Source organism: Halictus rubicundus, chromosome 15, assembly GCF_050948215.1.
Source record: "Halictus rubicundus isolate RS-2024b chromosome 15, iyHalRubi1_principal, whole genome shotgun sequence".
Lineage (NCBI taxonomy): Eukaryota > Metazoa > Arthropoda > Insecta > Hymenoptera > Halictidae > Halictus > Halictus rubicundus.
The window spans coordinates 9,797,490-9,920,397 of NC_135163.1; the positions used below are offsets into that span (position 1 = coordinate 9,797,490).

Genomic DNA, 122,908 nt, shown 5'->3' on the forward strand with positions numbered 1-122,908 from the left:
GAAAATATACAACGAGGACGAAGTTGAGGACGAAGAAGTGTTAATGATTATGGCAGGGAAGGAACTAAAATTGCAAGGGGTTAAATAATCGACTGTGAATCCGATTTGAAAATGTTCCCGGACATTTGGTCATGGTCAACAGGGGCCCCGAGGAAAGTGCTCGTCGCCGGAGCATGATTCGAAGCGAGCTTCGCCTCCTCGTCTCGCGTCATCGATCCGCGCGAGGACAGGTGACACGGAACGGAACGACGTCCCGTTCGAACTTCGTTTTCCCTGATTCGCGGAAAGCCCGGTGCGCGCGTGTGTTTGTTTTTCCTGCCGTTCGCGTGTGTTTTTTCGAGATCCGAGCGTAATTCCGTGACCCAGTTTTCCCGAGGACGTAACGCCATACATTACGCCGGGCCGGTGACACCCGCGTAATAACGTAGCGACGCGTCCCCGTGTTTGAAGTCTGATTTAAGCCGCGTCGTAAATTAATAACCAGGACACAGGAAGTCGGCGAACAATGCGTCGCCGTCGCACCGCTGCAACGGTACCCTTAAAGCACAAAGCTCGCCGTTTACGTCGCCGACGTGCCTCCCGTTACGTCACCGAACCCATGTCGCGGTTCGACGTCGACGTGTTTTCTACCGGTCGAACCTCCGACGACGACTCACCCTCTCGAGAACCTGCGCGAATCCGATTTTCGAAACCCCTCCCGTCCGAGTACTATAGTGTGCAGTAGATAGATAGTTTAGATAAGGCAATTAGGATTAAAGTTTCGCTGGAATCGGCCCTTTCACGTATAAGAAATTCTGCGAAACACTGAGACAAAGGAAAAAGAAGAGAAAAGTGAAATATGAGATAGCAAGTGTGCAATATAGAATGGCTGCTGAAATTGACATCTATGATAACGCAGGGCAAAATTATTGTTCAGTAGTTCCACGGCCGAGTAGGGAGAACGAGAGAAACGGATAAACAAAACATTCTCGTGCGAGCCAAAAAAGTAAATTCGACGCCTTCCTTCCACCCCACCGTTTCGAGCAGCATCCCACACAATTAGGTCACATTTTTACCTGCGTGGAGGTAATATCGGCATCGAAACCCACCGGCAGCCAGGTGTGCCGTCAGCAATGATCGACGATCCCAGCAGCGTCGCGACGCTCTCGTCCAGTGAAATGCGACCGATGCGCCGACCTCGCGCAATTACCTTGCGTTAAACCTACACGTATATATTAAATATACAATTATACCGTTATACTTAACGTGAGCAAATAAATTGATTATTACATCGTTTCGACGCCCACATCTCCCCTCCTTCGACACTGTTCTTGTCGTCGGTGCATGAACGGTGTCCTTTTATGTGTTTATGCGTTTATGTGTGTGTGTGTGTGTGTCTGTTCATTGAACGTGTGCGCGATCGGGCGCGCGCGTCCTCGGACAAATATGCGTGTGTGTGCGATGTGATGCGAAAAATTCGGCTGTTCCCTCGTCCTTCGGGGTCGAGATAATCGCGAAAGACGAGACACGATGGATCGAAGGAAATTCGTGGGGTGTGCGACGGAGCTGGATAATCATCGGGGGGGGGGGGGAACGTCTCTAAAAACCGGCGTTCTTTCATAGAAAATTAATTTTCGTTGAATGTTTCCCGACATCCTTCGACGACCTTCGCGGCCACCTCGTTCACGCGGGTAGCGATCTCGCGGCTAATTAGCCCCTGATGATCTTGGAAGACAGGACACACCGGGGATGATGTCAGGTGCGAGCCCGCGTGTCAGTCGGATCAACGTCCTCTGTCAAGCTGTCCAAGCGTCCCTCGTCACGCGTCTCGCCCCGGTTATCGATCCGTTCTCGCAGGATCGTTTGCTCCGATGTATCGCTTCCGGATCGAGCGGGGAACGTAGTATCGCATTGAATGGCAGTCGATGGTCCTCCGGTTGACTCTGGCGATTCGACCATCCCACCCTCGCAGCCCCTCCTCTCCCACCCCCATCCCCTTACCAACGCTGCCGGGAACAGCAGAGTCTCCTCCGATCTCCTCTGCCCGGCGATGGGAGAGGAGAGTTGCGGCTGCGGTTCTGGATCCCGGCGACGATCGAAGGATCCCGATGGCCCGACAAAGTTCGCCCGGAGAGATTGAACACAGTTAACGGGAATTACGAAGGGAACGGAGACGGACAGTCGTTGTCTTCGTTACGATAAAAATCCGAAATCGCCGGCCCCACCTCGAAGCGAACGGCGTCGTCGCCGACCGAGAGAATACGCTGGCCGGCTCTCCGGATTGGCGACTGTCAGCGGATCCGGAACGCCGGCCAAGCCTCGATCGCGATAACAGAAAGAAAAGCAGGAACGTCCCGTGTCCCGGGGTCTCTCGTTGGTCGTTTCGGGCGTACCGAAATCTCTCTCGGATTGCTCTTCAACCCTGCCAACCGATCCTGGATCCAACGACGACAATCTTCGCTGCCTCTTTCGAGAACCGAATGAATCGGTCGGGCAGAGTGTCCTTTCTAGTTGGCAGTTCTCGCGGATCCTGATGAGACGCGCTCGCTCTCTTGCCGGAGGGCTCGTTTGGTCGGGCGATCGATCGCCGGATTTCGATCGCAATTAAATGTTCTCCGTCGTGTGGATCGTCTAGCGCAGATTGCTCCACGTAATCAGCTTCGTGAACCAACGAGACACGCCCAGCGCGCCTCTGCGCGCAGAGGGCAGCGCGGATCAGGCTCTATTGCAATCCAGATCGCAGGTGGAACACGCGGAGATTGGGGGAAAAGATGAGAAAAGGAGAAACAAAGAGGGGATAGTTGTTGCAGAGAACCTTGGGCTTTCCCGGATCGATTTCCTTCGACACGCGACAACATTCCCGAATTTCCAGCGATGGTTCTCGCATGGTTGTTGTTGTTGTTGGTATTGTTGTTGTTGGGGCCGCGGACGCGAGCGCCACCCGCGCCAACGACAACGCGATGGTCGATCGAGAGAATGCGGATGAGATATTGCGTCGTGCGCGCTCGTTCGCGCTGAGATCGTTCCGGATATAATACTACTCGCGTTTAATAGATGCGTTTTAATCCCTATGTAATACCTATGTTATGTACACGCGCGGTACACACCGAACGGATGTTCACGCGCGCGCTGTCTCCCCCTTCTCGTCTTGCTAATCTTTCCCCCGGTTTTACGTATAAATATGTTTGTACGCGTTCCTCCATCGCGCGTTGTATGTTTTGTATGAATCGCGCGTGCGCGCCTGTGTCTATGTATGAACGTGTACGTGTATCGTGTATCGTGTATTGTGCGTGAATGCATCGTGTGTGTGTCTGAAAGTTGCTCTCGGTGTACGCGTACGTGAACGTCATTTTACTTGTTAATATAAAATCGGCAGTTCGGGCAGTTCGACGTCTCGCCGCACGACTCTAGCCTTACGTATGAAACCAGATTTACAAAAATACGTTGCGCGTGTGTTTCGCGTATTTGGCACTTTTTCTCCCCTCTCTGACCTTTCCTCGCCCCCTCCACCCCTCCCGTCCTTAGCCGGTACTCGTTTCTTTCAGGCTCGCTTCGTCCAAGCATCGTTTTTCCTTTTTCTCTCGCTGACACGCATCCACGTACGCTTCACCATGCACACGCTTAAACAATCATACACTCTTTCATTACTCATACTCTCTTTCTCTCTCTCTCTCTCTCTCTCCCTCTTTCGCTCTCTTATTCTCTTCACCCATGTCGTTCACAATCGGTTCCTCCTCCTTTCCCGTCTCCCTACTACTTTCTCGCTCGTTCATTCTCTCTTTCTCGCGCTCTCCCCTCTCCCTGTTCCTCTCGGTTTCGAAGAGTCCGGCACGGAGATACCTAGGTTAATCATGCTAGGTCCATAGTTCGGAGAGGGAAAGATCCCTTGCCACGGATACACCGGATCCGTCGAGATGAGAACGACGAACCAGTCAGCCGAACGAATCGTACACGAATCCTCTTCTACTTCTTCTTCTTCTTATTCGTTCTGCTCTTCTTCTTCTTCTTCTTCTTCTTGCTCGGTTTCGGTTGCCGAGCCGAATGGTGTCGTGGGAGACTGTCATGTTTGGCGGCAGCAGCTGCAGTGATCGAGAGAGGGCCCTTCTCCGCGTAGACGCAAAAATCGGCAGTTTCTATGGCGGGCGGCGTCTACTGGACGACGACGGCGACGACGGCGACGACGATCACGAATACGACGACGCCGACGACGCCGGCGACGACGACGATGACGACGACGACGACGACGACGGCGTCGATGACGAGTACGACGACGGCGACGACGACAACGAGGACGATGACCAGGACAAAGCCGATGATAACGACGACGACGCCGGCGACGACGCGGCAGCAACAGCAGCCGCCGACGCTGCGAACGCGGCGCGAGGCCGCGCGGGATCGTCGACTATTCCTCTTCGGGACCCATGTTCATCAGCATCATCTTCTTCTTCGCGATCTTGCTGTACTTGATGTCGATCGGCTTCGTCGTGTCGTAGAGACTCGGCGCCCGGAGGATAATCATCACCGTTCCCACCACGCACGCCACCGTGAATATCCAGAGGAAGATCCGATCGAGCACCATCGCGACGTACTTCCAGTCCTCCTCCACCTGCGGACAAAAAGCAGAAACGGGAACCTGGTTAATGCATTGATTGATGGTTGCATCGGTGGTAGAAACAGTTGTGTGTCCTTGGTGAAAAATTCTGCCGTCTTTTGTACAGGATTTTTGCAAAATTTTGTACTCCCCTGGAGGGGGTGATTCCTCAGGTCGGTTCAAGTAACTTTTGCGAAAATGTTCTTCGCGGCTCTGTTCAAAAATCCAGAGCGATTGCACCCGTATTGCTTTTATAAAATACTGTAAAATAGTTGCGTAGAGTGCTCTATAGATTTAGTATCGATAGAAAAAAATAGTCTACACTCGATTTGTTGCAACAATTATCGGTCAGCTCGATCAACCACGCGTTTCATTTTTCCCCATAAGACCCCCATTGTACAGCAGATCGGCCCATATCCGTGGATGCCCGCTCACCGACGGTGTAACGGAAAAATTGTGCGGAGTAAGGGGTGAGAATGAGTCCCGGCGACTGAACTCTATCATAAACAAGCCGACATTTCCGAGGACGACGCGAGCAACCGATCGTCAACCCCCGGCATCCCCCGAAACACATTTCCGCGGCTGTTCGATACCGTACCGGGGAACGAGATACATTTTTCCGTGGGGTTTCCCCGCCCCCGTCTCTCAACAGAGCGAGTATCGGTCGACGGTTCGGCCGGGGAGGGTTGAGAATCCATCATACGTATACGTGCCTCCCAGTCGGTTGGCTTTATGTACCTAGCTAAAAGGCGAGTCCTATCTCGGAAGTTTCAATTGAGCACCCTTACGACGTACACACAGGCGGCGCACCGTGTGTCTCCGCGCGCGGAAACAACCGACAGAGACAACTGATCCGTCATCTCGAGGGTGTATCGGCTCTTCCTTCGATTCCCTCCGCGACGCGGCCGGAAGTGGACGATAAAACAGACACCCGATACTTTTATGATATCCCTGGGAGAAGGATCGAGAGACGAGAGAGAGGAGACCGTTCCCTTTCAATTCTGCAGAACCTCTTCCGTTTACTGACTCACCGTGGGTCGAAACGAGAGCTGCCTAGCTAGATAAAACTAAAATTATCTTCTCAAGGGACTTTCACCGACTAATTTCTGGCATCATTTTTCATGCAATGCGCCGCGTTTACAAGAAAACAGTAGCCCTACACGATGCATGTCATAGCACGGTCCCGAGGCTTTACATTTAGCTAATCAATTCGAAATGACGTGGGACTACGTGAAGAGTAGACTTTCGTCATTTCCTGAGAATGTTTAGTGAATTTAGAAAGCCGAACGAACAAAGTGATGTTTCTTTTCCTAGCGGGGACAAGTCGCCGCGTTGTTTCAGCGAGTCCAGCGGATGCGCGAGAGGAGGTAAGCCGGCCGGGCGAGGCGAGGCGAAATTACGGCGATCGAAAAAGTTTGTTTAATCCGGGATCACGGCGGGCAAAATCCTTCTCGGCCGCACCTTCGCGACACCAGCCTCTGGCTGCGAGCCAATCCACAGTTACCAGGAGGAAGCCCGACGAGGTTTGTTGTAACGGCCAAGGAGTATAGTTCGATCGTAAAACACAGTTCGCTTCTCGGGCAACGGAGGAAGATCCCCGGCGACAATACACCCGGCCGCGGGGCGTCGGCCATTGCATCTATACCGCATTCGAGGGGTTGCAACTGTTTCAAAACTGGTCCGAACGACTTGAATTTTTTCAGATTTTTTCGTCCATACACTAACAATCCAAAATCCAGGCAAGACAAAAGATTGGTCAGGGCGAGACAATAGCAGCCGAGAGGTCGCTATCTCCGGATCGAATCCGCGTTCCCCGCAAAGCCAAGGCAAAGGGCAACGGGCAAATTGAATCTGACCGAAGCGGAGATCCCGAACCACGATCCCGGAGATGCTTCGATTTCCGCGTGCTGGTCGCGTCAACCGGAGGACTTCCGGTTGCCCGCGGAGGAGCCAAAACTCGGCTGGAGGCTGGCTCGATATGATCAGGGACACGGAAAGTCTGCCGGCGCGGCGCGTCGCGGCGGCCGCCCATGAATTATCGACGCGGACTATCCGCCCGAGAACGCATTGCGGCGGAGTTCCGTCCGCTGCCAAATCTGTCCCCGCATGCGTCCACGTTGCGGCAGCACGGCAGTTGTCGTGCGCGACTTGTTTCGCTGTTCGCGCGGAGCAGTTCGCGCGCCCGGCCACGCCGCGAACCCGAAAAATCCGCGTCGGCGACGCTTCCGGCCGTCGCCGGAAACAGATGCGACCCTCGCAAACGGAGCAACAGAGCCGGACAGCAAAGTAGTTGAACACTCCGGGACCGCAAACCGCCCCGGAATTAATTGTTTCGCGACCCATTCCGACGCCGCGAAACGAGTGTTCCGAGCGGATTTCATGGTCGGCCAGCCCCGGCGAACTCGCAGCTTGCACGCGATTTTTACGGGAAAGTTCGACTAATTTGAAATTCGCTTCTTTGTTAGTTGCACGTGGCTCGGTCGACAAGTTTTCCTTGTCTAGTCAAATTTAGAATATGTGTGTTAGATCTCATTAGATTCAGAGACACCGACACCATAAATTGTATCGCAGGAACGGCTCCAGCGCCGTTAAAAATCGCTAATGCGAGAGAAGTCTTAGACAGGATCGAGCGCTCAGCCTCGCTCCCGGAATCGATAGCCGGATAATCCGTGGATGAACGTTTCCCCCACGCGGTGTCGCCCATAAAGATCGGTGTCCGCGAAAAAAAAAAAAAAGAAAAGAGAAAACGTCGATCGATTAAATATCACCCGCAGGAAGTAACGAACGCGAGCGGAGAAGAACGAGCGGAGCGGGGAACGCTCGCCGATCGCGCTTTCACCGAGCCGGCCGGCCGGGCATTGATAGTACCCTTTTTACGCTCAAGTTTCATAAAACACGTCCGTAATATCGGAAAAGTGGAACGTGGAGCGTAATAATAGCGCCGTTACTCCAAGGGTCCCCCGTTAAAACAAAAACGATATCCAGCCGCCGACACTTTCTGAAGACAGCGCAGCGGCAAACTCCTGCGCGTCGCGCGGTGCATTGACGATGGACCAAAAAAAAAAAAAAAAAATATATCAACTTTATAACCTTCGCAGGAGCGATCCTTGACGTCTATTACGAAGATGGGTAACGATATTAAGAACCAGTAAACATGCGACCGGAACGTTTCCATTAAAATTCATTTACCGCCGCGCTGTGCGACGCGGAAGCTTCTTGCTCGTGAATTATCATACTTTCGGCCGTCGAAGTTCGCCGACGACGGCCGACCGAGCGTGTAATGTCTGCTAAAAACTGCGCCGGGAGTTCGGCAACTCGCGCGAGCAGCTTCCAGCTTCCAGCTCGGGACTTCCGTCAGGCGCGCGCGATCTCTGACAAAGTTGTTCGTCGAAATGGCAGGTGAGAACGACGAGCCAACTTTCCGTCTCTCGCCGAAAGAAACGGAGCCGATGTTTCGAACGGACACGGAATTCGGCGCGGAGATTTCCTAGGCGAGGCAGAGCGAGGCAGAGCGAGGCGAGACGAATAAACTCGATGCACGACGGGCCCGCGGAACTGTGTCACGCCGCTCGTTCCGCGCAAATATGAAATAGGAATCGTAAATTCGTTCAAATTTACGGCCATCCCGAACGTCTCAACTTTCGAAATTTCCCGGCGAAGGGAGGGGAAAACATCAATGTCGGAACCAATTTCCAGAGTTTTACACTCTCGAAACGCGACCGAACTTCGGCCCCGGAGTCAGCGTCGGCGTCGGCGTCGGCGTCGGCGGCGCTTGTCCCGGAAACTTGGCGCGCTCACCGGGCTCCTGTAATTTTTCCGAAATTCCCGGTGAAATGATTTCATCGTCGAAACTCGGAGTATCGCAGACCGGTGCAACGAACTTTCCCGCCGAGAAGATAATACCGTTTAATCTGCCCGACGGCTTCGCGGTGCTACTCTTTGCCGAGAAACGAGCACTTGAAATCGTGCTAATCCATTTAACGCTAGAACCACCGAACACGTCAAAACGACTGGTGGATGATTTCTTCTTTCACGATTACTGAAACTATGAAAACGTTTTCGCGAGAAATCTTTTGATGTATCTCTTCTTTGGAGTACCATAAAAATCGTAAACCTGAGCAAATTCAATCTTGCTGTTATCATAAAGGGATAAGTCCAAGTCACGTTTACGGCTCGGTAGTTCTAGTGTTAAGGATTTTACGCCAAGCCCTTGGTTGCTGCCGGGCGTTCGTGTAAACCGTGGGCAGATGAAAAATTGATTACTTCTCTCCTCGAGATGTCTCCGAACAATTTAACGTGCCGTTGCAGCGAATATTGCGCGAAAGCATGATTTAACGGCGGATTAGGAAAAGCTGATTGTTACGGTGGAGCACCGGTTAGATGGCAGGAACCGAGGAGAGCCGAGAGGCGGCGGGGGCGGCTCGGGACTACTAACGAGGCAAGAAGCGTGACCGCTAAGCGGGCGGCACTTTGCATGATGTATGACATCGAAGTGACTCCTACATTATCGAGGCTCCTCCCTCCTCTTTCGGTGGCGGTCCATCTCGACGCGACATGAGAGCGGTTCTTTGCGCCAAGTCAAAGCGAAGAGACTCCGAAGCCGGTTAACCACTCTCGCCTATTCACGACAGGACACGAGGCGGAAGCGTGACGGCGACGGTAAAGGTGTTTGCCCGACTAATAACACGCTAACTAACCCGGCCGCCATCCTTCTCAAAGAACTCGCCGTTCTTTTGTCTCCGTCGCTCGCCCCGCGTGTGGACATTCTTGCAGCGGAAGAACGCCGATCTTCCTTGGGGAATCCTGAAGGGCCAGAAGAGCTGATAACCAAGCGATGTTCTAATTATGGATATTGGAAACGTACGTTGGGGTACGGCGACGATTGCAAGAGTTGTAGGAACGAATTATACGAAATTTACTGTGCCAGCACATATATTATCTCGAACGTTTGTCACCGTTGACGGTTCCATTGTCCACGAATGACAGGCGGGACAGCCCGCTCCGCTTGACCCCACTTTTGATGGACAGCAGTTAGGGCTACAGGCATTATGCAGCGGTGGGACTATTGGCCACCAATAGGGCCCGCATTACTTTGCCTAGCCAACTTGTCATCTCCGCGCAGTACAAAGAATCCATTGTTCCATGCATCAACGGGCTACAACACGGTATTCTGGATCAAATGAGCTGGTCAGTTGTGATTAGGGATCTTTGGGGTTTCGATCACGAGTCGACAGCGAATTGTACTAAACTGTAAAATGTTTGCAGTAATTCGACGTTCTTCTCTGTTTAATAGAAATGGTTAGCGAGAAATAAATTCCTACTTGGTTCCTGCGATCGACACAATTTCTCTTTTGCATAAAAGCCTCGGCCATCGTTCTTTATGCGGATCATTAAAATCCTCGTGACGGTATGTTAGCGAGTGTAGGATTCGTGCGGTCGTTGGAATCCTACGCGCGCGGATCGTTTTCGACAGGAGTTGAAACGGAAAATGACTGTCCGATGGTAACGATCGGTTATGCGGCTCGATACGGCCTCTCCCCTGTGCGCGCGTACGCGCTTTAACGGGATTCTCATTCGCGAAACGAGAGAGGCGAGCGTAATTCCTTTCCAAATCCCGTTCGACCGTTCGCGACAAACCGTACGCGTGAATGTCGCGTCGCGTCGCGTTGCGTCGTGTCGGCGCGCGGAATCACCGATTTCCCTCGGTTTCGCACATTTCCCGTGGCCAGACGGGAACCGATCCGCTCCCCGTTTCCGGTTCTCTCTTTCGGTCTCAGAATTATCGAGGATTCTACGTGGAATTCGCGAGGGAGAAAGACTCGGTCGATCTAACCACTATGAAAGCTGTAAACTTGAAACTACCCTCTCGCCAACCCTTATTTTACGACGTGTTTTCGCTCCGATTCAAATCGCAGAGGACGCGGAATTTTCGGGAGTCTGTATTAATGTTACCCCGAACGCGAGAGGAGTAATTTTATAATGAAACGCGTATAGTCCACATCATTTCCGCGTTGCCTCGATAACGCTTCAGCAGGGGTCAGTGGACATTTCGATATGGCTCCGTACCAGCTCGCAAAGGGCAAACGATGCAAGATTGATGCAAACCACATTTTCCGGACTTCGCCATACCCACGCGGAATAGTCGTGCTACTCACCGAAATTCGACCGAATGATTACAGTGTATGATCCATTTTGGTCGTCAGAGCCAGCACCGAACCGCACAAAAATTTTCATTCGACGAATCGATCATCGGGGCGTTTACTCAATCCCGAGTGGGAACGTTTGAAAATGCGATTATCACTTTTGCTCGTTGTACCTCTTACGAACACGCCTAATACCATGACCAGCAGATGGGTTTTCCGATCGCGTCGGTACGCTCGAGTCAAGGTTCAAACGTTGTGCGTCGTTTCGGGGCAGATTCGATCTGGCTTCGACAAGGAATTGTCGAAATCGAACAGCGACGGCGTCGGCGGTGCCGGTGGACAATCGGAAACGAAGCTATTAACAGCAATCGGATTCCGAGGCGCTTACGGCTGATTAATACGATCCCCGATACTACGGCCGCCACCCTATCCGGCTTTTGAATCACGACTCCTATGGCTGATTCGGTATAATTTGCTTTCGCTGACCCGAGCCATATCCGGCACTCCTAATCACGAGAGAGAGAGAGAGAGAGAGAGAGAGAGGGAGAGAGAGCTCGATCTGCCGTGATTTGCACGGTCCATTTCCGATTCCATGACGTGGATTACTCGTAAAGATGAAAGAGCGTTCTTTCGATCGACGGTGCACAACCTGATCCATGACCCTCCGCGCGCCCTCTGCGTTCCTCTTCCGCTCGATATTCTTTCACCGGCACAAAACGAACACACTGCTTTTATTATTTCATCCGCATCGTTCTACTTTTCCAAATGGGGTATCGATTCCCGACGAGATCTCTCTCCCCCTCTCCCTCTCCCTCTCTCTCTCTCTCTCGGCTCGTTCGATTCCGCATCGCGTTCAATCCACCCCGACGAACTTCCGATTCGATCTTCGTGCGAGCCCGCTCTCTCCTTTCTATCTGGCAGCGTAAAAACGGAAAAACAAATAGCTTCGAGCGGCGCAGCGAAAAAAGGAAAAAAAAACGAACCGACGTTTTAAGCGCTTTCGCCGATCCGTCGTAACCGTTCGAGCAACATACGCGCGCGATATATCGGAACAGATCGAGCCGCTTCAGAGCGAATCTCGAGAGGACTACCTGCGTGTCGTCGACGCTGCCGCACTCGCTCGGAATATCGAAAAGCTAAACAAAATTTTCGACCTAGTTCGAATTCCCGCGCAATTTTGCGACATATTCTTAAAAGTTCCGACCGGGTTGCAACCAGCTCGCAAACCTTGTTGTAAATCGACTGAAATATATTTGAATATCGAGGCAAATACTTGTTCCGGAAAAATCGCTCTTCTTCCCAAGTTCCGGGACCTCTGCTGACCTAAATCTAACTGCGCCGCGTTCAAAAGTATATTTTTAGTCAACTCCGACATTCACCTCGGAATTTCTACCACGATTTAACACGGTACTGTAAGAAAGTAAAAATTATGTTGAATTACCGCACGCGCCGTTTTCGTCCATGTTTCATGTCCGGTCGACAAATGAATGTTGATCGATCACCGGCCGGTGTAACGGCCGTTTTCGTCGTTCTTCTTTTTATTATGCAATTTCGATGATAGGTGCTCGATTATACGCGTGATTAACACGGCCAAGCGGGAAACTGGTGTTATCGGCCGGTAATCGATCAACGATTTGTCAACCGGACACTGTGGAAACGCATAACTTTCGAATCGGTGATTTCCTCGCGTTAAAGCTTCGATTTTTGGCATTTCCTCGTCAAGTTCTACACGATCAAATATCAAAAAGTTAAAAATCTCTGGGTTGCCAAGTTGAAGTTCAGCCTCCAAACCGAATGAAAGACATCCTAGCACTTGTTGCAAGTTTCCCTACGGTCTAGTCATATTCGCATTCGACACATTGGGAACGCCTATGATGACGCATGTACCTGTGTGACAGGTGCCAAGAGCTTGGGAGAGACAATTGCAAAATTGAACCGGGTCGGGAAGAACTGTAGTAAAGTAGAATGTTAGGAGGGTACTCACGCTCTCGAACTTGTCCTTGTTCTTGGCGTGCTGAGCGATGAACCTGGCGTCGTCGATGGTCTTCTCGATCTCGCGGACCAGAGGCTTCTCGAAGGTGGGGCTGACGTCCTCGTGAACGTAAGCGGGGCTGGCTGGTCCGAAGAGGTCGTCGTCAGCCCCGGGCAGTGGTAGGACGGGCGGGGTATCAACGAAACATGGGGGGACGGTGCCGACGGGTGCCACGGCGCCCAGGTCGTACCTGGTCGCGGATGGTGGTAGCCCGCGGGCGGGTATCTCGTAATCGCCGCCGCTGAACCGTTTCCCGTAGTACGCGTCGTACTTGTCAGTCTCTTGTACATGGAACACATCGGTGAGCATGCCGTCGGTCGGTTTACCGTTGGCCGCTTCGACGTCGTCGTCCTCGTCGTCCTCGTCCTCGTCGTCGACCGGCTCGCCGTCGACGATACCGATTACGCCGATGCCGCCGTTCCTCTCGTCGTCCTCGTCCTCGTCGTCGTCCTCCTCCTTCTTCGGCCTCTCGATGAAGAGGAACCGCGGCAACCATTGTATGAACACCACCCGCACCCAGTTCGCCATACGGTGAGTGACCGGCGAACGAAAGTTCACGTTCAGCACCGCTATCGTCACCACCACCGACAGCGTGACCAGAACCATCGTGAACAACAGGTACTTGCCGAGCAACGGCACCGTCAACGACGTCGGCGGTATGATCTCCGCCAACAGCAGAAAGAACACCGTCAACGACAGCAAGATCGAGATCGAGAGCGAGACCTTCTCACCGCTGTCGCTCGGCAGATAGAACACCAGCACCGAGAGGAAAGATATGCCCACGCATGGTATGATCAGGTTCACCGTGTAGAAGAGGGTCTTACGGCGCAAGGTGATATTGAACACGATATCCGGGAACGGCTCCTCGCAGCATATGTAGAACGCCTCGTTCCTCACGGCAGGCACTTTTATGATGTCCCACTCGACGGAAATGTAGTAGTCGGTCAGGTCGATCCCGTAATCGATACGGTTCGACTCCTCGGTCTGGGCCAGGTGACGGAGGTCGACCTGTAAACAGTGTTCCAAAACGATTATTCTACCGCAATTCACGCCGTACAATCTAATACAGTATTACGAAGCAGAACGAAGCAGAAGCTAAATTGCTCGGAGAAAATAGTGTGCCTACATTAATTGGCTTCTAAGCCTTTCAATTACGATCGCCAATCGCGAGCCGACACCGAGTAAAACCAGCCAATGGGGTCACAGCGGTAATATCTTCCAGTGTTCTAGAGCGTCTCGCTCTATCGCCAGCCGCGCGACCTAACAAAATAGTGTATCCCCCGCTTAAATATCACGGCCACCAGACGTTCCGATACCTCGCCGGAGAGCCGTACCTCTTAAATCAGCCCTGGTCTCGAAGATTTCCGGATCTTGCTCTGCAGGTTTCCCCCGCCCACCGGATTCTCATTCTCTCTCTCGCGCTGCGTCGGATCCAATTGAACGTTGAAGTGAGAGAGAGAGAGAGAGAGAGAGAGAGAGAGAGAGAGAGAGAGAGAGAGCAGAGGTCGGCGAAGGAAGAAGCGCGCAGAAAGGGTCGGAGGAAAGTCGACGAAAAAGCCGAACCGGGCGAACCAACGAAATTGGATACCTCTAATGGGTGGCCGGGCGGTCGCCTAGGACTCTTTCCCGGAACCTGTCGTATCTGGGAACGGAAATAAACTTTGGGGAGCGAAGCCAAATATCTGTGTCCCTCTCTCCAACTTCTGCCACTCGCAGAATGCGCCTTGATTCTCGCCCCGGACCGCATCTTAAGATCTCTCGATAAGTTCCCGGATCTTCCTCGCGATTCGAAATACAATTTTTTTCGAAAATTCTCGTAGAAATCCAGCCGGTAAGCTAATTCTTCCGGCGTCTCGAAAAAGCTTGTTCCTTCAACGTTTGTGCCGGTCGACGCGGGAGAGGATGACTGTCAACCTCGGGGAAAAAACCGTGTCTCTGTAATTACCCTCGGTTTTACGGAGGACTTGTTGAACCGGGATCGACCGTCTCCGGGGAAATAAAGAAAACGATGCCATCGATATGTACAAGTAGGTCGAGCTCTCTTGGCCGACGTCTCGAGCGCCTCCTTTGTCGCGAGGAACCGCCGGACAAAGTGAGTAACGAGCTACGGACGAGCGCGTCAAAGACCACCGATTTAAACGGAAATATCGGCACAGAGGAGACACACCACTTGCAGACTGCGAGCCCCGGGGATCCTCCCAGGCGATCCGTCAAAGCTGCGAAATTTAAATCCGTCGAATCCGTGTCCCCTGATTCCAGGTTCCTTTCGACGCGAGAAGGTCGCGTTCGATTATCGAACGAACCGCGGGGACTTCGCGTTTCGAGGACGAGACGGAATCCTGCTTTTTCTCCGCGAGGAGACGAAACAGGCAAGGATCGATCCCTATGTTTTATTTATGCGTGGAAGGAGCATTAAATTCTAAGTGAAAAATCGTCCGGGGGATAATTTACTGTCGAGGTTAAACTTCCCCTCGGCAACCCCGAAATTTTTAACTTTTTACCATACAATCCTGTGAACGAGAAAATGCCCAAAAAATCGAAGTTTTAAGGCGAGCAATTCACCGGTAGAAAAGTTGTGTGCCAAGTTGAGCGATTTTCATCATTGCGGACCAGTGAATTATCACGTCGGCTTTATCGTGGATTCGCGACTGCGACGAAATCGAAAACGAAAGAGAGCCATGAAAGACCGACCGCGACGTCGGGCCCAAGAACGGTCTTGGTTTATTGTTCCAGACGCGGGATTTACTCCCGTAATGGTTGCTCGGCGGTGAAATCCTCGGACAGCTGGATTTCTTGGGAAAGGATAAATCTGCGCGTCCATGGAAAAGGTGTACGGTCATCGGGAATTCCGGGGGCGGGAGGGGGCAGCAGGGCGAGAAGGATTTCGACGAAACCAGACCGTTCCATCCTCCCCGAATTATTTTTCTTATCTCCTATTTTCCAAGCGGTGCGTTGATATTGGACGAAAATCTGCAGTCTAGTCTAGTTATCAGAAAGTAATTATTTTTCGAATCAGAAACAGTTCGTTTCTAACAAATTTTACCAAATATATTCAAAGATAAAAGACACGTCCATTCAAGCGAGAATGCTGTTGGCAAGCAGGGAAACACGCGCACGCATTCCCCGGCCGAAGGGAATAGTTTCGTCTGAAGGAAGGTTCAGGAGGGACGCTTGCTGAAGCGAGAAGACTTCTCAAACACGGCGCCGATGAATCGCGACGTTTTGTCGATGCCTGCCATCCTGTTCCAACGTGTACCGACAGATTATACGTCTATACGGGGCGAGCGAGGGCATGAAATATTTCTCGTGGAGAAAGCGTGACCGTCTCGAGGAAGACGTCGAACTGAAAGACGTCTAACATCCGCGAAAGATACAAACGGATGTCTTGATCGGGGCTCTGAAACGACTGATCGATAGAGCACCCGGTAACGTCCGTTTATTTTGACAGGCCCGTTCATCTCTCTATTAATTTTACAAATCAATCTCGACGGGCGAAGGTTTCTATCGGCCAATCTTTTTGCGCTGAACTTAAAGGCAATTTTACCCTTCCAAAAGGGTGAGGCCGAGCGACACCTTGACAGGGGATGATTCTACATACAAAAATAAGTCGACAAAAAGGAATAACGTTTATTCGTATCAGGCCTGGTTTTCGAGAAAATCGAGTCTAAAGGCGGGAAGTAGAATAGATTGGCTATGGTCAGACGCGTCAGACGATTCCTATGTAACAGCACTTTTCTGCATTTTCCAAATCTGCCTGCGTTTCTCACTCGGTGTATCGATAGCGGAGAGCTACTACGTGGAACTGCGGGTTGGAAAATGGATGTTTTACCTGAAGCGATCGGTTGCAGGCAGGAAAATAAAAAATTGCCGACGATATAGAAACGGGGGGGATTCAGCGACGCGAGGCAGGTTTATCGACGTCGACGTCTGCGCTCGTCATTCTTCGAAAGGATTCCGCGAGTTCCGGACGATACGGGGGGACCCGGGATCGAAAACGAGCCGCGGACTAAACGTCAGCCGTCGATGTTAATAGAACCTGGCGAAGGAAACAAATCCCCGGGAGGGTTCAACGGTAACGCGTTCTCGCCGACGCGGAGAGTCGCGGCGCGGCGAGACAGAGACGGTTGATGGCTTGGAAGAGATAAACGGCAGTCGGAAAGTGGCTGGCGCGAACTCCCCCGCGAACTTTCTTCTGTCGCGAATGGTTACTATTACGAGGCCGCCCGACGGATTCCATTCCGCCCCGAACTTCCCTGCGATCCATTGTTTTTCGGATTTGGCCCCCGGCGTCGAGGCACTTTTTTGACGAAGCACCATGTTAACCCCTTGGATTGGATTCGCGAACGAAGCGTACAATATCCGCGACATTGGTCGCTATCGATCGCCGGGCCGAGGGAATGAAGGGCAGTGGAAATTTAATCGCGTCCGGGATCGCGAGAAAGTGGATCGCGACAGGAGCAAAAATACCATAGCCAGACGCGTATGAATATATAATGCGTTGTAAAGCGCGCTCGCCGCCGGACAAATATTCCTGTCACGCGCAATTTAGCGAAAGAACCGACACGGCAGCCGGTTAAGTAATTCATCGAAGATTTGCGGTGGCTCTGCAGCGACATAAATTATTCCATAGAGAACGGAACGGTATAGCGTTCGAATGCTTTGGAATCCAGATGCTCGAGGGATCCGTAACGCGGCGCGGCCACGGAACGAATGAAAGAAAAACACCGGGGAACAGAACTGTCAACGTAACTTCTAACGTAATAAATTGTTTAGACGCGCCATGAAAAGTTAAAGGAACGTTCTTCCTCGGTCCCGAGACCGCGTTCTTGTTTCTCGCGACGCGACGCCCAGTTTCGCGCACAGATCGCTTAAACGGAATTCCATGAGCTACCGCCCGATCTATATTCCGCGTGCAATCAGCTTGGAAACGGATAAATGCACCTTTCGATTCGTGGTTGCAATTGCAATCGAAACACTGCGATTTTCGCTACTCTATAACCTCGTTGTTGAAAGTACTTGATCCAAGTCCGATCCTCGGGTGTACATTATTTGCTTGTGTTTCTTGCAATCGATCCAGGCAATTTTTCATTTCGCGTACAGATCCGCGATCCATTCACAGCTTTCGAAAACCAGAAATTTGTTCGAACCAGACAAACTTTCTGTGAAAAACATATACCTGGAAAATATCGGAATTTTCCCGGACTCAGGTTTTGTTTCGGCGAACCGATAGAATTCTTTTGAGACGTCACCGCGCGGCCAGCGAACCCCTATTGATTTTTCAAAATTGAACGCACCGGAGCTACGGGACAAACAACTGTTTTATTCCGCACAAAGTTTTACGGCGACCGTAAGCCGTGCTATAGCAGCGATTCACGCAGCGCTCGACGCGTTAAAATTTTTCTGCGAAATGTTTAATGCATAGAGAGACCGTTCTGTCACGGACCGGCGTTCCTTCGATCGGTTACGCGACTATTTTACGGTGTCCGTGATATTCCGTCGACGCAGCGACGTAAATAAAAAAACCTTGTGCAAAACAAAAATGCGCGCGGAGTAGGTGCACGGATGATGGTGGACGTCAACGGATAGTACGTGTTCCAGTTATTGTCGTCTATTCGCGCCGGTTCTGTTTATTCAACTCTCGAAAGAGAGAATGTTTTCGACGTTTTCATAGACGGTGAAGTCTAATTTTATTTGGGTCGGTGCTGCGTATTCTGTACAACTGTGACAATGAAATAACATCTAGAAGCGTTGTTAATTATCCTTGCTACTGCTACTGTTATTAGATGTATCTTAATTTTACGAATTCTCCGCTTATAATTCAAGAAAATGCAAATAAAGAGAAATTGATTTTTTTCGAAATGAAAAACCAGAGTAGGTACCCGCTTAAGGGGGGTTAATGATCCGGCCAGGTTCCAACAATCGAGTTTCTTGCGTAAATTCGCGAAACACGATGCCTTGCGGTCGTTGCCGGAACGTCTCGGTCAGGTGAATGCCGTGACTATGATTAATCACTGCGCGAAACGGTTTGTTAGCGAAATCTTATTACTCACCGTGTACCCGTCGTAAGTCCACGAACCAAACTTCATGAAACAAGTCTGCTCGTCAAAGGGAAAGTACTCCACGTTGATCTCGCAGAATGATTTATAGATCGCCGGCGGTTTCCACACGACCTTCCCCGTATGGTGCAAAATCGCCTTGGTCATAATGGTCACCTCGTAGTTGCCGTCGGCGCTGAAAACAAAATTAACGTCCAGCCTGATTTATGCTTCCTCCTGCTACTTCCGCGCTACCAACAGAACAATTACGCTATTCCCGGGCACGATATCGCTCATCTGCTCGTATGGCCGATATCGTCCGAAAGCCTCGGCTCACTGCGAAAATTGATGCGCGACTAAAATTGCCGATCATGGCCACCGTCACTCCGACGTTATCAAAATTACGTTCCAATAACCAAGAAATTGTTCTTGCGGACGTTAAATGCTGGCCGTGATCGGGAATTTTGCGTAAACATATATTTTTCCGTAAAGAAAATTCAAGTTTCATTTCACGGAAATTTCCAGGAAAATTTATCGGCTTAATGGAAAGAGTCGCGCGACAAAATGGCGGCCGTAATCGTTCGGCCAGTCGAAAGAATCGCGGTTGAGGAATTTCGGCGACGCGTCGATGCGCGAGGCGGTGCACGTCGTCGAAGATAAGAGATAAGAATATCCTCGAGATAAACAATAGAGGTAAGCACGGAAACGCACGCTCCAGATACTGAGAGTGCGACGCGGCGTCGAGAGGAAACGGTGCTGCAGAGGAATAAACTCGGCGGGATAATGCTGCAGGATTTCAAATATAATACGCGCGGCTGCAGCTGCACCCGTCGTCGCTGCAGCTGCACTTGTTGCGCTATTTTCACGCCGTAGTTCTCCTTTATTAGCAACCGTGCGACTTCGACTATCCTCCTCCGACGACGACGCCGATTCCGTCTCGCAGGCTGGTGCGATAGTGCTCGCATAATTGTTCGCATATTCGAGACGGTGCCGTTCGCTTTATCGAGTGAGTTAGGTGTTCTCGGAATCGCTGGTCGTTTGCATTATATCGCTATACCCGTTTCACGTCAATCAAGAATTCCCGTTTTCCGTTACTTCTCGCTCGACCGTTTTCATGGAAAATATAAGTTTTCCATGTCGGTTTCCGACGGCCACTTAGGCCGAAACTTCGGAGACAATTTTCGAGGTGTGGTAACGTAAACGCGGCGACGAGGCAATTGTCGAATCGCATCGCGCCGCGCGCTCCTAGCCGGCACAATATCGAGCGGGATTGCTTCCGGGCGCGGGGCGGCGCGGAACGAAGCGCGTTCAATAAATTCCCCGACGAGAAAGAGATTCGCGCGGCGAGCAGAATATAGAAAATTAGTGGGGAAAACCGCGTTTGAATCTTAAATACGAGGCGGCATTCGAACGGGGAACGTCGCCGGCCGCGACGATGAATATGAACCCCTGCCGGGGAATTGAGATTGCACGCGTGCAACGCGAAATAAAGCGCCCCGCTCCGCGCGCGCGATCTCTTTCCCGCCTGGATTTCGTTAGCCGTGGAAAATCGCGCGCGAGCCTGAGAAATGTTTTTCTTTTTTTTTTTTTTTAGAAAAATGAGGTCCATTCTGCCGACGTTTTTATCGAATCGAAAGACGCGTTCGCATCGAGAGAGCCCGTTCGATCGGCCGCTTGATGGTGAAGGGTGCCCGTTTGGCAAAGACAGAAAACCGGAGAGAGGTCGATGGCGTTGTGTGCATCAAATTGCAACGCGATGCCGCCGGTAATCCGCTTTGAAGACGCGTACAAGCGGATTTCCGACGTTTACCATCATCCGGGGCTACTGATTGTCCCGTCGGGTTTGTTTGCGACAAAACTTCTGGCCCGAACACAACGGCCACCGACCGCCTCTACTACCTCTACCGCGCCGCCAGTAATCAGGTTAAACGAACCTGCTTCGAGTTCTCGCGCGAGTCCCCTGCACTTTGCGGACAGCCGATAATTGTGTTTCTCTTACGTTGGCCGGCCGCGATTCTTTCGGCAACGCCAACTTCCGGGCAAATGGCCGCTCCCGCAAGTATGGAAACTGTACCACGTAAATGGAGGACCGGGAGCCAGTGTTCGAGACAATCGATTTCGATGGAAATCGAGTGGGCGGCAACTTTGATTCGTTAACGGCCCGAGATTCGGGGTTCCGAGCCACCTGAAACCGCATTCGATCGCTTCGCCCGATGGGATCCAACCAATTAAGCGGCTGGCCTGCGACGATCAACTTTTCCACAAAACGATATTCGCCATATTGTCTCAGATATTCGAGTTTCGGGGATCTTTACTGTTTCAAGCAGTAACCGGATTAAAAGAATTCCATAATGCACTAGTTTCAGCTTGTTAAAATGAATAAAGGAGGAAGTGTTTTTGCTCCGTATCCTGTGGTCTTTATTTCGTGAAACTGATGAATACAATTTTTATTTCGCAAGGTCGGCAATTTTGACAAAACAGGAAGATAAAGCTTGTTTCCGGCTTATTCAAATCGTTAAAGGGGAAATCAAATTTCTGCTTGGTCCCTGCTTCTTGAAATTGATGTAGACAATTTTTCCTTTGCATGACCGAGTTAGTACAACCTATAGGTACAAGTAGACAAAGGAAAAATCCGACGCAGGACAATGCTGTCTCGGCAGAGACGACGGACAGGTTTGATAATCCGCGTCGCATCGGTTCGATCGCGGTCCATGTACCGGCGGCGTGGCATCGAGCCACGAGCGCCGATTATAGGGCTGAATGGTGAAGGGAACCGTCCTAATTCGCATAAGCATGGCTCGGTACACGGAAAATTAGCGGAGCGCGCACACGCGGAGCCCGCATTCGGCGCAGCTTAACCGTACAAAATTGCTCGCGGCGTCGACCGGAAGTCGATATTCGTGGACCCTGTCCGTGCGCGTCGCGTCGCGCCGGTTCGCTTCGCGTCGAGTCGAGTCGGCCACTGTGTCGCCGCGACGCCGAGGACAATGCGTCGTCGACCGAGCAATAATTTCGCGGTGACAGCCCCCCGAAAGGCCTGACGTTTTCAACGCACCCTGTCTCGAGAGTTGCCCGCCAGAAACTCGAGCTTTGTTCCGGGACCGGCCAGGCTCCCGGAACAATTCGCCATCGTTTTTGAGTGGACCCCCGCGGACGAAAATTTTGACGGGTCACGGTTCGAGAACGCGGGAACCGTGACGCTAACTGCCGGCACCCGTGAGCTATGATACTTCCGCTCGACGAGGGAACTTTACAACCCTCGTTTTTGGCTACCGAGCAGCTCGCCGTGCGATCATTATGCGCTGCCCGAAATTTCTACGCGGCCACCATGTCCTTGAAATATATTCTTATTGTTATTCCGCGCGGAAGGAGCCAGCCGAAGCCAAGCTGAAGCTTGCCGGAGTGATTAATTGATCACAATTCATTCTTAAATATAAGAGAAATAATATCGATCTCACTTTAAGCTCAAAAGCTCCAAAGCTGTTTCACTTTAACACGTTCGTCGCCCATACGTGGGTGACGGAATTATTTGTGCAGGTTTTAAAATGAATTTTTGCGTCGATCTATTCATTGTACTAAACTTGATTAGGATCTGTAACATGCACGAAAGTTGGACGATTACTCAGTATTATACATTTAATTTTTTGCAATTTTTATTTTGTTAAATAACTTACTTTGATTTTATGGAATTTTGGTGGTTTCTAGTTGGGCGTTCAAAGTGTCAAAAAGTTTTGAACTGAATATGTACTATTTCTTCGGCAATTCTTCCCAATTATAACTTTCTTAGGATTTGTTTGACATAGTATCGTGTAGCAGGCAAATCCTTTTGTATTCTTGAGAATAGAAGATTTGGTCCCCGTTTGGAAAAGTTGTTTCAAAAGATCCGAAGCGGCTGTACGCGTCCGGATTGCTTCGCAGCAATTATTTTTGTCGCTCCGGTCCGGGTCGCAGTTATCGCCGGGCGGCGTGCGCGCGGACAAATGGAAATCTTAATTATTAATTTCAGCCGGAACGTTAACCAATTCCCTTTAGGGATAAATCGATAGCTCGGCGAGCGCGCGGAGCCCGGTGAATAACGGTGAGTCGCGGATTCTTCCAGCCGATAGAACCGTAATGGAAACTGGGCGGAGAGAGCCTTTGCCGCGAACGAAGGACGACATAAATCACCATAAACATTAACACCCGTCCCGGGGAAACACAGAATCCCTCTTAATGTCTCTAAAAGCTGGCTCGGTTGGCGGCGGGACGTGAGCGGGACCGGCCCGAGAAACTATCTTTTGGATTTCCTGCTGGTAACCGTCCGCCGCGGCCGATCGCGACGCGTATGCTTTCCCGCGCGTTCGGGCCCGCGCGTCGCCCGTAAATCACAATAACGGAGCCTAGGAAACAACAGAGAACGGAGACTTTGCTCGTGTCGCGGGAACACGGATTCCGTGGGAAATAAATCTGTCGATTACAGGCCGCCGATATTGGTCCGGAAACTTTGTCATTCGGTAATCTGTGCCGCTTTCATACTGCGCGAGCCGTCGCGCCACGTCTTCGAGGCACCGTCGCACAACAATCACTGTTACCAACGCGGTTTAATGGTTACTGTGATTTTTTGATCGGCTGTGTACAGCGTGGGTTTATCGAAATTTTGCGACAACGACGCGATCGAGCGAACGCTATTTACCGAGCGTTTTAATTCGCTTTGCGGATACACGAGGAACGCGGGCGGCGCTTAAGCGGATTAGAAACACCGTTCCTCCACCGTCGACAGGGTTTTTCGATGGTGAACGCCTTCCCCTCTCCTCTCCCTCTCTCTCTCTCTCTCTCTCTCTCTCTCTCTCTCTCTTTCGCCAGCACGTTTATCCACTGCCCTCTCAATTTCGCCCAGATTTTCGTTGATTCCGCGCAGAAAAACGCGCTCCCCGGTAAACGGATTCTGCATATTACATTCGCCGTTTACAACCGGCCGGAATCTCATTAGCGTGTAACGAGGTCTTTCGAGAGCTCGTTCCCCGCGCGCTTAAACATTTAAAAAGGCAGCTCCGCCATTGTGTGTCGTATCCTCGTTTAAACACGAGGTTCCTTTCTAGCTGAAGGTTGTCTATTATCACCTCTCCCGTAAGTGGAAATCATCCCTTGTTCCAGTACCGATCGCAGCTCCAACCCAACACTGCCGTCAAACTATTTACACAGGACTGTTACAGCTTCATTGTGCACTTTATGCCCCCATTATTAGGCGATACAGAAATCTCTTTTTCAATGGAAAATTTATAAAATTGATTTTCCTGCGCCTCGGCATGATTGTGTCAGAGAGCCTGTCACGCTCGATGGCAAACTAAATCTCAAGGTTTAAAGCGAGATACAGAGAGAGATAGACGAGCGTTTCCCCGGAGCTAGGCCAGTAAATTTTGCCCGCGTTCGATGCGCGTTTTTCCTTTATTCCGGCGCTGCAGACTGTGCATCCTGGGTGCATCGACCCTGAAAACGAAACGGGCCGCAACCCTCCCGAGCGCAACGGCGAAGGGCAAAGCGGGAAAAAGAATCGTTCCGCAACCTTCCCCGAATCCGGAGGAGGGGGGGGGGGGATCCCGAGTGTTCTATTTTTAATCGTAAAGGAGGATGCTGCGCGGCAGAATCCGCGAGATTACTTCCGCGGCGCGAATAACAACGGAAGAAACGGCTCGGCGATGTTTTTATCTCGTTCGCGCGAGTTTCCGCCGGTTCTTCGCGGAATCCGAGGCGGAATTTCGGCCGGCGGGAACCGTAAACGGGAATGCGCTCTAACCGGGGGATCCTCTGTAAAGCCGGAAGATTATTTATTCCATTATGCCGGAGGAATCGCCGAAGAATGCCCACCTATCGGGACTTTGAAGCAGTATGCGCAGAACAATGTTAGAAACGGCCGGGTTAGGTAGTCCGTAAACAATAGTTGGACAATTAAATAACGTTCAGAATCGAAACTGCACGGCGGAAAGATCTGCGGAAGCAAAAATGGAATTTGCTCGGCGAAGACGCTCCGTGGAAAAATTGTTTAAATCCACGGACGGAGAATCCTGTGCTCCTCGCCTCCGGTTTCTCCGGTAGATATTTCCTCGAGAGCTCGAAATAGACTCTCGCAGCCGCCACGAGGAAACAACGTCGCCATTGCCACGGAATCGCTGGACCATTCTCGCGAAATCCACGATAATCTTTTCCTTCGAGCTGGCTCACCGCTCAACGAGATTTCGCTGGGCTATCGCTTCGAACCTCTCTCGTTCGTCTTGTTTCCACCATCATTTCCGGTATTCTTTGCTCGCAACGAAACCGTTTCGGCGAGCGTACATCAGAGCATCAAGAGATACAGTTCCATCAGTTTCGAGAAAGAAGAACTTCAGCTTTAATCTCGATGAATTTTTTAGAATTGAACGCTGAAGGTCAATGCCGTAGACTCTCTTCAAGTGTTCTTTCAGAATGTATAATAATAATAATAATAATAATAATAATAATAATAATACTGTCGTCCGACGATCCATCAAACGTCTCGTAGGACACGAATGGCCGCGGAAAAACGTCCAGCTTTGCAGTCGCAAAAACTTGGAACGAAGTCCAGTAGCCGCGAAACCATTCTCAAACAAAGCTTCTGCTTGCACGAGAGCAGGCAAAGTTCGGTTGCAAAGAAAAGAAGGGAGAGAGAGAGAGAGAGAGAGAGAGAGAGAGAGAGAGAGAGAGAGAGAGAGAGAGAGGTAGAAGCAGAGAGCTCGGAATCTCTGGAAGCCGGGCCAAAGAAGTTTCGGCTCCCTCGATTAATCATGTTCTTTTTTCCTCCGGTAGACAGCGTCCGGCGTGACAGTTCTTGCGAGCGGACGCCGTGTAAATCTCCAAAGTTGACGTCCCATTTAAGCGCGGATGTCTACTCGACCGACGTCGAACCCCGTCCGAAAAAGGCGCATTGTCCCGCCGGTGGATCCAGCCGGGAGAGATTCAATTTCTCGCTGGCCCTCGGTTGCACGGTGTCTTCCCGTTTATTGTTTGCGCAAATTGAAAGAAACACGGTTTCACCCTCCCCGAAGCGCACGGTATCGTAATCGTTACGGGGAGAATGAAGAACCCTCGAGCTTCCTGCTTTTCACGTTTCGCGCAGGTTCGAGTACGTGCAAATTCGCCTTTTTTCGAGGTTTCTTCGGTTTATTTGCCGCCGGTGTAAACGGAGAAGAACAACATTCGAAGGGCGTCGGTCTCAGGTTGCTCGCCTAGCGAAATATCATCTTTGCGTTAAACGGCAAAGTTCGCGCTCGTTCCGCTGTCGCAGCGCAGTCGTCGCCGCACATCGCCGAGTGCTATCCTTGCTTTCTGCCGTCGTCGTTCCCTTTTCCACCCCCGGCTTCTCTCTCTCTCTCTCTCTCTCTCTCTCGGTCTCTTTCCGGCTCTCCGGGGGTGTCTCTTTCTCTCCGTGTCAGCCTCGCTCAACCCAGTCCGCGTCGTCGAGTCGAGTACTCAGCGACATCCAGGCGCATTATAACGGCCTAGGTGCCGGCTGACCTAAAATATGCCAAGTACATGTGGCCCTGTTAGATCCAACCCTTCCGCGCCACCCTCCCCCGAGGCACCACACCCTCTCCTCGCCCTCCGACGAGTTGGAAACCCGCGGCGCGGCGGTGCCGAGTAAACGCGCGCGCCGATGCACATTCTCCCGCACAAACGCACGCGTCTCGCCCGCGCGAATTCCGCGCCAGCTGCTGCTGGCTGATTGCTAATTGGTGTGTTTTGGTTTCGAGATACGGAACGGCGCGGCCTCTCGTCGATGAGGATCAAATTTCGCGGCTGCGAAAGCGTGTCTCCGGGCTCGCGCTTAACTTGCCTAATAGGACACACCCACTTCTCGCGAAGCGGAATTTTTATGCGAAACAGAAATTGGCCCTAGTCGTTTCGCGAATTAGAATTGGTCGAAATTCCACGTTCCCTCGAAAGAACCTCCTAGATGTGTGCTCCTAGATCGGATCCCAAATTGATTGACAAGCTACCGTAACCTGTCGATCCAAGTTGTGGCTGATAAACTTGCTGTCGCAAAATTGGCTGAGTCAATTCTAGAAGACCAACGGCAACAGTTCTTCCCTAGCCAATGGTCTCATGCTTCCCTCGAACATCGAATCTAACTTGACGCAACTTTCTGTGTACACTGTTCGACCATTAGACGTTTCGGAAGTTAATTAAAACACTTCGAAAGAGTGCCTCGTCGCCAATTTATTCTGTAGTCTTCCAGGGACAGTTCCGAGTGTAAATCTCCGGTAAAGTAGTCGGACGAAAGTTGTGAGATATTCATTTCAGCGTGTTACTTTGCCGGCCTTTGTAAGGCGAGAATACGGGTTCTCGCAGCTGTGAACCGTACGAAACGACTGGGAACAGATGAAAGCTCGGCGAGTAAAGTAATTTTGTAGGTCACCGGAGAATTTCGAGAATTCTCCGAGTATTAATTAGGGGTTGTAGCCTTTTAGCGGAAAGCGTATACCGGGGACACTCCATTTTCCGAAACGAATCTGCTCGTTGCGCGCCTAGAAATTTTCTAGGGAAACGGTACGGAGCTCTCGCAGCGTTCGGGCGATCCTATTGGCTGGGGAATCGGCGGTGTCACGTGATAGGACGCCGCAAGTTCCGAGTGATCCACGATTCGTTTTTCAAGCGCGACGGGGATCCGCTGCTTTACCGATCGAATCGTCGGTTCCCGGCACCGGTGAAACGACAGGAACAACAAATATCGCCGCGTATAATCGCGACGCGATCGACTAATTCGAGTTCGGAAATGGAAGCTACCGGAATATTGCGTTCGACGGGGATTGAATTAAAGCGAAAGCGGCGTTAATTTGCACGCTGGAAGCGCAACAGACCGGCCCGGCGCGGCGTCGGGATGACGCGTGACTTACGAGCATTAAGTCACAAATTTGATACTCCCGCGAACAGTTCAATTTCCTTTTAATTCAGCTTCGGAGAGAGAGAGAGAGAGAGAGAGAGAGAGAGAGAGAGAGAGAGAGAGAGAGAGAGAGAGAGAGAGAGTGAGAGAGAGAGAGAGTGAGAGAGTGAGAGGCTTACAGCGCGTTACCCGTTGCATTTCAGAGACGCTAAATCTATTACCGAGCACGATAAGCCGCCGCTAGTTGGGGATTGTCGCGAGTTGCGACGCGCTCCCATGAATCGTAAACTCGATGCACGTCGATGAATCGACGGAGACGGGGACGGTATCCGCGCGACGCGACGCTTCGTCGTCGCCGCAAAAACGGGAGGGCGAAGGAAACGCGGTTGTTATCCCGCGGGGATACCGGTTTAACGATCTTACAACGCCGCGAAGCTTCCGACGCTTATCGGCGCCGATATCGGGCACGCGATGATTCGATAATACACCGAAACCACGCGGTCATTTCAGTTTGTAGCGAGTCGGTAACGACGCGATAAATTTCTACTTAGCGCACGGGAAACGAGACGCTCGCTGCACGAAATGGCCGATTTAGATGGACAAAGATCCCCCCGCCCCCGGTACGAGGACCATCCGGAGAATGGATGATTATGTTATTACTCGGCGGCCCATTCGCCTGACAAACGCGCAGTTTTACCTATTTCGGAGTGCTCCAGGTACTCCGGGCATTTTTAGCACTCGTTTAAGGGCTCCCCGGAACGGTCACTTGCTTTCTGAAATGAGTATCTCGGGGGTTCCGGGATATTTAATATTCTTGGAAAATGAATCGTTCTTCAGGCTGTGACCTATCCGGTGAACGAGGTGTTCTGGCTTTGAACTCTAAGAGGATCGATTTTGATGGCATCTTGTTGTAGTGCTCTCGAACATGCGGACACATAAATTCACATAAATTCAGTCTGGAGCGTGTGCTTCGGACGGATTACCCTTAAATACACGTATTCCGGTGCACGCTAGAACGAGTAGACGGCCGTAATGAACGAGGATCTCGAACCTATTAGCATGTTTTGGCATACGCGGCTCGTCTCTCCTAATGAAACGGGATAATATTATTTCCCATCCGCGTAAAGACAACTCGTGATGCTCCACCACTTCGGAGGTGTGAATTGTTTGCGCTCCAGTTCGATGTACCAGAGCGAAATCGAACGTTCCCGGACCAGTATTATCCTTCTCCGTTGTTGCGCACTCTGCGCGTGTTAAGATTACACAAACTGAATCTAGTCAAGATTTACAACGCGCGCGAGATTTCTTTTCCGAGAGAAAATTTTTCCTTTCTCCAGTCGATTCCGTAAATATTAATTTTCGCAATATTTCGTAAGAAAAAGTACTGGATTCCCTCAAATTAATTACCACCTGAGTAAAACAGTCACCGAAAGTGGGAAAGCAATGGGAAGCTTCGCAGAGCTCCAATAAAATGAAGTAGCATCGTGCGGTGGAGCGGTCGCAAAAATTGAAACGAACGTCGGGAGGTGTGCCATCTCGAACGGATCTCGAAGAGGAATCTCGAATCTCGGATCTCGAGTCGCGCCGAGAGCGTCTCGCGTGTAAGCATCGGCGGCTGTGGCGTCCGCGATTCACCATAAAATCCGAGGTTGTCGGAATCGTAGGCGGGCCCGAGGGGCAATCATCGTAAAAGCATATCAGTGGTTCATAAAAATGCGTTCGGCTTAATTGAACCTCTTAGGGGCCGGTGTAACGAGCTTTCGAGCGAGATACCGCCGCCGGGAACGATGTTTTAAGCGTTAAACGCGGGGCCCCTCCCCCCTCGCGTAACGGCCAATTTCTACGGGAGGGAGGGGGCGAGGGGGGCGAAAGTTATCTCACGCGCGAGCAGGGTCCGCCGCGGTTACTTTGAGGCCAGTGTTACTTCGTTAACGCGCGTTCCCGCGCCGGATTACCGCGTCTGGGACGAGCTGCAGGCGCAGTAATCCGGCGATAATGCAGTAACGAGATTCCGGCTCACGTACGTTCTCTGCATATTTTAACTTTGCATTTCGCGGCTCGGCCCGCACCCGCGCGTTCAACGGTCATTGTACCCGAACCCGAACCCGAACCCGTTCCTCCTCGTGAAAACCCTGGCACCCGGTGCTAAGCCCTTGACACTTCGGGGAGCTTGCTAACGGAGCAACTGCTTAGGTTTGCCTCTTAATTTACGGACTAAAGTCAATACCTCGGTTACGATTGATCTGGGAAAGACATTGCGTAGGGAAAACCAGTTCGAATGCCAGGAAAATGCTAATGTAGTGGGATTGAAGAGCTCGAGGCAATTTACGCGCGATTGAAAAAGTTTATTTTTCTATTTTGGACAAGTTTTGATTTGGGAGCGCAGCGCCGTTCTGAAAACGAGCGCAGACGGCCGGAGCATTTGCATCGTCGATTACGCGCCGATGGGCACCGTGCACCGAGTTTTATTATTTTCGCCCACTATCCGACGGAAATCGTTTCTACCCGATAGACAGAAGCCCGAGGACGCAGCGCCTCCGGGGAAATAGTTTCCATGTAATTTCAACTTTTACCCGGTCCCCCGTGACCCCTCCGACCGCGGTACGTTCGGTTATGAAACGATCAACCGCGAAGAAAACACGATTATTAATTGACGGGACACACGCCGGGATCCGTGAAATTCTAGTCCGAGCATAATCGAGTTCGGTGAGATAGAAACACGTTAATGTTTCTTACTTGTCAAATATTGTAGTCTCGGCACGTTTCTTAATAAAATCTCATCCGTCGGTGTACCTTCTGTACACCGAATCCCGTCGCGAGCCCTCGAACCCTCGACGCTGCGCTCTCCGGCTCGTAACGTTTATCGATTTTCCGCGAAAAACTTTGCCAACGGCCTCTCGAAAACTTCTCGTCCCCTGGAAAAGCTTTTTCGACGGAAACTTCCCGACAGGGAAACTTTCTTTTCGCGGAGAGCCTCTCCCTGGCAAATACTTTCATCGAGTGTCGCCTAATTTGCATGTATACATACAAATCAGCCCCTTGAAGGGGATGAAACGTTGCTGCCGGCCCCTGAACCGCGGCTCCGTCACCGGCGGCGCGTTAAGCGACGGCTAAGCAGAAGCGGAGAGGGATTGCCAAAGGTGGGAACACATTGTTACCACGCCACGCGAAATCATGCGCTGTCCCGTTACATACACAGGAAATAATAATGGATGTACAGGGTACTCGATAGGGGTGATTTCTTTTCCCTTTGTAATAACTGGAATTTTCTCAAATTTCTTTTCCAATAAATGGAATTAATTTGTGATTTATACCTTCACTAGGGATCTCTACTACACTAGGGTATTCTGTGGAATTTGAGGGGAACATTGTATGCGCATAAAATTCCTGTTACGAACATAAGCATGTCCATCTATCATTCGGTTAAAAAGATTCATAGGATGTCGGACACGGTCCTGCCGATCAGCCGAGTGTTAAGAGTACACGTCGCAGCTGCACTTGAGTTTTCGAAAACCTTTGCAACAAATATATTGTCATACTTGTCGTCCGCCAGTTTGACGGAGTCAACGCTCCAATTACCCAGACACGTACCACCGAACAGACTCCATAACCATGATTTCACTGAGAGGTGTTTAATAAAGCCCTACTTAACGGTGTCAAGAGAAATTATTGGATCACAGGGAAGGCTTACGAACAGGTAACCCGCGCGATCATAAATGGATACGAGTTCGTAACAGAGAGCACCGCACTCCGGGGTACCATGGGAACAAGCGGCCCATGGAATTGCTATTTTGATTACCACGATATGTCTCATTGCGGCAAAACAGCGCCGGTTCCACGGCAACCTGGCTGGCAGATTCAGGAATTTGCAAAAGCAAACACCGTTGCGATTCTGCAGTGTGCACAAACACAAGTTTCATTGTGGAACACCCGGGACAAAACGACTGCGCCAACTTATCCTTTTTGGAAAATTATCAAATCTAAAGCAAACTGATTGTTCCAACATCTGAAAAAAGAAAAAATGGAGGTCGCCTGGCTCGATATTAAAAATCTACCGCGAAGTTGGACTGCGAAGGGTTGACGACGATAAATCGTGTATGTTTCGATTGCCCTAACAGTTTGAGCACCACTGCGCCCCACTGGTCGTTGAAGCTCGCCGCTCGCAGCGTGCGGCGTTCGATATCTTCGCCGGCGAGCTAGAATTTGTTTCGTCTTCGACTTCGTCGGGTCTCTCGATCGTATCTGCGCTCGACACTCGACGGGGCCGAGGGCACTTTGCGCTCTCGACAACAGAGAATAAGAAGGAGAACGGAAAACGAGCGGGAACGCTCGTCAACAACGCTCCGGCGACGGCCGACCTTTACATAATGTATCGCGTTACGGTCCCGCGGATCGATCCCCGGGATCGGTTTTCCCCGAGAAATGCTAAAATTCGAGAAGCCGTGACGTCAGCCCAACCGGGGCCTCGACGGTGCTAGGGGTTCACGGGAAATTGAAATATCGCTGCCCCCGAGCCCCCGAACCACCCTTCCACGCATCCGAAACCATAGTAGACAACCATACACGGTCGTATTTGCTGACCGTTTCTATATAAGTTCTGATAAAAGCAGAAGCTCGCGTGTTTGCGTACTCAAATTGTGTTTGTTCCTCGCCCTCCGCCGTCTTCTTCGCAGAATATTCTTTATCGCCCCTCACAAGATAACATTTTTCCTCCTAGAAATCTTTATCAGTTAGGCTATCGAAATAACAAGTTTAAGGACGAATTTACGGGAGGAAAGAATATCTGGAAAATCTTGACGGCAAGGATAAGTGTGTGGGGCAGCCTTGAAGCGTGAAAATCAACGGACGAGGAGCGAGAAATCAAGAGAGCGACAGAGAGAGAGAGATAGAGGGAAAAGTCGGAAGTCGAAGATCAGGCGGTACGAGACCGAGTAAAGCTCGCCAGGGCAACTTGACTTCGATTTAATTGATGTACTCTCGGTACCTAAGGGAACCTCCCTTCCGCTTTCCCCCCCCCCTCTCTCTCTCTCTCTCTCTCTCTCTCTCTGCCACTCTCACCCTATCTGAGTCTCTTGAGAGTTGATGAAGAACCCGGCGAGAACTGCTAGAAGCCCTTACCGGCCGAGAGTCTGCGTCAACCAGGAGCTTGTAACGCGGGAAGAGTTAATCATGCAGTTATTACCGAAAATCGATAATCGCTCTCTTTCGCATGAAAACGGCGAATCGTTCGCGCCTTCCTCGATTTTCAACCGTCCCGTCTCTTCCTGTATCCTACGGAGTATCGTCCGGAACATTTTCACGCGTATAATTTTCGAGTTGTGGAATTTGTCTCGAGAAAACCGGCTTCTCGACTGTTTTCATTTCGGTCGGTCTAGATCCGGCATTTCGACCGGTATACGCCGTTTCAATTACTCGACGATGGTGATCGATTATCCTGGGCGGCGCGACGCGGCGCGGCGCTTCAAAAGGCTCAAAGTATACCGAGGCTTTGTAGCCCGATAGCATGCAAATGCGTCCTGGCCTGAATCGTGACCCGGTGCTTGGTGGGGGCCAAGTAATTTATATGGAACACTCGAATTCGATTAATAATTCACCGAGATTCGGCGCGGGGTTTCCCTCTGAAAGGGAAGCGGCTGTTTGAAACGAAATCCAGCGGAACGGTTCGAGTTCGTCCCGATGCAATTCTTCCGATTACAAGGATATCGAGATCGAGATCGAGAGAACGGGATATCTCGCCAATATAATACCGTGTTGTTTAGACGGTTGAATCTCGATGCGAGGTCGTTCGTTTGACACGGACCCAAAGACCCCGTCGACCCGGCTCCTTTGACACCGACGTACCTTTGACCACTTTATCGAATTTCGGGCCCTCTGTCGCCGTCAATTCGCTGTTTAATAACTTGGCCGCGGCGGCGCGTTGTGTCGGCCAGATAAAAGTTTCTTGATTGCCTCGCCGCGCTTTGAACGGCCAACCACTCGGGACGGATTGAATTATTAATCTCTCCGCGGAGACATCAATTTTTCCGATGGATCGCCGCTCCAGAAATTCCGCGACGAAATGGTAATTCTCGCGACACACCGTCACCCAAGACAACCCGCTCGGATGACTCCCGCGGTCTCCAAGCGGAGGAGAGTTTGCGCTCGATGAAACTTTTTCTCGACCGTGCACAGTACAGGGTGTTCGGTTATATTTTAAGGGATGATTTTACCGAGCGATTTCAAATGGAAATTTGAAGCGAACAGTTTGGTGGCTTTGATTCCGCATGGAAACGAAAAGCGAAATGATATTCTTGCCGGGGCTGGTTGTTCCTGCGTTGTTGGACGTGGGGAATCTCGGTCAGCGTAAATTCGGTTTTAGCAGGACGACTCGGATCGTGGTTCATCAGCCACAAAGGGGAATCCGGTCGGGCGGAGCGATAACCAGCGGACGAAGTCTGCGGCGCGAACACAAGGCGTCGTTGTTGAGCGAACGACGTTGTTCGGGGTCGGGTTCTGCGACCCCAGCTTACTCGTAAAAGTGTCGTCCACCGAGCGAACTACATCCTATTTCTCAGCGTTAGCCGGCGGGAGTATACGCGGGACGTATGCGACCCGTTCCACCGGCCGTGGATTTTCAAAATGGCCTTACCGGATGCCGGTGAAAACGTCACGTACCACCCTCGAATATTCCACGGTGGGTTTACGAGATACTGTCCTCCGCACTTTCCGCCGCGCTAAAATCCTATGAACTATGGCCGGGACCAAGGTGACGGACGACTAGCTGCTCGGCAACCGGCCCGATACACGCCCGCCATCACCGAAAGAATGGGAGAAAAGGGGATCAACCCTCGACCAGATTAACCCGAAAGGATGGCCGGAACGGTGGAGCCCCGCTCTTTCTAGGATATCACGGACCACCACTATGCTCAATATGCATGCGGGGAAACTCCATTTATTCCAACTTCGTCGCCCTGATTTATCTTCTATTATCTTCTGCTCTTGGTACTGCGCAATATTATATCAACAATTAAATCGTACCTTCGAACGAGGCTAAATTCGAAAAGTTTTGATGTCGACAATATTTAGAAGCCACTGTCTCATTCGGAATTTTCTGGCTCAAACATGTAAAATATATCACAGTCCCAGTGGAAATTTTAAAAGTGATTATATTTTTCTTATTTCTGCGTTTCTCTTTTCTCGGTTCGAGTAATTTCTGGAAAACGACACGTCGATTTCTGGAAATGGGAGGGTAGGAAAGCGGTGCAGAGTTTATAAAATTAGAGACTGCAACGGTGACCGAGATTGAACAGGAAGCTGTCGCAATATCCCACTGCTATCGTATCGAGGAGCTGTTTAGGGTGACCATTTCCGATTGTAAAAATAAAATCGGTCGGACAGATTGCTTCCGCGGGGCGACCAGCATCCATTCATACAAGATGTTGTGCGGAAAATTGTTTTCAGCTTCTGCCGGTGTACTTTATCGTTTTTTCATTAGCGGCCGACTTTCCGAACCGTTTACGTTCTTAATATCGCACGAACCATTTCTACGTGAACCGATGGCACGATTTTGTCGAATTAACCCTCAGCGCTCGAATGGCGCCACTAAAAATTGCTGTATCATTATTCAAAATATTTTTCACATTATTTAATTCCTTTGTATTTAATAAATTTCTAAACATTTCAGTATTGTACGAGTAAATTGAAACATTTTCGTACGTATAGCATGAAAAATATATATAGAACGGAAATATTCTAGGTCGGAAGAAATGTTTCATTTTGGAGTTAAAATGGCTTCGAGTGCAAAGGGTTGATATTTTTACTATTACCATGAAGATACCTATACGATGATTTCAGAATCGATTGATTGCAATTCTCTACTGAAGAGAAAGTAGTGAAGACAACCGAGCAAATTTGCGACCTAATACGATTAAATCTACTTACTTGTTGTAAAGAACAATGTCTGGCAGCCATATGTGTTCCGACGGTACGTGGAGAGTGTCGACACCGCCATAGTCGTCCGGGTTCCACTTCAGCTTATAATCGTTCCACTCCTGAAAGCAGAACCGCGCCCAAAATGAGAATAATTCTCTAAACGAATAAATTAAAACTATGTATAAACGAGTACTCAAGCTAAAACGATTTTAATTTTTTCGAGACGTTAGAGGGATTGCTGTACTGGCTGACGCGAGAAGGACTTTTTGAAAAATATTGCAATCGGTCAGAGTCGCGGGGAAAATGTAAAAGTTACTTTTCACGCGAACGTGTAACAGCGCGGAATTTTCCACGGTAGTTCGCGCTATCGTAGAAAAACGCAGCAGCGATGGACCGGCGGCAGGCTCGTGGAACTTTCATAAAGTTTCGAGCGGCATTAAACGAATCCGAGGCCCGGCCCTCATTTCATCGGTGTTTCCAGCGTGCTCGCCATCGGTGTCATCGTTTCCAGCGGTATGCCTCGTCGGGCACGCAACAACCACCTTCCCCGACTTCGCCGCGAGAAATCGACACGGGCCGTATAATTGGCTGCTGCAGTTGGCCCCGGATACCCGGACAAAAAACAAATTCCGAGTTCTCGCGAGGATTCGTTTTATTTTATTTTTTTTTTTTTTTGTTTTTGTTTGTTGCCAACGTGTCTCGTTCGATACCGAGCGATTTCAACGCCGGGAAAAGTAGTTAATTGCGTCATCGTACTGTCGGATATATTCCAACTCTCGGAACATCCTTTAACCTTCGGCCCCCGAATCGATATGACACATTTTCCTGATTCCCAATAGAAACCCGTGGAAAGCTGACGATGTTGAAGTAATTTTCGGTTCGATCGCGATAAACAGTGTAATTCGTACGGGCAATAAAGTGAGGGCAGGGATTTATTGATTTTTGGTGGAACGGGAATTATTCCGGTCGCAATTAACGGTGCTCGGTGCTCGGGGTCAGAGGTTCGAGAAAAATTCAGCGCGCGGTCCCTCCTCCTGCCGTGGTGTAAATCGATTACGGATGCGTGCACGCGAGACGACTTCGGTTCCCGAGGCTCGAACGATCGCCAAACGGAAGACTTGTCGCCAAAACGAACAACGATTGGCTCTCTCTCTCTCTCTATTCCGCTGAATTTCAGCCCGAGACTTTTAATCGGCCTCCCACATTTCTTTTTTCTTTTTTCTCTCTCGTTTCGAAGAGCCGTGTGCATCGATCGTCGAGGGAACGCCAGAGGCGGTACAAGATCGTCCAAATGCAGAGGACACGGTTAAACTTTGCCTCGGGAAACCAGACATTTTTAACTTTTTCTTATGCGATCGTATAGATTTTGGCGAGAAAATTCCGAAAATCCAAGTTTCAATCCTAGGAAATCGCTGGGAGATCGCAATACAATTCTGTTTCGCTTTTCTATCGAGATACAAACCTAGCAAAAATAGATTTTGGTATTATCTTTTCTATTCATCTTTTGTGTAAACAACTGCTTTAAAAGTCTGCTCGAATTCTCCATTCTAAAATACATAACCCGTGTGCGTGAAATTTTGCAGCGACGATCAATATTCTCACCCCGTCGAAGTAGACCACTGCAGATGTAAAAAAAAAAGTATAGACGTCAAATATTTTGTTCAGGTAACGTGTCCTACTAAAAGCGTGTCTATATCTGCGTATGTCGATATTGCTTGGCATTCCTTTTCGGTCGGTTTCGAATGTTATAACTGGGTTGTTGATTCCAAAACAGCATTTACTCGACAAAACACACAGACTGCAATTAACCTTGCACGCCCTTCAAGTGAAAATTCATCAATTTTCCGTTACAGATTCTGTTTGTTGTTCCCCCGCTGTGGTGTTCCGATTTCATGCGTTTGTTTAAAATACGAGATTTCGAATAAAATCGCTGAATAGTATATCAGGGTGAAAGTAAAGATAATATTGAATTTAATTGTACGTTAAACTGTAATGTATTTTCAATCATCGAATTCGAGCACCAATGCCGGCAGATCGATTGCAAAGCATTGCAATTTGCAATGCGCGCGGCTAATCGCTCAGCCGACTGGGATTTGAACAGTAACCGCCGGCCTATAAATTTTCAATTTTTAACCAACAACGTATAAAAATCTCGTTTTTAGACGCTGTACATACACAAAAGGAAAAATACGTTTTTAATTCGTCCGATTCTATGAGCTTTCCAGAGGCTAATATTCTCGGACAAAATTCCGAAAAATTCGGTTTCTTTTCGGATTGTTAAATAAGCGTGACCCTCTAGGAGGAACCTGCTCTACGAAATGGTATAGTTGACAACTTTCTAGAGAACAGCGTTTTGAGAGGCGAATAGAATAGGATGTATCCGGTGTAATCGCGGATCGATAGCTCGTTGCTCGGCTGCGAGGAGCCGTGGCTGTTGAGAGTTTTCGAGACCGATATCGAAAGCGGTTCCTCAGGCGCGGTTGGACGAGAGTATAGCCGGCAAATTGGCGTCGTGTTTTTCTCTTTGCCGGTTTTACGACGTCGTACGGCCGCGCCGGGACGCCTTTTTCACGGCCGGCGGTCGGTCCCTGGGAATCTGAATGCGAATCACGCTGCGACGTAATTTATTGTTCGACGGAGGAACCGTAAATTTTTACGGGCACTTCGAACGATTCGGCCGCGCACACGTGACCCGGGAAGCCCCGATAGGCTTTCGCAGCTGATTTCTCCGAGGAATCTTTGCGCTCGGGGCGCGACGGATATTTTTACGCGCTCGGCGAAATTAGGCGTAATCGCGACGGAACGTTGCGCGAATTTGAAGCGAAAATCGATGCGAGGCACCGCTGGAACGCGGAACCCTTTGGCTCGCTTAGCGTATCCACGCGAGCACGGCCGGAGAGCTGTCATGTTATCGGAAAGCTATCGGCCCCGAAGACTCGGCTTTCGGTTGCGGCTGAAATTGCGCACGGTTTAGGGGTTCACGGCCGTTGCCGGAGGTTTCGCGGTAACCCTTTGCACCCTTTCCCGCGGATATCTGGAAATACGCGTATTTCCCGCCGCGCGCGGTCCGATGTGACGGTTCCCGAGGAATCCGCAACCAGCGCGAGAAAGATACGCGGCCCGAATCCCAGAGAGGAAATTCGCGACGACGTGCGAGCACGTCGAAGATTGCCAGCTTATTTCGCCGTCGCGTCGGAAGACGTCGAGTGCCAGTCGACGAAGCCTGACAAAAACGGCTGCCGACTCGAGAGAACGTGCCCGCATGACGCGCCACCAATCAGATTTACCCTCACGACGCCCTCCGAGTCATGCTGTTTTCTCGAAACACTAGCTGTTACGTCAACCGCGCGAACCTGATTGCCGTGATTGGTCGCGAGAGATGCTGCAATTTTTTACAAAAATTTGAAGCGTGTAGGAATACTTATCGGGCCTTGCACCCCGACGGTTTAAGAAAATTTCGAGGGGCTCGATTAAATCGTGGAAAGCGCTGTATCGGAGTTCGAATCAATCGATACCTCGGAAGTGGGGATCGTTTTTGGAATTAGGGGTGGACACGGAGCGGAGCAAGAGAGCGATCGACAGTTTCGAAGAAAGCTGGTTGGTCGTGCAACGGTCGCAAACAATTCGGGACTGGTAAAAGAGCAGGCGCTTCTGTTGGCAGCGCAACCTGGCCACGTCTTGCCCGCTACCTTGTAGCCGGGCCAGCCGCTTGGCAAGCATCGCTCTTCCACGTCCGATGCAAGAAAAAGAGGCGCTAGGTCTATTGACGCGGACAAACGATCGAGAGACCGGAGCCAACCGAGAGAAGAATGCCGGGAGGAGAAAAACCAACAGCCGGCTGCTCCGCTCTGCCAATTGCCTGGCTCTGCTGATTCCAGGCAGACGCTCCCGGGGAAAAAAATTAGTCCCGAGCTAACACGCTCTCTCCGGCCATCGGCCTACCTTGACACCACGAATTTCGCCCCCGAGGAAAATGGGCGTGCCGGGCCCGCGGTTTCCGTTCCACGAAATTACGGGCGGACGCGCCGCGTCGAATGCCATTTCAATTACGATCCTCGGCCGAGATAAGCCTCGAGATCCGCTCGGTGTCTTGTTCCGCGCCGGAGCTCAAATTGAAATTGGGTTACTGGCTACGATCTGATCGAATCTCTCTTTTTTTTTTCCAGCGAAACAGCTGTTTAGGAGAGACCTCCGTTCACAATATTGCCAAGAATAATTTCCTATGCGATATATTTTTGTTAAGAGTTTCAAATAAATCGGTGACCCGAAGGCCGTGCACTCTTCTTATTAGAAGAGTCGTCTTCAAGGCCGTGGTGATCGGAGGTGAGTCCTGTGTAAACAGCATAATTTAGCATCCTTTTTACCGAACATTTCTGGGGGAGTGATACTGTCGGGAGAGCACGAATCCCCGGGGATCCGCCGATGGAAGAGGTTTTCTCGCAAAGAGATAGACAATACGGATCAATTACCATTTCGCGACTCCGATTCGTCGTCAACAGGCACGGAAATGAAATTCGGCTGCTTTGAAATTCCAAACGTTCTCCTTTTGGAAAGGGGGAGGTTCGGTCGATCAAAGCGACGCTCTGCCCGTCCCTGGATTTGCTTCCCTTTCCTCTGTTTTATCTATCGCGTACCCGCCCCTTTGCCTCGGCCGTGCTATCGTTATCGAGAAAATCGCGTTTCCCTGGTCCACCGAACTACTCTACTCTTCTTCCCCAATCGTCTCGGCTCGGCTCGGCTCTGCCTCTCGTCCTCTGCTCCAGGGCGAAACGAGTTGCATCCCTTGCAGCGACCGGGAGTTGTTTCGCGAATCGAGAACATCACGGTTCGTTAACTTCGACGAGCAGATTCGCGGGGAGACGGCTGACCATCGCACGAGAAAATGGAGGAACGGGCATCTCTTCCGGGACCAGGGGCGGAGCATGATCGTCGGTGCAAGTTTTAGTTCTGCGTGATATTGATCTATGAGCTTAGACGAAGAACGTGCTGGTACATTTTAGCAAAAGAAAAAAAAAAGAAACTGGGATATTTTCACGTATCGCTTACTGGTTCTATTGTGCGTCGTTAAGGGGTTCGTCCCGCGCAACGAGCTAATGATAATAAATATTAACCAGAGAGAGAGAGAGAGATAGAGCCAAGGTAGACGTAATTACTTACTTGTTCCACCCAAACGTTCGTCGTCATGATCTGGTTCTTCAGGTTCTGGAAAAGAAAGCAAAAAGAACAGAATGAAGATCGTATTTCCAGAGTGCACTCCGCAGTCTCGAGTGTTTCTAGTTACCGGGGGGGGGGTGGGGGGTGGGGACGGATTTATTGGGTTTTGAAGAGATGCCGAGCTGACGGTAGGTGGAGCGGAAGGGAAAAGGAACCTCTCGGCCATCGAAAAACCCAACAAATCATCTTACCACCGTTACAAGGCTGTCTACCCGCTTCGCGTCGCGTCGCGTCGCGTCGTTCTGTCATCGTTAGCTTGTAAACAGGGGAATAAAAACTTCTCTCCGACTCGAACGCCGCCCTATCTCTACAAAATTATGTCACGCGAAAATACGCGACGAGAAATCCGATCGGAATCATCCTTTCCCCGAGGCATCTGTTACCAGCGAATATCTTGCGACGCGATCGATTCGATATATAACGGTGCGAGGTGTTAATAATAACCAGCGGCGCAACCGAGTTCGCTGAACCCCCTTCGGATCAACAATAACACGGTCAGTGATCGCTAGACGCTCAACCAGATAAAAATATGTTCGTTGCTTTGATCATTGATCTAATCATTCGAACACTTTCTAACTCCGAAAGTCAACAGAGACTTTCTCGATAGACCGCGACGCGATCTTCTTTGGAAAAATTTCGCAAGATCGTTGTTATCGCGATCGCGGTGAGCTCCTTTAATAAACGTGATCCGGTTTCCCCGCGGGAATCCCCCGAGATCGTACAGACGGTTGATCTTGCTCTCGCGAAAAAGACGAGCGTCGTCAGGAATGCGCGGAACAAATCCCTTGATCCTGCAATTAGATTCCAGTTTTCGACAAAGGTTTCCCTTGCTTGGCCCGCGAGGATTTACAGAGACCTCGCGTCGCGTCGCGCCGCCTAAGATCCGGCGACGCGATCCGGGGGTGTGCTTCCCAAACCCTCCTCTCCCGGTTTTCCCCGGTTCTCCTCCGGAAAACTGCAGGCGAAGGACAGGAAATAAGAGGATAGACCGAGATAAGCCGTCGCGAGACAAAACCTACCACTGTTTTCGCAGAGAGGCGAGAGTTATGGTTCCGACGGCGATACCGTCACCTGGATTAGAACCGCCTATCCCAGCGCCGCAATTACATTCCCGTATTCTTAACCTTCCTCTTTACTTCCTTCGGAAAATTTCGGCAACCCCGGGACTTAGGACGTTGTCCTAATACCTAGCGCAGACCTATGGCAATTTCCGTGCCAGTATGTCTGACCATACGCGACTTACTCTACTGACACAGTAGTCTAAAACGAGGACTCTTATAATTTTATCGAGAAGAGGTTTATCAAGAATCTCATTCGATTTAGAGTTTACACAGGTTAACTTTTCCTTTTACTTTTTTTAAACAAATTTCGAGAATCCCAAAACACGGCGATATTGTTTTAATAACTAACACACCTCCGCGTTTGCATTCCCAGGCAGAGAGAGGTCAATTTTTCCGCACAGCCTCCTGCGTACCCATGGACGCATACAGGTCTGACCATATACTACTTATTCTACTGGCTCAGTGAAAAATGTGCCACAAAGAACGACGATTTATTTTTGAGATTGCGATACAGTTCTCGGTGTTGTCGCAGATATTCTGTGACCCCAGTTTGCCTCGATCTCAGTGAGAAAGTGTGAAGGGCCGGGGGTGTCTTATGCGAAGGAAGTCTACCGTGCGAAAGCTCCCGAAGGTTTCCCGTTCGCCGCTGATTGGGTGACGATCTTAAACGGGCTGCTCGCCCGTGGGAAACGTGAGCCGGCTGTTTACGTGTAAGCGGTCTAATGTTATGGAAATTGGATGTCGAAAGAAAACAGAGGGGTCTGGCCGCGTCTAGCTATCTCCGGAGACGAACGAATGGAAGAATACGAGAGAACCGTGTTACGTGCACGTGCTACATGCACAGAAGCCAGCGCCACGATTTACTTTCCGCCCGTTACCCCCCGCGCGTCTACTTTCTGTTCTTCCTTCGGAGCTCTCTGGTTCTCCTCCGACGCATGTAATTTCAGTTTCACTTTCCCCTGTGCCGGTCCCGGCCCGTTTTATTCGCCTTCGGCCCCTCTTAACCGCCTTTCCTATTTCTCTCTTTCTCCCTTGCTCTCGCTCTAGGCCTTATCTACCGCTTTCAAACCGCCTCTCCCCCATCTTCTCGTTGCCATCGATGCTCGTTCCTTCCCGTATCGCCTCGTATCGCCTGGTATCGCCTCCCTTCCGTAACTTTACCAGTTTACGTGGCGCATTCGGATCGACGAGGAGTACGCGCACGTGCGCAACGAGTTCTTGCCGCCTTAACGACACCTCCGAGAAATTTTCGGAATCAACCGGATCCGGATCGAATCGAATCGAATCCGATCGAATCGGATCGGGAGGCTCTCCGCGTTCCTGGAAACGGAGCGCAGTCGCCGCCGCAGCGCCATTCTTCCAGAATCCTCACTCTGTGTCTCTCTCCGCCCCGTTCCCAGGAGACCGTGGGAAATGTTCAAGCAGCGAATTCCTTCCAGCATAGCTATAGAAATTATACACCACGACGTGCATAATGCATTCGTTCGTTCGAGCAGTCTCCAAAAGCCTGGTCACCGCCGTAGAAAATATTCAAGAGGGGCGTGGCAAGCCTCGCTTGACGGATAAAAGCTTGCCTCCGACAAAGTTTTAGCACGGCCATAATTCGGTTACAAGTAATGTCGGCTAATTTACCTGCAGCCGCTCCTGGCTCCTGTGAATACTTCCGATACCGCCGCCGCCGCCCGTCGTCGTCGTCTTTGCGAGTTGCCGGGGAATTTGGTTAAAAGGCTTGCTCGCCTCCGCGTTGCGCTGTTTTTCGCGAGCTGACGGAATCTCGTTTCGCGGGTTCCGGTGAAATTGTTATTATCATTCGTCGCGAACCGAACGACCCCTTTTTATATCGGCAAACTTCAAAAGCTTCGACCGGCTCCTGTACGAGGCGAGGCACACGCTGGTTCAAAAGTTACGCGTTTTTAAGAGACGGTACCTCACATACTGACAAATATTTGCGCAAAGTTCCAACGCAGATCGATAGTTTCTCGGGGGAAAAATTTAAAATTTCGGTGTAAATTGAATCGCCGAGAAACTTTTCTCTCAGTCGAGAGTAATAATGCAATGAAATTAAATGTTTGCCCTCCCGACCGTTGAGCAAACGTAACCTGAACGAGGCACATCTTTTCCGGCAATCCGCGTGCAACGCGGCGAATCGGCTGGTTTGACAAAGGAGGCGTTACGAGGATGAATAAGGAGTAGTATTTTAGAACGAAAGTAGGAATCACGGAGGAGGGAGAACAGCGATGAGAATTCCCTGTAACGTCAGCAAGACACGTCGCCTCGGCGTCTTAGAGCCGGATCGTGATAAGAATCACGGAGAAGAATAAACGTAGCTGGATAAAAGAGAAATGGGCATTCTTGATGTTCCTGCTTCCCTCGGAGCCTTGTCTCGGGCTGGCAATTTCTTCCGAGAAATTTGATAGACAACCACGCCGCCTCTCCCGTCGAAATAGAACACCGGGACCGGAGTTTTCTCGCGCGCGAATCTCTTCGCTCTCCGCTGAAGAGAAAACGCCGGCGAACTTTCCGGCCAAAATTATGCGACCCGTTCACGGCGATACGTCTTTCCCCCAAATACAGAAAAATTACGGAATTTGCTAATTAACTGAAACAAACGTCCGCTGCCCGTGCTCGTACGAATATTTCCAGCATATCGGAAATCAATTCGACGAAAGTTATCGGGAAATATTCTGTGACAGTCGCTAGAAGGAAATTATTCATTTTTATCAGCGACGAAGAACTTTTTAATAACTTCCTCTCGGCGCAAATACTTGGATCGACCGCGGCATCTCTAGGATCACGAGGGGCGTGCCCTGTAACCTGAAATGATTAGGAGAAGATGAATAAGAGCGGAAAAAGCCGAGCCAACTTGAAACGTTGCTTCGAGAGAGCGTTTCCTTTGCCAGTCGATAAGAATGCGAGGCGTCCTCATCGGTCCATTTTTTCGCTGGCGAGAGCTCGAACAGGAAACTAATTTAAACTCGAATTACTTCGGTGACTTTTCTTTGTCTCTCGCACGTAGACCAAGAAGAAGAAGAAGAGGAAGATGATGGTGGGCGGTGGTACAGGTCAAACAATAACATTAGGAGAAAATTCCTACTGAAATGCACTTTTCGTTCATTTCGGTGTGAGATACAAGAGGAAAGGAATTCGACGGTGCCATAGTGTGACAAGCCGGAACGGACGTGACGTCGTATATCAGGACCGTGGTTTCCCTTATCGACCGTCTATCCGCAGGGGCTAAGCGATTTTTGAACATCTCGTCGACAAGAACGAGCTCCCTAGACTGCTGATAAAAAAGGCTGGCCAGCTGGCGCGAACGAGCCTTTTTGTTCGGCGTCCCTTTCAGCCTTTTCCACGGCGACGTCACGACGCCGCGCGACGCTACCCCTCGCCTCTCTCGCTCCTGTATTCGGGACTAGCCGGCCGGATCCGCGCCCGGCTTTCCCGTCAATTTATTCGGGACAAAAAAAAATCTTTATTCGGCCGAGGATGAAACGATTCCTCGTAAATGGCTCTCGTCGAATCCTTGATAAAGCCAGAAAGAGAGGATACCCGGTAACCCAAGCTCGGATGTTCGCAGAATCTTGCCGGGGGATGAGTCGACTATTTTTTCGCGAACAAAATTCGCTTAACACGTTCCCCGCCGCGTGCACCATTTTTTAAAATTAGCGCCACTGAATGTGTCAATTTATTCGGTCGGAAATTACGTGCGCAGAAGGTTCCGAATCGGATTGAGCTCAAGTTTTGCACATAGCCTCGTTATGCATTAAAACCGTAAAGGATTTTTTTATCAATTTTGGTTAGGTCTCGGTGCAGGGGGAACGCTAAAAGTGACTGATACGCGTGATTATGTACATCAAATGGTGTGTTATATCACAATCTCCGAAATACTGCACATCGCAAGTGGCTCGGTGGATCATCAGCGCGGAGAATCGCAGGAAAATTGACCAACGAAGCCCAGTTTGCGCAGAGCGACCGCGACCATAATCTACCGAAGAATATGTATAACCGCGAGTGCATTGAATCGCACACGTGCACACGATTTCTATGCGCGTACGTGTGCAGTTCCACCACGGATACGGGAACAGAAAATTTTGAAGACGTCTCTAGCTACAAGCAGTGGCAGCAGCACTCGACGCGAACGCTCCGTGGAAATAGCATAACGTGTCAGCGAACTTATCTCGCGCGAAAACAAGTTGCATTGGGGCTCGTTGAATCGCTTCGAGCCACGTCGGTGAACAGGTCTCGCGCGAGCCGGAGATTCCTTGCGTAAATATCGCGGTGAAATATGTCATCCAAGAGTCGTCGGCCCTCGCGACGCTTAATTGCTCACCCCCAATTAACCCGTAACGGTTAACTAGATCGCGCGAAGATGTCCTTCCAGCGGGCGTTCTTTCTTTCGGTCAAATTCCGGATCCCCGTCGCGCGTGTACCCTCTGCTTCGAAACCAGAATTAATTCACGTTTTGTTTTCTTTCTACGTTTTTTATTCACATTTTTCTCTCTTTTTATTTTCTGCTTTAATTCATGCCCGCGCCCGTGCTCGCTCATTCAATGGCTCGGTCGAGGGCACTCTCGGCATTTCAGCCCGGTTGATTATTCACGTTATGCACCGGCGATCCCCGTGTGCGTGTGTGTGTGTGTGTGTGTGTGCGTTCCCCGCACAACCCGTAACGAATCGACGGACATTTGTTGCTCGTTGCACAGGCTCTCCTTCTGCACGCTTGTTGATCCGTGTGCTTGTTCTTTCAGCCCGGCCCGGAAGAATAGACTCGCGGGCCAGGCTATTGGCCGGGCGAAGCGTTTAACGGTGAAAATAATGAATTACACTTGAGAAAAGGGAGAAAAAAAAAGAGAGAAAGAAGCCGGGGTACCTACCCCGGGCGACAAAGGGCCCTGGAAAGCGCATTGTCGGTCGGTCGCGGAGTGTTTTCGTCGGACCGTCAAAAAGGTACACGACGGGGATCTTGTGCTCGGGCCCGGCCTTTGACCGACACAGAGGAACGAGACCCCGACCTTTATTTACAATTAACGAGGATTGCGAGATCGAAAAGGCGTCGCGAGGCTGGACCGTGGATAGTCGAAGCGGATCGCAGCGCGCGCGGACCGAGCATCGTGACAAAAGAGGGAGCTTCCGCCCGGGGTCGGGCCAACAAAGACAAATTAACCGGGCCAAGTAGAAAAGTTTTAATTGCATTCGGCCACCGAATCGGCCTGGTTTTTTCACGTCCAACCGCCGGCACCGACCCCGCCTTTCATCCCCGCTCGACCGAGCCCTCTCTTCCGCCTTTTGTTCTCACCGGTACGCAAAAAAAACGTACCTAAACGATAGGACGTTCCACGTATTCGAATATTTCTAGTAGATCCTGAAGATTCTTTCTATCTGCGGCTGAGAATGGCGAGGTTACAATTTTCGCCTAGCGTAGAGTGATTTGTCGCTTTCTTCCGAATCGGTCGCGAGTCGCAGCTGAAACGCGTCGGGACGTCCTCGCGGAACCGCGAGGTACGCGATGAAAGTAACGAATAATGGTTTTAATGGTGGATTATTTTTATTCCCGGCCCCGTGAAACGGCCGGCTCCGCTCCGCTCCGGGCCGCGCTAACGACTCTTCGAGAACTGCGCTCGTTAAATGGATTTGCTTCGAGAAATACCGATTCTCCGTGATTTCCGTTCTTCCCTTCGACCTGCTCGCCACCTCCTTCCGGTTCTATCTTTTGTCCGGCAGTCGGACGACGATCGATGCCAGGAAATATAGCTCGCGAAACGAACGAGGAGCTTCCATAGAGACCCATCGGCACCGATTCCACGCGCGGCGCGGACAGTGTCTTGCGCGTTCCGCCGACGATTCTTTGTCGGATCAACTCGTAAAACGATTCGGCACGATTTTACGAGCCGGGCGACAGGGTGTGAAATCGCCTTTGGAACGGCGCTACGTATAAACTGTAGTATTTATGAGCGACGATCGCGATCCTCTCGCTCGGTTTCAGATCATCTCCTGTAAATGCTATTTATTTCAGTATTCTTCCCTTATCCTCCCTCTCTTATTTCTTCTTTCTCTTCTAGGGACTGATTTATGAAAAGCTCGTACTACTCTACGACAGTAACTACAATAATCTAATTATAGAATTATTTGTTCCATCCTACTTAGTTCGTTTATTATACGCCAATGCATATATTTCTTCTAAGAATTTCTCTTTACTTTCCAACTCTGTTACGCTATTATTCTCTATTTCCTAGTCGCACATTTGGTGACCGGCCCTTCACGAATTTCCAATGCATCCTTGAGAACGTCGCCAGGGTTCTGGTTTTCGTTAGTCTCGGTCCTTCGCCTTCCTCTTAGCTTTCTCTGTTTATGATTCTTTTCCGCTGTCCCTATCGCTGTCACTGTCTTCTCAAGTTTTCCTTTTCTATTCACTTTTCTTTTTCTCTCCTATCTTTTCGCCTTTTCCAACTCCGTCGTGTTTAAGAATGCAACGAGAGTCGCCAGTTGATTGTAAGCCTCCGACACTACAACACCAGCACTGCACTGACATTCGCGCTTACCGACATTGTTAATAAACGAAGCGAGGACGATCTCTATTATTTTATACCACCTTACCACCCACTTCAATTCTACCGGGAACGGACTGTTTCCTTTTGAACTACCAGATAATGTCCTATCAAGCGATCGTAAAGCTTAACGATTTCAGTGCCACGCTGGCTTTCCAGTAGTACTTTAAATTCTGAACAAATCCTGCGGTTTTTGCAGGTATTTTTAGACGTGGCCGAAACGCGTTATAAAGTGCTTACCTGCGCGTTATATCTGATAGTTATTTGAAAGCCGGAGGATCGTAATTTGAGGAATAAAACGCTTTGTAGACGATTAAAAGCCGCAACTACCTCGTGGTGTTACTCTTTTTACACAGTATTTCGCTGTTTCGGATCCACGAGCAGTGTTAAACGGATTAATATGTCCGCTCTCCCCGTTTGAGAGGGTTGAGGTTCTCTTTCGCGGTAATGATATTCAAAAAAGACCGTTGCGTATCCCACCGAATTTCGACCGCTGGAGAAAACCGGCCAAAAGTTGCACCGGAAAACACGCGAGTGTTTTCTCTTTTTTTGGAGAGCGAGAACCAGGGGAAACTCGTGACCGCTCGCGCGTAATTCGAAACACGGGTCGAATTTCCCACGGCGAAACGGTTCGACGAGGACGGCAAAGGGAATACGAAGGGTGTGTGTTCCGTTCGGAATTTCGCGGGCAAAACGCGTTACCGTCTGGCACGCCGGCTAAGCGGAGAAGAGGAGCGCGAGAGGATCCTCCCCGTTTCGCAGGTCCCGCGCGAAAGAATCAATCGAGTTTGCTTAGGACCCGCGGCCGCCGTTCAGGACTACACAATTTCCACGGGGCGACGAGGGAGGATTACCCGGGAAATTTATGGGAACAGACAGAAATCCAATTAGTCGGGGAACACAGTCGGTCCTGAGAGGATATATTAGTTTGCTTCGGCATGGCTGAGCCTCCTTCTCCTTCGGGGCCCTCTTCCGCCTCTCTTAAAGAGGATCCATAAATCCATTTGGCCGGGGCCAACTTCCCGGAGCGCTCTCGAAACTCACGAATCGCTAAGTCGCTCGCCGCACCGCGCGCGCGTTTACGCCGCGAACTTCGACTACGTTCCGTCAAGCATCTCGTCCGCTTTGTTATCCCGTTTTATCGAATCCTCCAGGCGACCGCAAAACCACCACCCCCCTTGTTCGACAATAACCAGGTTTACAAGGTGTAGAAGAAATAATTCGTCCTACGGCTGAATCCACACCTCCGGTGGACATTTGTCAAGGACGCTTGCCGTATATCTAGTGTTAATTCTCAAGTTGCAAAATATGGACGAAAACCTACTTCCCGGAATTCCCTGTTTTTGTATTTAGCGTGTACGGCGTCTGACCTGCCTTGTATAACGTGACGTCACACGTCCGCGGGAGCGACGCGGTCAAAATCGCAGTATCGTTTCGACCGTGGTCGGAGTAACATCTTCTCGTTCGCTGTCACGATTTTATACAGTGCGTTTTGTAGAGTTTAGCGATTGTTGGCCAATTATTCGGACGTATGGATACACAAGGATTTCTGTCATATTTTGCAACTTGAAATTGACGATCCGAACGGGCAGAATGACCAGAAATGGAAAATGTTTTCCCAAGTACATAATTCATAGAAGTAGAAGATGTTTTCTTACTGCACAGGTATGTACGATTTTATAGTGTGTTGTGTAGAGTGTAATGATTGTTGGCCAATTATTCGGACGTATGGATATACAAGGATTTCTGTCATATTTTGCAACTTGAAATTGACGATCCGAACGGGCAGAATGAACAGAATTGGAACACGTTTTCCCAAGTACATAATTCATAGAAGGAGAGGATGTTTTCTTACTGCACAGGTATGTACGATTTTACACAGTGCCCTACAGTTTCGCCGCAGTAGTTACAGTTACTATCAATATCAATTAGCAGTACGACAACGCTGCCGTTCGAACCGTCAAACCGCTCTGCCAAAGACGTTATCACGTTTACGAGGACTTTACCTGTATCCGACGATTTCCGCGCGCGCGCGCGCGGTTCCGAACCTCGTTACTTGTCGCCGCGGTTAAACACGCGTGAAACTCGCTGCTAGTTTCTGCCAAGTCGCGGAATATGACGCCAGCTGCAGTTAATGATACTCGCGAACTTCTCGTGTCGCAATAGATACGCGAAGTGGCACGTATACAGAATACTGCGGTAGGGGCCACAGGATCCGACGAAATCTTTGACGATTCTCCAGATCGGTCGAGAAAATCGTGTAAAGATCGTGTCGAGCTGATACGGGGGACGAACTAGGCTCGAATCGGTAAACCTAATCGGATAGTAAATTCTCGTCGTCGGTACGGAAAAACTGCGGAGCGCCGTTAAAATTTGATGGGCCTGCGGCGGTGTATAGACCGCGACACGCTCGAACGAGCTCGGCGGCCACTAATTAACCCGGTCCTTAATTACTACCGGGCGCTTAGCGTCTCGACCGCGGATCTTCGCAGCGTGAAATCGACTGGAATGATGTCGGGCCACGAGGTCCCCGGTCTGCGACGACACACAGAAGAATGCGCAGCGTACCGTTCGCAAAAACGTAGCCGGAGGATGCACCTTGCAAGAGCTCGAGTGCAGGGTGCAGGGTGCAGGGTGCAGTTTCGTCAAACGTTTATTTTTCAGATAGAAGAGAGCAAAAAAGCGGCACGGAAATCGAGAGATTAACGCGAGGCAACCGGGAACGGAGGAAATATCTCGACGGAGCGAGCTTGGAAAAGTCACGACTATGTCTTTCTCCATCTCTCATTTTCTCTCTCCCTCCCTCTCTCTCTCTCTCTCTCTCTCTCTCTCTCTCACTCTCTCTGTCTGTCTCTTTCTGTCTCTTTCTGCCTCTCCCGACAGTTCAGAGTCATCCGAAATAAACAGACAGGCGAGAGAGAGCCGCATCAATAATAACGGGGAACGACGGCCAACGGGAAATCACGGCGCGTATCGATTGCCGACTCTCCAGGAAAAGATTACCGACGCGGTTAACGAGGTTAACAATCTAACCAGTCGCCGCGCGACCCCCGGCTTCAATTTCCACGGTTGACAACGTTGACGACGCGCGGCACCGCGCGCAAATATGCAAATGAAAAAAGTTTCGCCGCGAGAACAAGTTTCCCGGCACACTCCGCTCCGCTCCGCTTCGTCGTCGCGAGGGGAAACCTTAAAGGGGGAGCAGCCATTTCGAAACGCGCCCGATCGTTCTCCGCCGTTCCGCCCACTCAACGAATCGAAAATAATTTTTTGCTATTCCGATGCCAATCGTTTTGACGGGTAGTTTAATCCGGGAGGTCAGTGTTGATATATCCGTGAATAATAGTATCGATTCTTTTCTTGTACGTGTTTTCGTGCTTGGGAATTCGAAAAATATTTACCGAGGGTGCAGACCATTATTTAAAGATCCTGGAATATCGCCTCGCCTATTTTTTTGCTTTCAACCAACAAATTTCATTTACAACGCGTCACAGTTTTGAAGGAATACGTCTCGCAACGCGGACGGAAAGAGATCGATCGTTTTACAGAGCGTGTCAAAAGAAAATGGTTGAATTTTCACTTTGAGGAGAGTTAAACTGCGTCAAAGCGGTTCGCAGGAAAAGTTATACGATAGCAGTCTGGGATACGGTTTCCCTATAAATTTGAAAAACGATTCGGGGCGGATAGAGGGCGCGCGCGTGCGATCGCGGCGCCAACCCTCTCGCCACCCCCATCCCAACGGATCGTAAATTTAAGGGCGCAGCGTCGGAATAACTGCAGCCACGCGTTATTCTCGCAATCGGTTCTATGCCTTATCGCCTCTAATCGCGAGTATTTAATCGAGTCGATCGTCGACTGGCGTCGTGACGTCGCTCGACGCTGCTCGACGCCACGCCCGCTGTTATTTCACTGCGGGATGCAGTTGTAAAAGCGGCGTGCAGCTGCAATAGCTGCCGCTGCCGCCGGTTGGCCGGTCGCGGAGTCGTTGCAGCTGGGAGTGCAGCAGCCACGGTTCGATGACCCTCGGCTGGATTGCACCGGCGACGCTCTAGCGCATCGATACGCCTCCATATTCGCCCGACAAAAGTAACGTCGGGACGTCTGTTTTTCTCGTTGTCTCCTCCTCTCTGTCTCTCCGTCCTTCCTCTTTTTCTGTCTGCGGAAATTTTTCAGCACGTTCGAAACGGCGATACGGAGAAACAGAGGTCCATAGTTCTTGGACCTCATGCTCCGTTCACTCCTGCCATAATATAAACACACCGGACATTTTTTAATAGTGATTAATTCTAAATTTTTTTGTCAATTCCCAACAACTTCCTGTGTCAAAAGTTCGAATATTACTCGAAGAACATACGAAGCTGAGAATTGCAACACTCGGTGAAAGGAGTTTCCCGTCTTTGAAGAAATAACCGGAAATTTCCTTCAGTCTCTGTAAGTAGTTCGAGTCAACCGTTAATCCGGCAAAATTGAAACTAAAGGAATCCCGCTGTGTCTGCATTGTTTAACGAAACGATAACACGTGAATTAACTTTCCGTCAGTTTTCCAATCCCCCCAATTAAGACCTTTCACGAGGCATTACAACGAGCGAGTTACTCGCGCAGGGGGTCAAAGGTATCGCGGGTGAATCGTTAATTGGGGAAAATTTATAATTATAGGATTACAATGGAGGATGGTTCTCCGAGGATTAAAAGTCAGCTGAGAGAGAAAGAGAGAGAGAGAGAGGAACTAGCTCACTCGTGGCGATGCTCCGTGCACTCCGTAAAAAACAATTTACAGGATACCGTAGAGTTTCCATCGTCGAATGATTTTCTGTGAAAGCGAAGAGAGCAAAGATGTCTCGGGAAATGCGATCTCGCTGCAGGCTCGGGCGAAACGATTGCTAACGAAATTTTTTAACAAAGAGGCGACACAAAACGGGTCAACAGTATCGCGCCCGCCATGGGTCGGCGGAACACGAAGCGAGAAAAATATAGCGAGCGTTTGAAACATACCGCTCGCGTTTCGCCTCGCGACCGGACCTTTAATTCGTTCCCTTTCCCGAACCAACATCTGTGGATTTCTGTCAAAGTAGGTTACTCCCTTTTCTTTTTTTTTTCGGCTCTTTCTCTACCACCTATTTCTCTCTCTCTTTCCCTCTCTCTTGTTCCCTTTTTTCTCACGTGTTTCGTCTCGCGAATGGAATTCATGGGGCGTGAAAAAGTTTAGCTGCAGGAACTGCATCGTTGAAAATCTTGTTAGCATCAACGTTATTTCGCTCTTTACTTCCGCGCGAAAGTTCCGCGGGTCGCACGTACCGAAAACACACTCCACTCCGCTATTCACTCGGATTTCGTCGCACAGTTTATCGCCGCGTTCAACCGTAATACAAAGGAGTGGCACCCCGACACTTAACCGTTGTACCGATAATATTCTCACGGTGTTATACGATTGTTATCCGCCGCGGCGAATCGTTGCTTCGAAAACGGGAACCTTCTCGACGGTGATTCCCCGGATTAAATCCATTCCGCGCTGTCTCCGATGACTTCGCCGAGGATTATGACGAAACGAGCGCTTTCGAGACTAGTAGGATTCACTGAAATCTGATTCGATTGATCGCCGTATTCATCGGAAACAATGTCTTGCATTGCACTGTTGCGAAAACTTTCAGGAAAAACGCGTCTCGTGTTCTTTCTCTGTCAGCTCGCGGAAAGATCTAGTTTTAAACTGTTTTGCGAAATGGAAAATTTCGAAAGAATTGCACCTATTTCATAGAAATGTCTGCGCGACGTCTTCGAGTATTCGACTTGGTTACGGATACGCGGGATTGGAAACTCCCTCGGGAAAGGGAAGAGAGAAAGAAAAACGGGGGTGTACGATTCGCGAGGGGGTCGCGCAGGCAAAGTAGGGGGTGGAAGAGACGGAGGGGTGGATCAGGGAGAACGTGGTGTTTCAGCCTCGAGGCAAGTTCGACGATGCACGAGCGAACAATTCCAGTCGATTGCACGGTCTCAATCGCAAACGGTGCTTGGACCACTCGTCCCCCTGCCCTCGACTCACCCTTTCGCCGCCCTTCTTGCTTCTTCTCCTCTCTTCACCTCCTCTTTCCTCCTCGAAAGCCGGTTAATATCCAAGTGTAAACAATACGATCGCGCTGCATCGGCTGGCTCTCGGCGAAATCAAATTATTATGATGAAAGACCGGTCGGGCCGGGCCGCTCGACACTTTTTAAAATTCATTAGCAAATTAACCCGTCGGCCCCAAGTGCAAGTTGATTTTTTTTTCTCTCGATCCCAACGAGCGGAACCACGGTTCTCATGGGAAAACTGTCCTGCCCCCCCCCCCCCTCCCCGCACCCCCTGTCCAACGCGCCGAGTAAAAACAACCTCGAAAATGCACGCTCCCGACACGTTAAAAATTCCTTACTCTGATGCGTATGGAGGGTTTTGCGAAAAAAGAGCAAACCCTCGAACTGCCAGTAAAGTAAAAGAACAAAGTCCTTTTGCAAAGTCCATGTTTCTAATGCAAAATTGTTCCGCCGAGAGCCGAATTTTGATTCGTCGTCAAAAACAGACGCCGCGAATAATTATTCAACAACTATGCACCACGGTCGACGCGTTCTCGCTGTTCACATTAATACGAAACAATCCGTATGCAGATTGTTGTCGGAACCGAGAGATTAGATTTCGATATACATATGTAGATTGCATCTCGCCGCACGAAAGATGCGGTCGAGTTACTTAACGCAGCTGGCCGTGCTGTAACATTCATATGGGCCACCTGCGGTCCAACTAGAATAAGTACCTTTCTTTTTGTTACGTCTTCCCTTAAAATGCTGCCGGTATTCCGCTGTGCTCGGAGTTTGTATAAATTTATGTACAAATAAAATGGAAACGAAACACGAGCACGACGGTGAACAATCTTTTCACAATGTTGACCCAAAAATAGTTCAATCTACAAAACCCATTTTTTTAAATTTTCGGTACAAAACCCAAACAAAAAAGGTCCGAACTTTATCGTAAATGCATAAAATCCACGGTCCACTGATTAACCAACGGTTGTTAGGCGGAACCATGCATTTTCTTACGCTTAAATATGCGGAAAGGAGTGCTGGTCGATAACAAAGCTGACCAATCACGCGCGCAACGTTTCGATTCGAGGGGAATTCGAGTATTGCTGCCGCCGGCAATTTATCAAACCGACAATCGGTCGCGCGACGCATCGTGGAAGACGCGCATTCAGCATCGAGCCGCGAGTCCTGCGCTTGTCTTTTTCGGTTCAAACTGCAATTCCGGCGAAGACCCTGCGACTTCCGTCTAATTCCGCTACCGAAGAGACAAGTTAAATTAGGTTGTCGTGTACACAACGATTTTGCATGCATTTCCAATTACGAGAAGCGACGAGAGCTTGAGGTTACGAGTGCTGCAATAAAGAAGAAACGATTTGAAGCGGTGCGCATTAGGGAAATTCGTGGACGATGTTTGTCCGCATTTTCGTCCGTAATATTAGGGGGATGCGCTCGTATCCCGAAAAAATAGGGGATTCCGTTGGTACACGTCCATCGCGTAAGTAGTCCGTGGAAACTGTCCAAACAGCCGACATGGAATAGAAATGAGGCATACCTAATTTAACGGAAGTCGGAAGATTCGTTATCGAATGTGAGCGTGCCCTGCGACGATACATAAGCTTGACCAGAATGCGAACTTCGGCCGCACCGACGACTATTATCGACTTCGAGTTAGATACTCGCTGAAAGGTGTGGTTAACCCCTTTCCGTCGATCCGCGAGGCAACCAAAGTTACTACAGTCGTACTCTATTCCCCCGGGAGCAGGACACACTGCCACACAGCTATCTCCCTCTATTTCTTGGTCTTTATCTTTCTCTGCGATTCCCTCTCGCGGCAGCAAGCAAACGCCATAACAAGGTTAAGAAAGCGTCATAATATTTGCATAACCGAGAGATCTCGAAACTATGGTTTGTTCCTCCAAAGAAAATATCTCGGATACACTGAGAATTACAATAACAGATTATCTTGCTCTCGGTACTCCGATGTCGTCATTCTGAGGCGGTTATTCCAGGGGAATCTCGGTAAGACTACTAATTATTTGATATGTGTGGAACATCATTGTCAGCTCCCAGGCTAGTTTTCTCCGTCGGGTTTGGAGCGGTAGGAAATATTGTAGAACGCGTGAATGGTCATTCTGTGAGTGGCAATTAATTATTAGAAAATAGGGACTGAACGGGGGTTGGGATTCGCGAGGCGAACGGAGTAAACAGCTCGGGACGTTATCGACGCATCTTCGGGGCGCTCGTAATTTCCTGTTAGGCGAGCTCCCCGAACGAATCGGAGACGACACGCGACCAAAGAGAGGACGCATCGGCTCGTATCGAATCGGCCGAAACACAACGAGGGGACGTGTCGTCGCCGGCAACAATGCTCGGATCGATATCTGTTTTCGGGCGACGCGCGCGACTCGACTCGACTCGACTCGACACGACTCGAATCGGCTCGATTCGATTCGACTCGAGCCGGATTGAATTGAATTGAATTAGAGCGGGTTCGCGCTCGCAGTGCCGCGCGACGCGACCAAGTGCAGAAGGTAGGCGCGCCGAGTGTTTCCATGCAGATGGTCGCAAATTGATGACGGTACCGACAGATCGACGGGATTCGACGCGCGGCGAGTAATCGCTTTCTCCCTTGTTACCGGCCACTTCGGGTAATTAAGTTTCCTGTAGTTTTCACAGGCCGGCAGCCACGGCCGCCCGGAATCCAATTGCCGTAACTATCGGCCGCAACTCTTGTATCCACCCTTCTAGCATCCACTGATTCCATCAAGCAGGTGATTAACCGCGCGCATGCCGCAGATCTATTTTTATCTCGGCGATTTTTCGTTTACAAATAATCGCCCCGAGTGCGGAAGAAAGAGATCGATCGATCAAGCAGGCCGGGTAAAAATCAATTGGGCCAGATTAAGAGAGGAATTATACCAAGAGGGAAAAGATGGCGAATAAACGCAATGGAAGATGCAATAGGAAATCAGAAGTCGGGAACAGCTTGGAGGAGAGGAGCAGAAAGGACGCAGATATTTAAAATCCGAGTTTTGAAATATATGTAATATTCAGTAATTTGATCACCACGTTCGCCTTTGTCGTTTAAGAACGTCGTGAAAGAATTCAGTGGTATAACTCGAGTTTATAAATCACGCTGTTAAAACGTCGATTCCGCAATCCCCCGGTAATAGATTGCCACGATAATAAATTAAACCGATAACCTGGAGAGACACTTTCCTTGCCAGTCTTGCGTCATTTACCCTGTTACGTTGGAACCAGGTATTAGCAGGAGCTCGATATTAGCGAGCGCGAGACAATACAGATCTCCTCCGAATCGATGCGAATAGAAAAACGCCGAGTGCAAACTGAATTCCCCGAAGCGGATCAATTGAATGTAACGAAGACGGATGCCAAGTAGTTCGGGTCAATGAAAAAGGAGACATTATGAATATCGAACTTTCGCGATAAACGCGCACACGCGTGGAATACGGAATTGCTCGGCTAGGAAATTATTAACAGCAAGGTTCGCGCGATGAATCGTAAGGCAGACGGGGTTGTTGAAGTCTTCAACACGTGTTCGTCCCGATACTACGCGAGTAGGGGAGAGAGTATGAGAGGTGGAGTATGAAGGCATCGGTGTAGGCGAGTCGTAAAATGGCAAACAGATAACGTGACGGCGAAGGGGGACGTCGATCGACGGCACCAGGAATTTTCGCCGAGCGTTTCGAGGATCTGCCGGAGAGCTGGCTGCTTTCCGGCGAGGGTTCTCCGCGATAACGCGGAGAGATCGGGCGGAGTTTACGCGCGGAACGATGGCCCGACGAATGGCGCTGGCTCGCGGAAAACCCGCGACGTTTCTGTCAGCCCGAAGATACGTGACTTCGCAGGTTTTACGGGAAAATCGATATCCTGTCCCGGAGCGGAGTCCGATACGCAGATGAACCGGCGCGGGCGGTGCGCCCCGGACTCGTTGCTGAGATACGCGCGCTCCGCGCCTTATCTTTAATGCGACATGTGCACACTAGGCTCGCGCGTAACGCGTTCGAAACGCTCGAAGAAACTGCATGTACGTGTTTTACGTGGCAGTAAACGCGAAAAAGCGAGCGTACAAACAGGTAATAGATTTAGGAAATTTTCCATGGAGATACGCAGTCTAATCGCACGGAGCCTCGTTAATGTCGAAGTCAGGCTAGTAACCGGGATGGTGGCAGACAGGTCGACAAAGTTGCGGGGGAAGAGTAACTCACGGTAAAACGAAATGACAAGGGTCGAATGGATTCTAAGCTTGATGGTTCCCCTGACAGATGCCACGTCAATTTCAGCCCGAAGGGCCGCGGGGTTGGCTGTTAAAACGGAGATCTATTAAGACGACAAGTCTCCGGCGTTAATACTCTTCGAACGCCAGAAAACCCTGTCACCTGCTGTCTACCATGTTCTTTTTTAAAACGTGCTCTATGAAAAAACTGCTCGCGTTATTTCGATCGTTCTGACTCGAAGGAAAATAAAATTCTAAAGATTGGTGAAACAACGACGTGTTCAAAAGTCCTTTCGGATTGCGCGTCGGTGTGTTTCGCCGGCAATGAAAACTCCGCGATCGAAACGACACGGTTCGCTCCGTACAATTGGGCGAAAGTGCATCGTCCCCGTTAACCTCGGAGCTTTCTGATTTATTCGTCTGTTCGTTACTCTTTTCGCGCGTCTCGGGAGCGAACGGGTCTTTACGAGTCACGGACTCGAATGGCGAGGCGCATCGGACGTCGAGCAAACCCCTGAGCCCTCTCTTCAATTCCATCGGCTTTGTCATCGAGACTCGTAGCTACGTTGCTTCGCTTTATGAGCGTCATTCGATCTCGCGTTTCCTTCCACACACCGAGAAGAACCCCCCTCCCCTCTCTCCCTCGACGCGCCGCGCCAGTGACCCACAAATCGGAATTATTATCGCTGTTTAAGGAACATCGGCGCAACGAAACTGTTTAACTGTTTAACTTTTCGCTCGACGATGCGATTCTGGAACGCGTCGCGGGATGCGCGAAGACAGTAAATCCGGTTATCGAACTCCTGAAACGATGAACCACTGCGATAATGTGCTCTGACATGTGCTCCGACAATGCCGTGTCATCATTTGAAGAAAAATTAATTTTCCGATTTGGTAAGAAAGTCACGTGTGATGAGGCAGTAAAACTGTGTTTAATGCATCTCACGCCACGAATATTTTCGGATTAATACCACAGTTAATAATAATTCCATGTGGTTCATGGAGAAGGGCTGCGAGACGCGTTGCTGGTATGGAATTCGCATCGAGCCGTTGTTTTTTTTTTGTTCTTTTTGCAAGGCAAACGAATGACAGAACATCAAACGTAATCGTGTCCCTTTGGTGGACAGTTTCCGCGCGGTAATCGTCCATCCGAACAACGAACAACAAAAAAGGTCCGACTGTATCGTGTCGCAGGACTGACGCAGACACGCGAGCTTTTCTGTCTCGCAGCATTTTCGCGCGCGAGCTTATCCGAGAGCGATTTCAAGCGAGGCTGGCGCTCGAGTGACAAAATACGGTGCTGGAAAAATTAATAAGAGACTTTGCATATTTCAATGTTTCGTATGTTTAATGTACACTCTGCACACTCTCTATTTTCTGATAATACGGTTCACGTTGGTCGGTGAATTTGTCTTTTCGACGGTGAATCAAGGTTATCAAAATTACGCTGCCACCGCGTTGAGTTAATTGATAAACTGCTACTGAATTCGATAGCCGGCGCGCCCGCAATACTTTTGTTTATGTTACAGTTTAACTGCGGCTGTATCGCACATAATGCTCAATGCTAATTGTCATTTGCTGTTCCAGGTAACAATCCCAACATTGCTGCGTCGAATAAATCCATGCAATCAAATATTCATTCATGAAAATAGTGCATCAACGTCCGCGTCATTGCGCCGATCCTGTGTTTCCATAGATAAGGATATATCTCCAGATCGAAATTTATACGCCATGTTAAAATCGACCTTCCACGATTCGGTGAAAATCAAATTTAAAATATGTAATTCGCCGGGTAAATAGTTCTCGATGAAAGTGTGGAGATCGAATTTTTGTAATTCGGCGGTACAAGTATACCGGAGTAGAAGAGCTTTCGTTGAAAATGTTTACAGACGTCACGAATCATTTTCAATAAAGGATTAAAATATTAGAAATGAAATTTGATGCTCCAGACTTGAGCCATTCGAATCAAAGTCGGAGAATCCTCCATTGTCAGTTGTGTAATTCGTTTATACGATTCGATTTCCCTGGTTTTCGTGCGAGAGCACGATTATTCGCGCGCCGCGTTTCTACGAAACATACGAATCCACTGTCATGAATTTCCCAGAATTTCACGAAGCAGTCCGTCGGCGTCGGCGTCCGCGTCGGCGTCGGCGTCGGCTTCGCTGGAAATTACACGAATCGCGAGCTTTATCATCGCAATTAGCCCGAGATCAGTCACCTGCGAAGACTGTGGGAAATTTAATTATTCACCGAGACCGGTAACAGGGCAGGAAATGAGTGCTCTCGCCACTAAGCTCCGCTGATTTAGAACCGAGTTGACAGCAGGTATACCTTGCAGGTGCGTCGGGACGCGTGCAGCTTCGTGCCTTGCGGATCTATTCTTACGCGAATATACATCGTATAATAATTCCGGAAAAATTGTCGATATTTAGCCCCTGTGTATTACTAGACGGTAATTGGTTAAATTTCCCTATGAATTACGATCGCGTTAACGTGGTTTCCGAGGCGACTGTAAGGGCCGAACGGGTCGGATTGTTATACAACATTGAAAATCGATTTCGACGGGGGGGGGCGGGAAACGATGTTGGCGGGTCTCTCGGTATTTCGTTTGGCAAATCGAACGTTGAAATTACACTTCCCGATCGGGTTAAATCGATCAGGTTAAACGGGACGCTACATTTTCCATTACGGCCGGTCGGGCGCGGGTCGATTATACATGCGGAACGGGGCGCAATGCAAACAAGCGGATCGTTGCGCGCTGCATTTTGTTCGGCGGTTTTCTCCGGCGAACGGTGTCGGTTGAAAAATACGCTCCGTCTTGTTCATTAACGGTGACGGTGCCGCGAGACAACGCGGCCAATTAAAAGACCGGTAATTCAACGACGGGGAAGAAACCACCAAGGCAACCCCCGAGGTGGTCCGAGCTTAGTTTCTGTTTCAATCACTGTCAATTAGCTCTTTCGAGTTGGTATCCGGTTGAACGGCGACGCTGCGAGACAGTCGGTCATCTTTGGAACTAGCTACTGTTACAGCGGATCGCGTTGCATCATCAGTCGCGTCGCGATAACGAAGTTGTGCTTTCGCTCATTAGGATTGAGCGGAGAAACTTCGGTCCGCTTAACGATTCCCGACTGCCGAAACGGCGGTCTCCTTGACAGCGGTGTTCGAATAATGGCGACCGGCAGAGCGTCGATCGATTTAGCCCGTCGCGCCGCCGCGCCGCGCCGCGCCGCGCCGCGCCGCCACGCCGTAAAATTATGGGATTCGTTTCACCGTCGTCGTCCTCATCGTCGTCTGGCGCGTCGTCGGCTCGAAACGTTTCGATCCCAGCAGAATTCGATTCGATGAACAGAAGCGAGCGAATCCTCTCTCGCTTTAGGACGAGCCGGAAACATTCATCGAAGTTTAGGGGAAGTTGCCGAAATACTGTGTGGAAAAGCGTATCATTCCCGGGGCCCGTAGTTTCAAAGTCAATTTCAAGTTTGACGGGGACACGTTAAAGGTAGCGGCGAAATTTCCATAAAATAGAGGTCGAAATCGCGGCGCGGGTCCTCGAATCCTCGACTCCTAATCCGGTAATGCGGTGTCCGGAGTAATTGTCGTCGGAATCGACGTCGGATCGAGATCGGTCTCGGAGCGGGCTCGCGCACGTTTGCGGGTTCCATCCTCGAAATTAATAGCCGCTCGAATCGATTGTCGTGCTTTACGCACACGGCGAATTATTACTTTCTGACCGGGACTATTATACGTCCTCGATTAATTATGATCCGCTTGACCCGCAAAGGCTGTTGGTCCGCAGCGATCCCGATGGTTTGTTCCATCAGCAGCGGTGCGCGCGCGGTCCGGCAAAGGGAATCGTCACGGTATAATTTCGGGGTTGCCGGGGAAATGTCGTTCGCAGGCTGCGCCGATGATGAGTTCGGGGTTTTTTTCTTGGATTAAATCGGACACTCGCCCGCTCTAATCGTTCGCTCTAAAACGCGTGTATCGAGTTCGGTGGTTACGAATTGTTCGGACACTCGAAATAAACGTATGATTTCACGCTAAATCGAGCGGCAATTTAAAGCGATTTCCCGCGAAATCGGACAAACCTTGCGCGCGAAATTAAATTAACGGGCACGAGGCGCACGGTGGTTGCTCCTTTCGTAGATCGGCCGGGTGTCCCGCGATCGAATATGTCGACCGGGGCACACTTTTTTGATCAGCCATTCGTCTCCGAGTGGGCGACGAGAATGGAGTCGCGGCGAATTGCCGTTCGAGAGGGATCCTCGAAAAATCGCGTGACGAAACGCGGCTGGCTGACGAGTGTAGGATATCCAATTAAACCGCCTTTGACCGGGCAATTGCCCGTCACAATCAGACGATGGGGGTTAGGCGGGGGAGGAGGGTAGGCGAGTGCTCGATGTTTAAAACGAGGAGCGCGAGAAGAATCGAACCGTTGCGAACTTCCCATCCGGAATTCCGGTCAGACATCGCGGGAGAGCCGGCGGCTTAATTAGGAGAAACGAAGGGATCAAGCTCTGCTCGTTTCGCCCCCCTGCTCCCCGCCCCGGTGCCCTAACGAGGCGAGAGTCGGTTTCCTCCTTGCGCGGCTCTTCGATTCCACCTGTCTCGGAATGCTCGGTTTAATTGGACCACTCGATAATGGACGCCAATCGCTGGAATTAGCCGCTTCGCTCTCGTATCGATGCTTTTCCACCCTCGAACCTGCGAGCATATTTCTAATTTCCTGGTATGAAGTGTGCCGTGCCCTAACGCCGGATAGTAGCGATAACTGTTTGAAATTTGACCCCGAGGTTTACCATCCGGGTCTTGGCGGCGTATACAGTGAAGTAGGTACTTCTAAGAACTGCAACGACGCTAATAATATTGTAAGAAAGAAGAGAAAATATTTTGCATAGCCAGGAGCAAAGAATCGGATCAGCCACGGTCCAGCCGACCGCGAATATCGCTCGGCAAGCAAGTCCAAACATTTGCGAATTAATCGGCTGCTTTCGCGAAATAATCGATGGAACAAATAGATTTGCGTATCGTCGGGTGACTTTCCAGCTGGGGGCGCGCGAGCCGTTTAATTATTCTTTTTCTCGGAGAGCCGGTGTGTGTACCGAGCAATAATATTTGCTCGAGGTCTGCCCTCGATCGGGATTTCGTCGCTCGCATACGAGCAAGAAAATCCTCTCGCGATACAAAGAACCGGCAGGCAGGCACCCTGCCGAAAGTCAATCTCGCCGGGTGCTGGCGCAGGCCGTAAATCCCTACAAAGTCGAATCCCGCTGCCTTTTCCCCTCTCTCCCCTCGTTTCTCTCTCTCTCTCTCTCTCTCTCTCTCTCTCTCTCTCTCTGGTTCTCTGTTTCTCCAAAGAATAACCACGATTCGAAGAAGGCGTGTTCCTTTGAAACGGAAAGGAGGCCGTGTAAATAACGGTCGAGGGCCGCAGCGGCAGCAATCGCACCTCTCATGGCTCTGCTGGGACTCCGCGCCGCGCCGCGTCGGTTCCTCCGTGACCAGACTTGCCACTTGCCACATCCATTAACCCTGGCTCCCCGTCTCTCTATCTCTTCCTTCTTCTGTTCCACCCGGACCCGTTTTCCCGACTCTCGAACATCGCGAAATTCGATTTGGCCCAGCTGGCGCCATCGAATTCGTCTCTCGCCCATCGACTCGGCGCACACCGCTCGAACCCTTACGGCAGTCGGAGAATTAATAACCACAGCATTCTCCCGGTAACTGTCGCCAAGGTCTCTACCGTAATCGTCAAAATTCTAGCCTCGCCACTGGAGAGGACCGTCTCGGGGTTGAAGAAGCGTAGGTTCACGCGCGGCAAACAATCGGCCGATCAGCCGGTGATTATCGATTGGATTCCGAAGCTTTCGGCGGCCGTGAAAAGTGGGCGTTGGCTGTCGCGCTCGCGACCGAACGCCCGGTCCCGGACGACCCGGTGAAAAGGTTGAAAAGCGTCGGACGCGCGGGAGAGGATCGATTCAAAGTTGCGCGTCGAATGTCGACCGTCGACCGATCGCGGTCTCGAAACTGCGAGGGGGTTTCGAGCGCGGTGCGTCACCGGTTTCGAGTTACCGCGTTTAGAAAAGCGAGCCTCGCTGGACGGTTCTTTGAAAATCGAGAAGAATCGATTGGCTCCCGGCGTTACAGACCTCACAGCCGGGGCATTTGCCTCGGAAAGCTGGCCAAAACGATTCTACAACTATCGCGCGATTCAAAATCAAACGAAATTTAAAAATTTTCCATAACCCCATTCCTCCTCGCGTTGTCAATCTCGCCTGGCAATCGCGCAGAACCTTGGCTACTGAATAAACGTGTTTACGACTTATACGGCCGAAACTAAGAAATCGAAAATAACTCGGCGAGGATCGTAAATCGCGGAGCGGATCGCCGATATACGGGTTACCTGCTAAATCCATAGTACCGGGTAATTGACCGGGGCACTCTGGATCTCGGAGGTAGGCGTGCAAGAAATATTCCAGCGAAATTCGGTGCGCCGCGTGCCGCGGAAGCCGGCAGCTGCCTGGAATATTTCTTCCGGCATCCTCGGCTCACCTGGCCGATGCGAGAGGCCGAGCAGGAAGGAAGGAAGCGAGGGCAGGTAGGGCAGGTAGTGCAGGTAGGCGGAGGCGGCTAACTGGAGATTCATTTCAATATATCCGACACGTAACACAGCCAGCCCATGGATTATGCAAGGCATGGATGCAGGCCCCACCGATCTATAGCTCGCGTCCACGTACTTGCGGCGATAAGTTGAATTCCGGGGGTTCTCCGGCCCGGAACCGGAACTAATTTACAAGCGGCCTGATCCGTAGCACTCGAGCCATTAATTGCCATAATCTGATCGCAAGCAATCAATCGTGTCTCAGCGAGGTTTGCCAGGGCTCGAACGCGCCCACCTATACACTCGGGCTCTCTCTCTCGTCTTCCTACGACGGATCAATGTGCTACAATTACGCGATTGTGTCTCCCCTGTACCCCCCCCCGACCCCGCTGATCCCCTCTACCCCCACCCACGCGCGGTATTGTCTCCTTGGTTATTACATTCGTGTTACATGCTTATATATCCAAGCTCCGAATTTCGCCTGTAATTACCTCGATCATCGCCGCCTATAGACTAAATACGTGTTACGCGCACGTACTGTAATTAATTTGTTATCGACTGGTCAACCGGCCGGCCAACTGGCCCACCAAACCGACCGTCCCGTCGCACCGTTTATTATCAACGCACCGCCTAACAGTATCGTCACAGACGATACGAGAATTATGTTTAAGTCTGTCAGGTTTTATTTCTTTTAGTTTTGCGTCTGTCTCCCTTGTTTCGTTCCGTTTCACTTCGTATCCCACGTTTTATTTTGTGAAACGCAGTCTCACGGACGTTGCACTTGCGCGCATGGTTTAATACGATCGTGATCGTCGCAAACCATACTATACTTCGCCATTCGAGCTGTGCTCTCAGCTTTAATAGTCTCCGAGATGGCTTCGCGGTTGCCAATTTTCAGTGGTTTAAACTTGAGTCTCAACAAAACAGAAAGAAAAAAGAAAAGGAATACGTGCGCTCTATTTTTGGCTCCGCTACCTGCAATGTTTCATCAAAATTGGAATGGGACAGTTAACGTTCCTTGTTAGAGTTAGTTACTCGAGCGGCCGTCTCGCTGTGACGCGTCGTAATGACCATCCATGCCTCCAGCCTCTTCAAAATCTGGGCGTGTAAGTTCCGAAAGACACCAAGGGCAACGGTTCTAATTTCCAACCTTGACCTGCACTCTGTGTCAGTCGCTGTCTCAAATCCTCGCGACGTCACGTAACATGGACAACTTTTCACCCGCAATCGAAGTGAACGAGGTCCTCTTAATTAACTCCTCGACGACGCCTGATCGTGGGATCCTCTCGCTACCATAATTCAGACCTTTCGATATTTTTATGGCTACTTTCAAATACCAGAGTGAACCTCCAGATTCCGGAAATTCTCATTAAAAATCTAACAGCAACGCGAAGACAATTTTATTCCGCATAAAAATCCGCGGTCTACCGAATTCATTTCGTTCAAGTATTTTCTCGAAAACTATACTGCCCGCGTTTCAACAATCAAAGCAAGTAGGCCAGCGAAAGACGTTGCAAATAATCACTGGTAAAAGTCCTGCCGCGAGACGAGAGGTTGGCCGAGTCGAATCTAATCACCGGGACGCGGTGTTATAAACACGAGCGCGTTAAAATTTACTAACCGGCCAAAATTATTCGATTATATCTGTTTATCGTTTGCTTGCATATCCGTTCTACGGGCTTTGCTAGCCGCGGCAATCGAATTAAAATCGACCAGCGGCAGCCAGAGCTGGCGTTTCGTCGAACGGGAGCTGTTCATCGCAAAAAGTTTAATAATCCCATGACGAAGCAACAGATGCGATAAACGCAAAATTCAACGAGGGCGAACGCGCGTCGCGGCTCAACCCGAATAACAAGATTCGAAAACTCGTCCCCGAAAGCGAATCATTCTGTCGAATTAACTCTGAACTGGTATACTGTTTACTGGCCTCGCTCGCAGGGGCGTGGCTTCGTGCCCGCCGTTCTGTGTATGCCCGTACGGGCAACTCTGAGCTACAGTATAGTAGTAACTATAGTTTCTAGCGACGGAGCGACGCGACGGGGCGTGGGTGGACGATGACGAGTCAAGTGACAGGTGTGTATACTTACAACGTCGATGAGCTGGGAGAGGCGTAGTCCCATTTTGACTGTTAGGCAATCGCTATTGTTGCCAACAGGGCGGATGAGGCGGTTGTAGTTCGACAGCAGGTCGTCGTAGAGACGCTTCGCATCCGGATTGGCCGAGGCACCCGGAAACGGGGCAACAAGACAGGAAATGGCCGTCGCCATCGCCAGCAATCCGCCCAGCCTAGACCACCATCGGCACCAGCCTTTCCCACCGTCGTTCGACCAAGCATCCCTAAGCATCGTACGCCTTGTCCACCCCTGAAACCATATATTTCAACGTTAAGCTTCGCCTACACGTCCGGTGTCGATGTCTCCGTGCCGGGTGCTCGATAACAATACCGATCGATACACCGCACACTTGGCCAGAATCGCAAAAGATTGGACAACATTCGTGTCCCTGTCGATTACACGTTATCAACTAAATTTGACATTTTCAAACACTTTACACATTTCGGACGAAAACGGGCGGGTGCAATTTAAAACAGTGGCAGAAACGAGTTACGTTCGCACACCGAACAGATCTAGTTCGCCAGAGAAGAAGTGACTCGAAAATCATTTTTTTTCCCGACGTCACTATCGCAGACACGTCGCGTCTGACCAGTGACGGGCCCATTCCACTGTCGACCTATTTCCGACAGTTCGGTTGCCGTACGAGACACCCGGTACATGCGCGTGAGACACGTAGCTTGTCGACATCTCATAATGCTTTGACGTCAACTTTTCAGGCGAATCATGGTACATAGTGAGGCGTAAGTTGGTTGCCAGACCAAGTCATTTACTAGTCGTGAAGAAGAGTGTAACCGGCCATAAAGGAGGGCTTCAACGGCATTGTTGTGTCGCTGAAAGGAAAGAGGAAGGGGAAGAGAGAGAGAGAGAGAGAGAGGGAGGGAGGGAGGGGGAAGAGAGAACCCCTTGAAGAACTTTTATCGCTTCGTTGCTGACCTACCTGCGGCCATTATCAGTGTACCTGTACGCCTGAAAAAGGTTACTTTCCCGCATTAATCGGTGATCCGCGCTGCCAAGGTCGATCGTTTCGCGATACTGAATTTGAATACGACTACGGATCCCTAATTTGCTCCTTCCCCTCTTCCCGCTTGATCACCGATCGCGATAACTTTATTTCCAAGCCTGCGATCGATATCGGGACAGCTATCCGTCGTTTCTGGTCGCGTGACAAAGGCTCGATAATCTTAAAAAAAGTTTTAAAAAAGTTATCCCCCGAGCGTAAAAAAGACACACGCACGTGTACGTACACACAGGCGCGTGAAAGAAAAAGCGACGCGTTCTAGTTTAGTTTGAGAAGTATCGACCGTTTAAAAATACCCGGACTCTTTTATTAGCGAACAACGGATAATAAAATGTCCGTGTGTTCGTTTCGCGTTCCATTCATCCGCTTCCGCGTCCCCCCGCCGGTTAATCGACGAATTACACGGCATGTCGTATTCATTATTGATATGGAAATAAAATTTATGTATCTCGCGCTCGACGGGGAATGAATATTCGCGGAGTAAGGACGGCATCATTGATACAGACTCATAAAATTACAATCGGCGCCGTTGAAATTGCACGTCCGCGTGTGTGCGACACCGTCCGCTCTCGCATTATTTGCAATTTTATGGGCTGTCGTATCGATCCGTTTACCAGCCATTTCCACCGGTGCGCCCTTCTGCGATCCACCAACTCGCCAAATTATATTTCAGGTAAAATCACTCCTCTATCCGCCGTGGAAAACATTTCGTTGTTCTTCCTCCGATGACTTCACCGACTCGGAAATAATACGACCGTATTTTTCAATTCTTTTAGTCTATTCCTAGTTATCAATGTGCGAGACCAAAGTGCCAGTCTTCAAAGTTCAAAAATTGCATTTCCTTACAATACGAAATGTCGGATGTCAACGCATTTATAATTCGATCATTCAACTTCCATTTTCCGGGGCTATTGATCTGCTCGAAAGCGACTGTCACCAAATTAGTGGCGCCGGAAATGATCTAAATTACAGCGTAAGGTGAAAACTTCATTATCCTTGAAACGCGTGAAATCCACGCGGCGGTTGGAAAAACCGATTGCGACGATCAAATTGCAAACGGTCTGGTGACGTTTCATGTTACACGACCCGATAAGAGTCTGTATCGATGCTTAAAAGTCCGATATTATGAGACGTGTGATTTGTCGATCGCAGGCCCCTGTTGGAAAGTTCCGCGAGCAAACCGCGATCGGAAAACAGCCAAGAAAATCGTCGATAACTTTTCTTGGGACGCACGAAACTTTCCCTGTACCGCGGAATGCCGTTTCCTTTTACGAGCACGCCGATCACGAGCCAGATTCTTATGCGCGAACGGGTTGTAACGATCCGCGGTTCGCAAAGGTTCGACGGGTGCAAAGTCGCGGAACGCAGATCGCTGCATTACGACTGGCTGGACCGATCGATACGAAAAATGATAAGCGGCGAAACGCGGTCGCTCGTAATTCCCTGCGATTGCAAAGTTTCCCTGCAACTGATCCGTGTACAATCCGTGCACAAATATTCGAAGAAGAAGAGGGGACTGCGATTTCCTTATTTCGAAATGAAAAGCGTCGCCTTATATCGGAGTAAAACATATTCCACGAATGACTCCGGCATTCGGAGGGTTAAATATTAGCAATCTCTCGGGATCCTCCGTGCACATTTAGTAGATTCATTTGACTCGGTATCGTAGAGCAAGCGGTTAAAAGCGCGAGAAAACATTAACAGGACGCCGGACGGTGTTGTGTGACAAATCGTCGGTCGAATTCGCACACGGGGCGGCGTCGAGTTCTCTCGTTACCGCTTGGAAATCCCGATACACAGGAAGATTGATGGATCGCAGTCGCTTGTCACGGCCCATTATGGGTTCCGTTACATGAAGTTTCTCAAGCCGCAGTTGATCGGCATTGGACAAACTGGCGTGCATCGACTCCCGGTAGATCGACCGGCAGCGCACAGTGTCTTTGGCCGGTTCGTTTCCCCTGTCTGCGCACGACGGAACGGGTCGCTTGTTAAACAATAAATCTGCCCGTTCGCTGCAAGCCCAGCAAAACCCGGAGAAAGTTGCCCGGTAGGGAATGAGCGAAAACTTTCGTACCCCCGGCGTTCCCGGCGTTAGAATTAATCCCTTATGATGTAATATTACATTCGAAATTGCCTCTCCCGTTTACACTGGATCGTCTGTCGAACTTCTTCGGCAAACAACTCGATCCACTGCAGAAGTCTCGTAAATTATAATACCGGAGTCGCTATAAGTGAACCTTCGCCTCGGAAGTCTCGTGGGTGGTTACCAGCAATTTTTATCGGGCAGACCGATAGACGATTTCTCCGTATTAGAAATGAAAAATGGCGCGGAGCCAAGCCGGGCCAAGTCGGCCAAAGACCTCGCGGGATTCCTTATCTGGGGTGTGTTGGGTCGACCGACCATAGATAAGCCGACCCTGTGGTCATTATCAACCCCCCTCGCTTCCCCGACGTCGTTCCGCCCTCCGACCACCGAGTTAATTACGCTGGAATTCCTTACTACGTCCCTGGCTTTTCCTTGAATCCCTTTCGGTGCACTTTCTTCCCGGTATGCCTCTGTCCTCGCTCGTCCCCTCCGCCGAGACCTACTATAGTTCGCGAGCTTTGTGCTCTCCTGTCAGTCCCTAGGGAAAATGGCCACGACTGATACCAGACGTATTCACTAGTGCCTCTCTCGATTGAGACAAAACTCTGACCAGGCCGGATGTAAATTACTTGAAATCGCGACAAAGAATTGGATCGCCAGCGTGTAACTCGGAAGCGAATTATTTCGAATCTAATTTCCGTTGTAACTCGATTCGCAGGAGTACTCGCGCTCTCGTGTACCCATAAAAATAAATGTACCCGCTGTTCGGAGTTGTAACTGTTCCATGTCGGACTTGATTCGCGAGCTGAATAGCGCGCGAGCGCGCGCGCTCCGCGAAACGTTGAAAATTGGAGGTTGCAGGGAACGCGGAATAATAGCTGGCAACAACTCGCCCCGGTCGCTTTATTAAATTTATGGAAAGTTCGCGCACATTTATTGAAAGGGCCGGGCGTGAATGCGCGTCGTGATCGTTCAGTGTCCCGATGCAGCTCTCCCGGCCGTTGCAACTGGGCTAATCGAATCTCGCGTCGCGTACGCCCACTAACTAAGCTTTTATACGCGCGTTTGGATAGCGCCGTTAATTGGGCCGTGGGGCTCCGTCTCGTTCGCCAGCTGCGACGGTTACCAAGAAAGGAAACGCAACGTTCACACGTCGACAGTAACCAAACAGAAAAGCCACACGAGTTTTGGACATTTTTCCGATCGAACTATCGATCGAATATCGCGAAAAGCATATTTGCTCACCGGAACGGTACCCCGTTATTATTCGCTATACAGGGCGACTTCAAACGACTGGTATTCGCCGGCCGAAGCGTTTTCTGAAAAACTGTCCCCGTCCTGTGGCAGCCATAAAATCTGCATTTCCAGTCCTCCAGAACAAAAACCTCGCAAAACCAATTTTAATCCGTGTGCACGTGGCTATCGGCGAGCCGGTAATAACTAAAAAGCAGCGGTGAAATAAAAGAGCGCGACCGTCGCCTGAGAGCCAAAATTTCAATTTTTGGAGTCGGTCCAAATCGTTTCGGATTGTGTTTTCAAGCCATAAAGCAGTAAGAAAACGCCGGGGAAAAAGGGCGGAAAGTAAGTAGACTCGGTAAAACGGGAGAGATTGATCGCCGCAGAGTCCGCGGGGTTCTAATTGGAAAGGAAATTCCGGTCGAGGAAGAAATCGCATAAAATTCGTTTAATTGTAGCCAGCGTAGGCCGCATCGCTTCGTAAGAACTGGCGAGAGAGTATATTTTTCTGGAAATTGATTCGTTTCGCTTTTGTGTTCAATGATTTTCCGACGAGCCTGTCGAACGGGGGTTCCTTCTGACGGGGTAGTTGAACATGAACGGGGTTATGAACCGCTCGACAATAGAACGAAACGCGTGGTTGTTGGTTTTTGACCGTTTCATGGCCCCGGATACGCAGCTCTGCCGGCCGACTGACGGGGCTTAATACAGAGGACCGGGGTAGATTTAGGGGAGCGGTTCTCCCTGGAGTTTCATAGGTTATGGATCGTGTACCGCTTGACGCGTGACAACGTAGGAGGATTGGAGATTGCAAGGACAGAAACGGTGGGACGAGCGGGGACGGATTGGACGGAATGGAACGGGATGGCACCGGGATCCGACGAGATGAGAGGGCGTGGGTGTGGGTGGCCGCTGCCGCTGTCGATGGAAAAAATCAATTGTTTCCTGCATCCATCTCTTGCGAATCTTGGGGGGCGCGCGACGTTTCAGATGAATCGGGGATGAGAGGATGAATCGCTGTAGCCGGCCGTACACGGATTCTGTCCCCGGTACAGGGGAAACGCGTCCGATCGACCGACCCCGTTCACGATCGATGATGCCCCTCTCTCTCTCTATCTCTCTGATGGTTGCGACGAGAAGGAATTACGCAAGGAAAAAATATGACCGACGTCTGGCGACGGTGTCGCGAATTAATCGCCCGGCCGAAAGAGGAACGTGTCCGGCCGACAGGTAAATAGTAACGGAGGAGTTCCGCAAAATATTAGCGAGTAGAGAAAATTTGTCGATGTTCCAACCGGTATTTCATCGTCATCGAGCGGGAAGAGGTTGGAACTGGAATTGCGCGAATCCCGTGATCACTCAGGAAAACGATTCCGGCAAAAAGCAGGCAGAACGCGTCGGCCAACAATCGGCTTCCGGCGCAGCGGAGCGCGGCGAATTTTATTGTACCGCGCGAAAACGTTCCGAGCTTTCGTTATAAATTGGATCGAACGGACAACGACCGCGCCGCTGATTAATTCTTGCCCGCGCGCGCGGCGCAGGCTAGCGAGGAGAAAGGCGGCAAACAAGGATCCATATAACGGTGCCGGAGATTCGGTTTCGGTGGCGTGGCCAGGACAACGACCGGTTCACCGAAAGGAATGACAAACGCGGCCCTTTATGGATTATAATTATTCAAATGGCGCGGCTGTTGCTGAACGCCAACATTTCGCCGGGAAACGCGAACGCATCCCCGCATCCATTTGGACGTCGGCGTCGAGTCGCGCCGTGCCGCGCCGCGCCGCGCCAGACTGTTTCGCGCAAATTGCGCTCGTGGCGATGGACTGTTTAGTCCGAATGAGAAACTAACTATCCGTGTAACCGCCGTATTACGACAATGAACACGGTCAATGTTTTATCGTGCGTAAGCATAATACTTTATTATGCGCGAGCCTTTTCAACGGCCCCGCCGCCCCCCGTTTCTGTTTGCGGACCGCGGCACCGTTTCCAATCGAAAACTAAGCGATGCTGCTCTCTCGCAAATCCGATCGGAACTCGAGCAACCGGAACGCAGAGAGAACAATCGCGTCAGAAAGAGAGGAGACGGCCTGAAGCTGAGCTTCGGGAGAAGAGGGAAATGAAAATATCATAACCGATCGATAACTATCTGTTTTTTGGGGGTCCCTCTTTCCTTGGAGGAAAGCTTCTTCGCTTGGAAGTGGATACTCCATCGATACAGCAAATTTCGTTGACATGATTCTACGAACTTTTCGAACCGAGTGGTAGAAATATGATTTCCGCCCTAAGCGATGCACCCTGTCGACGACAAACAAGAACGGTTTCATAAATCGTATGACAGCGCACTGAATCTCGTATTTGCCGCGGCATAGTCGATGAAGGCTACCAATATGGTTAACGATATCATGCCCGAGCGACGCGAGCGTAAAGCGAACCTGAAGGCGCTCTAGGCGGTGCTGCATAATTAAATGACAGAATAAAACGTTGGAAAGTATCCTTGGTCAGCGATTCCTCTGTGCACTCTGGTCGGTAACTGGCGCAAAAAAGTATCGGTCGATGATCCTGCGGCTGACAGCGGTGTACGTCGAGTGCTATTATCTCCAGACTCGAACTCGAGTAGCGTGCCCGGCTGTGTTTGACGATACAATTTGCGAAACTGTAGCCGGAGCCTTTTGAATTCGGGCGAGAGCATCGTCATCCGGCTCCGTTGGAACGCTTTACAAGATCGAAACTCGTTGACTCGGCACTCGGGGGCCGCGGAACCCGCGGCGAGCTAACAAACGTTCTCTCCCTCTCCCTCTCTCTCTCTTGCTCTCTGGTTCAGCAAACGCGGAAATATGGCGGCCGTTTCAAAGTTGTAGCACGTCCTCGAAAGCAGGGATCTTGGTTTCCGGTGGCCGTTACGGTCTCTGCTCGCCGCAGAGCAGACCCAAATCGCCGAAACGTGTGGCCGACACCTCGAAAATCAATTTCTTCAAGGCGTACCTCACCGGAAACTCGTAAAATATTCGTGAGCAATACTTATATGTCGCTCTCAAACTTCGAATCTTCACTCTTCCGATTTTTTGAAGGTTTTTGATTTTTCCTAGCAAGAACGTTCAACTTAAAAATCCGAATTAATTGCGGTACACGCGTCCGGGTATTTGACATCTGTTCAACCTTTTTCAGAATTTTCGCGTGCGACTAACTAGGGAGAATATAACTATCCTCCCGGTCGGGCAGAAATTTTGTACGTTCGCGAAGAAATCGGAATCCAAATATTGCCTTCGTTTTCGGCAGAGTTCTCGCCGAGCGAGGAGCAGCGTGATCGCGAAAAGTGTCAAGTGTTACGGAAAGACTGCATTAATTTGGAGTCCGCGAAATGGGGTGCTGTTTCGAGAAGTAAGTAGAACGCGCGCGTCGCGTCGCGTCGCGTCGTCGAGAAAGGCGTGCGGGAGAGACAGCGCGGACGTTTCCACCATTGAATCGACATCCAGCTGAAGCCTGCTCGCATTGTGATACGAACTCGCGCGCGCAATGTACCTGTATAAAGGCAGCGTCTTGAATTAGTTTATCCATATGGATCGAGATCGACGCCGGGGCCGCGAGCACCGGTTCTCCCGTAGATCACCCGGATTGCTTTCCATTGTGTTCTTCGTTCGACCCGTGGCCATTCTCTACGGTTTGCATCTGAATAGCTTCGCTCTACACCCTTTCGGCCATTCTGTCGACCCTTCTCGCGCGTCCGCTATTATTGAATTATCCCACACTTGACACGCGAATGCCGTTTTCAACGATTCACCTGCCTCTCAGCCGTCCGACGCGTTTTCGTACAACGCGCCGCGAAAACGGCAACGAAACGGCAACTGATAAGCAGACGGAGGCAGGATGGCAGTTTTATATTTCTTCCCGAAATCTGATTGGTAACTTAACCCTCGTCCCTCAAATTAAATTGGCACAATGGTAGAAGAATTATTTTACCGAGAATAAAGTAATAAATATTTACTTCCGTTCTTCTGGAAAAATCGCGGAATTCTGCGCGGCATGTGACGTGCATGGTGCGACGCGGTATGGCGTCGAGATTTAGAGTGCGCACTGCAACTGACTTCGGGCGATAGGAATCGAAATTCGTCGGAGGCCGGGGGGACAGCAAGGCGGCGGGGCGCGGAGCGGAGCGGAGCTGAGCGGAGCGGAGACGAGGACGCGAAACGGTCCTTTTACCCGTGTTTATACGCGGGCGCCACTGAAATATCGGCTTTGCAACTGACGCACAGCCAGCCAGCGTATTCGTGGGGAAGATATTTCAACGGCTCTCGACGTCTCTGCACGCGTACACGCCGAGCTGTTTCGGCCGCGAATACGCTTCCAGGGGATTTCCTGCGGGCGTTCAATGCGCGCTGCAAGTGTCATTTCGCGATGCAGAAACGAGAGTCTGTTTTCTTGGCTCGGGGAAAAGGGGAAACCACTCTTCTCGTCGACCCGTTTCCCCCGAGCAGAAGACGCGCGTGGCTTCTCGACGCGAGACGTCGCGAGTGCATCCTTTCCGCACGGCGAAAAAATTTCTTCGCTCGTCGCGCGAAATAAAATCCTTCGCGTTCGACTGTATCGGATTCATTCGAGAAGTTAGAACGATTAAATTCACTACACGACGCGAGAAAACAATTTCGAGGAAAACTGCAATCGGTGTACCCGCGAATTCGAGGACACGCGCGTCGCGACGCCGCGTTTACGCGATCACCGGGCACACAGGCTTTTCCTAATGAATTTTCCGGAGCAGCGGATCCTTCGAATAACGGAGGTTTGCCTGTCATTTCACGCGGCTGGTCCATCGCCTCATTAACCCAATTAAGCAGCGAAGCTTAATGATACGCGGTTTCCCTCTCTCTCTCTCTCTCTCTCTCTCTCTCTCTCTCTCTCTCTCTCTCTCTCTCTCTCTCTCTCTCTCTCTCAGGCTGTTCCGTTTCCAGCGTTCCCCACTCTCCCCTTCCTTCCGTCTGGTTTTCTTTTCTTTTCTGTTTTTTTTTTTTTAATACGGCAAATTAGTGAGCGAGCCTGAAAGAGTCCGTTGAACAACCGGCAGTGATCGTACGAGAGGCGAGCCCGATTCAAAAGCGCCTGTGTGCTCCCTAAGCTTCGCTTCTTTTCGCGCGGCGCGATGGAAATTCGCGTCGTTAACGAATCGCGGGGCTGGTTTATTTCACGGCGGCGGCGGATTCGGCGTGGCTTTAAATTGTCGGCCCGGCGACATCGGTTTTTTTCTTCCCGCCGCGGCCAAGACGCTCCTCCCCTGTCCGCGGATGAAAAGCCTGGCGCCGAGGAAAGACGCGGCGCGTCGCGGCGCTGAATCTTTCCCGTGAAAGGACCACCGCGAGAGACGGCTCTCCCCCGGCAGAGTTTAATTGAAAGGCACTACTCCGTCCGTAAAATAGTTGCGCTAAGGAGGGAGACCTTTAAATGCCGGATTTTTCGCCGCAGAACGTAATATCAATGGCCGATTCGAGAAAGAGCGGACCGCGAGAACCGAAAGAGTTCCGTTTCAATTCGCGGAAACAGTTTAAGCAGGATCATCGCAGAGCGTTGCGATTTTAAAAATTTCATTTGTCAGAAATTATTTATGTTTTCCACATGTACAACGTTCGAAGTATCTTCCGGTCCTGAAATCTTACCCCTAAATCCGAAGCCGCGGCTCACTGCTCGCATTACAGTTCCCTATTTACTAGCCTCCCGTCGATATCTTAATCTCGCCTAAACCTTAATCGAACTTTCCGAGACTGGTCCGCAATCAAAGACTTTAACTGCTATCTCCTCCTGCAAGAAATCCCTTTAAACGCCTGGATCGAAACGAGGGAGAATCGGTTTCGAATTCGGGAGCTCTAGGATCGCGACGAAATTACGATCCGTAAAATCTCCTGCAAAAGCATCCCGTCCGTCCTTGTAGTAGCTAAACTATTTTCGACGGTGATCGGACGGTGTCGCTCGGCGCGAGAAGACGAAGACAAGCGACGTGGAATCGCGACAATGCACTCTCGTCCCGACTCGTTCAAAGACGAAAGCGATCCGCGAAACTGCCGGCTGAGCGGAAAATCGTGAAACGCTGCTCGGCGCCGAAGTTCTGATCCAGGAATCAAGTTCCATGCATTACTAAACTACCTGAACACCTAATTGTTCGCAGTTCGGTAACTTCGCAGAGACGCTGCGTACCAGTCGGGTATTCGAGCGTCTCGAGATTAGCCGACTCGACTCGATACCGCTCGAATCGTGCGGCAAATAACTCATGCTGGGACGACACGAACGAATTCATTTAATCGTTTATTGACTCGTCGGTATAAAACAATTTTTGGTTTCCCAAAAAAAGTAGTATCCCGTCGGATTTCTGCGTTATGGAAAATTTCCTGGGAGAGTCTAGGCGACCATCTGGAAGACTTTGTGCTCTGCGGCTAAACGAAAATGTTTCAATAATTTCAGTTCAAGCAGTTTTCGTTTCATGTGATTTCAGAGAAATCGCAGCAGGAATTATTGAATTCCCCCTGAAATTAATTACCGTCTGAGCCAACGGTTAAATCGCGCGATATCATCGGCTTGGGAGGTTAGCGGATCGAGAGGAAACGGGCGCGATATGTGCTGAACATCGAAAATAAATCTAAGAATGGTGACCGATTCCCATTCCACGGACAGGCCGCAGTAACGATTAACAACTGTGCCGTTTATATGGCGGGCTCGATTGCCCGACGGATACCCCCCTCCCGTCGATCGATACTCAACGGCTGCCGTTTTCCCACAGTGTTCCAGCGCTTCCAGGATGAGTCTTAACGTGCATTCGGCTGATCGATAAATTTAGAGGTAAATGTTGCTGGCAAATGATTTTTGTCCGGCTAAAAGGTGTTTAAACACAGGAAACGAGGATAAAAGTTACTTTCGCAGAAGAGAGGAAAAATTCCAGGTATATCTAACAGGACTGAAACCTAATAAATTGCAGAAGGTTTGCAGCGCAGTTTCCGAAATAGCTCGAGAACAGGCCAGAGCGTTTCGTTCGAACAAATCCCGCACACGTACAACGCGCCTACATGTATTTAACGGAGGTACTAAGACTAGATCGACTCGTTCCATTTCGTTTCTCCTCTTTTCTTCTCGTTTTTTTATTGGACCTGAGCCGATCGCTTCGGTCGGTCAAACTCTAATCACCAGAAAACGCTCTTACCGGTCGGCCCTCGCACAGAACCCATAAACCCGTTTCTCTTTCCATCGATCGTCGGCTCGGCCCTGGTAATTTTCGGGAAGCGGAACGCCGTCGCGATAAATCCCTACCCGGCGGGCTTCGTTTCCGAAGTTCCTATCGGGCACGGTTGTACTTTCGATATAGTACCCGTATTTTTAGATATTTTAGTTCCTCCAGCTAGCCGGTCTAGTTGCATACATCGGAATCCGCTTTCCGTACGCTTGGGTAGCTCTTTAGCTCGTTTAACCAATGTTTACCGTTTCTGATTAACCCCTTGGTTAAACTTCGCCTCGGGAAACCAGAAATTTTTAACTTTTCTTCACGCAATCCTGTAGACTTTGGCCAGGAAATTCCGAAAATCCAAGTTTCGGTCGTAGGAGATCGCTGGTTCGAAAGTTACGTGTGTGTAAAGGCAGAAATTGCAGGTCAAAGAAAAAGCTTTATTCGTCGTAACGAGCGAAATATCTTAAAGTATCTCAAAATAGTTAAGGCTGCAGCAACGCTATTATTTTCCTCGGTTCGATGCGAAACTCTCGGGGAAAACACTCGTCGGAGGGAAACATTAAGCTCGGCACACACTTCCGCGTTTCGTTGCCCCGTAAATTATTATAAATTCGCGGACAATGCGCTGCGTGATACTGCCGGTAACAAGGGCCGGGCGAGCAGCAACACGGTTACGAGAGAAAAGAGAATGGAAGAAATTCGCGACAAGAAAAATCAACGGGGAAAGAGGTCGAAGCTTATGGTCGACGAACCGCGAAAAGAGTGACGGAACTTCGTTAACGGCTTATTCGTGGCCGGTGATTGTTAACACGGCGACAACAGAAATCGCGAGCCGCGCGAACGCGTTTCGGTGATTTAGAATCGCGACCCGTCACTTCAGGTGGCAATAACGGCCGGGGCGTATTGAAACATTGCTCGTTATCGACGAGACAGTGTAATATCGTCGAACTATTACGGCCGGCTCTCGTCATTAGTCGGCGATTCACGGGGCCGATTTATTGGCACCGCCTACTACGTCGATTACAATATTTTCTACGGGCACAGAAGGCCTTTTGAATCCGTTGCCGTCGTCGTCTGCATACGGAAAAAGCTTCGGCGAAGCGGACGAATGGCTGATGGCTGAACCGTGGAAAAACAGAGAGGCGGAAAAAGACAGAGGAAGAGAACCAGACAAAGTAAGGGAAAATATTACGGGAAACAAGATGAGAACAGGCTCGAGAAAAGTCATCTCTCTCTCCCTCTCTCCCCCTCTCTCTCTCTCTATCTCTCCCTGGGCAGATAGGTTACCACTCGCGTCTCGACATTATTTATAACTGAATCACCGAGCGGCGACCCGTTTCTTCGGAAAATGGTCTTTCCAGAGGACCTTAAGGGAACGTATTCCGAGACGGTGCATTTCAAATTTCTGACTCGAACTACTGCAGAGTCCCGCAGACGTGCTCCGTGTCGAGCGAGAAATTGAAAAAATCCGAGGAAACGTTGTTAGCAGCTTCAACTTGCCTCGGCTTACCAGACTCGTTGAGTTTCTTGATTCGGTTACTCCACGCCATGCTCGCTGTTTCTTATTAACACATTCGCCAAAGGACACGAGTAAACTCGCATCGCATTCTTTCGCTATGGACGTCGTCTTTATCTGTCACTTATCTTTATCCGTTAGCTGTATCCTTAGTCGGTATATTTAATTGCTTGTTACAGTCTTCGCGAGGTGGACGTTAAAGCCGAGGAAACGGTCTTTGCCTTCCAGCGGAAAACAAGAGCCGGCTAATGAAATTTGCACGAGAGACAGAGTTACGATTCGAATTACTTGTACGATTAAATAGGAACGGCCGTGTAAACTGTTAACGTAATTGGATAGAAAGTTTAGACAACACTAATATTTGTTAACACCGCATTAATATTAATTGAAGGATTAACATTCAAGCGAAATATTCGTGGCAAGATTAATCCGTTTACTTTGTAAATGGGGCGTACTCCGGTGAAAATAATGATTTCCTCGATTAGGATGCAAATTAATGGCCTCCCGGGGAATTCCGTGGTCAGACATTTTCCAATGTTTCCCGTATCGCGCGGAGCAACACCGAATACTGCCGAGGATCGCTTGCGGAACGGAGAGCGTGCTTAAATTGTTTGAAAAATCCTGTACACCGGAGGACACGAAAGAACAAATTGCAAATTGAAAATCAAGGTTTTCTGCTTTCTTTCATCCGCTTGCAGGATGCAACAGGAAAAAATTCACGTTTCAGGCAGGACTTTCGCAATGATCGAACGTCGGTTCGAGACAAGAGCGAAACGAAACTGTATCGTGTTCGAGAAAAATGTTGATTGGTCGCCGCCTATCGCGAACAGGCGTGTGAAAAATGCTCCGGTATTCGAATGGTCCGATCCGATCGAATTCCGCGCCGCGTTCAAGATCGTACGGAGCATTCCGTTGAAAAATGATCACGGCCGCGATTCCTCGAATTGTTAACACCGTCCGAAATATTCGGGACGCGATAAATCTCCGTCGCGTGATTAATCACGGCGCACTCGTACACGGGTTTACGTCGCGACGCCGGCCATTCGAGTTTAATCGTTCGAATCGCAGTTGAAATCGAGGATCGCGGATAGGTGGAGGCTGCACGGTCCGCACAGGCAAGTTAAGTGAATCTAATTAATTTCCAATAAATTAAATAACTGCAAGTCCTGCGAAGCGTTGCAGCACGGTACGGAGTCTCGCGCATCGGTGGGTCCGGGTGATGGACGAGCCATCGTTGGAATTTCCCTGCGTTCCTTGCGAGAACCGTTTTCCGGCGCGGCCGTTTCTGATACGCGAAAAAGCTTATCTCGCGCTTTCCGCCGCGCGAGTTTAGAGAAACACCGAGAAGAAACGGACACGCCCCTGCTTCGCATTAATAACGTTGCCAGGACCAAGTTAATGATAATGCAGGCGGTGACAAAAAGATTGGACACCCTATTAATTTGCTAATTTTTATTCAGTGGGCAATGGGGGTGATTTTGTTACCCTCGTGAATCTATCTAGAAAAATGTAACATTTCGAGACGCATTAATGGGGGCAAGGGCGTGTTCGAAGAGTGGAATGAACAAAACAAATTAACAGTAACTGTTAAGAAAAAATAAGAGAAAAGGAGGACGGATAAGCCCGTGGCAGCGTTCTAACGTTGACCCGTATTTACTCGCCAATAAGTATCCGGATGTGCTCACGGACGGCCGAGCGCGCGAGGGTAGCAGGCGAGGCGAGGCGAGGCGAGGCGAGCACACCCGCGCACCGACACACGGGCGTTCCTCCGCTTTCTCCGTGTCAATTTACCCCCGCGCAAAACCCGGGGAACGAGGGTGCGCGCGTATAATGTACACCGAGCCGGGCGGGGAACGCGCGCGACGGAGCGAGAGCGCGTGGCAGTTACGACCGCCTCCGTTCCACTTGCAGCGATAGAAATTATGCAAAGCAGAGCTGTGCGGGACAAGAGAATGGGGCGGCGGCGCGGGGGCTGCCTTGGAAACAGGTGAAAAAGAAGAAAAACCCCGCGGGAGGAATGGAGAAACAGCCAGACGCGGCAGGATGCCCGGTGGTATCTACCGGCTCGCTCAAAACTGCTACTCGCTCGCGTTAAACCAACTCTGCCAATGAAATTGAACAACAGTTGATAAATTATGGTTGTTTTAAGAGTGTCCGAATATTGGGAGACACTGCAGATAATCGTCGAGCAAGAGTTGCACGGTAATCCGTACATACAGTGTCGTTTTCGAGTCCAGAAGCCACTTAGAATTCGTACGTCTGAGAAATCAAGCCTTCGACTACTGGAGTACCTACTATACGTTCTCCTACACTGACAAATATAAAAATCAATTGTTTGCATCGTCAACGATGGGATCCTGAGCTACTAAGCTTAAATATAAGCCTCGACTGAATAGATTATCCGGATCCAACGAAGGATGCACTGAAGTCGGAGAATTCAAGTAGTATAGGTCAATGATACGGTCGTCGGACGTCGCGCGGAGGTTTTGCGAATTGGTTTCGCAGCTGAATTTCTCGCGAGGAGGACAGATTCGACAGCTCCATATGGAATTGAATGCAGGGCGAATTGTAGAAGCGCATGATCGCAGACGTTTGGCATGCCGTTAGTATCCTGGTTCCCGGAAGAACGTAACGAACGCGACGCTGTTGTACAGACACACTTTTCAATTACTGGCTCGCGCGTGGAAACGTGTTTCTAAAGTGGTCGCATTACACGAAAGCTGTTTCCAATATTACCTGCTAGCTCTCCCTCTCTCTCTCTCTCTCTCTCTCTCTCTCTCTCTCTCTCTCTCTCCCTCTCTCTCTGTCTGTCTCTCTGGCGGACCGCGCGGATTCGAGGGAAATCTGGCAAACAATAGGGCAGTTCGATAAGCGAAGACGGGGAACGGGGCGAGCACGTTGATCGAATATTCAAATATTCGAATAATCGAATATTCGAAAGACAAAATTGGAGCGTACCAGAGTACGGCTAAATACAAGAAAAAAAGGAAAACGTTGCAATAATCAAATACCGTTTCCCGATCGGTGGGAGCGGCGCAACGTTCGACGGATTCAATGAAACCAGCCGAGTTTAAAGTAATTCTTCGTACGTAACTTTACATCCGTGTGCCAGCGGGTACTCTACGCGGCAAACAAAATTGTATTTAGCGTGTGCGTACAGGGGAAAACATTTTTTACGAGAATATCGATTTTTCTAATTGTTTTTGCTAGCTCGAAATGTTAACAGGCTTCGACAGACGACTGAATAAACCGTATTATTTGATTTTTTCCCTCGTTTTTATTTCCTCTCTATTGTATGTCTTTCTTGTTTTTACGTCGGCGCTTGCAATCGTTTGTTGTCGCAATATTAGTTGTCGGATCATACGTTGTGTGCACGCCGATATTTGTGCAGTTATGGCAGTCGCTTTGCACGAGAAAACACCGATGCACACGGACGTCGACGATTAGATTGGATAGCTTGTGGAAATGTACAGTTTCGTTCGCTAATTTCTGATATTCGCGGAATGCTAATCTGGAACTGCAAACGTGGCAAAAAAGCAAGGAGATTGCTATCTCTGGCCGTGGTGTGTCTAGACGGCTCTCATTGTTGGTAGCTCATTAAGATGATCAGAAGGTGGCGCGTTCTATTTTCATCAGACGTCGAAGGTCAAGCACCATCGGTTAAAGTGGTCGCTTTGTTAATTTGTTCTGCGCCACTGCAACGAAACTGGCGCGGCGGTGCTAACGATCACGTTCGTTCACGGCTGCCAAGCTTGCCCCGCTTCTTCCAAGGGTCGAGTCATTCGATGAAATTGCTCGAATCTCTCTCTCTCTCTCTCCCCCTCTCCGCCCTCTTTCCAATTGCCGCAGCCAATGAAACTTTCGAAAAATTAATAACTTCTCCGGGGAACGACAATGTATTCGGGTCGCGTCGCGCGCGCGAAAAATGAACGCTTTTCCCCTCGAGCGGTCAACCTTTCTTGCCAACGCGCCGTGAATTCGAGTCGTGAAAACGAGTAGATCAATCGAAGATCATTATCCTATTATTTTCCATTTGCCGCAAAGGCTGGAAATTTCAATTTATTCTCCGCGTCTCACAAACTACAATCGAAGCGGTTTATTCGATAAAACGCCAACCGTGAAGGTACGTTTTACGATATTCGTCACTCTTGCGATCCTCTTGTATGTTGCAGATCGTAAACAAATTCGGTGTACTCGATCTGTCAGCGCAGAAATTAATTTTCACAACTGGACAAATAATCCCGCCGATACGGGTGTCACGGTTGTCAACGCGTTCGATGCAGTGCTTTTCCGAAATAACTGCGCTGTGACGTTACACGTTCAGCGATATTGATTTAGAGATTCTATTTTGCAGTTAATTGTAGCATTAATTTCGATTATTTCTGCGCGAGACTGTTGCTGGTCGGTTTAGAAACGCGACGCTATTGGCATCGTAATTGACTTGTTCGATTCGCGACACAATGGAGCCTCGATTATCCGAATCGATGATATCCGAGTACGCGTTTCACGCGTAATCGGTTCAATTCGGACTCCTGCGAGAATTCTTTTAGTTTGGTCAAGTGAGTTGCCTCGATTCTGTAAAATGATTGTCAACGCAATTAATGGATGCTGGTCTGCTGACGAGCGCGATAAAAAAATAAGTGACGTCGTAACTCTGTCCCGGAGGAACGTAACAAATTCGCCGGCATAGAAGAGAAACGACTTCTTCCTTCCGTCTTTCTCCGTGGAATTTTTTCATTTTTTCATTTTTTACTATATCGGTTTCCGACCGGCACGAAACGCGCCGCCTCAATAAATCGTTCATCGTTGCGGCGCGCGGGCGACGCCGACGGAAGTGCGGAGCCGACGAATGGACGAGTTTATATTAAATTCAGAATTCGCCGCGAGAGAGTTCGGGTGTTCCCCGCGGCTGCGCGTCTAGTCGAGCTTATTACGGAAACTAAATCTGCCGCCCATGGCTATAAAGTATACACGGCACGCCCATCAGCCGCCATCAACGACGCTGCAACTCGCCGAATAGCAGAAAATTTCTGACGACGGTATACACACTCGACTCCGCGGAACGCTCTCCCGCTGTCCCGCATCCCTCTCTCTCTCCCACCCCCGCCCCTCTTTCGTCCCATGTAAATTACTCTCCGTTGAGACGAAACTTCCATTTAAATCAGCATGGTGTACCGGTTACTATCATTTTTTTTTTCTGTTTGCCTCTCCTCGTTCAGCCGAGCGATCACCGCGAATAATTTCGCGCCGATTCGAATTACGATCGGGACAGCAAGCGAAAGTGCGAGCCGTTTCTCGTGAATGTTTTGAATATATTGCACGTTTTGAAAAATTGAAAAAGATATATGAAGTAATCAAAGTCTGAACGTCGGGACTACGCAAACGGTTCGCAAATTAGGAAAGATTCGCAAATCAACGGGGATTCTGCGCGCCTGTGCACCGTTGGGAAAGAAACTTCATAGTTTCACGGCGGGCGCGCGCAGACCGTTATCGGTTCGAATTTACTGGACGTTATCGTTCGCGCGCGGCCGCGCCAAGAGGCTAGACAGGAATTCTACTCGCGGAAGACAATGCAATTAACCGATAGCGTTTTATTCCACGGCGTTCTCAGCCGGCGGTAACTCCCGCGGAACGAATTAAAGCGAACGGTTAGTAGTGTCGTTCCCAAGTTTTCTGAAAATGTAATTGCACTTTTCTCCGGGGGAACTCCTTAAAGCACCGACCGGTATTTGCGTTTCCCCCTTCGCGGAACGCCTCCGCGAAAGGTAACCGTGTTACGCGAAACTACGCGGAACAGCGCAACAACGTGATCACGGAGCAACGGCGGCGCGGCGTCGCTATCAACGGCTCCGCAAAATCGCTTTAGTGCTCTCCCGACTTGTCCCATATTTCAATTCCCGATCGCGCGCGCGCGCGGATTCCACCGTGTCCATCGTCGAAACGAGCGCCAGTCATCGTTCCCGGTTATCGCCGATTTTTGCGATAAAAATAACGCGCCGGTCCCTCGACTCCGACACCACCGTTCTCTGATTTTACACCGAAAAACGAAAAACCAGAACGGCAGCGGCAAGATACGCTCCCGGCCAAAAAGATTTAAGCACCGGCGAGATAAACGCGCGAACTCGAATTTCTATTCGCTGAACATGAATTCTTCGCACACTCATTACGTGTACAATTTAATTCGTAGCCCTTTCTCCGGGAATTTATTGATTACTCGCAAGACTGTCTACGCTTTTGCATGAAAAAGTACTCCTTTATTTTCTATTATTTCTATCATTTGATTCCGTAATGAATAGACTATTAGTTCCGTCAGAGCCGATGAGAAGATTGCCGAGTCCTTTCGAATCCTAATAAAACCATAAGAAATCGCAGAGAAGCATTGAACAGCGAAATGGGAAAACCTGTTAACAACCGAACGAATCTCTCGCTCGAAATTGCTATCGCCACGGTAACCGTTGGTCGTCCATGATTCCGCGTTTCGCCGGTATCAGGAACGTTTGCCTGCATGTAAACCAATCCAGTCCGGTTATTGTTTCGGCTGCACGATACTTCGGGGAAAGATTGGAAAAGCGGAAGTCATCGGACTCGATGGGATTCAGCGTTAAAAAGTTTCCAGAATTGTTGGCCAGCGTGTTGGAAATCCCGAGCGTTCTCGGCCCGGCCGATGAAAATTTGATCGATGTATATTGCGGCGGCGGCGGCTATGGTTGTTGCTCTCCGCGGCCGAATCTAAAAAAATGTTTCCGCTCTTGGTCGTCGAATTCGAACGAATTCGGGGCGTAACACGCTTCTAATTTTTCCCGTAATCCGCGGTGAAATTTCGAAAAATCTCTGAAAGAGTTCCAATTGAGAAACGCGCTGGGGGATTGTTAATCGTGGAAACGGTGGAAAATCTAGGTAGTTGGATCACCGAATAACGTTCGCAGGCGGACGACACTTTCATTGGGCGATCAATTTGAAAGAGAAAACATGGCGACCCCGACGATTAGTCGATTTTGTCCCGACGATTTGTCGGCCCTGATCCCTGCGGTACATATTACAGTGGGAGTTCGATCGATCGAAATCTTGGTTAATTGTTGCGCCAAACATTTCTACGATCACTGAATTGACGGAGCAATTCGAGGTCGGCTCGCCACTCACAATATGATCCATCCTGATGTCTACGGCACAGAACTGATATACACGTGGAATACCGGGTGTCCCGCTAATCAAGCTCTGTGTCTAAGGCTCGGTGCTAATATTGATGTTCGAGATTAGCGGAATACCAAACCGAACCTCGGCTGACCCCCTATATTCCTCCGTATTCCCTTTCGGCGATCCTCGCTCGATTCGCAACCCTCGCCGATTCGACCCTCGACGTTTGCCTCCGCGCTTAGGAACGTTTCCAATAACTTTTGCGTCCGCGTCGTTGTCGCGGCCTGTTTTCTACAAAACACCGTCACAGAACACAGCGCACCGTGTCGAACGCTCTTCCGGAAAAAGGGTTGCAGAAGCGAAAACGAGGAACAAAATGGAGACGAGCATCCCTTTAAAGCGAGCGTTCGGCGACCTGCGCGGCCGACCGTAAGGAGCATACTGATCGCCAGTGACCCGGCTCATCTCGATTTCGAAATTATTTATTACGCACTGCCCCCTGTAACCTTTACGATCAATCAGAGAAGGTCGACTACCTTCGGTCAACGGAATATAGGTAGAACCTTCGCAGTGTTTACGGAACTCTCGTGCCACTGTTAAGCGCGCTCCGATCGGCATAATCGATCTTGAGAATAACACCTCGTCACGGGGGGATAAACTTCGAAGCTTATTTATAATTTCCGCGGCATAAACAGATTTGTTTTTATTAACCCCTTTGACCGTGGCGCTCCCTCGCTTGAAATAGTTCGAACTGTTCGTTTACGAAATATGTCAAAATATTGCCAACCAACAAGGAAAGACATTGAAATACTTTTAGCAAAAACACAGGCGATGAATTAAGGGGGTAGAAAAATGCCTAGCCGATAAAAGTCCCGGAACTGTCCCCACCCCGACGAGTCGCTGGTTCGCCGGCCATGTCGATCATAAAAAAAGAACAATCCAATATTAAGTTTGCCCATTACGAATGGCACGGTGCCATTTCGACGTCGATCGAGCAGGGATCTCGAAGTTCAGAAGCACTTTGCGAACGACGTTACTTCCGTGTCCGGCGAGCCGAAAAAGCAACTCGACGTGGGGTTACGGCATCGGGTCGACGTCGTAAAACCAATCGCAATATTCCTCGGAGTTCTTTCGATCGTCACCGATGTCTCGGAGCGGCCATAGGGGATGAAAGTAAATTTTTAATTGATCGGCTCAGTCGCCCAACCACAAGTTTTCTTCAAAAGACATTTAAGGGTTCCTCGTGAACGGTCGAGGATGTCGCGACCACGCTTCCCGTGTTGCACAGGCATTTCGGCGCGCGTGCACGCAGTGCATGCAACCTAGCCGAGCCGAAATCGATGAACGCAAAATTAGGACGAAAAGTCAAGTCCTCGCCGGATGAAACGTCGCACCCAGGCCCCTCTGTGAATCGCGCGAGAACGATTTTCACGAGCAAGTATGGCACCAGTGAATCCGGGTCACGTTCTCGTGGAGATCTCGCGCTAAGATTTGCCTTGGGTAATCGAGCGTTCCCGTCCAATCGGGCTGTCTCAAAGGGAGCAAATTTCTGAGGACACGCGCGAGAGGGAACACAGACCCTCTCCGTTTTATTGTAAACGCCTACCGATGACTTTGACTTCTCGCACACCGAGCCCCGCCGCAGCAACGGAATCGCTGCGATTGCTGGCCAATGATTTTCAATGCCCTCGCCGTCGGAAAATAACCAAAATTATAATTAGGATAAATACAGAAATCCGAGTGTGATGTTTTGGTGAATTATAGGGATAATGCTCACGTGTACGGGTAAAATTGAACGCGTTCGACCCGATTTCGAATCTAAGTAACAATGAACCCATAAACAGGTGGACTATAATATTAGCAAATATGTTTCGTTCGTACTAACGGCGAAGTAATAATTACGGACATTTCGCTGATTATGAACCGAAATTATTACTTGGCTGTTGATACGAACGAAATTGCTAATTTTATAGGTTAGGTACATATGTTCGTGCTTCGTACAACATAGCGTTTAATCAATTTTATACTATGCCGTTTGATATACGGTGAAATTCAGTTACAGATTGGCGATTTATCGAATTACTTATTATTTATTTTCATCAAACAAATCACTGTGTTTTGTATAAACATCGTCACACGTTAACGGAATAATTCTAGCCAGATTGTGAAAATATCGCAAAGAATGGTGCACCGAACGAAAAACCAATCCATCGTTATTAGAACTTTTCCATTCGCGAGCGTTTTTTCGCCGGTTGCCAATAAATTTCGGCTATCCTGCAAAAATACGGTCGTTTGAATATTCAGATGAATCGCAAATATGGAGGCCACGCTAAATTGTTTCCGCGCAGTCTTTTAACAGTTTCGCGTAATCTGATGCAACGATATTGCAATAACAGAGACGGTTACTGTCCACGCAAGAGTTAAACTCAAAATATTGATGCAACTTCTGCTGCCGTTGTGGCACCTTTTTTCTGATTAACTCAACTCATTAGTTAAACCACACCTGCTCCGTAACCTTCTTTTCTATATATCCTTCCATAACATGTTGGCACAAAATTCATACAAAAGATGACTGAACTTCACTTTTTGGGGCCAAAAATTTTTAACTTCTTTTCATATGATCTTGCAAATCTTGAGAAGAAAATTCCAAAAAATCGAAGTTTTAATGCGAGGAATTCACTGGTTCGACAAAATTAAGTGGATCGAGCGAGTATTTCAAGAGATATTCGCGAGTACTGACGCGAATAGTGTGACTATATTTACTTATGCGAATGCTAAAAAGTGTTGAAGGTGGCCGAAGTTATCGGTCCACCGTGTAGATTCAGTTCGTACGAAATGGCAGGCCGACGTCAACGTTTGTTCGCGTTGTTCGTCGCGCTTTCGCTCCGGCGCGCCGGTTACTTTTGCAGGCGGCTCTCTCTCTCTCTCTCTCTCTCTCTCTCTCTTTCTCTCCCTCTCTCTCTCCGCCTATATTCAGCTGTCGTTTGTCCATTGATAGCGGAGTCCACGTCGAACGAAATGGTACGTTCTCGCGGGGGATAACGCCGCTCGATGAAACTTTCACAACGCGCGTTAACGTCGTCTTTGCGCGAGCTTTAGCCGCGTCGAGTTTTCCAAACGGGTCGAAACGAACCCGATGCGTGTCACTGGGTCAGCCGAGATTCCGCGCGAAGTCGATTTCGCACGCGACCGAGCGATATTCGAGTGCGTTCTGGCTAGGAAAAAAAAATGGAAAACATTAAATCGCGGCTCCCGGTACCGGGACAATTTAAGGTGCCATCCGACAACAGCTCCGCGCGTTGCTCGGAGAGAGAAACGCGCAAACGCGCTTGGCAAGAGGGTGAAACTTTATGCACGGCCGCGTCAGGGTCTGGACAATGGCCTGGAATCCGCGATAAGGGTAGTCTGGATCCACAAAGCTGTTCTTCCTTCCCCCACCCACGGTCTCCTTTCGCTAGCAACTCGGAGCGAGGGGTGGGAACACGAACGACGATGCCAGGAACGTCGGAAGTGTTGCTGAGCTCTTGATTCTCTGAATTCGATCTCGTCAAAACGCCAGAGGGAATTGCAGTCCGCGAGATAGTCGCAAGTTTCCCTGGTGACTTGAGCAGAAGGCTGATAGCCAAAGGGTTGCGAGCATAATCTGTATCGGCAGACTCGCGTCGCATAGATGTCTTAAACGACCTCGCCGTTTTAATTCGGTTATGCTCGAACGCAACGAAACGTAGAATAGTAGTCGGTCTCGATTTGCATGCTCGCAGGCAAACCCCAGAGAGAGAGCGGGAGCCTAGAGCCGTGGTGGGAACTAATTCCGTCGGTTTCGGGCGGTGGCCGACGAGCAAGGAGTTAGCCTACGGGAAGCGATATCGACTCCGTCGGGTGGTGGTTCGAAGTCTTTAACCCTTCATCCCCGAGCCTGTCGGGGCGAGCGAGGCGATAGGCGGGATAGCAGCCGACTAGCATCGAGCCCCGGCGAGTTGACAGTCGTCCACGGGCGAAAGAGCGGCGCGGAAGGGCGAGCAGGCGGTACTAATTGTACGTCTCATCCTCTCATCCTGTCTCAGCCAGCCTGCAGCGGTCGCTGGAAAGCAACCAACTCGACCAGCAGCCGCCCTCATCATCCTGGAAAATAATACACGCTAGCTGGTTGCCTCCGCTTCTTCTTTCCCATCGTTCCTTTGTCTCGCGTCGTGTCGGAGTTCCTCTTTACCCTCTTCGCCGCTTCCTACAACCCCAACCCCCCGCGCCCCGATTCCCTTCTCGCCGACAACCCCTGTGTGTCTCCCGTATTTTTCTATACCACACACACACACACATACCCTTTCCTCCCCCGTTCCCATTCCCCATTCTCGCATTCTCATTCCCGTTTCCCTTTCTCTTTCTCTTTCTCTTCCCTTTCGCAACCCTCCGGTCGACTCGTCCGCGCCACCTTGCTTGCTTCTCGCCAGACAGATTTCGCACAAAGCCCCTTCGGATTTCAGATGCGTTCTCGCATGCCAGCCAACCGCTCGTTTCCGCGTCCCTGCGCGACTCACGCCACCAGCTACTTCCGTTCCGCCGTCTTGGCAGAACATCCGGTCTCCGCACAGCGCCGTTAACCCCTAACCAGCTTCTAATTACGCGAAAACCGCCGAGTGCGGTCGGGAGGACCTTGATTAAGTCGGACGGACAGGCGGGTGTCGCTCGGTTGACCTTGAACCGAGTGGGCGTCGACTCGGAGCCGGCATCGATCACCCCGGGAGAACTCCGCCAACTCGTTACTAATTTGTCGAATTTTCGTGATCGATCGATCCCGCCCAAAACCAGCCAGCCAGCTCCGCGAACATCCACGGACAAGTTTAACTCGTCGGGGAATTGAACGTGCAGCGGGGGGTGGGTGCGGGGGACGGGAGGGGCGTCTGCATGTAAAATCGCATCGATCGCCGCGCGCCGTCGCTGCAACACCGTGAGAATCAACACCCGAATTGTTGTAAACAAATTGAACTCTCCGAGGCCCGGCCCGCTCTAACTGATATTTCCGTTTGACCGAGTGGTCGCAGACTTTGAACGAAAATAACGATGCTCTCGTTAGCCTCGCCCTGCGCGTCCGACGTTGATGGGTTCACGATATCTACGGAAAAGAATGGAACTACCCGAAACTTCTGCGAACGATCACGATGCGGATGCTTGTCGGAAGATTACGTTTCCGTATCGGGATTATCTGGATCAGCGGGGGCAACGAGTGTGTTTCAAGGCTCTGTTCGCAAAAATCCGGTGATTTAAAAAGTTGATCTCGCCTACCGATAAATATCGGGCATTGCGATCGTGTCCGGCCTCTCTCTCTCTCTCTCTCTCTCTCTCTCGTTCCGTTGCTCGTTTTGTCCGCGGATAAAGGAATCGGCGCGGTTAGATTACGCGGGACGCGACGGGGGGGGGTGGATTATCGAGCGCGGGCGTTTCGCACGCTCGCACATTTAACGAATTTGCCGGGAGAATCGATGGGCCTGCTCTCGCGAAAGCGGCAACCACTCGGAGCGCGGTCTGTTTGCTCGGTCTAACGAACCCGAACGCCGCCTCGCCGACAGATTCGACGCTGTCTCGAGACGTCTTCCGTTGGCGGAGCGCGCGTTGCGCATCGAAAAGACAAACAACCTGGTGTTTTCCCAACCGCAAAAACACCAGCCGGCGGAGGATTCGAAATTCCGCGTGACCAGCATCAAAGCGACGAGTCTCGGTCGCCGGTGTCTTGTTCGGCAACGGCCTACGCTGTCGGCAAGAAATCAACGAGCGGCTGCCGAGAGGGAGCTCAAAGCGGAACGAGGCGGTGGTCGATTCAGCGGCGAGCCGACTGGAACACGAGGGACCGTCCTCCATCGGAAGTAAATCGCCGGTGCACCTGCAAGCCCAGCCTTCCCCGGTTTCTGCGGTTTCCGCGCCGTAAATTCGGTCGAATCCGCGGGATTAACGCTCCATCAAGTCGTTTACGTGCCGCCGGAATTATGAGCCGAGACTTACATTCAATTTACCGGTTATTCGATCCTACTCGGTCATAAAGCCTCGACATTTTTCATTTTTACCGCCTCGGCGGATGCCTTTACTGCACTCTTCAAGTTTCCCGCTGAACGAATTTTTACCTCGAATAAGGGACACGATGCAATTATCTGGACACTGTGCATGCGTAACACAATTACGGCTAGAGGTTTGTCAGTTCAACTCCCTCCCTCTGGTGGAATTCTGGAGATATTATACGAAACGTTGAATTCCTGTTCAATTATGTTTGCACGGTCGATATTTTTTATCAGGTAAACAGTTTATCACTTATTCTGTGGGAAACTTTAACAGTTGCCGATTCGACGTCCACACGCGGGAATTGTAAATCGATTCGCGTGGGTATTGAGGCGATAAAAGTGTGCCTTTATGGGCACGCGACCAACCGATCACGAAAATCTACTTTGTGTAGAGCATCGTGAAACAGTATAGTGACCATTCAATTCGAGCTGTCTCCATCCCTCTATCGTTCACCCCCCCCCCCCCCCTCTCTCTCTATCTCTCTATCTCTCCTTCTCTGTTCTGCTGCGGATGGCTACTGAGCAGAGATCCCTGTGGTCGGACGGTTTCAATCGAAGGAGAACGGACCCGAGGAAATGTAGCCAGTAATTAGATTCGAAATTACACGCGGTAAGAACGGGGGCGAAGTTTACTTTGGCAAAGTATTGTGTCGGTTGAATGCGGCCCGGAGGAAGCGCGGAAAGAAAACGAGGAGACCCGGAGTGAATCGAGTCGAGGCGGGGCCATTGAATATATCCCCGGGAAAACCGTTCGGGCGGGCCCGATCGATTCGTTTGTCGATTGGATTGGAAGTTTGTCAAAGGGAGCGTAGCCTGGTACTGCTTTTGTAAGTAGAATCTTGCCAGGGGAAACCGCAGAATTTGTCCCGGGGTAAAAAGCTGAGAAGAGAGAGCCAGGGAAGCTGACGGGCCGGCGCGAGAAGAGTGGCCGTTGCCTCGAATCCGCGCCGGAAACGTGTCAAGGGGGTTAAAGAGGAACACACCGCTGCGTCGAACAAGTATTCCTCGCACAGCCGAGCGAACCACCGTCGCCGAGAAACTTCGGATCGCTGTTAAATTATGGATGGTCCCGATGGCCGCTGCCCTGCGCGCCACTTCGCCCTGAATATCTTCGAGTCTTGCGAATATCCAGGTTGTATTGTCCTTCGACGAAACTTTCTGTCATCCGGGCCGAACCTCCTCCTACCGGAATTTCCGGCGCTGCGACACGACCGCGGAACTTTCGCGAAACACGTTTCTTCCGGCGCGCGGTCCTGCCATTTCTCGATACGTTGCACGGTGGCTCCAGAAAGCGGCCAATTACTAAGTACCGATAAAAGATATTCTCCCCGTAATTAATTTGCTACCTGGTTTTCCGCTATTTTTCGAGAGCGCCTGGCCCAACGTTGCCTCCTCGGACTACGCGCGGGGAATACCGGCGGGTAGTCGAACCCCCGCGAACTCCAAGGAAAAGAACGTCGACCGTAGGTATTTCGTTGCAGAGCGGTGCGCTCGGCTCGCCGGTAAATATGCGCCGACTACGTGTGTTTATAGTTTAAAGCGCGTTCAGTCGGCTCACCGCGACTGCTGCTCCCTGGGGTATTTCCTGCGAAAGCTCGTCATATTTCCAGCCGCACGCTGGCATGTCCCCCCATCGAGCACCCCTCCGGCTACGCATAGTTTTACAAATATTCCACCCCTTGTCAGCGACCCGTTAATATTCCTTGCGGAGGAGGTGGAGGAGGAGCTCACCGATTTCCGTGCCCGTGCCCGTGCCCGTGCAGGCTGGACCATGGGCTCGGAGATAACGGAGCCGTGCCCGCGAATTAAAATTATCTGCCGGATAATGGAATAAGTGAGTAAAACTTTACGGCGAATAAAGCGTCGACTCACCGGCACGAATACCCAGGATGCACGGGTTTCGATAATTAATTATCCGGCGCGCACTCGCTCGCGGACACGTACGCCGCGCCGACACCAACACCCGCACACACACTGCCCATTGTTTTTGATCACGAGCGTGTGCGTTGCCAGGCGGGACGCGTTTGATCGGCCGCGGATCTCGAATCCTCGCGAAGAAACAAATGAGATTGTAGCACGAAACGAGAGAAAGAATGCAGTCTCCGTCGCCCCGCCAACACCGCTGTTGCTTCGTTCGCCCGCTCGTCCGTCCGTGGAATTTAATTAAAAGGCCCCGGGTGAATCTACTCGTTAAAGAATCGAGCGCGTCCCCCGCCACGATTGATTCCGGGCGAATCACGGCGAGCATTCCGGCCAGCTGAACGAATTAACGATCGAGAAAAATGTCACAGAGGTGCGCGCCGGTAGATTCACATACGCGCGGGAACGTTGGCAAAATTGCGTTCGGCAAATTCACATTTTCAACCACGACAGGAACTTTGAGATAGGTTGTACTTTGATGCGAACTTTGAACCAACATTCTTAAACCTGAAAATTGGACGAGGCGCAGTCGAATGTTCTGAAAACGCAGAAAATTACCATCGAGCCTGATAGTTTTTTCGGGAAGCAGCGAAAAGTGTGTCAAACCGACACACGAGGCACGAGGGTTAATTAACGCCGGGAACGAGACCGCGTGTCTTCTATTTAGTTTCGCGTCGGGACGGCACGGTTGATTGCGATTAATCGGTCGCTCGGATGTTGACAAATTATTCGATTTACCCGACAACAAGGCTGCGCTCAGGAGGAAGGACTCGAAGATAGTCGGCCGGCGAGCTTGGATGCGCGATAGACCGGCGCTCGTAAATTTCACACGGGTTCTGCAGGTGTAACCGGGATTGCCGGTAGTTTAATAAGAGGGCGGCATCGGCGAAACAAATGATTTCGTTCCCATTAATTCTGAATCGTAAGTTGCCGCGTATCCGGGAGCGCCCCCGGGCCGCCGCGCCGCGCAAATACTATTCCGGGATCCATTAATTACGGGCGTTAACATAAATAATAACGCTTCAACTGTTTCGCGAACAAACTCCATTCGTTTAATCTCCGAGGAACGCGAACGTATTTTCGAGTTTGATACTTCTCCACCTACTTCCGGCGACCTAATTCGAGTCACCTGGGTAACTTCCAGCCACGCGCTGCAAGAAAATCGTTTATACAGGGTGTCGCGAAACAATTGTACCCGCGAGGACACAGAAACCCGGAAATAATCTGAACGAATCTAGAACGAATTCTACTTTTATAATATACTAATGTATACACATGATCAGTGGCTATCGGGAGAGAGCCGTGTCCAAAAGGAATTTGTTCCCAACGTTTCGCCATCATTGCAGCTGGCTTCATCAGGGGTGAAGACACTCTGATACCGGCGAGTGTCAAGGAAAACTGAGTTTATATAGGGCTGGTCAATGTTCCGGAACGGTGCTTACCAGTAGTTTTTAATTGTTCAGCTGGACAATATATATTATACTTATAATAATACATATTATATTCGAGCGTCGGCCAGATGCTGTCGGCAGTCCCGCAATCTGCACGGGAAATCCCTCGATCGCGATCACGCTGGGATCGAGGACGCGAAAGATAATAGAATGAAAAAGTTTGCTTGCAAATGAACCGCACGGACGCGAGCACGTCGAACGATTCAAGAGAGCAAACGCCGGGAAAGCCGGGAGCAGGACGAATCCAGATGGGGACGGGGGTGAAAGAGGGCAGAGAATAGACAGTGGAAAGGAGGACAGCAGTGTATTAAGCAAATCGCGCTAGTTCGAAAACTTTGTTCAAATCGGATGTGAATTATGAACGATCCCGGCGGGTAACGCGTCTGCAGAGAGTTCCAGGGAAGTGACGGGAGTGCCACGGTATTTACGACGCCCCAGTGGCACGACTTACTTTCATCGATAAATTTCTTACTCCGGATGGTTTTTATCGGGGCCGGCGGATAAATGAACATCTCGTTCGCAACAACCCGTTGCAGCACCACGTAAACCAAAAAGCATCGATTCGTTGCTACAGCAAAAGTTTCACTGGTCCAAATCTGTCGAAGATATTAGAAATTCAGCTGCTGCCCGCATACCAGGTGTAACAACAATTTCAATCGACGCAATGGTCATCCTCGTAATTGAAAATACGGCTGGAACGCGGCGAGCACAGAAGCGGCTAAGTTACGACGCGGGTAAACAAACGTGCTCGCGCCGGCACGGAAATATGCGAATAAAAATGATTTTTTCGCGATTTCATCGCTCCGCGAGTATTTCGTTCGAGCGGCCGGAAAATCTCCAGCGGAGTCAAGCGTGCCAGGCATTTCTCATTATCTCGAATATTTGAGCGGGCAACGGCTCGGTTAATAACAGGCTGGCAGCTTTGATTAGCAGACCGATTCGATGCGGAACAAAGATCGTCGGGAAACCATTGCGCTCGCGGTCGATAATCCTCCGGTTCGCAGGCGAAACCGCAGCTCCACAAAGATCGGTATCGCCGGCCCGTGACACATCAGCTCCGCGAGAAATGATGTATCCCGGCGCGTTGTTTTTCACTTTTCGCGATTCCGAGCCCCGAAACGGACCATTTATTCAGATTTCGTCGATAAAGCAGTCGGGGGTGCGGGTGGGGGTGGGGGCAGAGGGAGGAGGGCGTGCCATTCGCGGCGTTTCCCGCTGCCCGAGTGTGTTCCATTTTATGCGTCGTTCCCGCACCGCACGCCCGCACCGTTTCGAACAGATATGCTGATTCCGCGGATCCGATTTGCCCGGTCGCACACGCTGTTTTGCCGCGCGTTCTCGTTCGCGCTATGCAAAGCAGTAGTTACGCTCGGCCCGCCGATATTCCCGAAAATTAATGCGAGTCCCGATCGGTATCCGTTGCCGCGGGATCGCAACGGGGAATCAAAGGAAAAGAGAGGAGCCGGTCGGCACCGTACAAAAAGACGACGCGACGCGCGCTCGTTCCCGTTGAAAGAAAGGATGAATACGAATGCCGGGAGACCATTAAAACGTGCGTGTGTGTGCAGGGCCTAGCCCTTCAGCCGAAGGGAACCCGAAGCTGCCATAGATCTTTTCCTCTCGCCCGTGTTCCATCCTGTTCCGAGTCGAAACGTGGAATCGCGCCGAAACGATTCAAGGATCACCAAGATCGTTACCCGCCAAGTACAGAAAAAGAATCTATTTCGTTCCGCCGCCGATCATTTTTCCGCTCGAGTCGGATTTTTTCCTCGAACACTTTCGTAACGAGCCATTGTGACAGAAGCTCGTTATCGGAATCGATCGTCGAAACTCAAAGGATATTCGAATTTCTCAGTAGTTGATCGATTTTCTACCGATCTCTTTCTTTGGACGCGCTTAACCCGAAGATCGAATTGATTTGGATGAATCGAGGAATTTTAGAAGCGATCGGCCGAGGATTAGCACACGGTCCGATACGAATTCGAAGCAGAAGAGAAGCAAGACTCGGTGAAAAGAGGCTCGGCGAACCGTCGCGCGAGTCCTCGTTTCTATAGTTCATTAGAACTGTGTCGTTTTCTTGATCCCTTTCGATGATTCCGGTTCGCGAGGAGCGGCTAAATCTTCGCGAATCCATCGTTTCGTCCTAGTTTTCGCGGCACTTTCTGCTCAAAGAACTCTAATCGATCGCCGAAAAAAGGTGCCGCTCATTATTTCACAAAATGGAACTTTGGAACGTAGATCGAATCTCCTGAGCTGTAATATTTAACGCACATTTGTGCTTTTACAGCGAATTTTTTCGGAATAGTCCATCAATACACGTCGATACGATCTAGATATTTCGTTGCTTCGTTACATACAAAACGAACGCGCTCGTGCAGAAACGTTGCTAAGCGTAAACCTGATCGACACGAATGAAATCTGCTCGGAAGAAATATATACTTTTCCGTCAATGTTATACAATAGAGGGAAAAAAAGCAATTGTTTTAAATTTTTGAAATGTATAACACAGAGAATTCGGTAAAATTCGCTGGTAGTTTTACATCATTTTTGTACAAATTGGATGAAAAACTGACCATCAGTCGAGCGAACACTTCAATTCCGTTTTTATAATTCCTTCAACATAGTATGTTTAACGAACCTCTCTTTTCACGTGTTTAACCGACCGTCTGGACTAGCTTTCATCACCTCGATCTCGCAAAATAAAGAAAGAAATCCAATTACCTTTCGATATTAATAATCTGCTGAGACCATTAATATTCAATTTTACTCGGTATCGATTTTTCTGATTAGACTGTCGGAGAACGGTTCCCGACCACTTTTACTTTTTTTCCAATAATACAATTTAATGTGACGCAACGTCGAACAGAAACGGCACGATTGACGTCCATTTCCTTTCCGCGAGCCTCCCTTCCGCTTTAAAGTTTATTCGCTTTATCAGTCGATTATGTGATTCCCCTGGAATCACTTGGGCAAAGTTAGACAACGCTGGTCACGCGTTTCGCAAAATTGTTAGAAGTCGTCCGATTAAGATACCGAAACAGGAGTGTCGCAGGAGTATCATTCGCGACGGAAAATGGCCATCGTTCCGGCAGAAAGTTCCGCGCGATTAGGCGCGCGTGGAAAAACTCGCGGCCGTTTCCGCTTTGGATTGAACCCGTCGAATGGAGCGGGAAGAAGTCGAAAGTGTGCAGTCGGTGCCAGTGCGCTGGACCGGTGCCATATTTTTTAATTTGCCGGAGTGTTCTTGCCCATTCAGGTCGGGTTTCGCGACGCTGGTTCGAAACATTCGAAAATTACAACGTTTTCTCCAATCGCCAAGTTAATGAGCGAGCACGTATCCACGTACGCTCGCGTCGGTGTTTAAGGGGATTGTCACAATTCTCTTTAATAATTGATTCAACCCTCCCGTCGTACAGAAGAATTTTTCCAGTACATAGCGCATTTCTTTGCACCCTGTACGTGGCACCCATTGTGAAGTCGCACTCTCAGACAGCGACTGTGGCTACCCAGCATCCTCCGAAAAGTTTTCCGGGCGTCTCGACTGCTCGACAATCGCGAATTCGAGAGCACGAGTCGATGCTCGTCCGAGGACACAGCCGACGGACAGTGACCGACCGAAAATCTCGTCCCGATGTTTTTCATAATGAAACCTTTCGAAACACAATGCTCCGAAGTCTCGGAGTTGGTTCGCCGGGTTCTCCGGTTTGCGCTATTGTACGGCCGCGGCCGCTTTTTACCGAGTTAACCACCTTTTTCTTCTGGCGCGGACGTCGAGCGCTAGAGATTCGTGGACCGCGGCTTAATTCTCTTTTTTCGCATGCTTCGCACGCCGATCCTTCCCGCCGTCCTCCACATTCGAACTCATGGAAACGTAATCTTTTATTTTTTTTTTTTTCGTTTTGTTTTCGAGGCTCTGCTCTACCGGATGTGCGAGGCCGCAGTCTTATTCCTTTGCTCTTTCTCTCTCTCTCTCTCTCGCCACCCACCCAGCGAACAATAGAGGAGCCGCGCGATCTTCCAGGTTTTGTTTGCGATCGAGCCCACGCGGTTTTGTTATAAATTACAATTACCGGAGAGAGAGAGAGAGAGATTGAAACCGACGTGGCCCGGTGGGTGTTGACCTCGCCACCCTCCGCGCCGGTTATTACGAAATACCGAGGAAACGGCAATATCGTGCGCAAGATTTCGAGTTCGGTTTCAAATTTATGCTCACGTATAGCACACCCTGTATATCGAACGATAATTCTCCTTACTTAGACTGAAGATCTCTGTGCAGTTCTCTCCACTTTTACAGGTAATTTCCGAAAAATTGAATTCGGGGAAAAAGCACTTTCGACTCGTTGTAGAAAAGTTGAATTAAAAATTTTAGTATTTTCGAATTTAAATTTGCATATCCGCAGTCTAGTCACGCTCATACGCGATTTAAAGAGAATTTGTTAGCATTTTTTTCGGAATGGAATATGAGCCCTGCAATTTCTAATATATCAAACGCATAAATTCATGCTGATCAAATATGACCCGGAAGGTCGTGAAACGATAACGATTCCTTCGATATCTCTTTTGACGTTATTGGACCAAGTGAAACGTTCTTCCGAACGTTATGAAAGTCATAAAAAGCAACCAGATTAAGAAGGCTCGTTCTATCTCCATTTTTTCTTTTTGCTTTTATTAAACGTTTGAAACGTCAAAATATTTACGATCAAATATCAATTTCGTCAACTGCAATTCTTTAAAGAACCCTGTGCAATGAAGCGTCACAAATTGAACTGAATATGCAGTTTCAAAAATATTTGAACTCAACAGCACCGCGTGCCCCTAACATTTCATTTAGAAATTCGTAAAATTAACGAAGTTCCAACCTCGCAATAGAACCCTACTCCAGTGACGCGCGTATCCGTGTTTAATACAATACCGGCTCTTCTCTTGGCACAATTTCCTCCCAAAACGCTAACTGAATTAACTGTTTTTCAACGTAGAATTTCCCCGTTGCCGCAGTTCAATGCGGGGAAATAAAAAACGGGCGACTCTTTCATCGGATATCGCGTTTGTTTCGTTCAGCTAACATACACGGTGCTGGAAAACATTCCAGAAAATTGATTTTTGAAAAATTCCTGCGACAAAAGCCAGCTTCTAAAACGTTTCGAAAAACAGCCGTTCGATAAACGGTTAGGAACAGTTCCAGATGACACAGTGAAATATTCCCGCAACTATCCTCGTTATTATTTAAACCAATACATAATTCGTGCTGGAAATCAACTTTTCATGACTCCCGTGATATCTGAATATTTGTTTCGCCCCAGCTAGAATCGCGTCGAGGCCGACTGCGCGTCGGCGTCGTCGTCGCGAACGGACTTATTACACAACTTAATGGAATTTCCTTGAAAAAGAAAAAGTAGACGATTACAGGTTTGACGGGGTCTCAACGTTCCAGCACTTAACGTTAACCGAATTCCCTGTTTCTGCAGTTGACTTTAATTAACTTTGCACGCTACCAGTTACATTCCTCTTTTCCAAATCGATTTTACGGGGGCGGCGTGCGCGCGCGTGGGCGCGGACGACTCGCAAGCAGCAGCGCGACGCGACGCAACGCGATGCGACGCGACGCGACGGGAGTTAAAACAATAAAGACGGTTAATTGGCATTAGCGCTCGGTGGAACGGATCGGATCGGATCGTTGATCCCGATCGAACCGGCGACGGCGCCGGATCGACCGCGCGTTTATTAAAAGTAATTCAGCCCGCTGCCGCCGGCATCCACTCGGTGGTCGCAAAATTCTTTTATAGCGAGACAAATGGAGGTCATCGTACTTAACGAGCGTAATTTTTTACTGGCCGGTTTCGCCCCGTGTCCCGTCCCTTTTCCCCGTCGTATGGCGTCCGTCGTCGCTCGACTGGAAAGCCCGACGTTCCCTGCGAGAGATCGTTCACCGACCCCGTCGATTTCGAACCTCGGCTAACAAACTAGACGCGTATAAAGTCTGGAATCGTTCAGCGATCCGGACTCTCTCTCTCTCTCTCTCTCTCTCTCTCTCTCTCTCTCTCTCTCTCTCTCTCTCTCTCTTTCTCTCTCTTCCTCGTCGACCACGAGGAAACCGTAAACGATTATTGTGCGCGCGGCGCGCACCCCGTCGTTAAAAGCCTCGCGGCGACTGAATTCAACGACTGAAACTTTCGAGACTCGCCACCCGTATGCCCGGACACGTGAACAACCACCGTTCACCCAGCAGACACGAATATTGGATAATAGGAACCGCTCCAAGAACTAACGACGTTCAAAGACTAATCAAGTTACCGCATTCCCTCCTACCAACCAAATCTGATTGTTTTCGGTGGCGCGCCTGACGGAATATTTATGGGGAAAAGTTCTTTCAATTCTGTCGCAAGCGCGGTAGCCTGCGACCAACTAATTTGTTCGAGACGCTTGATCGTTGCAACATTCGCTCGTTATAGCATACACATAGGCTATCGTAAAAACGATAATCGAACAATGCTAGACGTTTATCGAGCGTACCGAGCAAGACGGCGTCTTGGAGACTATGGTTACCTTAAGAAATAGAAAACAAACAGGAAGAAAAAGAAATTAAAGATTGCAATCTGAGCTGCCTTCTCAACCGATTGAGAACTAGAAATAATGACAGACGAAGAACAAAACCGCGATTTTTTCTTCCTTTCTGATTACCGTTTCTGCCACGGAGAGTCACATTTTCGAATTTTCTCCCACCTGTTGCCGAACATTCGGTATAAAATTAATTTAAAAGCTCGTAGCTCGCGAAGCCGAAATATCCTTTATCCAAACACGGTATCAAATTTAACACCGTCAAGTGACGAAAATGATTTTTTCCATGAACAGAGAATATCTCGCGAACTTCGTTAGCCAGCGGGCTAATGAACGCGCACGACGCAATGCGCACCGCGAACGTTTAGCCTTTGTACAACATACGGGTGTCGAGTTTTTATTATCGCAAGCAGCCTGACGACGGGGTCCTCCTATAATGTTAAATATTTGCCGATCGATACCCGGCCGATGGGCATTGCCAGCAACGTATCGTTTTAACGAAGAAACAACTTTTTACGCGCAACATCCAATAATATCGGCCGGTCGTGTTATCGGAACGCGATCTCGCTCGATGGTAGACCATAATCGCGTGCAACTCATTTTTCATCGTGTAACGATAGCGGTGCTTCGATAATACCGAGCTGGACCGAGCTGGAACCGATGCGATGCGATACGAGCCCAACGGTTGTCGCGATTCACTATAGAAACTGCAGCGACCCGTGTTACACGAGAACACTTCGATTAATAGTTTTTCCTTGGATACGTTAAAATTACGATTAATTGTCTTGAGCTGTCAAACGAATTTCTAGACAGTAAGATACTATTGGAAGGCAGTCGAGTGCAAGAAAATGGCGTCCGTGCCAAGGTGGAGACACTCGTTAAAGGTAGCCGGGATATTCTAGGACTCGGGGACGCCGGTATGGGTGTCGGTTTGAAGCATCCGGTGGACAAGCTCATTAAAAACTAACAATCGCGCAATTTTGCCGGACTCGCGGAGTGTACGTTACTTTTAGCGCGTCCCTTGTGCATCATTCAGGATTATGCGCCAGTCGGCAGCAGCGTGACCGAGTGGTTCGTCGCGAGAGGATAGGCTCGCCGCAAGCTGCTCAGAAATTCTTATTTTCCCATTCGCCTGGTTGCCAGGGACGGCCGGTTTAACACGGTTAACACGGTCAAACGGGGCGCATGGTGAAAACCGTGGTTATGGACAGCGGCTCATACTTGGGCGACACACGACGCGACGTTTAATGCTCGGAGGCTTGTTGAACAGCGCCGACTCTCACCCCCCGCGCCCTCCGCGTCCGGATAAAATTATTACTTGGAAACATTTGCATTATAAAGTGGTGCATCGGGCGCATTCGCCGGGGGCGACGGAAAGGGGAGAAAAATGGAGCAGCACCGTTGGAATAGGTTTCTCTCGGCCTCGGAGTGCTACCGCCACTTCATACCGAGGGGCCAACTCGGTCGCTTTAACCCGCATTCGCGGCTGCGCCCCGGCAATAGCCTCGAAATGAAAAATCTACTCTACGCGACGCCTACTTACCGCGATCCGATGGAAATCAAAACGCTCTCGATAACTCCCGCTCGAATCTCCACGGAATCTTTGATCCTTGTTCTCGATCCCAGGCAACCTTAACCCGAGCCGCAACGGATTCGCGGTGGTCGAACAAACCCCCAAAACACGAACAAAAATTACGCGACATACATACATCACATCGTAACAGCATACCCGCGTCTGTGAAAATCGGAGCAAAAATCGTGAAATTTACCACGCTGCCCGAAGCTGCGGATTAAAATTTGCAAAATGCGTCCGTTACCGGTTACCATTGTTATTGCCGTGAAAAATCTCATTCATTTGAAATCGCCCATGGCCGACCCGTATTTTCGAGTTGATTTGCCTACGTTCCTTACAATTTCATTTGCCCAATAAACGAATGAAATGATTCGCGGGACGCGTCAAAAGATATTTGAAATTCGGCGGCGGCGCGTGTCCCTTCTGCCGGGGGCTGTATTTTCGGGAAACGGGGCGAGGCATTAGCGAAAGATGATATAACGCGCGAGTAAAATTGTATTCTCGTGAACTTGCGAGGATCTCGCCGGGTCACGGTATAACGAGCAAATAAAATTGTATCGCCGCTCGGCAAACAAGATTTTCACGCGGAATGAAAGCAGGTCAAATCGAAAATGGCGAGAGCAACGAAATTTTGCCAACGGTGTGTGGGGCCACGCCACGCCCTTGATTGAAACGCCGCTGATTTTCACGACAATCCTGTTAAACTAGACGATTCGATTCGCGCGCCTGATCGCACCGACGTTTCTCGCATCTGACGCCTACGTTCCCGCGGTCGAAAATCATTACAATCGGCAAATGTCGCGATTGCCCGACAACCGATCGACGAAATATATTTCATAATTAGTTACTTTGCAATTACGAACGCGTACGAGGACGAAGAGACTGTACCGGGGAAACTGCCCCCTACAAGCGCGGTGACGGATTCGAGAGACCTAAACTTCCTATGGTAATTCATAGTTGGGCGCGGGCCGGAATGTTTGCGCATACGAGAGCGTCGCATTCTATTACTGAATTACGTTCGAGTAAGAAAATGGAGCAGTGCGGTGGGTGCGGTTCACTTGGTTACGTGGTGTAACACCACCACTTCACAGTGACCGACCAACTCGGTCGCTTTAGCCTGCATATCCCCGGCAGCTACCCGAGCGCTACCCTCCGGGATAAAAAAAAGAAGCGATGAAAGTGTGCTTGGACTATTAATTATTGGCAGCTTTACCTTTGCCGCGCCATTAAGTCGATGATTTTACTGCACGTGATTAAACTTCCCTCTCCCGTCTCGTATGATTTCCTGATTTCAAAGACCCCGTCCTGACCTCGTTCGATCAGCGACGCGCGATTCGTGAAACGTCGCGACGTCAGACTTTGCAATTATTTCCGCCGGCGGAAAAATATTTGCCGACCGTAGAAATTCGAAGAGCCTCGGATCATTGGACATTTCCGTTAGATCGAGCGAGATATCAGGAATATATCCGGCACGAGCGAAACAACTAACCGTTAATAACGTAGGCATAACAATAAGCGGATTTTCGCGGATCTCCGCGACCGTTCGCATTCGTCCGCGGCTGTTCGCACTTGATCGTTAAAATTCGAGCGCATGTGCGAATCAACGCGTGTTGCGAGGATGCATTGATTCCGCGATGACGCTGCGTCATTCTCAACCGTCCGCTGCGAAGTGGTTTGATTTTTACTGGATCGTGTTACCTCGCCGCAGCGTTCCGAGTTCAATGAATTTGTTCCTTGTCTTTCTCCAAGGTCGACGAGGGCAGGGTAGCAATTATTAAACAATCTCGCGATCAGGTTCGTGAAAATCGAAGCTGATCAGAGATCGATCAATTGTGTTGTGTATACTTGTTAGCGCGTAAAGTGAAAACGAACCTAAGCGCAACGTTATGAATACTAATTTCGCGGATCCGCAGGTCACGCCGCGGGATTGTAATCGAACGGATTACACGGTCGATAATTAAAACGCGATTGAGGAAGAAGAATCGACGGATTACGGGATAACGCGTGTGCACTCGATCGATTAAAGCGGAACGAGAAATCGATAGGGGGAGGACGCGCGTCGCGAAAGACGCTCCGAGATCCCGGAAGACGGGATCGAGAAATGGGTGGCTAAAAATTATAGCAAATTCCGTGGAGGCGCACCGTGGCGGCGGCTGGACCAAGCCGCGAGCCACGAATCGATCTCTTTCCTGCACCCCCTCCCTCCCCCGCGGCAGCCTGTATCCATCCCCTCGGCAGTTGTTGGCTCAATTTTTATTCCGTGGGTTACCGGCCGGTAACCTGATTAAACGCTCCATATAATTGAACGGTGGTCGACGCCCGACGCCGCGGAATAACTTCCGTCCCAATTGGGCGTTAATACATAGAAATATGCAACTTGACAAACATCCGAGACGCTGTTTTGCAAACTCGCCTTTATCCCCATCCAACCACGATTCGTTTAAGTATGTAAAAGTTGTTCACAGTATGTACTTCAACTATCCTAAACCACGTTAATTTTCTACCTCGTTTCGATTTCTTGGAAGCTCCCAATTTGCCACCCCTTGATTTCCGGTACTCGACGGACACGGTGTTGACATTTTATATGCGATTGTTATCACTGAACTGCAAATTTTATGCGCTCGCAGTATTGCACGTGTGTCTGTGTGTGTATATACGTAAAGTGCAATGAGAAATACGGCGTAAACCTTATGGATTGCCGCGAGTAAGATTTCGTTCCGTGCGAGATAAAACAGATCATTTGTCACTAGACCGTGGAGCTTTATGGGAGCACACATTTTATAGGGCAATTCGCGGAGACGATAAAGCATACTTTCGTTTCTGAATGCTTCCAGTACATTAAAGTAAGATGATCTGTTATACGAACTGTTCATTGAGCTTTATGAATTTTTCTTTTTCAATGTTTACCCGCCTTCTCCGGCTAAATAGATCGACAGATTTTTGTTGAAATTTGTCGAGGCTTCCGACCGGCGATATCAATTTGCGAGTAGGCCTCGTTTGGATAGAATCCGATCGTGATAATCTATATCCGCCTATAACGATTGCAGTTACCGTTATTAATCATTAGCCGGATTGAACAATTTCGAAGCGGATTCGCACGTGGGACGAAGAACCACGAAAACCGTGACAAGCGGGGTGGGAAATCGAAATACGACAGAGCAGAGGCAAACATTAATTCAAATGTAAATTTCGTGCCCGCATATAATGCTAGATGGATCATAAATTTGAATAATATCGATATATCCGTCCCGGCCACTAAATCACGGTCCTGTCAGGTCTAGGCGAGACGATTGACTGACGACGACGACGACGACGACGACGAAGACCCCTCCCCTCCCCTCCCCACGCCGACGATCCTAATGACGTTTCTTTCGCGAACGTTTCGCGTTTTATGCGACACGCCCGCCGCGAAAAACCTGCATTTTTATTAGGACGAAATGGCTCGGAGCCTGTTTCCGCCAGGCTCAAATGGATGGCAGTAAGTTCCAACCACGAAACCGAGGAATCATCAGATTTTACGAAGGAGTTGTAAACTCTGTCCATTTTAATTGAGTCCAGTGATTACCGAGATATTTTTCAAAAATTCCTTAACGTAGGCCGGAAATACACACTGTGAAATGTGTTCGTCGAACACCAACGCAGGAATCATCGGAGAGCAAACAAATCGGGCGACAGTTCCGTATGCCGCGACCCGGAGAATTTATAGAATTCTATCGAGGCAGCGGGACAAACGAAACGCTCGAAGCCATGATCAATTTGCGTTTATCCGTCGCGCAAATAATCAGAAATCCGATTGCAGTTGGTATCAGGCTCGACAAGGCGCAGATGCATTGCGGAATCTCCTTTCGACGACGGAACAACGGAAAAATCCGTGGATAGATTCAGTTTCGGAAACGACAGATTTGCATCGTCGAGCACGGGTCGCGGCAACGCGTGAATTTTCCAACGAACGAACGCCGCTGTAATATCAGAACTCGAAACACCGTGCGCGGATCAACGGGGGATCAACGGACCACGCCGGAAACAAAAGCGGGTTAATTATGTGGGAATCAACATTTCCCGGCATACCGTTCGATTCTGACGGTCTGCTTTGCGGAGGTACGCTAAGCGCGCTGAATTCTGTTTCGAGAAGTTCGAGTCGAGCCGAATTTTCATCATTTATTTCCAGTACGCGATCGTTTATGCATGCGCACGTGCGTTTCATAATTTCCGGTCGTTCGACGCGACAGCCTCCGCGTTCAACAATTTTCTCATTGTCGTTAATTTGTTACATAGGAGATTCGAGAAATTCTAGCTTTCTCAAATAACCACTTATTTTATTGATTTCTGTTATATTCACTTCTAACGTCAAACTATTCAGATCTTCTTTATGAAAAGTAGAATTTCTCAATAAACGTTGTCTCGCTATTTTCAAAAGTCAATACAAACTAGTTACGGTTTATTGGCAATTTTAGAGCTAAAGTGATCGGAAACGGTCAAATTGTAGAAGAAAATTTGTTATACGGGGCTCCGTTTTTAAGGTAATCCACTTTGGGAGTCCGCAACGCACTCGTACTATTGAATACGTAGCGATGTGTCTGTTCTTGGCTTACCGTATCTACTTCGTCTATATGCCGAGGCACGCGCGCCCGACGAATTTTGAAACTCGATTTTCTCAAAAACGAAACTTCGTACGAACACAAATTTTATTCAACACTTTTCACTTATTTTTTCGTGTCGACTCTTCACTTGTACCATGGACACCGAAACGCTCTGGTATCATTAATACGGCCGTCACAGCGACAGCAAAAATGTCTGGTTGCATAAAATCCGCAATGTGTGAGAAACTGTTCTTCCTTGTCAAAGGAGATATACAATAGAAGTGTTAAACGGTGTTGACGCAGGTTCCAGAATCAGGGAGAAGTTTGCAAGGGATTAGGGGTTGCCCTAAAATTTCAGCTTGTTCGAAACAATAAAGTATCGATTAAGAATATCGCGGGAGAACCGGGAAATCGTAGCTAGAGGAAAAGTAATACGAGAGAAAGATGGATGGAGGATCGAAGGAGGGAGAAAGAGAGAGAGAGAGAGAGAGCGGGAGAGCGAGCGAGAGATCAGAGGACTACGCCCAGAACTACGGCACCCCTTGAAAGCACTCCGACGTTTTCGCGCGATTCTATAGGAGCTTTTGGATGGACTTTCCCGATAAAAGTTCGGAGGAAAGAAGCAATATATTCGTCAGTCGGAGCGCACACGGTCCCGCTAAGAAAAATCATTTTCGCCGCGCGGATCGCTCGTTAATTTCGCGATGCAGCGATATTCCGCCGCGCGAATTCGAATGCTTGCATTTATAACGCGGCACGCCGCGAAAACATTTACGAGCCGTTCGAAAGAGGGAGAATCGAGAATGAAAATAACGATTGAATGATTGATGGTTCGACGGAACGGGTTTCCCGTGTGCGAGGGATAAATATTAACGGTTAATTTTGCACGTGGATTATTAATTAGAGAACGTGGAGGAGGCGGGGGGGGCGGGGAGGGTCGAGGATGCGAATGGCGGTTCCTTTTATGTTATTTTACTTTTTTTGTTTTTTGGCTCCGTAAGTCGGAACGAGGCTGGCGAAACTTACTTTGGTCCGAGGCACAAAGTTCCGAAAGCTTTTAAGATTCGCGTTACAAAAGCGATCGCGCGCCCAACCATCGGTAGCAAGAAAACTGTGAAAGCGAGACCCTCGAAAGAGAACGAAGAATGCGATTATTTGTCTGTCAAACGGGAAAAGTTGTGTTTCAAAGTTCTTCCTCGTCGAAAGCCGAGGGATGAACGGCACAGGGGACGAGGGGGGAGGCATCGGGGGGGGGGGACGAAGGGTGGGGAAGGTAGAAAGAGAAAAAGAGAAGAGGGAGGAGATGAAAAGGGAAAGAGAAGAATTTAATTACACGCTTTTGTTTCCCCCCCGGGAGACGGAACGCGTAACGACGACAACGCCCTTAAAATTATTCACTATGATGAACTAATTAAATTAATTTACACACGCGTCCAGGACATTATCCCTGGCAGAACTATCGCAAACATTTGACAGCGGCAACGCGTTATTTGTACGAACGAGCCCGCGACACCTCCGGCGCCCATTGGTGAACAATAATTAACGTGCAACGATAATTGTAGTAGATCGCGACGACAAATGCCGATCGGCGAGGTACAACGCGATTCAAAATCCGAATAGCAAAAGGAGGCACTGCCGCACAAGAGCCACGTACACAAGAGAAACCAATACCGTCTCGTGAAACGAAACAGTTTCCTTGCAACAATAGCTGCTTCATCCCGGCAGCTGTGTGCGAGTTACACATGCCTTGGGAACGGCGCGTAGATACGCGAAACATATGCTACCCCGCATGGTTAATCGGTAGGAAACATTGGATTTCGTGACCGCGAAACCGCGGGCGTTAGTGCTTCGAGACTTGCGAGCTGATTTGCTCTCAGACTCCTCTGGTCACCGAAAGGGAGGTCGCTGAAAGTTTAGTTCGCGAAGGAGCAGTGTGTTTTAATACATTCGGGAACGTGTCGTTCCGCTGGGCCATTACATCTAGCCGCAGTTTCCGGCTTCTCGGGAATTTATTAAGCCCCGGTGAGTCGAAGGGAGGAGCCTCGGTAGCGAGGAGGGTTGGCGCGCCCGGACCTCTACCACTACTCTCAAACAAGTTCCCGTCGGATACGGGGGAAAAGAATAGAGGATCCATAGAAAATGTTGGGTAAACGGAGGAGGGTAAAAATGGACTCACGTTGCTTTGCCGGCGGGTGGGCACATTGCCCGCGGGCGTCGATGAGAAGTAACGGTGAAGGACGAGCTACCGTATCCCAGGCGTCCTGTGAAGCGAGCACGAGGACTCGGTGCGCCGTGCCGATTTACCCGCAGCAGTCCCCAGTCCTCGTCGCGTGTACGTGGCGCGGCCGCACATATCCCCCACGTAACCGACGTCGTCGTGGTCGTAGCGGCTGCCACCGTGACCGTCGTCGCGTCTAAGATAGTCGTGGTGGCGGTGGTCGTGAAAGGTCGCGGGTCAGAACCGGACACGCGACCGTCGCGGTCGTCGCCGTGGTCGTTGGCCAGCAGCAGCAGCAGTGACCGATATATAGCGAGCGCGAGACGATTGCGAGACTGCGAGAGAGACGCGCGCGCGGACAGGGTAGACCCGGCCCTCGTAGTTAGCCGACAGTCGACCGCACTGCGGGTACACGGCTATCGAAACGAGCGACCGACCAACCAACCAACCGGCCGGCCGGCAGTAGTAGCAGACATAACCCGTGGACACGTTGAATAGAGATATCGGTATAGACGGCGCACCAAAACACCAACACCTAACCCCACCTGACGCACCACTACCGACGACAGATACCAATGATAACGATAATAGCCCCCGAGAAGAGATCCGGACGGCACAACAACAAACAGCACTGCTTCTAACGACGGGAGTAGTAGTAGTAGTAACAAACGACGCGAAGATGAGCACCGGGAGGCCAGCGAGCGAGAGCTGCGACCGCTTGCTGCCACCGCCTTGCTACCAGGCGCTCGATGACGATCCGAGACCGTGCGCCCGAGAAACCGTGGCGTCGCCGATTGCAACAACAACAACTACTATCGGCAGCATCGTCAGCGTGTCCAACAACGAGCTGATCATTCCGAGATTCATTCCGTTCCTCGGTCGACTCGCGATAATCATCCCGGTCGTTTTTGACGTATCCCTCGGGACTACCGATACGGCTGGTGCGATGATCGCGGCGTTCCTGCTCGTGGTCGTCGTCGTCGTCCTCGTGCTTTTCCTCGTTGTCGTGGTCAACGCTGTCGAGATCGTCGTCCTCCTGATGATGCACGTCGAGCTCGTACGCAACCCGGTCGTTGTTCCGTTGTTCGACGACGCGTTCGTCATGGCTTTCCGACAGAAATCCAGCACCGTAATCCAACTTGCCATAACCGGCGGGATGTTGATTCTCGAGCGGCTCCTGGCAGCCGCCAGCTCGACGACTGCGGACTTCTACCGCCTCCTTCTCTTCCGCCTTCGCCTCCTCCTCCTTCTCCTCCTTCTTCACCCCGTGTCCCTTCGACGCGGCGAACTTCCACCTCAGGATGCGACGCAAGAGCCGCGTACCCGGCAGGATTCACCGGACCCACGGCAACGAGCGTCGCGACGAGAATATCGGCTACGATCACCCTGATGATCCTTCTCCTCCACGTATTCCTGATGCTGCTGCTGGTACACGTATATCGCCGCCGCCGCGTTTTCCTTCGTTCCGAGGTACCTAGCCAGTTAGCCGGACTCGAATTACTCGGTGACGATGATGCGGCTGCACGCGCGGCAGCCCGCATAAGCGGCAGCCGCCTCTTCCACGAGGCTGTCAACGATCATTCACCGCTCGGAGCACCCACCACTACACCACTACTACCACCACCACTACCATCACTGTCGGCCACCGCCACCCTGAAGCCACGCTGACCTCCTACTAACTTTCGTCTCCTCGACACACCTTTCTCTTCTACCTCCCTCTCCCTCGCCCTCTGCCACTGCCTCTGCCGCTGCCTTTTCCTCTTCCACTTCCTCTTCCTCTTCCTCTATCTCTCCCCCTCCCTCTCCCTCTCACGTCCAGCTTTTCTGTCCGTTCCTCTACAATATGTACATACATACGTGCACTGCTCACCGGTCTAGCCGACCAAACGAAACGCCGCCGTTCCAGTCGTTTCGCAGACCGTTTCGATCAACCTCGGACAACAACGTTTCGCCTCTCTCATGACTGCGCCGTCAGAGTAGTCGATGCTACTGGCGTGAGCTCTCGCGGAACCTCACCTTCCACTATGGTAAATTCCTTGTGTCGGAAACGAGACACCCAGACCGCCGCCGCACCGTTGTCGCAAGTTTTCCGCGCGGCCACCACGCACAGGTCGTCACGCACAACAAGGGGTTACATATCTGAAGAAGAACCAGTCGAATCTCTCTCTCTCCCTCTCTCAGCGCGGCGTATCCGTTTCTTCCGTTCCCGTTCCCGTTCGGATCTCGCGGATACGGTTCTCGCGAACCCCGGACCGTGTTGTTCCCGTTCCCGATTCTCCGTTCCCGTTCCGACGAACGAAGGAACGGGGGTTGGTTCGCGTGTGCCTGGTCACGGGGGGAGGCGAGGAGAAGCGTGTCGCAACGATGTTAAGCGCGTGTCGATCAGTCCAGTCACTCGGTCATTCGCTCACTCGACGACGCGATGCGCGCGTTCTCCCGATCCTTGCACCGCTGCGGGATCTGCACCAGGGAGTCGTGTCGGTGCAGGCAGGCACTCCCAGGACGTGTCCTCTCTCTCTCTGGCAATGTTCCGACCGAGCAACCCACCTTAGCACTGACGCTCTGCCCGTTCCGAGGGGGGGTGCAGGAGGGGGAGAGGGGTGTTGTGGCGAGCCGTATCACTCCCTCTCTTGCACGCTCGCTAGCTCGCTCGCTCGCGCTCGTTCACCCTCCGCGTTCTTCCCTGTCTGTCCCACGACCGTGCTCGATGCCTTTTCTCTGTTACACCTTCGCCGCCTCCCTCGCTATACTCTCTACGCTCGGAGACTCTCTCCGGTTAGAGCCCCACCGCACAAGCCACCCTGCGCCCCGGGAGCCAATACCAACCCATGTGGAAGCCCCGACGCGAGACGCTAGCGATGACTTGCGAAGTCGACCGAACGTAGCCGAGCCACCGCGCCACCGCCACCGCCACCCCTGCGCGTAACCACCACGCCACTCTCTCCCTCTCTCTCTCTCTCTCTCTCTCTCCCTCCTGCTTATCTCTTCCTCACCCCCTTCTCTCTGTCTCGCTTTTGCACTCGGGCCGCTCGCCCTCGCCCTCGCCCGCGCCCTCGTGCTCCCGATCGCGTTCACCGATGGTGTACCCCCACCATTCAGGTGCCGCCCCTGAAAGCTCGCGAAGCCCGCAAAACACGACGCACGGCCATGTGGCAGCACCGACAGGACCGGCGACGAGCACCGCCGACGACCCTCGAGCTTGCACGAATCGCCGCCAAGAGAACGCGAGACCATGTGCAAACCTCGAGGCGGCGACGCGCCGACAGGATCGTACCCCCTCGATCTTTCCCTTCTCGTCCTCGATCCATGCACCCCCGACAATCAACGATCATTGCCAAAATTCAGCGAATCTCGACTCTGTACCGGACCACTTTACCAAAACCCACCCCTAACGATACCGAAAGAGAGACTCGTACTTGTGCATCTCTCGACCATAGCTCGCCAGCTGAATCTCTGGGAGTGATTGGAGCTTGCAAATAAGATACTCTGCGTCCAGAGCTAAGAGCTGAGGAGGAATCTCTTTTTTCCCAGTTTTCTTCAGGCCGCGTTGGCGCACCTGAAACACGGCACTGCCACACGACGCCCGCCGAGAATCGACGAGCCGCCCTATCTGTCTCTCCCTGTTCCGCGCTCGTGCTATCTCTCTCTCTCTCTGTCTCTCTTCCTCTCCACACCATGGCTTGATGATGTGTGCGTGCGTGTTCAGCATCTCGCCTACCCTCTATCCTTCCTCGTTGCTGTTTCTCTCCACGAGGTATCCCAGTCGATACTGACACAGACGGTACGAGATCGACTCGTCAGAGGGTGCTGAACGGAGTGCGGAGCCAGCCAAGGGGACGAATAAGGTAAAGTAAAGGGTGGTTGGCACTGCTGCGAAAAAAGAGGGCTGCACTCCTGCGTTACGCTCTTATCCCATTTCTCCCTCTCTTCCTCTCTTTCTCCCTCTCCCCCCGTTGAAATTGCACAATAGAAACGACGCCTTATCCGATGCGGACATATCGAACACTGCCCTCCGCAGCATCCCTTTTGCGCGCTGTAGTTTTCTCTCTCGCCGCCGCTGCTCGCAGGTTCCTTTCGTCCCTGACGAGCTCAAAATTGTTAGCTCCGACGAGGCGAGGATTTTCAAAGTCTTTTCAGGAGCAGAGACGGTTAACCCCTTCCACTAGAAAATGTTGTACAAAGACCATTAAATATGTACGATACTAATTTCCTTCCAGTAAAATTTTCTTGTTGTCAATATATGGGCCAGTAGATGTCAAATTTCTTATTCTTCCGGGAAAGAAATAAATCGGACCTGTCGCGAACGCGTCGTCGATGATCGTAAGGGAAGAAAACGATTCATGGCACACCTGATCCAACGACAACGCTGGTCTCAGTCAGGTTTGCCGTTGCGACGGTAGTCGGCAAGCCGTTGGCGTTGCAGTACAACTCCATCAGCCAGTATAATTCATTCATTTAAAGCTTCTTTTGAGGCGACGAACAAAAATAACGCGTCTCTCGTAACAGCTCAGCCTTGGCTCCGCTTGGATTCGCGGAGCTTTGCGAACACGCGAGAGCAAAATAATGAAACACTGGCCCGCAATTTCCGTCGGATTAACGACTGTCGGACGCATAAAGTTCCGGCTAAAAAAGAAAACAAAACAAAGAAAGAAAAGAAGAGACTCGCTGCTTTGAATTATAAAATCGCGTTTTAACGTTGCTAGGCGGAGGCTCGATCGCCGGGAAAAAAAGGAAGATACGTATCGGCGAGCGTCGGGTGTAACTTGTTGAGCAAACGTCCAGAACGCGTTCGGGAGCCATGCCACGCGCGTATTGACCGAGATTTGTGTAAACTGGAACTCGGAAGATCGGAGGCTCGCGCGCGTCTCGTCCGTCGAACGATAAGAAACCCGGTTTTCCGACGCGACGCTAGACGGTTTGCTGACTATGGTTGTTTCTCGGGAAGCGTGGGTCCGGTCCGGGATCGACGACAAGACAAACGATCCGAGGACTGTGTGCCGCGAAATAGGAAGGGTAAACATCGAACGAGAGAACTACAGAGAACGGGAGAAATATTTGAAGAGGTTTCGAGCGGATACGAAGCGATAGCTACCGCGGGCCGGCGAAGTATTATATATACCGATCGCGTGGCGATCGGTTCCCGATACGCCTCTCAAAGTTCCCCGGGAAATATTCGCAGTAATCGTCGACCGCAACTGGAGGGGGGAGGGGTGTATAGCCAGGGTTAATCGGAGCAAAACGGGTCAAATCGAGGAAAATATGTGACAAGCGCGTGCACGTAAATGCTAGGCACAGGTACGCGGGCACGACCTCAGATATGCGATAGTCCGTTGCTCCCCCTCGGCCTGATGGGGTATGTGTAAGGTATTTCCGGGTGCGCCGCCGCTTCCTCCGATCTACAGGGATTCTCCAAAATAAACGGGTATGCGTGAAGTTCTTGTTTCGGGGGCGCAGACGCCGGAATTCCTCGGGCCTCGAGGGTTGCCGCCGCGCTCTCTGCATTGCCTTTGGACGACGCGAACACGCCCTACTCGAACCACCGGCCTAGGCTCTGCTCTGGCCTCTCCTGTGTACACCGTACACACAGGCGAAAGTACAACGGAATTCGAAACTGTTCGCGTATTCGACAAGCATCCACGCGCGCGCCCGTGTCCGCCCGCTCTCGCGCTAAACCCGAGGATGAATATTACCGATGCGCATATCGTGATATCAATAATTCATGCACCGGCGAGACGATCGCTGACCGAACGCCATTTGCGTTCGCAACCCATAAATTGATTCGTTGTATTTGAAGGTGTCGGCCCGTAATACGTACAATCCTCCTCTAATTACGCCGTTAATTTCGACGACCTGATCTGGACACGAAGAATCTGTTCCCGGCAGACAGACAAAGAGAGGAGTCCTCCTCCCCCCCCACCGTGTACACGCCGCGAATCGGAATTTGAATTTTGAGTGACCACCCCCGCTGCTCGTCGATTAATTAACGCGGCGAACGTCGCGCGAATTACGAGCGTCTCTCGCGTAAGTATCGTTTCATTCCATTCGCGGCAGACGTTTAATCTCGTTCCTGCCCCGGAATTAATAACAATTGTTAATCACTCCGTAGGTCAATTCTCGCTTCATTCCCGCACCGCGGATCCTCGTTGATCCCGATAACATTCGATGGTTTAATTAATTTCCGGAGAATATTTGAATATTTCCCCTATTTTGTGATCGATCTGCTCATTTTTAATTCCGCACGTTTAACTTAATTTGTGTCGGAGCACCGTTACAACGCGTTGCAAACCGCTCGGAGGCCGAACGGTCTTGTAGCACCTGAGACGAAGACAGTAGTGTAAACTACGAATGGTCGTACACAGAGCGCAAGGGGAGGAGCGTTAACTTGGGCAAACCGCTGGTCCACCGGAGCATTTCCCAAAGGTGTTCCGGACCCAAAGGACCAACTGCATTCGAATATCGATGTTTTTGGATTTCTGGCAAGCGGCGGAATATACGTAGCAAACAAATAGATATTAACCGATACCGGTCCGCCCTTGTTACTTTGAACGCGAAACCGATTTATTCAATATGCGCGCTCGCCTAGCGTTTACATAGGATATCCAGTACATTACAGGGCCGACGAGAGCAGCTGTTATCGGCAATAATATTGTCGAATTAGGATGAAGCTCGCGCGCATTAAAGAAGAATTCGATATAACGTTAACGAACAATGGTACGCAGCTCCGCTGGTGGCCCATTTACGCAAATAAATTCATTTTGAATATTGATTCCTCATTGTGGTCATCGCGGTGCCAGCGCAGCGCGACCGGATAATAGAACCGCGGGTGTTTTCGAATTCGCCTCTCACCGTGAAGAGGATGTATTTGTAACCGCTAATGAACGCGCGAATACATTGTATCGGTCCCGCGGTTTTATTCTGTAACGTTAAGTTCGTGACACAACCTCGTCGACCCCTCCCCATCCCCTTTCCCACTCCTGTCGAAGTTAATTAAAGCTATTCGAAGCTACGTTGACAACGAGAGAGGCAAGATACTTCGCTTCGCGGATTTACTTGACGGATTAAGAGATCGAACGGCTGTCATTCTATTCGCGAAAATACATTATGGAGCGAGGTGCTGAATATTTTATGAGATATTCAGATTAAGGAGTGCTACTTAAAACGTGGTCGAAACTCAAGTTTGAGATCTGAAAAGTTAGTAATTCTTTTTTTTTTTTTAGTGTACACTAGTTTCTGTAGTGTTCTCTTACAAATTAGAGTTTCACCGATTCGCTTTCTCTTTCTCCGCACTTTCTTCTGTTCCCAATTACCTTATCTAACCCCGTCTATCACACACTTCGCTATTCTTCGGTTTCAACCGTCCCGGCCAATCGATAATCTTTTCATCCTCCTTTCCGCTGGTTGCCTGGTCTCGAATTAAACGAGTACAAAATTGACTGGTTTATTCCGTAGGCAAGCACGAGCTGCGCAGAAAGCTGAAGCACGGTCTAACGATCGAAACAGATATTATTGCATCCGTCAAAAGTAACGAACGCTTCACTCGAAAATTCGTCCACGAAAATGGAAATTTCCGTTAACGTCTTTCCGCGGGCATTCAAATACTTATGGAGCGGTAATCGCGTTGCAGCGCATCAGGTTGCGAATTTTCCAGACGCTCCCCGGCGATGCCGCTATCTCGTATTCACGTAGTTGGTTAACACTATTTCCGACGCGGTGACGAGACTTCTCGGTTCCTCTGCTCCCTCTGTAATGATGTTTCCTCGGGCTCGAATTCCCTCTTTTTCTCGACGCCTCGCGCTTTGTCTTTCGCCCATCAGCCCGGCCCCGTGGGACGGAGCATCTTGCTTTAACGTTACTGGAAGATCAGAACTCGGGCGAATGTTGTCGGTGCGACAAACGGCCCGGGACAACTCCCGTGGGAGCAGATACAGACAAGAGAGAGAGAGAGAGAGAGAGAGAGAGAGAGAGAGAGAGAGAGAGAAGCCTTCGACTGCGGGCCATGTTAACTTCCGAGAGGGAAGAAGAGAAAGATCGGTTCGCGAGCTAGTCATTTCTCTTGTCGGTAGATCGAGCATGGATCGATGCGGCGAACGGGGAAATCGAAGAAGAAGGACAACGCTTTTCAATGAACGAATCCGTCGGGAGTCTATCCTAGTCTGCGTTCATTCCGGAATCCGGTTGCGCGAGGATCCGTCGCGCCGAACCCGTCTCCGCGATGACACCAACGCGTCCCGAAGAAAGCAACACGTACGAGACAGTAAACCCCGAAATGACTGGTCGCCGAGTCGTCTTCGAGAAAGCAACAAAACGACCGGGGGAACGGCGAGGTTTAAAACTGTTTTAAACCGTCCCTGGCAATAAGGTCTTGGACAGAAAGCAGCCAGTCCGAAATCCTCAATATTTGTCTTTATCACACGGTTTCTGGGAAACTGTAGCTCTCCGGAAGACGGATGTACATTTGACCGGGCGCTGCAACAGCTATCCAATTTTAGCCAGCTTCTTCCCGAGCTCCATCGACTTTTCTCAACCAATAGCAGCAAGCTAAGAGGCGAGAAGACCGTTCTGCATACCGAAAGGTTCAGACCCTGAGGAACGGTTCAAACTTCGCCGAAGTGGATAAGTGCATTGTGAGTTACGGCACGTGTGACTGACACAGTTCTGATCGACGAGACCAGGTTCGACCGACGCGTTAATTGGCAACGGCGACCTGGCTCGTTTTCAGCGGAGGGTGAAAGAAGATTGAGATCTATTGAGACCATTCGGTTGGCAAGAGAGTAACATAATTTTTCTATAGAAATAGTGAACTTTAAAATATTTTCCCTTTTGTTCGATCAACTTTTCCCATGCTTCAGCCCCGAAGAGGAATACCGAAAGCGTCGTAGGAGCGTCGGGAATTCCGGAAGAAGCCTGTAACGGCATCGCGAGTGGGAATTGCAGGGGCAAACGTCGTTTCTTCGGGGCTAACAATTGCAGCGGGCGAGGCGGCGTCAGCAACTGGTACAAACTAACTTTCGCGGGTCGAGATGGGAGCGTGGGCAGGGGAGGGGAGAATTAAAAGTGTTATCGCGACGCTAACGCGGTCTACTGGATGTAGAATGATCAGCCGTGCATGAGGCGTGACGACGGTGCACCTTCTGAGCGGCGTTCGCTGCATGTATACACCGGGTGTCGCGAAAGGGGTCGCCATAATTTACAGAGCGCGCGCAAACACTCGTTTGAACTCCGACAGACACAAACACACACAGACACACATATCCCTTGACCATTATCCCCGGGTTTTAGAGGGCGACTCGGGGAAGATAGAGGGAGAGAAAGAACCGCAAGTAAACGTGTTCGCGAAAGAGACAAGTAACGAGGGAAGACGCGGAGAGAACGAAGACACCTAGTGACGGTCAACTGTTCGCGCAGCGACAGGCGAATCTAACAACGAACTATAATGGGATTTCGGCTTATCAGGTCGTCAGAGTTCTCCCCGCGCAGCTCACCGAGAGAACGAACAGCAAATTTCGAGACGGCCGACTGCTCTCGATACGCGTCCACCGTATTAATGATCCCTTCGCCACAAAATCTAACAAGTTTACCCCTAATCCCGTTCTCCGAGTATCTTCGTTCCTCCTTTGCTCGGATCGTTCTTTGCTCGCCTCTTATCAGCTACCACGCCGAGGACAGCCACCGTCGATTCATCCCCGATCTAGTAACCGATATCCCATCGAGCTCCTCCCGCAGAAATTTCAAACGGGATTCCGAACTTCCCCGACCTAGACTTCCGAAGCAGTTCTCTCGACGCATTAATTACCGCTGAAGAGAAGTTGTTGATCGGATGATACCATGCACTCGAAAGTACGGCTGGCATGTGTTCACGTTAAAACATTACATTAACACTGAGAAGTTAAAACCGAGAAATTTCTAGAAAACTCTAAGAGAGCAAGAAAAGATCGAGTTTCGAGGAAATCCATCGTATCGTTAAGGGATGAAACCCGGCGATTATGAACTTAGCGGTCGGTGCGTTTCGAGGGACGCTCCAAGACCGTAAATTTCGGCGTGGTTCGTCGGGCCAGGATCTTGGCGTTAACGCTTCGAATAGCGAGGCAAGGGCGGGAGGGGGTGGGAGGGTGTGGACCGAGCGAGAGGGTCGCAAAGAAGAGACCCGCAACGCATTTCAATGCACTCCGATGCAGAGCATATTCGTCGACACACAACCAGACCCCGCAGTCTGTGCACGTGCAGAACGGGGTTGGCGGTGTGTCGGTGAGCTTACACGATAGGATCGCGAGCCTCTCGACTACGCGGCTCGTACATACACGCGGACGCACACCCTTTCCCAGAGGGAAGCTACTATTCCGCGCTGGAAAGTGCCACCGCGGCGTTCCTCCCGCGGGCGTTTCGCGACTAAGAACCCCGGAAAAACAGTCACGTTTATCATCGAGAACTGCGGCCGCGCCTGGATAAACGTACCGGGGGATATAAGCGCGAGACCGACATGTAAGGATAAAGTGGTGGCTAATGTACCAGACCCCCAGACTTGTAACGATCCGTTTCCGGTGCCGTTATCAAACGCGGATATTCACGGGTGTTGCTATCTACGCGATAACATCCACCTGGAAGCCGCACCTGTACGGTCAACGAATTTTTTGCTCGAGCTTTTTCGATGGTTGCCAGCGGAAGGAACGCTTTCGCGAAACTCCGGCAATTCAACGGTCTGCTGGCACGGAGAAACAGGCGCGCAATAATAGAGTCGGGCTAAAATGTTGAAACCCACCTAACGTTTAACGATCCAGAGACACTTTTCTGCTTAAACCTTCGTACTTCGCTTTTGCATAGGTTCTTTTTTTATCGATACTGTTATTTATCGTTGAGCTGAACATATTTAGTCTACTCATAACAAACTACACATAAAACGCATTAGCGTGCAGGTGCACTTCTACGGACAGAAGAGGGCAGTTACCCCGGTCTCCGGCGCACGAAAGTTGCTCGCTGCCGGCGCTCGGTAGTGCTTC

General features: G+C 50.2%; 1 protein-coding gene across 1 annotated transcript; it reads right to left on the reverse strand.

Moving 5' to 3' along the window:
- Positions 1-4,019: 4,019 nt before the first annotated feature.
- On the reverse strand, positions 4,020-112,238 carry Nachralpha1 (nicotinic acetylcholine receptor alpha1). Its single transcript, XM_076800430.1, has 7 exons — positions 111,873-112,238; positions 67,359-67,634; positions 40,721-40,765; positions 35,573-35,682; positions 18,796-18,976; positions 12,698-13,753; positions 4,020-4,585 (listed from the first exon to the last, which is right to left on the reverse strand). The coding sequence occupies exons 2-7, from the start codon at positions 67,614-67,616 to the stop codon at positions 4,382-4,384; spliced, it is 1,854 nt and encodes a 617-aa protein (XP_076656545.1). The 5' UTR covers positions 67,617-67,634; positions 111,873-112,238; the 3' UTR covers positions 4,020-4,381.
- Positions 112,239-122,908: the final 10,670 nt, after the last annotated feature.

Bases quoted from the DNA above. Each gene is read 5' to 3' on its own strand.
- Nachralpha1 (XM_076800430.1), bottom strand. From the start codon at position 67,616: ATGCTTAGGGATGCTTGGTCGAACGACGGTGGGAAAGGCTGGTGCCGA. The intron at 18,977-35,572 runs GTAAGTAGATTT...TTTTGTTTTCAG, and splicing joins GACATTGTTCTTTACAACAA to CGCCGACGGCAACTACGAGG. The intron at 13,754-18,795 runs GTGAGTAATAAG...CACTGTTTACAG, and splicing joins GGACTTACGACGGGTACACG to GTCGACCTCCGTCACCTGGC.